The sequence below is a fragment of the Astatotilapia calliptera genome, chromosome 23 (genome assembly GCF_900246225.1).
Source record: "Astatotilapia calliptera chromosome 23, fAstCal1.2, whole genome shotgun sequence".
Taxonomy (NCBI): Eukaryota; Metazoa; Chordata; class Actinopteri; order Cichliformes; family Cichlidae; genus Astatotilapia; species Astatotilapia calliptera.
In genome coordinates, this window is record NC_039323.1 from 25,812,601 (window position 1) to 25,956,779 (window position 144,179).

At 42.8% G+C, this 144,179-nt stretch overlaps 1 protein-coding gene and 1 long non-coding RNA gene across 7 annotated transcripts; one reads left to right on the forward strand and one right to left on the reverse strand.

The window, feature by feature from the left end:
- Positions 1–2,245: 2,245 nt before the first annotated feature.
- zeb2b (zinc finger E-box binding homeobox 2b) lies at positions 2,246–100,750 on the reverse strand. 6 transcript variants are annotated; one of them, XM_026158578.1, is made up of 10 exons: positions 100,724–100,750; positions 99,178–99,318; positions 27,323–27,574; positions 20,794–20,862; positions 17,471–17,659; positions 15,862–16,076; positions 11,931–12,039; positions 7,659–9,661; positions 4,842–4,944; positions 2,246–3,234 (listed from the first exon to the last, which is right to left on the reverse strand). In XM_026158578.1, exons 2-10 carry the CDS (start codon positions 99,248–99,250, stop codon positions 2,660–2,662), a joined length of 3,588 nt encoding a protein of 1,195 aa, XP_026014363.1. In that variant the 5' UTR covers positions 99,251–99,318; positions 100,724–100,750; the 3' UTR covers positions 2,246–2,659. The 6 variants fall into 6 exon arrangements, with proteins under 6 accessions (XP_026014363.1, XP_026014361.1, XP_026014362.1 ...); XM_026158576.1 differs by having other exon boundaries at positions 4,764–4,944; XM_026158577.1 differs by having other exon boundaries at positions 27,323–27,577.
- Positions 100,751–100,755: 5 nt separating this feature from the next.
- On the forward strand, positions 100,756–103,358 carry LOC113016068 (uncharacterized). The gene is made up of 3 exons (XR_003271193.1): positions 100,756–100,878; positions 101,105–101,343; positions 102,768–103,358. It is a non-coding gene; the product is annotated as an uncharacterized LOC113016068 (long non-coding RNA).
- Positions 103,359–144,179: the final 40,821 nt, after the last annotated feature.

Below are 144,179 nucleotides of genomic sequence, written 5' to 3' on the forward strand. Positions count from 1 at the left end.
AGCTTCTCAGGTGCTTCACTATAACGGGAGGAAGAGGGGGGTTTATTATGAACTATTAAATATTATCATACAATCTCATACTTCAAAACGAGCTTTAAATAAAACCTTTAAGGGTTTTAAATCCTTTAAATGTGTCTTGAGTTTTCTTGTAGTAGCTTTTAATCAGTTATTAAGCGGAGGTGGTGTATTTATTTAGAATTATCAGGGATAAGTTGGATCGGTGCATGTTAGATCCTTCAGTTAGTCGGATCAATTCAGTGAAACAACAAGGAGTTTATCAAAATTGTCATGCGTCAAAATAAAAGCTTCAAATATGCTTTAAAAACCTTTAAATGTGTCTTCGCCTTGTGTTTTCTTGCCTTAAACCAGCCTTTAAGTAAGTAGTAGTCGTAGGTTTGCTCTGGTGTACATTTGGTCCTCCAATCAGCGGGAGTAACTCAGTGAAACAAAGCAAATCATTTTGATTCTTAAACCTGCTGACAGCTACATAAGTATGTTATCTGCTTACAGCAATTTGCTCAAGATGCTTTAATTAAAGCGTTAAAATGTCATTTGTTTCAAAAGAAAAGCTTCCAAATATGATTTTAATATTTTTTAGAGGTTTTAAAAAGCTTCACTTTGTGTTTTCTTGTCTAAATTAATAATTTGTTTTATATGTACAGCATTTTTTAACCTGTAAAAGAACACTTCCAGAACAGCTGGACACAGCACATTTCAGCAAATTCAGTAAAAACAGGATGAGACTATTTTCATTGGCAGATTGATTCACATTCACACATTCCAGTGACTGGAATCCAAGTTTTAGTCATTTAATGTGATTTACTAAGAAACTAATACAGAATATTTTTGGCTTTATTGTTTAAAACTTTGGTCGTGGCATTTATGTTGTTTTCTCATCTTAAAATAGTGATAATCAGCAGGAGGGCCGGGCTCAGTTGACTTTAATCCATCTGAAAAGAAAGAGTTCATTGTGACGAAGCCAAGCACACCTCACCGTTTGTGAACAAACACGAAGCCCCGAGGGTTTGGTACTCTGTAATTTGGCTACTTTTATTCGAGCAGGGTCATTTTCAAGAGAAATTACAAATTAAGAATTCAATAATACTTTTACAAAGACATTTCAGGAAAGATTCTTCTTCAGTCATGATATCATACATAGTATTTAACAGTCCCTCTTCATTTTTTTTAGCTTAAAAAAAGAAACAAAGATGAAGAAAGTGGAATTTTTCAGTCGAAAATACAGTGTTTTCACAATTGTATAAAAGTTCCCAAATTTGGAATTTTCCAGTAGCTGGAAAATAAAGGAAAAAAAAATAAAAATAAAATAAGATTAAACTTCGCATTTCACAATGTTTCAAAACACAATAAATGCTCTCTTTACGTAAAATTTGCCCCTATGATCGACACCATGTTCCTTTTTACTAAAATATATCTATATATTGAAGAACTATAGTACTGTACACAACAGTATGAAATAAATAAAATTAGGAAATATAAAATGGGCCACATAAATAATGTTTTCTTTTCAACCTACAAATAAATGAAATGCAATTTGTTGTTTTCAAAAAAAAAAGAAGAAAAAATGGTTTGGTGTAATACTGACAAAGAAAAGAGGTGAGAAAACATTGCACAACATAATGTAAACTAAGGAACTGCTGCCTATAATACTGACACGGGTGCTTCAAAGAACAACGGTGAACCATTTCATCAATACTGAAGCTGGTGAAAAAAAGTAACCTTCCTTTTACACAATACGAGGGTGGCACTTGCAGAAAACACACAGGTTAAAAGGTTTGCATATAAGGCTTCTTTTTTCTTATCAAAAACACCTTACAAAGGCTTCGTCCTTCATTTTTTTTTTGACCCTCCCCAAAAAACAACATCTGTCCGTAAAACTGTATTTTCCCTTAAAATGAAGGTCTCTTTTAAAAAAAATAATAAAGAAACAAACAAAAAAATAAACGGGGGGGGAAAGCTCCTTCACACAGTCTTTGAATTTTAATTCCTTCATTTGATTCAAGAGGCCTAAAACAGTGTGGCTGGAGATGAAAACTAAAGACGACACCGTAGGTAGGTTGGTGATAACAAAGGTAATACTGAAGGACTGTAGTAGTGCAGATACTACTGCTCTTTTTCCAACACTGTATAAATATATACATAGGCAATACTTTTTATTATTTTTGTTCATGATTATAGAAGCGGAGTGCAATTTGTACAAGTCACTAGTTGTGCTATAAATACTATGGAACACAGGGGTTTTTATTTGAGGAGGTTAGCACCACACATATTTTTAGGCCTTAGTACTGTACATTTTTTGAAATGTATTCATTTATTCATTGTTCGGTTTGCATAATGCAGCTTATTTCACAAACCCAAGCCTCCCCCTTCCCCCTTCAATGCCTCCTTCTTCCTCCTCCTCCTCTTCCGGATTGATATTTGAGTCCACGTTGAGGAGTCCGTCAAGCTTCCCGGAAGCTTCAGGCACGTGCACGTACAGCTTAAAACACGGCGTTTTAAACCGAGCAGGTAAGAATACTTGAACCGAAAAGAGAGAAACTTAAAAACTTTTTTTCTTTTCTTTTCTTTTGTTTTTTTTTTTCATTAGTTTTTCTTTTTTTAAACTTCTAAAGATGGGAAGCTTCTGAAGTGTCACCGCCGATTACACGCCATCCTCCATCGCGTCCTCGTGATCCGATTTGGTTTCCGTTTTGCCGTCCAGCGAGCTATCGTCCATCGAGTGCTCTCCGTTCTCCTCCTCGTCCCTCAACGTGTCCGGGTCCGTGTCCATGCTCTTGCTCTCCTCCTCCTCCTCCTCAAACTCGTCGTCCCTCCGTCCAATCTTTGCGTACGTTCCATCCACTTCCTTTCGCCCTGCATCTCTGATCCCTCCGTTCACCACGTCATGCCTCAGAATAGCCTCTCGCTCCGCCAGCTCTGGGTAACCCTGAGGAGTCATGCCCTGCAAGTACGCCCTGCTCATCAGCAGCTCGGTGGGCTCCAGGTGGCCCTTCTCGCGGGCCTCCCTCTCTGCGGCCTCCCGCTCCTCGGCCTCACGCTTGCAGTAGGAGTAGCGGTGGTTCATGTGCTGCGAGTATGAGCCCGAGTGCGAGAACCTCTTCCCGCACTTGTCGCATTGGTAAGGTTTCTCCCCCGAGTGCAGTCTGGAGTGCTCGATGAGATGGTGTTTGTGTTTGAAGGCTTTCTTGCAGATCTGGCACTGGTGCGGCCTCTTGCCTGCGGAGACACAAAGCAGAGAAAAAACGAAAGGGACGTGAGAGGCGTCCTGCAGCCACAGCAAATCAAACACACACACACACACACACACACAAGTCAGAATCAAAGCAAAATATTGAGGAAAAACTCTGATGAACTGGATGGCATGGAGTAAAAATGACATCACCGAGCATTAAATCCAACTTACGACTTTGGGCTATTTGTTTATTCAAATTGGGAGCACGATGAGAAAAGCGTGCTCGCATTCACAGGCCTACATTATGGAAATTCCCCTCCTGTGGTTGAAGCATGAAGAAACTCAACCGCAACTACTTATTTTAGGCCCTGCGTGCCACACTGATGAATGCAACATAAATAAACTACTGCAAAAGCAAACAAACAGAGAAGGCGACAAAGGGGTAAACAAACCCGAGATGGGGCTGTGGGGCGGGGAAGGCTCCGAGGGGTAACCCTGCTCATCTCCAATTGCAATTCGAGTTCATGGCGAGGCCTGGGACTATATTAGGTTTTGAGCTGGAGCTCTTTCCCTACCAAATATGACGGCGCGGCTCAGATGCCAAGGCTCAAAATGAGAAACCCGAGCTGTCCAAGAGTGCAGGGTGAGATGTTTTATGGCTGGCTAAATGGCACTTTTTCCCCACACTCCTTCACCTAAAATATACCTGGATTCTTTTTAAAAAGCTACAAAGAAGCCTCTAATTTTGGCATTTCCCTAACTGCTGCTCACCACGTGTGGAAATATGGCTTCCTGCCTCGCACAAATCACATGACTCCCCCCTCTGACAGCTCCGAAACTGCACTCCAGGTCCAACATCTGGCACGATATTGTTAAAAACACACAGCGACGCATCAGGAGTGGAGATAACGCATCCCCGCGCCCCACCCCATATTTTCTCTTTTAAATGAAGAGGAGATCTGACGGTGGAGCCTCCCTCCCTTTTATGTCCAACCAGATAACACGAAGGCTGCGTAAAGCACAGAGCGCTTCTCTACAGATAGTGGATAAAATAAATGATGCAACTTGGTGAAAGAGGATCTCTGTATAATAACTATAATGAAAGACTTGTTATCGGTGCTCTGAAGCTTCTAAGCACTACTCCGCTGATGTGATCTATCGTCAATAATAGGGCCGATAAAGGCATTAGGGGGCCTTTTGCTGGCTTTACATATCTAGGTGAATTGATGTGTGTCTTTAAAGATAGCAAAGTGGTTCATACAGGAAGACATGATTGGGAAATAAATGGTACAATCCTGCCTATACCTGCAAAATTACAGAAAAAGAACACACAAAGCCTTTACTCATTCGCTGGATTTCAACCCTGTCAATGAAGAAGCAAGTTAGGTGTGGGTTTACATATATACAACTTAAGGGTTAAACAGAGAAGGAAAGAAGGAGGGAAAAGGGGGATAACATAAAAAAATATTTATATATATTAAAATATATTCATACTGATAGGATTTGGCAACACAAACATTTAAAACATAAAAAAAGCATGGGGTTTAAAATAAGGGTCTAGAACAGTATATACCTGTGTGTTCATATTTGTGTCTTAGAAGGGAACTGCTCTTCTGGAATGTTTTGTCGCACAAGTCACACGCGTACATACCACTTTCGGTCTTCTTAATCTTCTTCCGCGACAGACAGGAGTCGGGGTCTGTCATGTCGTCCAGCCCTGACATGTAATCTGGTGTACCGTCGAGCAGGTCCCCCTAAAAAGAAAAAAAATCACAAACAAAAAAAAGGGAGAAAGGATAACACAATAATGAATTTAGTGTGATGATGAGATGTTGTATATTCTTTTAAAAGTGAGAAAACAGTGAGGTGGTCACTGTGTGTGTGGCAAATAACATGACTCTAGCTTAAGCTAGCTTCATGTAAATGTTGCTAATATCTGTTGCTGACATTATTCCACATGTAATCCCTTTAAATTTTTACTTAAATTATGAGTTTATGTTCTTAATGTGACTCAAACAAAAATTTATTTATTTATAGTTATGTTTAACCAGAAGACACCCTTTTCTGAAGTGTAAATTGCTAAGCTAACTGTAAATTAAGAGTAAATATCAAAATGCTACACATTGCTCAAAGAGCGTTCGTGTTATAATCTCAAAAGGTGTGACAAATTTTTTTTTAGCAAACACAATAAATATTTTCTGAGCTGCTGGGAGTTTTTAACCCCTTTAGAAGGGTATTTACCTTAAGCCGCTGTAGCAAAAAAGCTAATATTTGTTAACCCACTATCTGGTTTTAATGAAAAGTGGAGTTTATTTTATCTATAAAGCTATAAAACCTATAAGCTCTTTATAAGCAGTGTATACTTTTTTAAATGTGAAAAAAGTTTATTAGTTGTTTATTTTTTTAGAATATGTATGTTAGAAATGCTAAAGTTTATTTTTCCTGCTAACTTTGTCTTGCTAGAAAAACAACCTTGTACTAGTAGTTACATTTTCAAGCTATATAATCTTTTAAGGTGACAGTTAATTATAACTAAATTAAGGAAAAATAAGGTGCCTGTGTTCATGTGCCGGTTTATTAACTCCTAATACTAATTTGAGAGAAAGCTAATGTTTATAATTTTAGTTGCAATTTCTTATATTTAGGTTTGCTATGATATATCTTGAAAAATTGTATGAAGTTTGACAAAAAGTTAGCAATTAGGTGTCATGCTAATTGCTATATTAACAGCTAAGTGTTTGTTAGCTAATTAGTATGCTTTGAGAGTGTCATTTAGCAAAACTACAAACACTTTGTAGCTCAATCTACGTTGGTGGAAAAGCTCATACTTGATACTTATATTATTTTAAATTACATTGATTTACATTATTAGCTGATTTTTGTGAGTTTAGGTCATAACTGCTTCATATTACATTAATATAAAGTTACTGATAGCATGCTAATTTCTAAACTAACTGTTAAATTTTAAAGGAAAGTCCAGAAGATCAACGCAAAAAAAGGAAGTTATTTAGTCGTGAATATCCTCTTTTCTTTAAACAATAGCTGGTGAAAGATCATAAAAATATCTAGCCAGACACCATTTGTCCACATAGGATCATTACACTGAAGCGTTCCTCCCAAACAATCACACAACGCTACATGTTCTCATGCATTTTTGATTACCAGCACATACCGGCGTTTATTTCTTATAAAACTTTCAGCTCTGCAGTAATATCACCCATCTATAACTGACAGTCTCCTCATTATGAAACACCGCTATAATGGTGTATTCAGTGTGGTCTAATTTTGTACACGAGCGTTAATTCTGCACATTCCTTTAAAATTCTCTTTTATGATGAAGATTAGTCTTAAATATGAATTGATGGAGAACAATATTATAACATTAGAGGAGGCACAGTGAGCCATTCTTGACATTGCAAACTCATATAATGATTAAAATCAGAAGGTGCACCTTAATGGCCAATATTGAGCCACTGAAGCTTTCCTTAATGAATATGTGTGTGATAATGTGGGGACAGCACTGCACTGTGTTTTAAGAAGGGACCACTATCACTCTGCAATCAATTTGAACTAAACGCCTGTAGCTGTATTTTTAAAATCTAATTTAATAACTTAGAATAGGAAACATTATTAATACTTTTTTTCATCAAAATGGCTCCCTCTATGTTAAACAGCCTTCAGCATTCACTGGTAATGAACATGGAGACTGTGCATTATTAATCCACATGTAGAAGCTCATTTTGGCTTTGGCTCTCTTTAAAATGCAGCAAAGTTGCAATGGGAAATTTCAGAGAAGTGCACAGCTCCGGGGCTCACCTTTGTCATTTTTACAAAGGCCTTTCACCCATATTTAATAACAAAATATGTGAGTTCAGGCCAGCTCTGGAGGAGGACTGGAGTCGAGAGCATTAATGTACTCCAGCGGGTAAAATTTACTGTGCAGAGTGGTAACAATTAGAGCTTTAACGAGATTAAACTTTAGGGCCAATATGGGTCCTGTCATATATTTTAACCTGATGCTGTTTGATATTTTGTGCCAGTGTTTTTTTGAGGGTAAAAATTAAAACACCACTAACATTCATAAATCTGCAAATGAAACTCTGGTAGAAGGGCTGGAGGCTCATTAAGACGGGATGAGATAATCCAGTTAAAATGAAGTCAAGGAAGTAGAAGCAATCCTCAAAGCTTTTTCTTTTTCATCACTGAATGATATTACTGCTAAAACAGCTGAACACAGGCTGCACAGGCCCTCCTTTCCTCCCACTAATGACGCCTCACTTTTTCCACCCCGGGGTTGTGTCACAGCTGTTTATCTCCATCGCCTATGCCAGTTCAGTCTACCTCAGGTGAGCGTTTCACTCTCCTAACTCCTGAGTGGTTTTTTAATTAGTACAGAAATGAGTTCAGATCATTTCAGAGAATCTGAGTGAGCCTGGGGCTTTCACAAAACCACAGGTGGCTTATTTACCTGGAAACCTGGTTTCCGCTGGTACTTTCTCCTCTGCTGCATCTCGGCAAGGGTAGCTGCCCCTGCTGCATAAGTGTAGGCCATGTGTGGTAGGAAGCCCATTTGATCCATGCCCGGATAGGGCCTAAGACCTGGTATGCTGGCCTGCATCGGGGGCATGAATGTGGCGGGTGGGAAAGCGCTCTGAGGTGGAAGCGACGTGTACAAGGGTTTGGCCGCAAACGGGTTAATGCCGAAGATGGGGCTAGTGCTTTTTTCTAAGTTTCCATTGTTGGTAGAGCCTGAGAAATCCTTTTTGAGATAGGCCAAGTTCAAAGGCTCTTCGAAGTGCTCTCGGGGAGAAGGGATGCTGTTATGGTCAATGGTAATACTGTTGACTTTAGGTCTGCTTTTGACAGTCAGTGCATGCTTGGGTTCCTTCATGAGTCTCGGCAGAGACAGGTCCAGCGGCTCAGCCTGCAGGTCTTCTGAAGTCAAGCTGTTTGGAGTGTAGGAGCTGCTGTGAGAGTTTTTGGAAGAAGTGGAGGACAGATTTAGCGGGGAAGGGGTGTTGCTGCGGGAGTGGTCCAACTTTTCACCTGTGGGTTTGGTTTGGCTGCCGCTGAACTGGTGGTTTTTCAAATGTCTGAGCGAGTTGTCACAGTTGTTCACGTTGTTATGGAGCTCTGCTATGGAGGGTGATGTGATGCGGTCAGTAGGCTTGATTAGAGACAGTGGCGACCTAGCTGCCAAAGAGTCTTTTGGTGGAGTGTGGTGGTTATTTGTTCCGACAACCATATCCATGTTGTTCCTGTGCTCTAGTGGTGGGGTCCTGTTAGTGCCGTACTCGTACATCTTTCGCTGCTCAAACCACTCCTTGACAAATTCCTGAGGAAGACCGACCGCTATGGAAATCTTGAGCAGCTCCTCCGAGTTGGGCTCCATGTTCATGGCAGAGTATGCCTTCAACACAGACATGTGGTCCCTGTAAGGGTTAAGAGGCCCAGTGAGTACCTTCTCAGACAACACGGAGGAGGGTAAGTGAGTGTTCTTCTCCATGAATATCCCTGGTTTATTGGGCATCAAATTCTCACTGGGCTGCAGCACAGCTTTGATCTCCTCGTTCATTTTACACAGGTAGCGTTCGTGCTGATGCAAAGGTATTGGCCCGGGGAAGGTTTCTTTGCAGTATTGGCAAGCGTAAGGTGTAAACATGTTGTTTTCCTGCACCTTCTCATCCACACCTCCTTCAAGCATGTGGTTGGGTTTCTCTCGTTTGATATTGCTAATCTGTCTCTTTGAGTCTGTAGTCAAGCTCTGGAGGCAGGCTTTGGCTTCGTTCACTTTTTCTAATGTGTAGTCGATGATGCTTTTGGTGGCGCCGTTGTGATTGACAAGTGGAAGACCGACCTGAGCCGTTGTCAGCGCTTGTTTCTGCTCCTCTATCTGGGATCCCAGCTCCTTCATGTGGGCTTTGAGCTTGGAGAGCTCTTCTGGCTTGCAGTCCATTTTCTGCCTGCACACAGTGTTGTCCACGATCTGGAGAACCTTCTGTACTTCGCTCAGGTTATTCCCCAGTGGACCCGGGTAGCTCAGGAGCTGCGCTTCAAGTCCGGCCATCCCAAGATGCTGCAAGGGGCTCTGGGCCGAGCTGTGGTGGATCCCAAGTGGGCTGTTTCCCCCCACTCCTCCATTCATGAAAGGCCCAGGAGCGGCAAATCCATGAGAAGCCATCATCAGCTTGTAGTCGAAGTCCAGCGGCTCCGTCTTGATGTTCAGGTGGTTGTTGTGCTCGGCGAGGCTGAGTGGCTTTCCGTTCTCAAGCTTTTGTCGCAGCTGGGTGATGGCAGTGTTAGTGGGGGAGGCGGAGGCAGAGGTAGGGGAGGAGCCTGTCTTCATGTTGCTGCGCATCCTGCCATTGACTGCAATCAAGCCAATACACTTTTTGCTGCTGATGTGGGAACTGTAGGAGCCCGAGTGAGAGAAGCGCTTCTTGCAGTTGGGGCACTCATAAGGTTTTTCACCTGAAACAAGAAATATAGATGGTTAGCCAAGACCAGTAAACAACCAATTGGCTCAAAGGGGGGTCATGCAATTTTGCTTTTTCTCTCATATTATTTTACGGTCTATACTTTACAATATAAAATGCCTTGAGGTGGCTGTTGCTGTGAACTGGTGCTATGTAAATAAAACAGAATTGAAATTAACTGAATTGTGCCAAGATGTGCGATATGCGCTAGAGCCGGTAATCTTCCAGTATAGTGTCTGCGTTTTCTTTATTTTCTGCCAAACTGAATTGGTTTAGAGATCTTTGCTCTTTTTTTGTACTTACATGTTTTGAGTGAAAGTAAACCATTCTTTAACATTTATTAGCTTTAACATTTTCTGCTCAGCTCAGTGAGCACACAAAGACACTAAACACAAAGGCATGGAAACCTCACTGACTACTTTTGTTTTGGACATTTTAAGCATGTTCAAACAAGTGTGATGGACATGAAATTATTTTTATTTGATTTTATTTGTAGGGAAAAAGGCTCCCATCCAATAAACTGTAGGAATTAATTGAAAAAACAAATTCCTTAAGAGTTGGGGCACTGTTAAGAAAATGTAAAAGTTATTTAATTCTTCATGTTTTGCTTTGAACCTAAAGTCAATATAATCTGAAAAAACTGCATTAAAATTAAATTAAATTATATAAAATAATAAATTATAGTTGAGCAATAGGGCTTCCTAGGTAAGGATACTATTTGTTTCATGCTTGTATTACCAGAATAACAGCTCCACAGTACATGAAGTTTTGAAGTAAGTTTAATGTGCACATCTGAACTCTGCAACAAAATAGTCTTTGTTTAAGGCTGATAAAAAGGAAAGTTTGCAACAAGTAAACAAATAAATTCAATTCAATTTAAAAGCTTCACACACATAAGCAAATATTGCACACCCCGAGGACTTCAGTGTCCATTAACAGCCGACGAGTGTCCAAAATAAACCAAAAGGAATATCTGTGGATCCTTAAATCACCGTTATGAGAATGTGGCAGGATGAATGTTATCCTTCGGTCCAACCCACTTTCAGCCTGGCCCATTAGGGGGCGCTGGTATAAATAGTGGCCATTTGAGTGTCTCTGCGTCGCTTGCCTGTGATCTCCTTTTTGGTCACCTGACTTCCCATCGGTGTGGTGGAGATCATTTGCGGGTTATTCTTCTGAAGCCTCCATCGCGGCTGGTCGTAGCTATAGAAGCCTCCTCTGAGCTATTCTGCTTACGTTCTGTGACCCGGCTTACTTGGTACGTAATCAACTTTTGTTACGCTCTCTGCCTTCTATTGTTCTTTTATAGTAATTATTTATTATGTTTCGCAGGAAGTGTGGGCCTTAGTTTTGCGCCAAGCTACGCGAACTGAAGTGCTGCTGTTTTGCCTTGCTGTGCTTTTACCGTCTGTTCCCGTTGTGAGAATTCTTTCCCTGCTGCTGTCAGCTTTTACAGTGGACGTCGGCGTGGACAACGGCCATATGCATGCCGGTTATCGGAGTCAGCTGGCGTGCATATTGATTGACTGTTAACTTATCGTCGTGTGGACGGCAAGTTGGAGCAGTACGGCGATTCCGTTTGCTCCAGATTTTAGAGCTTTATTCAGATTGTATGTTGTTTTATTGCTTTTTGATTTGTAGTTTGGATTTTCTGTTACACCACTGGTGGGAGGCCCTTTTTCTAGCTGTAGATCACCAGTGTGGTCCTGCAGTTGGGTTATCCCCCGGTGCTACACATTAGTTTGTTGTAATATATTAAACATTTTCTTTGTTTCTTTTATTCAGATGCGGAGTGCCGATGTGGAGGAGACTAGGGTGCCTTGGTGGTGGGATCCCTTGAGTGTACACACCTGCCTTGTCTAGTTTATTAGTGTGAGTGTGTGATAGTGTGTTGCACTTGTGTTTTGGTGTGTTTTCTTTCTTTAGTTGTGTGTGGCATCCCTGCCCCTCCACTGGTAAGCCTCAGCTCTGAATACCTTTTTAAGCATATTTGTATTTGAATATTTATGATTATGTTTTTATTCGGTGTTTTAAATAATTACCAATAAATTGTCAATTTGTTTATTATTGAACCTCGTCTCTGGATTGAGTATAGCGAACCTAAGTGCCTTTTTGGTGATTTAGTGTCATTTCCAGTATTCTCTGGGTGAAATTCCCAGGGTGGCGTTGTCGTTCTTTAAAACTGAAGAGTATTTACTTTATATCCCAACCTCGTCTCGCCACAAACTTTCAAAGAGCAGGGCAGCGTTCTTCCTGCAACTCACCGCTATGAATCCGGAGGTGTTCCTTCAGATGGTGCTTGTATTTGAAGGCCTTGCCGCACTCGGTGCATTTGAACTTGCGGTTGCCGGCCGCTTGGTTGAGCAGTTGGTGCTGTGAGAGAGAGAAAAAAAAAGAGCGAGAGAGAGAGAAAGAGATTTAAAAAAAAGAAAAATGTACAAACATGGAGGGGGTAAGAGTTCAGTTCACGCTACAAGCCAAATGGCTCCTGTCGCAAACGAAGCATCTTGGCTTTCTACTCCCACCTCCATTGAGCAACTACAGGCAGCGGCGGCGATAACAGAGAGAATCACATACCTTTTAATTTCCTGGCTGCACAGCCAAAGGAGGCCTGCCTTTAGAATTTGGCAGCCCAGAAAATAGAATAAATGAAAAGAGTCTTTTTTTAGAGCGTTTCTCCTTCATTAGAGGTGCCGATGTGATCTACTTTTCATTAATTTGGGGTCTAATCAGTCCAAAATGTATTCAGAATCATCTGTGAGCTCTCTCTCGCCAGCATACCTGTATTCACACCATCTCTGAATTTCACTTATTTTTCTTTCCTCCCCTCTGCAAATGTGTTGCAGTAATTAGGTCCCCCCCCAAAAAAAAACAAAAACAAAAAACCCTCAAATGTCTCTTTAATAATCTTGGGATAAAGAAGCCAGCACATGGGCCCGGCCTTGATTTTGCTGTTCAAAAAAAAGGTAAACATCAGTTGCAATCCATCACATTTGCAATTCAAACAGAGCCTTCCTCTCTTAAAAAAAGGGAAAGAAAAATCAAAATATAATAATACTCAGCAACAACAACACGGGGTGTGTAAACCTGGCTCGTCACTCACAAAACAATTAATTCCAAGTGGGAGGTAGGGATGTTAAATGGTTAGTAAATATGGATAAAAGAAAAAAAGAGAGAGAGACACATTTTCTCTGAGCTTGCTAGGGGGAAAAGCAGAGCGACTCCCTCCTCCCAGTTCAGCCTTGACAAATGCTGGGGTGTGTGCTGACTCTACCCACATTCCTGGGGAGACAGATGGTGGCGCGCAGGACACTGGGAGGACTGGGAGGAATTGTTCAAACAGCCCCAACCTTCAAAGATCAAGCAGGGAGAGTCGAGGCCCCGCCAAGCGCCGGAGAGGGACCCCACCGCTCGTATGTTGCTGAGTTGCATAAACAAACAGCAACAGCTGCTTCGCTACCTCCGCCCCCACCTCCATCGCCACCGCCACCACCTTCCTCTTACTTCCCCCTCCCTGAGGACCCCTGCCCGGTAAAGTTTAGTCTCGCCACCACTGCTAATAAGACACAATTGCTCCGCGCTCATAATTGTGAATGGCACTGGCGAAAACGCTCCGTCTCTCCTTCATGGCTTGTTGTCTGTGTGAATGCCACCACTGCTGTTTGTGGGCGGGGGCCCGACTGGATTGGACTGGATGTTTGCATATGTATAACCTCTAATTAGTCATATTTCAGCTAATTGCTTAAGAGGAGGAGGAGTATTAACGCTTGTAAACATAGCAGACAGAACGGAGCAGCACATGTTTACCTATCAGAACATTACTCTTTATGTTAATCTGACTGCGGCTCGGCTTGTTGTTAATTGCCAAATGTACATCTAATATAAGCAAACAGTGGAGTTTGTCAGTGTCGATAATTAGAGGACAGGCTAAAAAAAAACAAGAGCGCCACCTAGGGAAAGGAATCAAAATGAGTAAGACATCACCTCAATCTCATCTGGAGGATTAGCACTTAAACAATCCAGCTCATTTACAAATCAAGATAACCGGCTTTGTAGAAGGAGCCACGGTGCTTGAATAGGAGTCTTTGGCCATTGACTGGACTCCGGAGGGGAGCAGCAACAGCATTGTAATATGAGGATTGGGACAGCGGCTCAGTCGGCTGGCCCATCTGCTCACGTTTACACCCAGCTGGTAGATCAGGTGAAAGTGCTGGCTGCTGACATCTGATCAAATCAGCCACAGTCTGAGCCTGTCATCCTCGCTTCAGAGAGCACAACACAACACCCACGACCTGGGACTGAACACCGCAAAGCATCAGAGTACATGATATCATCTGTTATTGGCTGAATGGCTCAGTTCTTTTTTTATAACTCTACTTGCATCACAAGGTTTTTCTAGCAGAGGAAGTCCAAGAGAAAATTGGACACCGAGACGTGACAGATTATTTTTCTCCAAACGGGGCTGACCCATTTGAGCTGTAGTTTCTCTGTATGTAAAAGAAAAAAGTCTAACATTTTATAATAAACATTGGTAATAAACGATAAATTGGTAGTTACCTTTGTATCTCTCCAGGACCAATTCATTCTTGATTTTTCACTTAGTTTGGCAGACAAGTACATTACATTCATTTTGGACCCCCTACATTAGTCTAGTTATTATTACAATCCGCCAAGTTATTACTGCTATTAGTTATTAGTAAAATGTTTAACTAAGTTTCTTACTGAGACCCATACATAATCTGATTACTGGCATGTCTACAATAACCATTGCAACACAGATTTACATCAGTTTTTCTACTTTTAACAAACCACGAAATGACAATATTATTTGCTACTTAATAGTTTGTGTTTATAGATGGTTAAACATCATTTCCTGTCTTACTCATTGTTTGGTTTTGTTTGTAGTCTAGGTTCACATTAGGCTGGGGAAGGCTGTTCAGATCAGGGTTGACTGAATCTGTGGTTTTATAGGTGAGCTAAGAAAATTAGGAAAGTAATGGCAACATTTATTAATCATTAATAGCTTGTTATATAATCAGAATGTAACTATTACAGAATTGTATTATTTATGTAGTTAAAAATAATAAATTAACAAATTTTTACAAATTATTAGCCAATGATTTCAGGGTGTCTGAGTGAAAAAATAATTCTGTTTTTTTTTTTTTTTTTTTTTTTTTTTTTTTTTTTTTTTAAAGGCCAAACAGCTGCCTGCTAGAGGTCTCTTCCTGAGAAAAAGGGAGTTTCTTGTCCCTACTTTCATCAAGTGATTGTTCATAGGTGGATCAATGGATTGCTGGCTGAAGTGTCATTAACTCATAATACGATACAGTTTGGCATGACTGTTGCATGGCGCTGTTTACATGTCTGCATAAGTGGATTCTTTACATTTAGAGGTTAAGTCGCAGTTTTTAATAAAGCAAAAATTCTTCAATTATAATTATCCTCCGAAGCAAAAACATCAACTTCATCTACTTTGAAATTTACTGCTCCGATTTTAGCTTACTGAGAACTTATAATTATCCCCAAATGTGCAAAAACTCTGAAAGCGTGCAATTTTTTTTGCCACAATCTATCTCAGCGCACATCTTCAACTAAAAGCTGACAAGCGAGTTAAACACCCGTAACTGCTGGATGCGTTTTCACCTCACAGAACTTTAAGGTGATTCATGCTAACTGCCAGCGGATTCACATTATATTTCAGACATACAGGATATAAATCGTGGGAGAAAAAAATTAAAGTATACACAGATGTTTATGCAGTGCATGAAATTAGAAGTGGAGGGGGGTGGAGTTTGATGGAGTGCTACGACTGCGGGCTGCACCAGAAGAACATTAAAGGCCAGGAGTGAAGTGAAGTTAAGGAGCTGATAAAAATTTCCAAATTGGAAATTAACACAATCATTCGATCGTGAACACGAGACTGGAAAATCATATCAGGGAGGGCCATCAAAAAACCATTTAGGGCCTCAATTAAAGTTATTACCATTAAAGGATCTGCATCTTCAAAATGCCATGAAAAATTAATAATGATTGCCAATCAGAAAAAATGATCTCCCTTCTCTGAGGGATCGGGGCACATTAGAAATGAAATGAAACAGGGGACAGGCAGAGGAGGAAAAGGAAGGAGGGAAAAACAGGAAGAAGGGGATGGGATGAGGAAGAAGAAGGAGAAAAAAGAAAGAATATCCCCCTCACCTGATCCCTTGCAGGCTTGTGTGTGGCCATATGCCGCTCAAGCTGAGTGCGGTAAGCAAACGTGTAGTTGCACAGGGGGCAGGCGAAGTTCTCCTCGTTCTTCTCATGGCGGTACTTGATGTGCTCCTTTAGCGATGTCAAACGCTTGTAGCCCCGGTCGCAGTAGGGGCAGGTCAACAGTTGGGCGAAGGCATCTGGCGTTCCAGGTGGCAGGTCTGCACAGGAGACAGCGGGAGGAGGAGAAGGAGGGAGGAGGAAGGGGAAAGGAAAGCGGGCCAAAAGGTCAGCGAATCAATGGCAACTAACGGGCGGGCTGCCCAGAGTGGTATGGGAGTTATCTCTGCAATCTGCTCCACATGAGAGTCACAGTGTCAGGCTGGCATCCGCTGCACTACGACCTCCTCCCGACTCACACACAGCACTCCCACTCGTTCTCACTTTCCTCCACATAGTTACAAACACGTACACGGTACTGGATGCACACACTATTCCACAGATAGTCCGAATTTCTTTAAACAGCCCTCATTTTCTAGTCCCCCCACACCTAACCACCACCGCTGGCACGTTCATAGTGTCTGTAGCGTGAATCACAATCCCGCTCAAATTCAAGCCCCCCTCTTCCAATTCTTTCCCTCCGGGGAGCTTCGGAGGTGTGCTATCTGATTTCAAGCCCCTGCCCAGCTGTTGCTTAAGACTGTAGGTAAACACCCAGGCATCCGGCGAATCTGTGGGACCAACAGCTGCCCGGTCGTGTCAGCGAGAAGACTTTTTCTCCCCCTTTCTTTTCTTTTTTTTTTAACATTTGCCAGGACATTAGCTGAGCAAGCACCCTCAGTTACTGCAGCAGTTATGCTATAAGAGTAGGCACATTTAAGGCTGGATATCCTTTAAAATGGTCTGGAGTAATAGGAAAGGTTTTTAAATGCATCGGTTTAAAGAACGTTTTAAGACATTCTTCAAGTTTAAAGGTTATTGTGGGTGTCTTTCTGCAAAAAACATCCACCAAGCTGCTGGCAACACATCTAGAGTTAAGAGCAGGGTTTGGGTTAGGTTTTGTCTACTTGGACAACCTTGAACTGAAAAACTATGATGCCAGAACAAATGCATGAGGCTTAATTTGAAAGATATCATATTATCCTTCCTGAAAATATGCCTGTTTAGCCCTGTGAGGTCTAACCCTAAACCTACTTATATTTTAGAGGAAAAAAACTTTAATAGATTTGATGCTTGCCATCTAGAAGGATCCTTTTTGGTATCCCATGATTGTGAACATTTGGAAGAACAATTAAAAAAACATAATGACAAATTCTGATAGGTTAGGGTTCGGGTTGGGTCAGTGCCAATGACCCCAATGACTTAGACTTTACTTTCTTTTAACACGTGACTAAAAATAACCCTAACCCTGACTCTGAGAGGTTAAACCTACCTGTAACTCTTCCTTAACACAGGGAACCATAGATAGGTTATCAAAATTAGGTCAAACTTAGCATCAATTCCCAATATTTTCTGAGTCATAGCTGTTCTGGGTTACATCTTGTCTTGTTTCCTTCCTCTCACCCTAATCTTTCGACCCAGATCCTTCCTACAAACCCTTGGACAGGACCCGTACCGTTCTCCTCCGGTCCAGTGGCTTCCGGTGTGCCCAGGCGGGACAGCTCCTCGGGGGCTTCCGGGTAGATGATGGCGGTGTCACCCCGCTGCAGGTACTCGGCGATGCTCACCACGTGGCTGTCGCTGTCATCCAGCTTCCGCTTGGCAAAGAAGTCCTCCAACTCTGAAGTGCAATCGACGCTCTTGACTGAAGTGACAGAGAGGAAGAGAGAGAGATGGAGATTGTGAAGGAGGAGACTGAGGACAGGAGGGTGGGGGGGAGGCGAGAGGAATAAATTGGATTCCCTTCGTCCCCAGAGAAATGTCTTACAGGAGGATATTGGGAACATCTTGGTGGAAATGTGATGAGGATAGCCACCCTAAAACATTACAGCCGTGCTTTGGGGAGAATGCATCTAAATTACTGGGCTTGCTTGTCACGCCACGTCGGCTAAAACAAGAACTGTAACTTAATCCGAACAAAAGTCGGGAGATAAAGGTGCTACCATGAGCCTTGAAAAAACCTTCACTGACCTAATTTACTCAAATAATTTTTTAAAAAAAGAGCCTCATATACATACACATACAGACAAGCCTGGTTTAATCAGCAACAGAGCCACGTTTCTCAGTATCGACTTTCACATATAAGGTCAATCAAGAGGCTGTGGCTTTTGTTGATTCTGTGTTGAACAGATTACCAGGGCCAAACCACAAAAAGAGAAGAAAAAAAGGGAAAAAAAGGGCGAGAGAGGAGAGAGAGTGTGGGGGGTGGGGGCGGGGGGCATGCTTTGCCATAGCTGAGCTGAATGAATCTTAAGCCAACCAAAGTGCTGAGGCCACACAATGCATTTTCTCAAATTATTTCCCAGTCCCTTCTCTTCAGGGAAACTCTTAAGCTGCAGCGTGGAGATAGCTGCCTCCTAAACAACAAACCGGAGCAAAAAGAAAATCAGCAGCCTTCATTAGTCAAGGGGATGGCCGACTTTCAAAACATCACACGTACGCGCGCACACATACTGTTTACAACCTGGAGAGATCCTGGAGGATGTTTGGTGACCAAAAATATATTTTTTTAAAAAATCCTCACAAAACAAAAACAACCAAGTGACATCTCATCAGACTTCACCCCCGTTAATTAGGCTTTTAGACTGCGAGCCAAGGTGAAGTTTAAAGAGCGATTTGTTAGACCGTGATGACTTTGCAGGCCAATTTGCGAAAGGTCAAGGTAGTACATATTTGGATGTCAAAAATGGCACCGAAATGTCATCGGTGCCAATGGATCGCTTTTGATAACAGTGATGGCATAATTCTCAGTCTTCTCATTAGATGATTCTTTGTAGCTTTGGAGGAAGTGCTAAGCTAATTGTGATGATTGACTGATGATTGACTGGGTGCGGCTCAGTGCAAGCAGTTCCTGGACTTAAAGCTGAAAAGCTTCAGGGTAATGAAACATGGTTTACTTTAACATTCAGCTGATGCAAGCGACCAAGCTTCTATCGTCAGGAATAATAAAATGAGGACATATTCTGGATGAAAAAACATACATGCAAAGTGTTTCTTTAAGGAGAAAACGACCAGCTTTCTTTCCAACGGACGAGGAAATCACCTGGATCAAAGTGTGCTTTGGCATCGGGGGACGTGATCAAACTGCTCATGTCTTTAAATGAAATCACATGTGATCTAGTGGCGGGGAGCTTCCACAGCGGTGCCACAGTATTGTTTCCAAAAGTCCTTTAAATGGAAAACATTTGCTGGGCTTGAATTTCCAGAACATGAAGAAGGGGAGAGGAGAAAAGAAAGCGAAGAGGAAAACACCAGCAGAAAGTAACGGTAATTAAGGCTGAAGGGAGGATTTTGATTCAGGGCTGCATGGCGTTCTGCGGGGCGAGTTCGGTTTACCATAACGGCGTCCGAGGCCAATTGTCAGGGTGGCCAGGATGATATCATGGAAGGGAGGGTATGTGGCGACAAATCAGCTTTGGTGGCTTAATGAAAAATGGCAGATCGTGTTCGACTCCACCAGAAGAAACACTTAGCTAACTGGGAAAGCTGAAAGTAGCATGTGTAATCAATGGTTATTAAAATCAAAATCACTTCAGCTGCCTATAAACATACACGGGATTGCCTCAGTGATCACTGAGTCAGCAGAGGAAGATTTCCTTTTAATTACAGCGCGCAGTTTGTGGATATGTTTGCTTTGTTCTGTTCAGGAACTCCTCCAGGGACTGCAAAAAGCTAAAAAGGCCTGTATTAACTTATTAACATTCACCAGGCCACCAGCAACCCATTTAGGTTTGATTTTTCTTTTATCCACATGTTAATTAGGCAAATTTTCACAAATTGGAAACCCATAACTCTAGCTCTAGATCAGTTGGCAGTGACCTGGTAGATCTTAAGAGATTCAGGTTCTGTGGTTTAGTGGTTATAACTATTACAACCTTTTATGTTACAGCCAAATTTAGTCTAGTTTTAAACCCAGTTTTGACTTGGAATTAATCATTTTGACCCCATCAGTCTTCAGCAGGTTATCAATAAACCGTTAAGGTTAGAATTACAAACTAGTGACCCTTCAAATTAATCAAATGTCTTACATACATTTTGGCATTACAGTTCTTCTTTTTTGAGATTATCCAACTGAGTATCTAAAACAGGCAGAAGTGCCATCAAAGGGCTGGATATTAGCTGAAATCCAACCCCACTGAAACAAGCCACATTCAGCCTGATGGCACATCAAAGACTTTCTAACCTCTTAACATCCACCAGGTCACCAGCAACACATCTAAGAAGGAGGGATTTGTTCAGTTTCAATCACTTACTAAATAGTCAATTTTTCATAAACTAGAAACTACAAACATATGCTTAGCCTAACACTAGATCAGTAGTCGGTAGTTTGGGGTCTTTAAAATGTACAACTTTAGCTGAATTTGAACCCAGTGTTGGGCGTGAAATGGTCATGTTGAACAGTTCACTTTCAGTTTGAGAAGCTCTTAACATCTACGAGTTCCTACAAGTTGCAGCTGAGCTGCTGGAAGTAAGTTTTTAACCTCTTAACATGACCTGCTAGATGTAAAGATGGTAAAAGACAGTAAGAGAAAGAAAACTAAAATATCCAATCCTTGACGTAGAGGTAGAGAACCCTTACCCTATATTTCGGAGTTAAAAACAAAGGACTTCCATTATTATGTTTATTTGTTCCAATAGGTTAGAGTACTAATCATCAACGATAGGGCTGTCAGACCTTAAAGACTTGCAGACTGACAAAGAAACATGCACGTAAGGCACCAGACAAGAATGGCTTAATATGAAAGGTTTGACACACATACAGCAAATATCTGAACTCACCTGTACCGTTTCCAACTGTCTGCAAAGTGGTATCAGGCCCCAGGGTGTCAAAATCATCTTTTATTTCATCTGCACAAAAACAGAAGAAGAAGAAAAAGCAGAGAAGGGAGGGTGAGTACCTCGATGTACCATGCACGCTGACAAACGCTGACAATGAGGCCTTTAAGAAGAAGGTATGGTGAAACCAATAAAGGCACCGCTGTGCATCGCAGTGCACCACGGCTTTATTCAGCATGCTTAATGAATGCTATCATCTGAGCCAGACAGAGACTTATTTACCTTTAACGTGACAACAAGCGGCGGGGGAGGCGAAGAAAGCTTCAATCGCCAAACAGAGCGATTAAATACAACACGGAACACATCCACCTGAGCAATCATAGAGCTCCAGCCAACACGCAGGCTGAGCTTATTACTCCCCGGCTGTGACGCCGCTGCAATCCGCTGCATGCAGGATCACGCTTGTTTTTTATCATATGTCATTTTGGTGGATGCTTTTATCCAAAGCAGCTTGGAGTATTGTGAGCGCGCACATTTTTGTGATTCACCACAAGCCCTGGCAGAGACTTAGTAGTGCCTTGCTCCGAAACTAAAAGGAATACAACCCTTAACCACAAATTAAGAGTTTTAGTTGCACAAACATTTCTCCCGGGCAGAAATAACCTCATTGGTTGGGGTAAACCTCAGGTGGGTGGAGTCAGAAAATAAATAAATTAATGTTTTCTGGTGAGGTATGAAGCCCGACAATACAGAAAAACATGTAAAACAGGCGGAAACTATTATTTCAAAGCCTCGCACACACGATACTGAAGGGGGAAGTGCATTTTTAACCAAAAAAAAGACACACATTTGATCTGCCCTATTTACCACTTTTCCAGGCCTTTGAATATTCCTTATTCTACAGCAACCTATCTTGATTGAAAGCCTTTCATAAAAGCCTTTTATTTGAAAGTTATCAAGCAATATTCCTCAGTCTCTGGCTAGATTTTAGGCTCTAAGAATCTGTGGCTTTCCTTTTTTGGCTCCACCTACTCAAGCCTGACCTCAGCTATTCAGATTATTCCTTCATCTCAAAGAAACCCTTCCTCGGAGAAATGTTGGTTTAAGCAGGACAAGTTCTTACTGCCAATCAGGATAATGGCTCCCGGTCTGTGCAGACGGGGAGATATTGCCCTGGCACAGGTGAGGCGACAGTAAATAAAGGGTGGATTGACAAGCTCATAAACAAACCCTCTTTTCCACCTCCACCTCACGGTCGACAGGAGGACAGAGACTTGACAATCAGCTTAAGAAGTCCCTGGTCCCTCCTTCCTGCCTCGTCAGTAAAAATTAAATCAAGGTGCTTCCGAGAACATGAGGCCTTTGTCTTAAAATAAAAAACAAGAACAAAAAACCTGCATTGTCTTCTTTTCACGCATCTGTTCTTGCTCTGCTGCTCCTGCAAGGAGGTTACAAGCGTTGCATTGTGAGCATTTTTAATTTTTTTTCCCAGATGACAGCAGGATCCGATGTATCGGACTATCCCTTGGCTATTAAAACAGGATGAGCGCCTACATAAGAGCAACCTGGCTGAGATAATACAGGAAAGGTGGTGGGTGTGTTGTTGATAATAATGTTATCCTGCTTACATTGCTTTGCACAAAAGCCAGAAGCAAAAAGAGTTTTTATTTGGAGTTGGAAACAATGGGCTTGATCGTTGTGGAATGCTTTCTAAGGCTTGCAATTCGGGTTTGCTTGAAATTAGAGATTTGGCTTCTGCGGTGAAATGATAAATACCCCTGTCAATGGCTTCAGAGAATAATGACAGACTCTTCTGCAGGGGTATGTCCTAGTTTAACTTTCCCCATGCTGTACATTTGATTGCACGTCTGCCAAACAGCATCAAAACCACAGTCGCACTATGGGAAAATAAATGGGTTTTAAAGAACATAAATTAAAGCTACAACAAAACAAAACAGATTTAAAAAAATACTTCCACCACAGATTAAAATATACCCACAAGTATCAGATATCAGAATGTAGAAAAGCCTCCCCCCACCCCGTCCACCCTTTTGTGCTTAAAACTCCCTCACATTTCTGTGTCCTCGTAGGCACCGTGTTTGCGTTGGGTAATCAAATTTGACTGCATACTTTTAGTCTGACGCAAGGGGATGACCAGTGGGATTTACTGGCCCTTCACTCTCCCCTATTTACCTTGGAGAACTTTTGTTATCTGTGGTCTAAAGGGAGGGACGGCTGCTTCCAGTAGGAGGTAGACTAACACCACATACACCTCTCTGCTATGGCCTCTGGGACACTTAAATACATAGATCCATGCCAGTGCTGAGCTACATTCAAATGGGACAAAGTGCCATTGCAGTGAGTGACAGTGGCTCATTGCTCTTTTTAACTTTTTCTGTTTACATATCGCACAACCCTCTCTCAGAGAGACTCAAATTAGTTTCCTTGTTTTAAAACTGGTACTAAAAAGGCATTACACTCAATGTAATGCCTTTTTATTCTATTTAGCGATGTATTTATAACAATTTAATCATTATGTTAAGTTGTGCTTTTTCCCCCGACATGACAGGGATCAGTAATAACTGTTACTCCATGTTGTTGTCTAGCTATTTCATTTGTTAATCCACATTTTTAGCTTGCAATTCAAAGTGACTGCTAGCCATACTGTTAAATAAAGAATTTCCAACTTTATTTCCAACCAAAATTTGCAATTTTAGTTCACTGTTTTAAGTGTATATCCAAAGAAACTATGGGCCAAACTGGACTAAAACCATGAAAATATCTTTAAGTCTCTTAGCTATTTCAAACAGTTATCTATATTTCTAATACCCTGGCAGCTTTAAAATCTTCATTTCTCTATTCATAATTTTAAGTCTTTATTTCAATTGTTATTTATACTTTTACTAAAAAAAATCATTGTCTGTAAATTCTTAATTTTAGCTACCTATTTCAACTGTTGTCCACAATTTAAGCGAACTGTTAGCTATATTATTAGCAAAGCTAATAAGCTAGCCAGTTCAATTATATTTAGTTTGTAAAATAAACTGTATTTTCTCGTTTTTCATATTAGCTGGGCTGGGCACAGAATATAGAAACACGCCCTTGGCAATGGATGGGAATTATGATTAGTTTCATTGGCTGGGAATTGCTGCCTTAAACTAATAAAAACGTCCAACATTAGTGTTATTAGCTTCTGTTTAGAGAAGAATTCTTAGAAAAGTGAGTTTATCCTTGAAAGGGAGCTTAAAAATGTTACATTATGAAAACAAAAACTGCAAGTAATGTCAGAAAAGCAAAAGAAGAGAGGCATCTGATTTCTGCTGGATCCACTTATACCACAAATATGTGCCTATTCTTGCTCATGGAAAGCGTCTTGGATGAAAGTGTCCGCTAAATGGTGGAAAAGTGTGTTTTGTTAGCAGTAAATCACTGAAGACCTGAGGCGGTAAGGTACACACCTCCTTGAAGAGTGATGTTGAGGTTTGAGAGCCGACTCTGGACTCAGGAGGAGTCCAGACTACCTTTGGCCCGACCCGACTGTAATTCCACCTATTTTCATAGCAGCTCAGATGCTGTTTATTTTGAAAACATTCCTGTTTTTATGGCCGGTCACCGCAGTCACAGGCGCTTTAAAGTTCTGCCTTTGTGCATTTAGCCTCATTTATCCTGAATCTGTCATGTTTGAGTCAAGCGCCTAATAGTTCTGAATCTCGGAAACAAAACAAAAGTGGCAGGATTAAAGGTTTTAGAAGGCTAATGCAAAATGGGATATTTTTAGACTTGTCAATGGCAGATACTCTGTTCCATCGCTTCAAAATTGAGCATTTAGCAGCCAAAGAACACAGTGTTTTCCTCTGAATTTTATTCTTGGCAGGATGGATAGGCATCTAAAACGCTATGGGAAAGTCCTGGACTGCAGTAGGTGTTTAAATGACAAATTAATAACTGCACAACTCGATAGATGTGCAAAGAAAACAAGAACCACTGTTTGATCGAAAACAGAAGGCCAAATTTGGCTAAAAAATATATTTTTTCGTTTTGTTTTGTTTGCAAACAACACAAACATGAAGCAAACAGCGCTGCTGTCAGAAATCCCCCTGCCCCCCCACCGACGGCTGGGAGAAGGGGTTTAAAAAGGGCAATGGGGGGAAGACAGGTGATTTATTTGAAAACGCCTGTCAGTGATAATGATGTCATGCTTTCCAGCACATCGTGTCCAGCCTCACTGTGGGATTACGGAATGTCAAGGACAATGCCAGACACAAGACTCTGATTGTGCGGTGGAATCAGACGAGGCTCTGCGATAAACTTTTTCTTTCTTACATGCTGTAGTTGTGTCTGGGAGAGTCACCTCGGCTGTTTTTGCCCCGTACAGTTTCTATTTGGCTCGAATATTCCCAACCCTTCCCAGGACCTTCATTCAATCACGCTTCCAAGACCTGTGCAAAAACTCTCGATAGGGGAGTGACGACCAAATCAGTCCGAGTAGGAAGGAGGGAGGGTGCTAACTTATCTCAGGCCTGAGTTATGTGCTGAGGTATCACTGTAGACACTTAGGCACCGCGGATGTTAAAAAAAAAAAAAAAAAAGAAAAAGGCAGGCTGGGAAACACAGCACCCGCAAGATTGGGAAAGAGACTCCCAAACGCTCTAATGAACTTGACTTGCTCTCCGAAATATGTCAGACGCTTTATCACACAAGAAGCATATTATCTGGGAATTGCAACATAGTTGAATTACAGACATTATGGCACCGCAGGTCTTTATCAAATAAACAATTACCGTGTGCAATGACAGCTTGTTTATCCTTTATCTTGATTTATTTACCAAACTGTCTTTTCTTTCTTCCACCCCTTAAGGAGGCAATATGAACGGTTATTTAGGAGAAGTGAAAGTTGATACCCGCTAAGTTTTTCCCCCCCTTATCCCTAATAAATGTGCAATTTTCCCCCATATTAAAATTTAAGACTGCTGAATGTTCCCCCGTTTTTCGGCACTGTGCACAGCTAGTTCATTAGCAGAAATGAATAGCAAAGCCCAGCTCATTTAAATGGGCTGTCTTACATGACTTCTCGCCATACTCTGTTCCTGTCACATGCTTCCAAGAATCATTGACTCTTATTATACATGTAAATGGCTATCATAAAAATAAAAATTTCATTTAAGATTGTTAATGACTTTTTGCAGCAGTCTGGCTTCCTTTAATGATTATACCCTGCCCCCTAATTAAAAGTATTTATCTTTCAAGCATCTGTGACTGGGGCCCCTGCAGAAGGAGTTGCTCAAACAAAAGACAATAAGTCAGTCAAGTTGGGGTAGGTATCACCTGCCTGGGATTAGGCAGCTTGTTAGGGGCGAGACGAATTAAGCAGCATCAGTCACTGCTGGACGTTGCTGAAACACCATAAAAACACGCTAAGATTTCATTTCCTGCAGCGCACAGGCTTCTTCCCCACTCCACCTCCTCTTTATACATTACTGTAAATATTTTTTTGTTGTTTGGCTTTTCTCTAAGCGTGAACCAAATGGTCTCTGCCGCTCACAGAGAAACTGTTTATCATGTCTGTCTGCTGAGGGAGCGTCATCGGGGCTTCACCGTCAGACCTGGCTCAAGCATTGTTTGCAAAACGCTCCGTGGCGTTTGTTTAAGTCTGCTCGGGCACCAGATGGGTGGGGTTTACAGCATAAGATGATACCACAAGTGGCAGGATGAGCACACATTCACTATAGAGTATCCATGAGTGAGCTTAGTGGTAGTTTTTCTGACTGACAGCTCACCTGAACCCCACACATCTGGTAAGAAAAGCCAAGAGTTCTTATGGTTCTAAATCTTCCCAACCCCAACCCTAACTCGAAACCTAAAAAAATCTAAAATCTAATTTTTGCTTTATTAAGTCTTGGCAATCAGGGTACAAAGAAAATAACCATCCTAATTGACCAAAATCAACCAAACTTAACATTTCTTCTACAAAAAAGCCCAAAACATAGGCTGAGGGTAGGGAAGGTGTTAGTGTTACCGCCTATAAGAACTTAAACCGCAAAGGGTTAAAAGAACATGGATGTTTGCATGATTTAAAATATATTCTTCTATCATCTTCTGATATTTCTAATAGTGCAGGTCACGTTTCTCAAATAGTGGATATCCGAGTTTGGAATAAACACCCCCATATGTTTTCTTTGTCATTTCAGGCAACAGATTGCTGCCTGTTTAGGAACCTCAGTGGGCAGATCCACAACTGTTCTAGTCAACAAAACCTAGACTGAAAGCCAAGCAGAATTTAATTAGGAAATCATCAATTTGCCGTTTTGCCAGCTTTACAAGCTCAAGAAAAATCCAGCACAGAGTTACTTTGGGAAGTCACAGAGCTTATCCGCGATCACGACATCAAGCTGATGCCATTCTACACATCTGACAACTGCCAAGGCTCATTTTAAAGTGTCCCATTAAGGTTGCCTGTGCAAGCTGCTTTGCAACCCAACTATTACCAAACTCCTACAGTTGACATGACTGAATTTACTTGTTCTACACTCACCAGTACCGTCCACGGAAGCACTCAGCATGTCATTGTCGGGCCAAATGTGCTCCACGCCGCTGTCCCTCATCTCGTCGTCATCGTCGTCCTTGTTCAGCAGGCCGTGTCCCTCGATACGTGGCGAGACCTCAGGGTTGGTGAGGCTGGCCGGGCTGCCGGTTCCGTTGATCAGAGGGTCTTCCTCAGACACTGGCAGCTTGTCTTCCTCCTCCGTCTCTGATCCGGTCTCCACCACATTCTCGTAGTTGAGAGCTGTGATACAAAGGAAGAACAAATTTGGTCAGTACAGGAAAGCACGGCGGAGAAATAATGCAGTTCTCTACAACTTCTTGTGGACAGATGAATCTGACGAGGGATTTAGACCAGTTTTGGAAAACTGAGGTCTATCCGCAGATTAAAAGGATAACCCCACATTACTGCTCAATGCAAGGCGTAGGCCCCTTTTTCTTTTGGTGGGTTACACCCCAATTACAGCATCCACGGCTGGAATTTGTGACTAAACCACAGCGGTGGGCAGACAGCTGTCGAGGAGATACGAGCCAAAATAGCCACTAATTTTCAGCCGTGCTCACATGCCTTGGATGCCAACGAGCTGCACCTTTCAGGATGGCTCTGCTCCGGAGCATACCGCTCACATTTGAGATGCTCCACATAGCACGTACAATATTACAACTGTTGTTGCTATGCATACAAAAGGCTTAACCTATAGTGATTTAGATTATTCACTGCATGTAGCCCTCGGATGTCTTCACATTTGCATTGCCAGTGAACCATGAACATTAATATAAATGTTTCCTAACATATTAAAATATAAAAGCATGGCAGCGCCTTTAGGCACATACACACACACACATTCAAAACTCCAACAGCAGGGCTCGCCCAGTTCCACAACACCCAGGTCCCAGACATATGCCTGCATTTCTTAAAATAGACGGCCTGTAAATAAGGGCTGTGAACTCAATCAAAGGTGGCTCTCGTGCAAATTAGTCACCACCATCGGCTGGTTCTCAGCGAGTACGCGCCACGGCGTAAATCACTGCAGAAAAGGGACGTCAGAGGACTTATTGGAGCAGTGCAGATGGATGGCATCACATGGGGACACACCTCATTGGCAGCTTGTGCAAAAATGTTCTGTGGTGAGAGCCAATCATGGGAGGGCCCAGAGTCTGAGCCACCGAAGTGAAGAGGTGGAGGCTTTCGTTGAATTTATGTTTCCGAGTCATAAAAAAAGCCTTAGCGAGCCCACAAGTCAGCAGAGCTTCGGTGAAAATCAATAGATTTATATCTTGTTTGTGGAAAATATGCAGAACTCCTCACATTGTGACCCTGCGAGGAATGAACAAGCTTAATTAAGGCGGTTTTTATGCCAAAGTTATAGCTACAAGTGTCCCTGCCTCTTGAACTCTCTGAGAATCAGGAGTGCCAACCAGATGAAGTTCATGCACGGCATTTCTGAAAACGTTATACATATCAAAAGATAAGCCTCCCCACATCTCCTTCTGACACGTCTCTGTGCGATTGACTGGTCTGCACTTGCCTTCAGCGAACAACTGCACAACAGGTGCAAATTAAAATGAAAACAGGGCTTTCAAACGTGGGAGGGGAGGCAGTTGGGGGTGGTGGGTAGGGGTGGCAGGCAGGCAGAAAGTGGGGGAGGAGATGAGGAGGAGGACGAGGAGGAGGGTGGGAGTGCGGTGACCTGCCTCGAATACCAATCGACGGAGGAAACAAAACCTTTTCAAGAGGTGTGATCACAAGGGTTTAGGCAAGTTCAGACTCAGTAATGCTCCTTGGGGACGACAAAAAAGGCAACCGAGGCAGGAGACCCACGAGTGGAGAGAGACGTTAGGAGTTCCTGGGTGGTCCACATCCACCTTGGTACAATTGATATTGTGCTTTTATTTGAAAGGTTGGATTGAAAGAGAGCCGTCTCTACCTGTCAAACGTCTAGACGTCTGAATGAGATGAAAGTTTGCCAGATTTAGAAATCTCTTAACTTAAAAATTGTTGGAATTCACCTCTCTGCGCCCCTTCACCCCTCAAGTTTTGAACTTTCCTCAGCAATGTCCCATCAGCTCTGTATCCCCCTCCTCCCCAGCTTGCCGAGGAGGGGGCAGCAGCACAGGATTGGTAGAACAAAAGGCCAAGAGGCTTGGGAAGCTATCAACCCGTTGCTGTGAACCTGATCTCTGGATGCAGATTCAATGACGGCCGGGCAGGGGCCGGCTGAATGAAATTATCTAAGGCTGGACAGGTTTTAAAGGGCCTATTCTTCCCTAATAAAAGGAGCTAGGGAGCTTCTTTTTGTTTAGCAACACATCCACCGCAGCAATGCACACCGTTCTGACTTCCCACATAAGGAATGAGGGAGCGGAGCAAACTTTTCAGGGCAGGACTGAGAACACCGGACCTCAAAGTAAAGCAAAAGAAAAAGAAAAAAAAAGAGAGAGGAGCTTTCTTTTTTATTTTTGACACCAGTTTATGTCTCCTGCTGCTTTTTCTTATCTCTCGTGACGTCTTGTCCTCAAGTTTCTGAACAAATTTAAACACGGGGGCGTTGAACTGTCTCCGTGGATGCAATCTTCCCCGAACGTCAGCTGTCTCCTCCGCATTCAACGTATACCTCCAAGAAGGCAAAATGACAGTGGGGTGCTCGTCAAGTCAAACGCGCAGTATTAACGTCAAGAAAGCTGCCATTGTTTAGGTGCCACTGCTGACAAGAGCCTCTCCCTCTCTGAGCATGAAGCATCTATTGGTATTGTGTCAAGCAACAAAGTAATTCTAACCTACTAATATTTCGCAGGCAGTTATTTCATCCCCCTCCCCGAACCTCACTCTTAATCAGTCTTTTGTGTTGCCGAGGAGAGCGAAAGACAAAGAAAAGATAGTGTTTACTTCTCCAGTGCCTCTCCTCTTCTCTCCTTTTCTTACCTTAAGTGTCATCCTTGACAAAAGCAATTATGAACGACGTTTCGCAAACTGTTGCCGCTACCTGTTTGCTTTCTTCTACTCCTCTTAAGGTAAATTGGGGGGGGGGGGGGGGTCTTCGACTTGCGTTTTTGTTGATAATTAAAGTGACATGTGTAGCAGCGCAATTCTTGTTTAATATCAGGTTTTAAGCTATCTGACATAACCCTTTCACAGTCCCAGCATTATTCTGTCACTCACAAAAAAAGTACAGAGTGAGGACTAATATTGATTAGTACGGCTGGAAGCATCAGCAATGACAGCCTGAGAAAAAAATCAAGAGTGCAAAGGGACAAAGTCTTATTAAAATCTCATCATTTCTTTGATAAAGTCAGGGAGGAAGAAAAAAAAAAAAACAATGGCGCAGGCAATTCTTCAGCTGTGACAGTTGCACTCTGCAGACACAGAGAAGCCCGTGGAATTAATTTAGTCCAACTCTAACATGATTGTATTTACAAAGCTTCAGGTTTGACAGGGAACGAGTAGCTCCAGTGATCAAAACACGCTTTTAATGTTGGAATCACAATTGACTCCTGCACACAAAAAAGAAAGAAAAAACCCCACCAAAGATAACAGTTGTCAGGCCACATGCTGCGTTCAAAGATGCCCAAAGTCACTTGGAGGAATAGGCAGCTACCAACTTGCGTCTTTGATGTTGACCGCACGCATCTGTTTGTCGGAAAACTTTTGCATATATGATAAGTCTGTACAAGCCGAGCGTGCTTGACACAGAATAAAAAGTCAAAAAAGGAGCTTACGTTCAGATCCGTTGGGCCTTTGATACCAAAGTTTGCTTTTAAAACATCTGACGAAACCTGATTAAACTCTGTGAGGTCTAAGTAATCACTGGTTATGACCACAACACTAAATCTAGGCAATTATAATATCTTTTTTTTGTTGCTATTTTTCTGGCAATCAGGATACCAAAACAAAAAAGGATCATTCTAACTGATATGCATCAAAAAGACTTTTTTTCCTTGTCTCCTAAACTCATCATTAGGGATTGGGCTCATCATTTAATTGTGACTTCATCACAAAAAATACATTAGTGTCTAAGTACTTAAACCTAACCCCTAAAATCACCCAAATCCTACATTTGGCCTATTTTTAACATAGAAAAGTGGTTTGGGCTCCTTAAATAATAGAAATCAGGTTGTAGCGACACATTAACTCTTTGATGACTTAGACTTTGGGCTGGAAATTGACTTTTTTGGTAAAAGGTGAACAACTTTTATTGTATGTCAGATGGAATGATTATTTTCTTTTAAATCATTAAATTATTTTCTAATTTAATAAAAGCAAAAAATGAGATATGATTGTCTACAAGGTTGCAAATAGGTTCAGAGCTGTATTTTGGGTCATTAGTCGTTAAATCTAACTCTTAAAATCATGCAAACCCATATCTGTGCCTCATTTTAAGCATCAAAACTTGTTTCTGCTTCCTTAAATATCAGATATCTGATTGTAGCATCAAGTTAAATGAAGCTGGGTTACAACAAATCAAGAACATTTCTCTTCAATGCCCAAGTACACTAGGTTACTCTATGCCATAAAATCCACCCTCCTATGCTCTAAAGCCCGAGTTCAGAGGTGTTCCACTTGCGTTCTGCCAAGAAAAACCACTTCACAATGCTAACAGGTATAATCACATTTATTTAACAATCCCAAAGTAGTCATCAGGTGCCCAGAGGAGGCTGCGCTAAAAGCCCTTCCTGCTGGAGTCTCCGAGCCAGAGAGGAAAAAGAGCTCTTACTGTTCGGCAGGCCAACGGTGGAGGTGATCGCTGCGGGGAGAATGACTAACACCCACGTTCGCGCTCTCACGCTAACCCCGGCTGACTTTTTAGTCAAGTGTCGAGGCTTAGCTCCAGGTGACACGCTCGGCCTCCTACGCCGATAATGAGCCAGGACATTCTCCCTATTGGACGATAACTGCTCGCGCTCGCTCCCTGTCTCATGAATGTGAGCCAAGCGGATCACCTGGATGGCTGGGAGGGAGATGGGGAAGCAGGGGCGCTCTGTTAGTCAGAGTGTGTCCGTGTTTGTGTGTGTGTGGGAGGGCATTAAGGTGGAAGCGAGGTCGCTGCCTTGTGGCTACCGCCAGCAGTAGTGGATTCTCGCGATGACCTTTTGTCTGCCATTGTTCCTGTCTGCAACAGTTTAAGCACTTCCTCGGGTAAGTCTTACTCCTGTCTGATGGAAAGCTCACACCTACAGCGAAGACGGTTAAATCTTATTTTATACATATCCTTAGACAGACTTTAAGGCATTTTTTCTGAAATAAAACTCAAACTGGGCTAACAGCGCTCCTTAAAGAGGAACTATTTTATAGATTATTTCACCTTTGTGTTCAAAACAAGAATACACCCTCCTTCAGTCGCTAAACCAGAGCCACCCCAACCCAAATCAGGCCAGACAAAAGGATAGCAGACATGTTTGGATATTTTGTGCTATCTTGTCTCAGTATAATGGTGTGATCGAGCACAAGGGGCAAATCAGGGCCAAGTCGGTGAAAGGACGGTGGCAGAGGGCAAACAAAAGCTCTGAAAGGAGACAGAGGGGGAGAGTGAGGGGTGAGGGCCGGAGAGAGGGGAGGGAGAGACGATGAATGGTGAAAACTCAGTGAAGTGTAAACGCAACCTGGGAGTGTTTGTGTGTGTGCGTCTGTCTGGGCACTGCATGTGTGCGTCTATAGAGAGGGGGAGGTGTGCTGCTGCAAAGTGAAGTAAGTGACGGATATAAGTTGCTGGGGACGACACCTTTAGGTGTTTAAGAGCTAATTTTGAGTCAGATTTATGAGCAAATAGCAGTAAAAGAAGTCACTGTCGAAGCTTAGTAAGTTAAAGAAAGTCTAACTGTGGACATCCAGAGTGAGGCAAACAAAATAAACTCCAAAAACTGCGACGTGATGAGAGTTTTGACGGAATTTAAATCATTCTGCTTGCAAGAGAGTGAAACGTAAGAAATACTGCACTGTTTTCATGCCAAGAAAAGCCTCCCAGCATGAGCGTTTTTCAGGAAATTTGCTCCGACTAATGTGTCTGATAAGTCTTGTTGACCAGATGACATTAAAGCATTGCAAAAAGGACCGATTGCGGGGTTCAAATGAGGCAATCGTAGCCCTTTTTTCTTTCGTGTTTGCAGTCGTTTAACTTTAATACGACAGCACTATAGCACGATAGCGTAGGTTGCCCCGAAAACAAACGACGCTCATAACTCGATTGTGCATAATTAAGCTGAGATTACAGAAGGATTTTTACACGGAGACACATAAGGGGGTAAAGAGGCCACCAAATGGCAGATTTTCTTCCTCTGTTAGAGACTACCAAAGAAAAAACTCGCAGCATCGATATTTGTGGCATCTTCCGACCCATTGGACTGCGTCGAATCGCCGCTGGGTTGTGTCCACGAGGAGCCCCTCGCGCAGCCCTGACTCTAATTCAATTAAAGCGCCATTTATTTGCAGAGGAGGCCCGAGCAACAGGCTGGGGAGGGCGAGGGAGGCACAGAAAGCTTCAAGGTTTGCTCAACAGCTCAGAGGTCCCACCTTTGCCGGGTCCTGCATGGATTCACCATCTGTGCCCACCCCGCCCCTTCCTCCTCCTCCTCCTCCCCCAGTTCACACATGTTCCTGCCTCCAACAAATGTTCGAAGAAGTAAACCTCCCGTCCTTCCCCCCACCGCCTGCCTCCTCTTCGTCACACAAGCCAAAGAAGAAGAATAAAAAAGACACACAAAAGCTTCCCCTGGCTGCCCTCAGGACTCCCAGGCCAGGAGAGTGGGAGGGAGGATTCAGAGAAGAAGAACAGAGGAGGGAAAGGTTGGGAGGCAAAGGGGAAGGATGAGGAGAAGGGGGAGGTGGTGATGGAATATATATATATATCCATACATATATAAAATGTTTTCTCGGCACAGGTGAGCTTCCCCTTCGTCTCCTCACGTTACCTGACACTCGTCAAGCAACGGGAAGAAGGGGGAAAAAACGGTTAAAATTAGAAAATTTAATTTATTTGATAATTTCCCAGAATAATTAGAGTTAATATGGGTTAATTAATATGCAAATCTCTCAGCAGATGTTCAGCAGCGAGGCTGCGCACGGCTGAGGAAAAACAGCCCCCTTCTACTTTCTCCTGCCTGGTTTTGGCTGTCAGTTATTGGGCCGTAATTACTGTAACTAACCAAACACACACACACACACACACACACACACACACACACACACACACACACACACACACACACACACACACACACACACACACACAGAAGGGGGAAAAAAGAAAACGTTTGCTGGGTGAACTGCTTCCAGTTTTGGAGTCGTCACAGGCAAAGCAGGGCTTCTTACACACATAAAGGGAGACCATCGCTAATTTCCCCTCCACTATAAAGGCCCTTTTTAATGCTCGGAGCTGAATGAATGCAGCAAGTGCTTTAAACTATTTGAAATTTGCGGGGCTTTTTCTGTGCGTGCGGGTATTAATGTGAATTGTAAAGAAGAAGAAGAAGCATCAGTGCAGGCAGCGACAAGAGCACCTGCGGGTTAATATGAAGAAGGAAACACAGCTAATAAAACAGATGTGTGGAGCCGCTGCGAGCATAATAAAGAGACGGACATGTTTACACGCGTGTCTACAGCTGAGCCGAAACACAATGATCGCACGTGGATTCAAACCAGAGTATGGACAAGTACCAGGGCCACGCTAGGGAAGGAGGACTTTCGGTGTTACTGTTTGTTAGAAACAAAAAGGAAACAAATCAGAAGATGTGATGTTATTCCCACATTTGAACTTTTAGTCCATCATTATTTTACGTACTTTTCAAAAACATTTTGTGGATGAGTTGATCATGTCCTCCTCTTTTCATCTTTATTCTTCGAACTTTCCATCGTTTTTTGTTTACTCTACCTTTCTCCTGTCTTCTTTCCATCATTTGTAGTCCCATTATTAAAACTTTTATTTACTTTTTCACGTTTTCTCGACACGCTCATCACATCTTCTACTTTTCGTCTTTGTTCTCAGCATTTCTCCTTTATTTTAAAAGTTTTAACTACATCTTCCAACATTTTGACTTTATTGTACGGTCAAGTTTCAGTCTTGATATTTTAACTTATACTTCACTTTGTTTAAGATGTTGATTTTACCCTCTGCTCAACTTTTTGACTTTATTCTCAAACTTATTTTAACTTTGTTCTTAAAAAATTAACTGTATTTTTTAACATTTTGATTTTAATCTACTTTCCAACTTTCTTCTTCTTTTATCTTTCTTCTGAAGTTTTGATTTAATTTTCCTACATTTGTGATTTTATTCTTGACATTTCAACTAGAATCTTGAAAATTATGGTATTTTTTTTCAGTATTTCAACTTTATTTAGGCTTAAATTATACTATATAACGGTGTCATTTTCTTTCTGACTTTGTTCTTGATATTACACCCGTACTCGTCATTCTCTGTAAGCATTCAGAATTTATTCTCAAAATTTTAACTTTACTCCCAATATTAAGATTTTGAATCTTTATTTGTTAAACTTTGTCAACAAGTCAGTTTTGCAAAATTGTTGGTTTTATGAGGAAACATTTTAAATTTACTCTTAATAATTTAACTGTATTCTAAACATTAACTTCAATTCCAACTGATTTCTCTACATTTTGTTTCCACTTTACTTCTGGTTTTATTTATTTCTCCTACTTTTCAACTTTATTCTTGACACCTCTCAACTTTAATCAAAAAATTATAGCTAGTTATAATTAATATTTCAATCTATTTCTTGAACTTGATTTTCATTAAAATGAAAAATAAAATAACTAAACTCTCCCTACACGTTTTTTAAAATTATTAACAGGATCTATGCCGTGCTTCTTAATATGAAACACTTGCACTGAATATAATGCTGGATTTTTTCCATTTTTTGACACAAATATCTGCACACTTCTTACATAACTTAACAACTTGCTAATCAGAACTTGAAGAAAAGTGCCATCTATTCCTACATGTTAACAGTGTAAAAACATGCTGTTTCAATTTGAACATCTCTGAATCCTGTGCTGACTTTAATTGAGCTCCGACGGCTGACAGTAGAGTGGCTGGGTCTTTTTTAAAACAACTTATTGATCAGCTTACCAAAACAATAATCAGGAGATTGTTTGGTAATGAAAATAATCACCAGTTGCAGGTCCAGACTGAATACGTCTCCCTCTCTCTCTCCCCCTTGTTTGTATTCTTGTGGGAGGAGGAGAGAGTTACCTTTAATAGAAAGATTTAATTCATGAATTCTTCCCTGGGGAGGGAGGAAGAATATAAGAGCCTATCTCGGGGTGCTTGCCAGGGTTCTCCTGTGGTCAGCTCTCTCCAATAATAATGTGTTTCTGATAGCAGCTGTGTGTGTGTGTGTGTGTGTGTGTGTGTGTGTGCGTGTGTGTGTGTGTCCATGTGTGTATGTGTGTGCATGCCACAAGCTGAGACTTTTATCTAAATCGTTCCTCTTTCTCTCTCTCTCTCTCTCTCTCTCTCGGTGTCCACTCCTCCTCCTCCTGCCCAGTCTCAAAGGGACACTGTGGCTCAATGCCATGAGTCCACGCCCCACAAAAAACACACATGTACACACACACACACACACACACCTTTGCACAGCCGCAACATGCATGTATAAAAATAGCGTTTTTAAATATAGACAAACATGTTAGCACACACTCAGGTGGAGGAATCTGCTGACGGAGCCTTGGATCAAGTTGGAGGTGGGGGTAACAAATTGATAGAGGCAGCCTTCTGTTATCAGGTCTCCCTGTTTAAACCTGACTTCATCAAATGTGTGAGTGTGTGTGTGTGTGTGTGTGTGTGTGTGTGTGTGTGTGTGTGTGTGTGTGTGTGTGTGTGTGAGCCCCAGGAGAGCTGGTGTGGCCTTGCAGTACTTTGTGCACAGTGCCACCATGATAACACATCTGCTTTGGGTTCATCTGTTTATGAATCACTCTTATCTGCCCTGCAAGTGTGTGTGCGTGTGCTTGTGTATGTGTGTACATTTGCGTTCCTGTGTACCCAAGTGTGTGTTTCTTTGTAGGCTCGTGTTATTGTGAGCATTTACACGGGAGGAAAACAGCGAGACGAGGAGGAAGGTGGCGTTTTATCAAGTAGCAAACACACCTGAATCCGTTACAGGCCATATTTGCATTTTTATGATAATACAGGCCAAAAGGGCAGCAAAGGGTAGCATTCAGTACGGTACGAGGCATTAAAGTGGCATTTAAGGTGCTTTCTTTGATTTGCGAATTTATCAGGATTACTCAACAGGTTTGAACAACATTTTTACCAAAGTTAGAGATTAAATATTAGCTAACTTCCATGATCAATAAGATTCCAGGAATCCCTTAAGAATGAGAAAAAGTAAAATACACAACTGCTTAAATTGCAGTGGGATTGTTGCTATGGCAAGATTCTAGAATGTCAAAACAGACCGAAGGAAGTATTCTAGAATGTTGCTATGGTCACAGGCAAGCAATTTAGACTGGTAATGGAACATTCCGCCCATTAAAGTGAAAGTTTTTTTTCCAAGAAATTGGTAAATAATTTGAAAACGCTAAATTTTAATCGCACATTACATACTCAAGTCAGTCATTTCCAAGTTTGAAGAGTATTTCTATGACAAACTGGTGCTGCAATAGGGTGAATTTGGTCTCCATTATGTATGTAGAAATACATTTTTAAGAATGAAAGGAAGAAATCCCCCAGTAATAAACTTAAAATGAATACACTTTGAAAGAAAATGGGCATTTTTCTCTGGAAACAACTATTTACAGGTCAGAATGTAAAGAAACAGGAAACTTGCTTTGCAGCTTTTCTGAAGCTCTATGTTCATATACAAATAGGCTCATATCTCAAGCCTTAATAAAAATCTGTAAACCCTAAAACAGCGGTGTTAAAAACACTCCTCCATGGCTCTAATACGCAGTGACCTTCAGTGCAGGCAGAGACATTACAAACAACAGGAAACAGGGATGAAACAGCCTCCTCACAACACCCCGGGCTGCCACCACGTGACCCGTCGCCTCCTGTCAGGACAGGTGCTGTGACACCTTTCCTCACACCTAAGAGGAAACCCTTTCCCTCGCAGCACGGAAAGCCAAAAAAACCCCAGCAATTCCTCATCTCTGACGGCTCCCACGTGCCTCAGTTTAATAAAAAAGAATCTATAAAAATAAATTACTCGCACTAAGTATATGCAAATTCAAATGTAAGCAATCATTGCAAAATTAATTTTGCCAGAACTGATTAAAAGCTTTAATAAATCTATATACAGTATTGCGCCAATCTGATATTGTAAATTTATTACGCTCCCTGTAAGATTAATTAGAAAGCGACGGTAACATATTGCACTGCCAGGCCAGATTACTGTACTTTTTTGTTAATAATAGTTAAGCAGAACCTGAGCTGTAATTACCGGCTAACGGGAGCTTTTTGATGCTGATTTCATTCACCGTGAGGAAGGAGAATGGGGATGCGGTGAAAGGAAACAAAAATGAAGGCGTCTATTTTGGAGGAATTAATCACGAGGCTTGAAGTTCATCTTTTAATATTGCTAAAAATTCCAAAAGCTGGAAAGCTGGAGGACTTCGTTTTGTGGAAGAAGTCGTTTGGTCTGCGAGTTGAGCAATTGTTGCAAAGGTTAGCAGTTGCAGACCTAGTTGGGCAACACTTTGGGGGTCTGAAAAAGAAAAAAAATGTTGCAAAAAAAAAAAAAGCAGTAAAACATCAGTCTGGTTCATTCTGCTTGCATAAAAGTGTCTGAAGTAATCTCTCCACCCCCTCCAACCCTTTGACAACCAGCCACCTCGCTGCTAGAGACACATCACCGTGGTTACTCCTTTCACCTTTCTCCTCAGACGACAAAACTGTCGCACTGGCCAGATAGCAGCAAGGGGAAAAAAAGCACAACACACACACACACTAACACAACAACCGGTTTGATCTGGCCAAGGTTGTTTTGCATTCTTGTCCACAGCGATGGGGCCACGGCCGCGTTTATCTCAGCAAAACAGCACCTGAGAGCGAAAGCGAGCACTTCTCAGTCCTCAAAAGCGGCAGCGGCGGCAGAAAGAGAGAGAAAACGCTCCTGTGAAATATTTCTTTGAGCAGAGTGGGACCTTGCGCAGCCATAAAACTGCCAATCAGCAGCTGTTTAAAGGTCGATCTGTGTGTGCGTCTGTGTGTATGAGTGTGTGTGTGGAATGAACAGGGAGCTCAGATGGACTAAAGAGATCAGACAGGATGAACCGGGAGGGTGGGGGGTCCAGGTGAGGGGCCACCACGTTAAAGCGAGGAGGAGGTTTGAATCTGCTTCTTCTTCTGTGGTTGAAGCCAATCTGGGGGCCTGGGGCCTCATTCACATGGTAATGAGAGAGTAAAATCACATCTGTTACCCCCTCACACACACACACACACACACACACTGAAGCTCTTTGTCACCTGAATAGCATCCCCACCAGGTATCAAATAAGGACCAGGAAATGGGGAAGTGTGTGTGTGTACATGTGTGTGCTTGTGTGTGTGTGTGTGTGTGTGTGTGTAACGTTCCCAGCGGGCAAACTGGGCTCACCCCACACACACACACACACACACATAGAAGAGGTGGCCTGGACCCTTGCAGAGAGGGAAAGCCCTCTGGAGAAAGGCAACTCTCTCTGACACTGTTACCAACTTCCCAATTAGCTACTAGCCAGCCACAGGGAGGAGAGAAAAGAGGAGGTGGATGAGGAGGAGGGGGGGGGGGGTGTTAGGGTTTGGGCTGACAGGGGCACAGCTTAGTGTCACAGCAACTACCTGAGCGTCCACAACCATCTCCTAGGGGCTCTTTTGTGAGGTGATTTCAGTTAAATCTCAGCAGCATTCGGTGCCAAATATCTGGCTCGGTAGCATTAGAGGTGCCCCTGTAACCCAAAGGTCACGTGATGATCCCCTACAGCTTGTCTGCTAGCACCTTATGATATAATAAGCTGCCCTTAAGCGTGACAAAGACCTACAAAATCATAATTAGGAATGATAAAAGCTGGTTAAATGGGACCTATTGTGCTTTTTCTTATCTGGTTTCTCACACTGCTGAGATCATGCCAGGTTACCGGTCTTACTTCCAGGCTAAATAAACACATAAAAGTGCTCTAAATATGCTGTTTCTGACAGTTTTCTCTCCTCTTGGAACTTTATGACATCAGAGAAATCATATAACCCTAGTATGGTCATCTGACAGAAGCCCCATCCACCTGCTTGTGAGCGGCAGCCAGTTAAAAGAAAGTTGCCTTCTGAGGGGAGGAGCCATAAAGGCTTGTTTTGATTTGTAAATCATGCAAAGCATGCTAATAGCCCAGGAATAAAAAAAAAAACAACAAAAAAAAAAACACAAAGCTTGAACTTGAGGTGAAAAAAATGCTTATAAATATATATTTACAGCCTTCCTCAATTGATTTTAGCTCTTATTTTGATTTCCAGTTGAATGAGATTTTGCACACCTTCATATGTGCAGATCTGTGTGTGTGTATGTGTTAGATGGTGCCAGCGGCAAGGTACGCCAGGTGTAAGACAGTAGCTAGATGACACAACTTAACCTCTCTCTCGATCTCGGTAAACGGCGCAAACAGGCAGCGCTGAAGTCGGAGGGCCCCAGAGCCCATGACTTACACATGACGTGGGTGGGTGTAAACAGGAGCAGATCGAGGCATTTTGTTTCCTTTCTTCCCTCTTGCCAGATGCTTTTTTTTAATGTTGTACCTGTCTTTCTTATCTAGCTGCAGGAGGGCGAAAGCTACACTTTTAATTACATGGTGGGAGTAGAGGGTGGAAGCAGGCGGTAGCAGTGGAGGGATGGAGGGAAGGAGAAGGAGGGAGGTGTGTGTGTGTGTGTGTGTGTGTGTGTGTGTGTGTGTGTGTGTGTGTGTGTGTGTGTGTGTGTGAATACCTTGGGCTCTTTTCAAAACACCTTAATAAGGGAGCTCAGACGTTAACGGCAAAGTTCAAAACAGCAACAGCCTCGATGTGCACAGGTGAAAGCCATTTATTTGATTAGCTTAGCAGTTAACAGCAAAATTAACACCTTTTCTGACTCCTCAAAGCAACACCAAACTATATTTTGTGGACACAGATGCGCAAAAAAAATCCTGCAAGATAATTGGCTAAAAACCCAAGAAAGACAACATCTAAGAAAGTTATAATATTTCTAGTTATATTTTATTTATATATATATATATATATATATATATATATATATATATATATATATATATATATTTATTTATTTATTTATTTTTTTGTTAATTTATGTTGTAATTTATGTTGCATGTAGCACCTTGGTTCCTGGAGGAACGTTGTTTCGCCTCACTGTGTACTGTTAAACTGTATATGGTTGAAGTGACAATAAAGCCAACTTGACTTGACTTGACTTGAGGTATTAGGCTGTACTTCTAATCCTACCATTAATCCCTAGATCAAAAAATACAAGCAATGAAGTAAAGCCTTGTGCTTTCGCTTTACTCGATGCAGAGAAAAGTACAACGGTTAATTCTTGTGGTGCATTTCTTACTGTAACTACATAAGTTGTGTGGTCACTTCATTAGGTATACCTGTTCAGCTGCATTTTAAGGCAGAAATCTGATTATCCAATTATGTGCCGGCCACTCAGTGCATTTAGGGCATGGTGACATGCTGAAGTTCAAACTTAGCATCAGAATGGAGATGAAAGGTGGCTTTGAATCTGACGTGATGAGAATTTTTCTGCGTCACCCATCTCTGGGGTTTACAGAAAACTGGCCAAAAAAGAGAAACTACCCATCGAGCAGCAGTTTTCTCAAGGAGAAAATGTCTTGTTGAAGAAGTCAGAAGAGAATGGCCAGACTACTCGGTCAGCCAAGGTATGCAAAAGAGCATCTCAACAGCAGCAGCAGACCACACTGTCAGCTAAGAACAAGAAATTGTGACTACAATTCATGAAGATGGACAACAGAAGATGAGAATTGGACTCTGATGAGTCTCAATTTCTGCTGCAACATTTAGATGGCAGGGTCAAAATTTCAGATAAGCATAATAATCGCATGGATCTATCCACAGTCACCAGATCCAACAGAGCACCTTTGGGATGTTGTGAAACGGGAGATTCTCGTGTCAATATGCATCAAAATCTCAGAGGAATGTCTCCAGCACCTTGTTGAATCAGTGCCATGAAGAATTAAGACAGTTCTGAAGGCAAAAGATGGTCCAACTCGGTACTAGCAAGGTCAACATAATAAAGTGGCTGGTGAATGTATGTGCTTCTTAAAGTCACCTCCAAACATGATATTTTCCATCATAGATGCAACATAATATCTCCAATCAAATTTCAGGTACTGGTAAGGTTTCTCGTGGAGAGAAGTACAAACAAAGGTCACAGTCTATGCAAAAATGAGAATTTCCTACTATAGGCTATGATTGCATACACTCACCCCCATGTGTTTATGAATGTATATGTATATAGGGCTTACATAATTGAGCAGCTCCATTGGCATGATGTGAATGGCTGAAACACGGGCACACACACACTCACTCGCACACTTGTGGTATACTGTAAGTAAAAAGGAAATTTTGATCTAAGGCTTTTCCCCCCACCTACCCTTGGGTTCTGCCTCCCCGTGTTTCTGTCAATCCCCTGCTTTTTTTTTTTTTTGATCAGTGGCTTGAAAGAGGCGAGCATGTGTGAGTGCTCAGGTACCTGGGGTATGCAGAGGTGCTAATTAGCTCGGCAGGATAATTGATGTGTAGATTACACCGTTGAACAAATGCTCCGACTTGTTTGTTCTTCGCACTTCTCGGTCGCCGTGCGAGGAAAAAGCAGGAAAAAAAAGAAAGAAAGTCCCCCCCCAACCACCCACCTACCCCACCACTATCTCCTTTTACCTCGGCCCTAATGAACAATTTACCTGGCTTGTAAAGGAGGTGGTTAAGCCTGCCAAGGCAGAGGGAAAACAAAGGAGGGGTTGCACCAGAGTTCATTTCCCACAGGTGGAACTACTGTCTCCTGTGCTTCCAGACCTTACTCTGGTCCCTGGTGTTAGTGGAAGAGGGGAATGTGTATATACGCTTTGCCAAACCCTGAAGGAGAGGATGGCGAGCATACATAATTCCAAAAGGGAAACAATTTTCAAAATGAAAGAGCATGCCATTAAGAGCGCCGGTAGGCCTCCATTGTTCCACCCCCTCCTCTTCCACCTTCTCTTCCTATAATGCTATTTCCTCCATCTTTTGTCTTTGGGATGCTATTATTAGCCAACTGTGCACGCGTACAACCCTCCTCCCCCTGCGTCCGTTCAATAGGGTTTGAATTTGCTCATTAACGGCTAAGAATCCGCAAACACATTCGCCGGAGCTTTTGCTACTGCTAATAAACTAATCATGCCCTCGCGTCTAATTGGGAAATGGAATGAGCGCTTCGCCTGAGGATTTTAGGAGCCCGCTCTCTTAACGGCGGGGAAGTGTGGAAGCGAAGCCCATTAGCAGGACAGATGTAGAGGCAAAAGGTGAGCGGGCTGAGACGGCGGCTCCTCGCCACACTCCCTGGACCGCCCGTAATCTGTCACCCACACTGGTTTACAAGTTAAACACATTATAGCGCTCGCCGAGGCTCATTTCTAGGATGCATAGCCCCGGCTGCTTTTTCTTTTCTCCCCCCCTCTCCCTTGTGAGATGCTTACAAACCTGCCAGGGCACTGTCACCAAGCATTTTTCTCAGCAGTCCTGATTATTCAGGCAGAAAAACAGAGACATCTTAGATCTGAGTCTTATTGTTTCCTGATATTTCCCCTCACAAACCAAGCCCGAGAAGGCCCCTCAATCAGCTCGCCGTAGTCTGATCTCCACAGCTTCCGGAAGTCATATCATTTTTATTTTTCCTGTGTAAGAGGCAAATGATTTCAAATGAGAGGAAATGTGTTCAAATGCTCCTGTTAAGTCTGTATTTACCAGTGAATTAAAGCCCACCTCACCACCCCCCCAAAAAGCACCACATACACAAACACACACATAGTTCAGCCATGAAAAATGACCTCAATACAACCTTCCTCAAGAAGATCATTTTATTCTCTTGTTATTGTGTCGCTGGCCTTAGGCACCTCCAGTTTGCTATGTCGGTGTGATAAGGAGGAAAAAAGATGAGCCCTCTTCTTTAGATCAACCCTGAACTCCCTGGGACAGATTACCGTGTCATCGAAAACCCGCGGCGGCATGTTTGGACTACACCGGATTGGGAGTCTTGCTGACTAACTGGCAGTTTCCATCGCCAACCTGATAACTCTCCTCCAACATCCCTCACCGCAGCTCAGCCAGCCAGCTAAACAGGCAGCCACTTTCTTTTTTTTTCTTTTCTTTTTTTTTGTTTTTCCTCCCTGCCTTTTTCCTGTCGCCATCTCGGTATTTAATCTAACACCGGCAGGCGGCAAGAAGGGTTTACTTTTCCCCCCTCAAAGACAGCTTTGCGAGACAGAGAAGGCAAAAGTGGAAGGAGGAAGAGAGCCGAGCACTCAGGCAGGGAGGGACAGGGGAGTCTAGGCAAGGCACAGGAAACCTGGGCCAAGCGTCACTTTTAACAAAAGCCTTTCATCTTTCTCTCTGCTTTCCCCCCAAGACAGTGTGCTTCCAGCAGTGGGATCCTTTTAAGTACATACCTGATAAGGAAACTTTTTTCTTCCCTTTCGAGAGTGCATAAAGGAAAGTATCCCCCTCCCACACACATATACGCACACCCCAGTGCGGCTAAAAACCTCTCAGTGCTTTGAACGCCAGATACTGTCCCTTTTATCCCCGGCAAACGGGTTTCCTATGGCTATTAACTCATTCAAAACAGGTAATTACGGCGGGCAAACAGAGACGCCACGGATCAGAGCAAGCTGCTCAGGCCCACTCCACCTTTGCAATCAAACCAGGCAACATCTCGGCTAACAGGATGGAGGTAGTCAAGAATCCATTTGTGGATAACTGTACCTAATCCATTTTAGTCAGGAGTCGCTGTGGCAGGGCTGTGTGCACATTGGGGGAGGGCCCATGGGACGGATCTGATGGAGAGGTCATAAATCACGGAGAAGAAGTTGGAAAAGTTGAGCTCCCATGAAGGGAGCGAGATAGGAGAAAAGAGAGGGGTTTTGGGATTGGGAACGCCCCTCAGAGGAAAACAACTAAGGCTATCATCACCTTAGTTAAAATATCAGCAACCTCAGCCCAGTGAAGGTGGGGGCTGCCAAACAATGCCCTCTTCCCTGTGGTTGGAGAGGAGGATACATGCAGAACCTCCAGTGGGTGGTTGTTATTGCGGGACAATTCCCTCAAGTGCAGTTAACATAGCCTGAGCCAGTTGGTGGACATTTTTATCCAAAGCATTTTTGCTGCGTACAATTTTAGCATGGGCGACACCAGTCGGAGTTAGACTGGTAGTCTGACATTGTTGCTCCAGGAGGGCTGAACCTTTAACCCTGGAGAACCCAGTGCAGAATCACACACCAAACACTTGCAACATATTTTTCAAAAAATCATTTATATGGACATGAAGCAATTAAAAGGTCAAAGCTGTAAGAAACAGATATTACAATAAAGTAGTGGTTAAAAAGTAAAAAGGAACACTGAAATAGCAAGTTAAAATTCTTGCTTGCAGTAAAAGCCAACAGTATGAAAAAAGCTCAAACTTTCTGAGCTAACTGTATGGCTAGTAGTTATAATTGCCAGCTAAAAGCAGTTAAAATTGTTAGCTAAAACAGCTGGATTAGTAAAAACATGGTAAAAAGTAAATAAAATTTTAAAATAGCAAGCTAATATTAGCGAACAAATTGCTGAATTGTTGTTAGCTAACAGAAAAAGAGAAAAATACAATACTTAGCTAAATGTGGATAACTGGTTGAAACAGATAAAAGAAAGATTTAAAAGTTCAAAATGACCGCTTATAATTACAACTACCAATTATTTTTTTCTAGCTAGCAGTTCATATTGAATCCCAAAAAATACGGATTTATATAATTTTTTTATAAACACCAGCTGAAGTCGTCATCGTAAGTACCGGTCAGTGGTTAAACTTTTTCCATTGCTATCAGTTTGTGTTTTTACCTCAAGAATGAAATAACAGGGTAAACTAAACTGTTAGCTAATTGTATGGATAAACAAGCAAAACCTGAAGAATAAGTAGTTAAAATGTGTGACTAAATAAAATGCTTAGTCAATAAAGTAGTAAAAGTAGTCTGTGAATGCGTTATTGAAACTATAAAGCGTTAGCTATGCTAAAGTGATAAATGGTAAACTGAATGTAATACTCAGAGCAAATGCTAAGCTGAAATTAATTCAGATCTAGTTTAAAGATGAGTTTAGATAAAGCTATTTGAATTAAGTTGTTCTTCAGTCCATCTGCCAGGACTATGAGGATTTTTGGATGAAAAAGCTTGGATCCATAAAAGATGACAAAGAGCAAGTGGAAAAAAAGAACAGACAAGAGTGAGAATCTTAACCCAATCTCAGGAGCCAAGTAGTCTTTTTTCACCTATCTCCTCATCTACACAGGAAGTAAATGGCGCCCCAAGGGAGCACTCACTCTTTCCTTCCTCGTCTCCTATTTTTTTTCTACACTGTTTGTTGTTTCAGGTAATGAAAACAGAGTGGCTGACAGAGACGTTTTCATGTTGTTTTCATGACCTGGACAACGTGCCAGAGCCTCCCGCCACGCTTGTTCAAGCCAGAGGTGAGGTTTGACAAGATCCTTAAACATTTTTCCCCCTCTTCTCCTCCTCACCCGTCCTCCACTCAAATTTTGAAGCAAGCTGTTGCGTAAGAAACTCTCTGTATCTATGGTAATGGGCAGCTAATTGATCCCATGGGGCTTCGCTGGCATGGGGAGAACTTATTTACTCTTGCGACACAGGAATATTTCAGCTCAGACATTTTTCTCCCTCCTCTCAAGCTCTTCCTCTAATGTGACTACAACTCTCAAATTCTCTTATCTGTGCAGGGCACGGCGAGGTGCAAAGGAGGACAATGTCTACACATTTTCCCATTTGAGAAACATGTGTTCATGGGGTGACAATCAGCTGCCCGTTGCACCACAGAGAGGAACCAATCAAGCTTTAACACCTTGACTCTTCTCACCGAATGTGGCCGCCGCTGCTGAGCCACTACACCGCTTCAATGTCAGTGCAACAAATTGGCTTCCAACAGGAATCCAAGGTGCCAAAGAGCCATTAGACGGACAAAGGCTTGAAGTCTACCCGGCGATTAATGCGTCAGAAATCCTTACACTGCAATGAGCTCTCTTTATTAGGTCTCGCTATAAAGGAAAGAGAGGCAATGTCAGTTCACCTCAGCATTTACTATCATTTCAAATGATTTGAAGGTTTTCAAGAGCTTGAGCATTTACCTGATCCTTCCACTCAGGGTTACAGATATAAGTCTCTCGAAACCTAGTAATTCAGTGAGGTATTTTCTAGGAATCTAAGAGTCATTACTGGATGTACAATGATGATAAATACCAGTTCACCTCAGTATTTATCATGATTTCAATGGATCTCAAGCTCGAGCATTTATCTGATCCTTCGAGTGGGGGTCATAGATATCAGCCTGCCTAAAACCTTGTAATTTGGGGGCCTATTCCACAACTCTCGGATGCTCAATGGTGATGAAAAGCACCGGTAAAACACCTGCACAACTGAGCAACAACAGGTACGATTGTTTGCGAAGCCCATCTCCAATTAAACAGTCATAATCTGCCCCTGACAGAGCAGATTAGGTTTTGTCCTGGAGGGACCCTCATAGAGGGAGGAAGGAGAAGGAGGCGGGGGTTAGCCATGGCCGGCAACTTCATTTCCTGTGAGTACACCCTTGTATCCTCCCGTGAAGTTACCTGACTCAGCGCAGTCTGTCCGGCGGGCAACTGACTGTCAGCTGACTTGCCTTCCTGCTTGTAGGAATAAAATCCTGCTCAAGATAATGGCTAATCATTTGTCACCCTGAGAAGCAATTCCCCCCAAATCACCCAGGAGGAGAGCGCCACTTTATTCCGTGGTGCTGTCAGGATGGCAAGAAATTACATTCAGCCAAGCTTTCCCTTAAGTCCCCCCCCCCCTCCCGAAATCTCTCCCGAGTCCCGTTTGGAATGGCAGAACAACAGCTGAGAAGACTGGAAGACACTGTCTTTCCAACTCCGAAGACTACACCTGGCAGGATATTCCTTAAAAACAACTGCACTTCCAGGCTTTACCCTAAACCTTGCAAAATATCTGGTGCAATCTTTGCCGTTCTTATGCAAACACATTGCCCCGAACACGTAATCACACAGGGGCTTTGGGAAACTATGGGAAAACACATGCTGGCAATATGCAGGCCCGTATCAAACACACACACAACCACACACACACACACAGAAACACTTCAGCCTGTCCATGCAGCTGTTTCCTTTTGGGATTCTTGAGCTGTTACACTGTGACACTTGCTCTGCTTTCTCCCTCACATGAAACAGCATCCAAGTTTCAAATTTTGCAAGATCGTCAAAATGTTCAAGAACGCAAACCTACACTAATCTGCAAACATGACTTCCAAGCTGTTTAGGAAAAAAGTCTAAACAATAACCTGCCAGATATCACCAGGATCACATATATCCGCCCGTCCCTTCTCTTTTACAGCAGACAGCAGCTTCGTGTTTCCCACAGCTTTCCGGTGAACTTTAGCTTTCCATTTTGAAATTATTTTCTTGAGCAACGGGAGCTGTTTTATCATCAAGAAAAGTTGAACTTTGTGCGCCAAACTTATGTTGTGTTTGAAATGTTGCTACAGACAGAGCGTTGCCCACATTTGGCCTCGTGTGACGGCAGGGTGAGTCGTAGCTCCAAGTCCACCTTTAATGGGCCAGATGTGAGGTGTACCGTGACTTTTGTGCCACCTCTGATCCGCACAATGCTTTCCATAACACATTGGCCTATGTCTGGCTTGTACTACATTTGTCAAGGTTGTAAATGCTCAAAATAGCACTGATTAGATCGAAATGTGTGTGAAAACTGAGCAAACTTGTGCCAACACAACCTGTGTCAAATCTGGCTGGTGATTTTTGGGCCCATGTCTGGCCCACACTGTGTTTGTCAGTGCCGTAGCTGAGCCAAAAGTAGCCCAGATTAGGTTGAAATGCATCACACAATGCCACACAATACGTATTTATCTAATAGATGCTTTTAACTGTCACATTTATAGAAAATACATATCAAGTTCAGACAAATAACGTCGTAAATCGGAACTACAACACAGCTTTTCAGATAAACGCAGCTGGTGTCACTGCCACAAGAGCTCAGCGACAGAACAGCAAAGCGGTGGCAGTTCATAAGGTTTTTATATTTTGAGTTAGTCAACTGACTGGCTCTGGGACGGCTGCCCGCGCAGCATTGGTCATACTTAATTACATTATGCACGGCGTGGGGATATTCATAGCATACATGAGCAGCAAATTAAAAGGAAAAAAGAGAAAATATTGCCAGTGTGGAAAAGGACCTCTGACACTGAGCGAATTTGGCGATTTATTTTAAAAAAAGACACCATCCCATTTGATTAGCAATGCTAAATTAACGTCAATTTAGAAAAGGGGAGAAGAAGTCCAACCTGAGAGGAGATCAGTGCGGCGGTGGCGTCTGGGAGACACCAGCTTGTTGATGGCACAATGCTAAGTCTGTGCGTTGCAGATAAGAGTGCCATACAGTAGGCCCTAGGCCCAATGCTGTGTGCGTACGGATGTCTCATGTGTGTGTGTTTGGGGGGTGGATGTGTGTTTGTACACAGATATATATGAGTGCATGTGTGTTAGCGTGCAAGACAAATGAGAAAGGTGCTTGATGGCATGAAGCGACTTATCTCTCATTATGTGGAACAGTGGATGAATAAGGCAGTCGATAGAAAGGAGAAACAATTAGAGGAAGAAAAGTCCAGGGACAGAGTACAGATGGAGCAATTTAAGGTGTGCGTGTTTTATAATTTCTTCTTTAAAGAAGAAACGTGGATTGTTTTGAGTTTTTTTTTTTTTTTAAATTTTCAATTTGATGCTAGCATTTGGAAAAAGGGAAGAAGGGGAAACATCTGATCTTCCTTGGGTTCAACTGAATAATGTATGCATACTTTCATTTGACGGGCGTGATGAAGCAATTTTGGTCTTTACAACCTGCGAGAGAGGCGCTTCCTTGCACCTTTAAATAATTCAAGTGGCCAGGTGCAGACTCTCAGAATAAACTCCGCTGAGTAAAAGGGCTTGATTTCCACAGCACATTTAACATAGATGTAAGCAAAGGAGGTGGTGTTGCACAAACAAAAGCGTGGGTTGTCCTGAATTTATCACACCCATCTGAAATTTAAATTTTTGAAAGATGGATTTCAGGGATCAGAAGGTCACCAAACCAGCTCCCCAAATTGTAATAAATACATATAAACCTGACGTCTCCTCCTTCGGCTCTCCTGCTTTCACCTACATCTGACCATTCGCGTTCAGCCCTGCCGTTGCACTGTCTCTGTAAGTCACCCTGGATGAGAGCGTCAGCTAAACGGCTCAAATGTAAATGTAAAATGACAGGCCCTGGAGATCTCCCAGCCCTGGATGTGTGTGTGTGTGTGTTTTCCATGGAGTTCAGGTTTGCCCTTGATAAAAGAGAGAAAGGAGGTGAAAAAAAGGGAAAATATATTTGTGCCGAAGAGGAGAAAAATGAATAGAGGGATTTGGCATCATAAAAGTGTGTCTGACAGGTTGAAGGGCTGGAACTGTGAACGACTGGACACCTTGGTGGGTTTCCTGAAGTGGCGGCTCTCGAGCAGATATGAAAGAGAGAATATATGATATATATTGGGAACATAGCAGGATGTCCTTTCTGCCTAACCGTTAGGGAGAGTAAGTAACACTCCAACAGCTTGGATTCTCAGTATTTCAACGATATAATGTATTTATTGTGTCCCACCTTCTCGCTGACACTTAAAATTTCCCTCTGGGATAAACAGGCCCGGTATCCAGCAGAGGCCCCGCTGTTTTAACACACAAGCTCACACTGAGCTCTCTGCGAGAAAACTCAGGTACCAGTCCCTGCAGAACCTTCAAATTACTTTGAATCAATGCAGTAAAATAAAGCAAAATGCATAATAATGTGTTAGCGCTCCACTGGGAGCACAGAAAACGCAGAGAAGACGAGGATAAGGAGGCAAAGGTTTCCCGGGCCAGGCAGCACAGTCGGTTTCTCGGCTTTCGCTCTCAAACTCTAAACGCCCCACGCTGCTCGCGCCGCTCGTTGCCCTCAGTGGCCAAACAAAGAGGAGGATGTTTGTCAGAAAAGTAACGAAAATCAATAAAAGCAAGACCCCACCACCAACCACCTGGCCAAAGGCTCGCTGTATTCATACACGTTGTTACGAGCCCTGCTCCTTTCCCTCCTAGGTTTTTCCTTCCTACGCTAGCTACAGCATGGAGGAGCTGAGAAGAGGAGACCACGGGGAGCCTCACAGGAGGCCGGAGGAGCTGCTGGGCTCCTCCCACAGTGTTGCCCATGGGCTGTCTGCACTGCTCTCGAGTCGGGGCAGAAGGCCACAGATCATTTGGATACTATTACCATCAGCACTACTACCTACAGTCAGATTCAAGGTATTTAAAGCGATGGTTGTGAAGTCAAAATCCTTGCTGTTTCCATCTCTGGTGCTAAGTGGTCTTTGTTGAGGTATTTTGAGCTGAGATCACTTGGCAGTCTAATAGTGTGGGTGGTACTGTGTGAACTACATTCTGCAAATGAAAGGTGGGTGAAGCAAACCAGAGTTTGGGAGGGTTTACTTAAATATCAAAACCAAATATCTTAAGCCCTTCTATAAGAAAGTTTTTAAAGGCCCAGCAAGAAAAAAAATTGTGTTTTAGTTGTACATACAGCAAAAAACATTCAATAAAACAAATCGACCTGTCTGAGAAGTTACTGCGTTTGTCCCAAGTCCAAAGGATCTTTATTTGGAAAGTTTCTTTGCTTACATCAGGTCTTTTGTTTTTACTTTTGAGGTCAGACGTTGTTTGGCAACTATCAAGAAATCTTATCAGCTTTCCTTGGCTTGCCTCGATAGTAGTTTTCTCGAGATTATTCAGTGTTTTTTTTTTTTTAATTATTCGTTTTGGCTGTGGATTTCTAACCTATTAACATCTACCAGGTTGCCAGTGACCCAAAGTAAGGTTTAGGGTTATAAACCTTTGATTAAGTGGAATTGAGCAGTTTGGTAACATCTTTTAGCTTTTGAAACTAGGCTTGTTTAGCCTCTGACTCCAGTCCAAGCAAACCCTAAATGGTTTGAGAACAACCTGTTGGGGCTAAGGGTAGGATTCAGATCTATTCCTCTGACATACTCACATGTGAACTGGAAGGCCACGTTTTTTCTAGAAAGGCTCCAGTTGTAAGGTAACATCTTCTAGTTTCTGAAACTAGCCTTGTTTATAAAAGGTCTAAAAACCAACGCTAACCATTATTGGTTTGCTAGTTCAGGTTAGCATCCACAAGGGTTGTTAAGTTAAGACCAGCTCCACCAGTCTGACCAAACCAACAAAGCACTAAAGCTACAGTTAAAAATGTGTTCAACAACCTGCAACTGCCAATATATCTATTGACGTCTATCTGAATCCAAAGCAGTTACTTTGAAAGCAGTTATTTACTGAAGTGGAATCTCAGCGAGGTATCCATCCATCCATCTCGTATCCCAACCTTAAGGCAGAAGTCTAAATTGCTAGATGAAGTGAGAGATAATACCAAAGAGTTGCTGATCAATAATCAATAGATTCGTCCTGTTGTACAACCCTTACAGAGACATTAATGTCTTATTGCTTTGAGGTGACTTTAATATAAACAAGCCTTATATAAAGACTTTGAGGTTTTTCCACTTTCCCTTTTTGCTGTATTTTTCAACCTCTGGCTCTTTTACAGCTTTTAATTTCTTCACCAGCTTGTGCCAAATCCAGTTACTTCAGTTTCAGTCAGAAACCCTTCCTCGCTGGCTGTTTCAGAGTATTTCCCTCTGACATCATGCATGAGCTCCTCTGGATAACAGTTGAATGGCTAAAATCAAAATATGACTCAACACTCCCTCCCTCCTTCTCTCTTCCACTCTGACACACTGTTCTGGCAACATATGGCAAAACAACATAAAACCCCTAATGCACTCCAACTGTGACTCGCCCTAAAATGCTGCTGCACCCTGTAAAGAGAGTACTTGTTTCCTCCCACACAATATGAGAGTGCGACTTAATCTCAATTACACCTAGAGGTGAGCACCATTTTACTTCCCCACCTGAGTGATTGGTGAACAACAACCGGCTGAACTCTTAAGAGCGGTGCTTTTCTCCACTCACCCGGCGAGAGGAGAGAGTATTGTGGTTGAGGTCAGCAGAAATGGCCTCTTACGGTTCCTCATTCCTCCACTGCAATCTGTATTAGAGCGTCTTAAAGGAAGGATTTTAGTGACCAGGAGAATTTTCCTTCATTTTTTTTCTTCCAAAGGTTTTGGCTCTGGATGCCAGCAATCCCCTGGATGCTGGGATGTTACAGCAGAGGCCTGCCCACGCCGAGACCGCATCACGGCCAGCTGCTATAAGGGTCACAGCTACTGCCCTCGGCCGTCGAGCTGAGCGATGTAGGTGGAGGTTACGCTGGAGAACTGAAACTTTTCTGGCGGTCTGGTTGTTTGGTAGTTTGTTTTTAGCCATTATTTCCCCAGGAATTAAAAAAAATACTTTAAAAGAAAAGCTGGCTTATTATTACAGAGAAACTGCAATTTCAACCATTTGTGTATATCATATCTTAGAAGTTACTCAATTTAACAGGTTTTTTGTGTATGTTTAGTTACCAGTTCTCCCACTTACATTGTCAGCCAGTAATTACTGTTAATAATTCACACTGTTAGCCAACAATTTCTACTGTTTATATCTATATTCATACTTATAAGTATGTTTCTGTCCATTAACGACTCAATTTTGGCTAACTATTTCTGCCAACAATCCATTATGTTTATCTACAAGTTTAAATAGTTAGTCTTAGTTAGTTTAATTCATTATTAGCTTAGTATTAGCTATCAGTTTCATCTATTGACAACAATTCTAGCTATTCAAACATTTATATTTGGTTTTTGACCATTACTGTCATATATTTCTTCTGCTCATCCATACTTTTAGGCTCACTGTTAACTTTGTTCAGGTTTACTGAACTACACCCCTGGAGTATCCCTGACTGGAAAACATTGCACTTACAACATTTAAATTGCTCTCACTCTCATTCAACTCCAACGTTTTCTGTCTCCCACTGAATAGAGGAAATAGCCCAGCTTAAAATCCTGGTTGCACTCCTCCACAACTTTTACCTGCCTCCCCCCTTTCACATAGAAAAGAGAGAGAGTGTGAGTGGGTTTTAAGGACAAGGACAGGCAACATGTTTTTGTATTTTAAATAAACATGACCCTTGTGGTTTCTCCCAAGGCGAGGCATTTAAAAAAAAGAGAGAGAAAGAGAAGGGCTCTCAACAACAACAACAACAATGATACCTTCGCCTGGACAAAAAGAGACGAGGAGAGTTATCAGAGAGGGGAGGCAGAAGTGCCATTCAGAGCCACTCAGACCTGCACTCTCTAAAAATAGCACAAAGTTAACCCCATTGCACTCAGGACAGGAGAAATAAAGACAAGGAATTCTATATTGCAAGAGTATTTTCATCATTCAAGAGTATAATCTAAGTATTTGAGCTGTTTATAAGACCACAGTGTGCCTGCAGATAGGGCGTATCAGGCAAAAATAACAATCATAGTTCAACAGGTAAAAGTTCAGACTCTCTGTCTCCTTAGATTAGCTAATCTTGTTTTCAGGGGCGCTCAAATTGTCTGTGCATGTACAGTAGCAACAACAGACATAGCAACGCAACAAATATATTTTTACCTGAAGAAACTTTGCTGAAAGTGCATTTTGGTGGACATTGGTGCGTTATATTAAATGCAGGAGAGGTAATGTATAGGAGGGTGACGGCGAGAACGAGGGTCTGCTTTCTGAAACCTCTGCTGAAATCTTCCAATAAGGGATTATGACACATCATAAATATACTCAACCTTATAAATATTTGAGCTTGGCTACTCCCCTTGCTTAATGTGCTGTACAGGCCCTAATTAAGCTAGTATCTGATAGATGCCACCGCATAATGATGTGCTGGTGTCTGGGGGTGGACTGGTAAAAGGCGGCGGCGGCGGCAATGGCGGCGGCGGCAGCTGGGGAAACAAGTATGATCCGAACTGCTCGCTTTGTAATAATGATAGCAATGTTAATGATGGCACTGCTGCTTCAATTAAAACTACTTAGCTACTACAGCTGACCCCGACTGAGCCCATGAGAGTGGAGAGGTAAGCTAGTCCTCCGTCTCCCTCGTTCACGGGAAAAAATCCTCCTTTTATCATCAGGTCATTTGGAGTCTATTGTGGAGCCTAATTCTCTTAAACCAAGTGAGAATATTTTCAATAGAGATCGACTGGTTTCCAGAACCGTTTGGGATGAAGGGTCATTTGGCGCTGTTCTAGCGTTATTATACCTACTTTAGAGATAATCACAGGGATTAAAGTTGCACTAGTTTGCTAAAATCAAGTGCAGGTCAGGATCTGACAGCATGTTCAGGGCAAACATCTGCAGTAAAAATAAAGTTCTGGAAGTAATTTACTGTGAACACTGATTTTGTTTTGATAAAACCGATATTTTAGGGCTCAAACGCAGACTAAAGCAGCCGATTGGATGGAGGATTTCTATCTTACACTCCGTTGTTTTTGCTTGGCAGTAAGATCCAAAAGTTTCGTTTAACCCCTTGTTTTCCGACATTTTTAACTGAAAAGCCCTGGGCTCCATGTATGGATTTAAATGCCATAAGTCTCTTAATGGTGTGAGTCCCAGCTGTTGCCAACTTAACTTTCCCAAATATGTTTTCCCAAGTTTAGTCAGTAACAGCTGCAAAGCTGTAACACCTTGGACTGGAAAAACTGATAATATGAATTTTAGCATTCAAAACAGGCAAAACTAGCCAATCTTTGCCTTTTTATCTTTTGGTTGTCTTCTAAATACCTACCTAGTACGCTACGAGAGACATGGGAGAATACAGTTGTTACACCAACTTAAAAGATAATAACACAGCATAAAGTGCTGGAGTTTTGCTACAATCAGCATCCCAAAAAATCCCTGTAATGCATTAACAGCATCGAAAAAAGTTAAATCGCCTTTATGTAAATACTAATCGTGTGTCAATAAAACTTTCTTTTCAAGTGTTAAAAATAGTCTAAATTTACTTAGAAGAGAGAATTTCCTTCTGTGTCGCATCATTCAAGCTTGACTTGAAGAAAACTTTTGAAATAAATGAAGTGCTTTCAAAGTGGCTGACAAAACAAACGTAAGGAAGACTAACGCACAGCAAAAGCTGCTAATTAGTGATGGAAGAAAGCCATAATGGGACAATAACACTTATTACTGATAGCTAAAATCCGAAAGTGAAATTTGGTGTTAGCAAGAAAATGTATAGTGCATTGTTATTCTATTTTCAAGGCAGTTCTAGACTTTCTGTAACTTTCAAGTCTACGTAGAGCTTCTCAGCCTCATCCTGTCTTCTTTCAAAATGTTTTCAGAGCTAATATTATTGTTTCCAAAACAGCTTGAGTATCTAGAAATAGGACAAAATGAGGCAAAATGGCAAAAGAAGTTAGATGTTAAATTCTTGTATTGTGTTAGAAAGAGGTATACATGAAAAGGATTTTCACTTGATTTAAGAAAAAAGACACACATACACACACACACAGCTCGTATCTGGATGAGATAGAGCAGGCATTGATTTACACGTCTCACTTTCACTCCCTCCTCTCTCCCCTTCACTGCAGCCGACTACCTTCTCCCACCATCCGTGCCTGTATAGGGACGCCGTTAGTCCCCCTGCACATATTTGTACATTTCCTGCTAAATCCTGCAGCAGTGAACGCGACTTGACTTCTTTTTTTCTGTTGATGAGATCAGTTTCACGTGCCGCACTTGCTATCCAGGCCTCACAAAGAGGAAGTTTCCCACTCCTGACCAGTAAATTATTCTAATAAAAGAACGATAAAAGGTGGCCATTTTTAAAACTCGCAAGTGCAGCTTTTATTGTTCATGCTGAAAGCTCCAAACAATCCAAATAAAGAGAGGAAACCTGACCCAGTTTGGATTCTTGAAGCGGTTTATAATAAGAAAATAAATGCAGAAAAGTTTTTTACGACGCTCCTCCGGGGAGCTGATTCTTCTGAGCTTCCCCTAATTTAAAAGCTCAACTTGTAACCTTCATTAAGACCCGAGACTGACTCGTCACCTCGAGTTCAAAATGTTAAAGCATTGTCTGGCCAACCCGTGCTGCCACGGACCATCGAGAGAGACGCACAGAGCGAGCGTGGAGTGGGGCGGGTTGGGTGGGAAGGAAGGGGGGCACCTGAAAACTTCATGACTCAATTATTCCCGGCATTTGATTCATGTGCTAACCAGATGATCAATGCAGATTAATTATGTAATAGTCGTTTTGGCGGAGTGCCACTTGCAGCAGAGGTAAAAAAAAAAAAGAAAAAAAAGAAAGAAAGAAAAGAAGCTGTAGACCCTTGGCTTGAATCAGGGTTTAAAAGCCACGTGGGCTGCAGACTTGCTCAGGTACTTATTCAATTACTGTTCTGCAGAGCAGTGCTGGAAGTGTACACGCTCCCCTTCTCTCTCCGCTGCCCTGGCCTGCTTCTGACAGGCTCTTATTACTGAGCAAACACGCCTGCCAAGTAGCCATGAAGCAGATCCTAATGAGCACATTATTGTATTTACCTTAGATAAGGTGAGCCACCAGAGGTGATAACAGACAGATAATGCTGTGTTTGGATAGCGGACGTATACACGCAGCGGATCGTTTGGTATCTGGTGAGCAGGTTGAAGAGGAATGTGATACACCTGGATCAAAGGGGAGACAGGGAGTGGCTAAAGGAGGGTGAAGAGGGGCGCTATTATTTAACTACCACCCCACAGTGAGCCCTACCACAACAAATAGAGTTGTCATATCAGTTTAAGAGTTTAATATTTCAGGGATAATAATGTTGAAGTCATTGCAAATATAGCTGTAAAAATAGAAATCTTTGTTGTGTCAATAATACACACAGTGGAATTGTTGTTTTTGTATGATTTCCAAGATTATATTTAATTTAAAGTATAAAAAAAATTGTAATAACTAGACTAATTCCCCCCCAGTTTTGTTCTTTGCCAATTTTTTTGATCACACATTGGTGCATTTGTTAATTTAGATTAGTACTGGCATTATTTTTTAAATTTGTCATAGAAATTGTTTAAATATCATTATATACTTGTGAAGTTAAAGCCTGATGAAATTAAAGTCCAGCTATGAATCAGTGGTTAATATAATAGATCTTAAAAAGCGCCGCCTCCCCAATCGCAGCATGTTTTTTTCCACTAGCTACTATTCCCTAACTCCTACTAACTTAAATCAAAAGAAATGTGAGACACTGATCTGTACTTCTTCCTCTCAGCAGAGTCAAACATAATCAGTCTTGTAAACACACTGCATTCTGTTGGCTCCATTACCTCCCTGGTTGAATTTTGTGCTTCAGTGCGGGGCTGCCGTATCTCCTAATGTGCATTTATGGAGGCAGGTGGTCTGCTGACAATTAAAATTATTATAGCTCACTGATTTTTCAATTTTCAAGTGGGCTAGTTTGGTATTTATCACTGATTACTGAAAATTTTCTAATTTCACCCTCCCCCCACCCAGCTGGGTTGTGGTCCCCCCATTCAAAGAAATCCTAGAAATGCCCCTGAACAGTCAACAATCACAGAAAATCTGATTGAAATCTTTTTTTTTTAAAAAACCCAAATCCTTCAGAATCAGGGAAAGGGTCAGTAGGCTGTAAGTGGCCTAATGCTCTGACACTGGAGGTGAAAGGTCACCGTTGAAGCCTTTTTATTTTACTTCAGCTGGACTGCTGCCTCCTTACCCCTGGAGAGCTCACATTTAAAGTACTGCAAAGAGCCCCTGTCAGATTTATCACCTATTGACCACAGTTCACGGCAAAGTCATAAATCCCCGCTGCTGCCTCTACAGATGGAGCTCTGTCAGCTCCATAATACGAACGGGATCCAGGCAGAGAAGAAGAACAAAAAGCTACGAACTCGCTGTTGTGTGAAAAGGTATCCGCCGCTGTCAATCCCGTGCATTCGCAGCCTCCTGATTTGGAGTTTTTTGTCCCCCGGTGGCACCTATAGTGTGCCAGATGTGCATTACCACCCCCCCCCCCCCCCCCCCCCCCAACCCCTTCTGCCGATTCTCCCTCCCCACTTCCACTCCAACTCCCGTCCTCCTGCATGTGACCTGAGACAGGCCCGGGGCTGAATTCTGGGTAATTTCTCGCTCACATCCTACACCGTCGATTGCGGCGCCTTTTTGAGGTGAGGGAAAGTGACAGCACCGACTCTCCAGGGCAGAGCTTCCCAGTTGAGTGGATCAGCGGTCTGAAAATCGCTTATGAATAGTCATTAGGGCCTTCATTACAAAGCCCCTCACTACCCACTTCTTCCTGTGCAACCAAATGCCTCTTGTCATCTTCACAAGGTGTATCATTTAATTGCCAATTGATTTTTCTCCCCCCCCCCATCCACCTCCTCCTCCTCTCCGCATATGACAACATGTCACATAGCAAAATGCAGTCCTCGACCAGCCCAAGGCGGCCACATATTCTTGGCATCCCAAGCAGCCTGTGAATATTCTTCAAAAAAAAATAGAGAAAAAAGAGAAACAGGGAGAGAGCTTAAGCGCCTCACACAATAATTAAACTCAATGCATGTGAAGACAGAAAGAGAAAAACGCTCTTTGTGCGGCGGATTGTTTCTTTGTGACCCATTTTCCGTTTCGGAGGCCACAAAGCTTTAGAGAGAGCGCACGTTCACCCCTCTTCTTTCTTTCTTTTTTTTTTTGTTATTTAAACATACAGGGTGACTCGTCATGGTGGCATTTTCTCCTTCTTTAAAAAAATCTGTATATTTCCCACTGACATGCCTGTTTGCTGCTTCACAGTCGCTGTCAGTGCCATTAGCACGAGTGACACACCTATTTTGTCTCAAAGTAAATGTGGGACAATCGTCTCTGATCGCAAAAGAGTGAATCTACTGTAAAAAAAAAAGAAGGAAGAAAGAGGAGGAGGAAGGGGAAAAAAGCAACATTTCAGTGACAGCTCGACACACGTCTGCTCAAATCTCTCAGCGTTTTCTGTCAGCCTGCCGCGAAACCCCTCAGGTTTTTGCGCCCAGAAACTATGGAGCATTTGAAGTCAGAGGAAGGACGCAAATGGCCTCCTCCTCACTTCAACATGCTTCCTCGCTCATCAGATGCTGCTTGTTGTGTTTTCTTTTCTGTTTTTTCTTGTTTAAATATGTCTGTCTGTGCTGACGGATTGCTGCAGCCCACCGTTGTAATGACATCCAAATCGGCGGGGTTATCTGTCAGGTGCACTTTGCCTCGGGTTCGACTATGGGGAGGAGCGTGCATTGTGTCACGGAAAGACAGAGAAAAAAAAGCAGCATTACACGTCGCCTGTATTTACAGAGCAATTTCATCCCGCCTGCAATGCGTGGAGGATTGAGCTCGGAGCCTTGTCTAGCCTTCAAATGTGGCAAATCAGCACAGTCGCCCCCTTTGACACGAAATGCGGCACGATTATCGAGTTGGTGCAGCCTTAATAAGCTGAATAATGAGGGAATTTCAGAAATGCCCAAGCGCCATTATACCCCAACAATAAGAGCTAGGAGTGAGTAAACCAGTGCAGGGCAGAAGGTAGGCGTCGGGGATATAATGAGACTACTGTGTAAGTAATGTAGTCTCTATTGTATACCCATGTAAATGCCCATTTCTTCACATGCACAGCAACGACGGCATTAAGCCAGTCAGAGATTTCTGGAAGAATGGCACACACAGTGGTGCTCTCTTTTCTGCTTCACCCCTCTCTCTCTCTTTTTTCTTTTCTCTCTGCCTCGCTTCTCTCTCTCTCTCTCTCTCTCTCTCTCTCTCTCTCGTTTTATTTTTTTCCTGCTCGTCCCGGTGACAGCCAGTGACAGTGGCTGGCAGCCGCCCGGCTTCTTGAAGGCAAACATTACAACGAAAGATGAGCTGCAGGTGTGCCAGACTTGTAAACATGCGCTAATTACACATTTTTCCAGTGGATGACAATGAGGTCACTGAAATAATTGCTGTTTTTTTATGTTGTTTTTTATAACTGCACAGCGTAATGTAAGTAACAACGACAGGCGTACAAATCCTGCTCCGCTGCTGGGCTCCAGAAAAAGTGTAGTGCCTACAAATTAAGTGATTAAAAAACAAAAGAACAAAGAAAAACAAGAACCAGTGTTTTTACCTGTTGCAGGGATTTCTGGACAGATTTTATGACAGAGAACTCGTTTGACTATCAAACTGAGCCCGTGAAGAATTATTTTAAGGTAACTCCTAATGTACGCTGATGTTTTTAAGAAACGCAGTTCCTCAAATGGCCACTAGAGGCTTGCTCGGAAAGTAAGTCAATCCCCATAGAATACCATGTTAAAAAGCCTACCTTTATAACAGAAATAAACACATTTATCACCTGCCACGACAAACAGATTTGCTTTCTAAAGCTAATTTACACCCTTGTGAGAGCTTTAAGGGTGGTGAATCGCCCCCATTTTAAGTACATTAGAGTTAGGCACAGGCCATAGCTTCATGCTAGGCTCACTTCAGCCAATTCAAATTACTGAAGATGACCTCTCTCTCTGCCCTGCGATTTTGAAGCCTTCTGGAGCTCGTTTAGTGCAATTACCTGAGATCAGTGAGCTTTAGTACTCATCGGGGGTGTGCATCTGTGGATACAGCTTGCCAACCAACTTATCGAAGCATTAGCCAATCAGTTAGCACCCTTGCCTCCAAATAAGTTCAAGTTTGATCGTATTTTTTTTTAAATACAAAATTAAAAACCACAGGATGGTCATAGCCATAAGTCTAGAGCTCAGGCTTCAAAACCAGAGGGTGGGGTCTCAGGGGCTACATCCATCTTTTATATTCAGTCTGATGGATTCTGCCCTTTGCCCTGTTTTTGCTTTGCAACCCTGAACACAAAGCCCGATCACTATTTTACATCTGCTAAATGCATGAATGGGGTAAGTGGGCGAACAATTTCCGCACGATCATGATCGCCATTAATTATATTGGCGGTTCATTCAATACCGTTTGTCCTCATCTTTTGAAATATGAGTCGCCCGGACAGTAAATGATGTCAGGTACCTCACAAATCATGCCTGTGGCCGGCTAAGTTGCTTCAGCTGGGAGATGGCGGGGGAGGTCTGTTTGAAGAAAACAATCTCCCTCCTGCATTGTCAGACATGGTGGTGGTGGTGGTGGTGGGGGGGTTACGCAGCGAATAGGCACATACATCAAAAGAACTGCCAAACAATTGTCTGTTTTTTATTAATAAGCTTCGAATATTGCTGCTGGACAAGGCCAGGAGAAGTGCCTGGCTTGCACTTTTTTTTCTTTTCCCCCTCCTGCAACACAATACAGGTGCAGCTCAGTGGTGTGGATTTTCCTGCAGCATAAAGAGGCTTGTAAAACGTCCTAATCTGTCAGGCTGCGTTGTGGCTCGGCTCTATTGAGGAGGGAGATAGGCCTTCGCCAGGACGCCTGCTCCTTTTCAAGCCGAGGTCACAAAAAATCCAGGTGGATCGTGTTCGCGAGCCAAGTCCCCCCACATTTATTCCCCTAACACAGTTAAAGACATGAATACAGATCTCCTTGAGCCTGCAGGGCCTGGCAATCCTCCACAGTGGAGCTAGTGTGAACAAACTCCATCTCAGCGAGTCACTTCTGACTAAAATTGACTCCTAGGAGACTCGTTTTAAAAAAAAAAAGTTTTCTAGAAATGACCATGGATATGAGTGGATAATAAAGCAGGAGAATCAAGAAAAAAAAATCAAAAGCAGGGATTTTTTGGCTTGTTTTTTTTTAACCGATGTTTTCTTTTTTAACTTATATATCAGTGGTTTATGTTTCTGTGAAGTTATTTTTGTTTATATTCAAATTAGAAATGCTTAAATATATCATTTCTGATCCAGTTGAACTTTGAGTCTCATTAATATATTGATAAAAAGATACTTCTGTTGCATACGCAATAAAAACTCCAAGTTTTTTGAGGGACAGTTCACCTCCAAAACCAAATTTACATATTTCTCCTGTGGTTTGGAAGCTGCAGAGATGTCCACCTACTATTGGATATGAAGGAACTAAATACTGCTCACCTTGTAGCACTTAAATCTGCCAAAAAGAAACCAAAAATTAAAACCCCAGCAGAAACCATGACCTAGTTACTCCACAAACCTTACTGTGAGCAGTTTCATGTAGGAACTGGTTTCTTTCTACCAAAGAAGCATTTTTTTTGAGTGAACTGGCCCTTTAAATGTCCACAATGTCCCTGCTAAAGCCTCCGTCTTAAACATTTTTCTCCAATACACATCAACTGAAACAAAAGACGCTGGTTTTAATGAAATGTAAGAAAATGGATACTTTTTTTGGTTGGCGGATGTAGGCTGTGGGAAAAAAGTAGTTCCTGTATGAAGATGTATTAGTACTTTTTGATTCCTGGAGTCCTTCAGAAGACTACATCTATTATACTGAAGCCATCTCCCCAAAACAGCTCCACAGGCCAATGGGAAAAAGCATGAATTGGATGAGTCAAGTCTTCCCAATCGACTGGTGAATATCATTTTCAGAAATATCCACCTGCTGCCTCACTAACCACCTCCTCACTAACCACAAACGCTTGAGTTTCTATCTGATCTGCTACACTTTGTTTAAGTATCTCTTTCCATTTGTTGGGGGGAGGCTAATCCTTTGCCGAACTCTTTGCAAGCTGTTAATATTGATTGCCGCCGCGGACGAGAGTAGGGGCCGGCTCAATCTCAATAACAGCATTCCATTATATGGCAGACGACAGCCGTGCCGAGTGTGCATCTTCCATGCGGCCACGCATTTAGGGTATTATCAAATTGATAGTGACTCAAATTGATTTGGATAATGAAGGTCGCCGCACCTTGAAATATAATGGCCACTTATTGTAATTACCATCACAATTATCAAGGTCACTGCATCAAAAACAAAAGGGGGCTGACATTGTGACCAGAGCAATAGAGTCTGATGAGCCTTTATTATGAATCCTGATCACAGAGAAGGGGGGTGGGGGGTGCTGTTATATGTGATGGCGATAAATACAGATAAAGGCTCGAGTGTTTTATCTTTTGTATATAGGTCAATAATTTCCAAAAAACTAAAAAAAAAGCTCAAAATCCTTGTTTCATTTGAGGTGAAAAGGCAAAACAAAAACAGTTCACACAGATATCTCCTCCTGATTTTGACTTCTACTGCCCTTCACCCTCCCTCTTCTCTTTTCTTTTTTCCTCCCTGACGCCCGTCAACGTGTCAGGGAAAACGGGGATGACATCCCAACACGAGTGAACTGTCACGCTCGACACTTTGGCTGGGGCGCTTGCGGGCGTGACTGAAAAAATCCACACAGAAAAAAATAAAAAATAAAACCCCACATCAAAACAAAACCCACATCTCTCGGTTCAGATGTAAACCGACCTGCTTGATAGCGATAATACGGCCGTACAAGCATTCAGAGGAAGCAGCAGGGATGGCTGCCGACTATCTCCGAGAATCAAACAATGTTGGAGTGTGTTTCCTTTCACACAGTCGGGCATGCAATAAACCCTTGGCCTTTGTTTCGACTACGCTGAGCAGAAGGATGACCTCAGCTTTGAAACAATAAAGGGCCTGTAATGGTCTCTCATGAGGCCTGCTGCCTCAACTTTGTTTCTCCTGAAAGTGTGAGAAGGCAGGGAGAGAAAAAAAAGAAAGAAAAAGGGCCGGGTTATAAACTTTTCTTGCTCTTTAACCAACCGTGCCCATCGGTGCCACCTAGAAGATACATGATAGCGATAGCAAAGCTTTTAAGTCTAGACCAGGGGTGTCAAAACCAGCCCACTGGATGGATATGGAAAATGTGAAAGTTTTAGACTTTTGACTGAATGCCTGGCATGCTACACCAAAGTAAAAGGTAAACCATTAAATGAGCAAAAAGTTCCTGATTTCTTACTATTTATCTTTTCAGTTCGGTCCACAATAAAAAAAGAAAGGACATACTGTGAATTACAAGTCATTTTTTCTGGTCTCCAAAGTACAAGGTTCTGGGTTAGGGTTGAAGTCATCATTTGAACTCAACTTAGACCTCAATGTGTTAAAATCTTTAATTCAACGCACCCGAGAAATCACACAAAGCCATATAAATGCCACAGCTTGGCATCCAAGACTGGCTTCTACTTTGTTAAATGGCAGATATCTAGTTGTAGCATCAAGTTAACCCTTTGAGGTCAAAGATATCATTGGTCATACAACCGTAACCCCCAACCCTAGACAATCAGGGTTGTTTCCAGTCTCTCCATTCAGGGAACAAAGAAAATAATTATTCTATCAAAACGTCCTTAAAAACTAGAGACATATTTCCAAGAAAGTCACTTTTTGCATCTTCAAAATACAAGGTTAGAGCAGTATTAGGATTATCACCTATAATGCCTTAAACCTCAGATTTTCGAATTCTCAGGGTGTTTTTATCATCAGTTTTTTAAATCAATGATTTATTAAATGTCTGAATAAACTTTTTTTCCACCATGAGAACTCATTTGCATGTGCTTTTTTGTAGGCTATTAGGCAATATATCCCCTGGTCTGGCCTACTTAAGACCCACAAACTAAAATAAGTTTGACACCTCGGTTTTAAACAATCACAGAAAAGTGTTTCCCACCTTGCTGGGAGGTAACAGCGCTCAAAACAAACGCGCTGAGGTTATTTTCTAACAGGTGATAAGAGAAAACAAGAGAAAGAGCAAATGAAAGTGTGTATGTGTGTGTTAATAGTCGTAGTAATAGTGGTGGAGGGTACTAAGGGGGCGGAGGCATGGCAAACTGCTAAGAGGATCAAATATCGAAGCACAACAAAAGCTGTGTCACAGGGGCGTTTGAGTCACAAGTCTCCCTTCGACAAACCCCTCCTTCGCCACCCACCTCTCCCCCCCGCCCGCCCGCCACCCCGTACCTCTAACCTCCTGTTACCACGACAGCGCTCTGCCACAAAGACAGCCCCCGATATGACAAAGAACAAAACGGCAGACAGATGTAGGTATTGTCATGCAGAATGTTCCCTCCCTCCGCCTCCTCCTCCATCCTCCACCTCCTCCTCCTTCTTCTCTCACAGAGAAAACCTGCTCTTCTTTGCCTCGAAAAAAGAAAAAGAAAAAAAGAGCAACCGCGTCGCTGCCCCAGAGTTGCTGCCGCTGGAACTTGGAGGCGGCCATGTCGGCCAGCGATCAGGCCAACTCTCTGGTCACGTCTCTGCAGCCCAGTGGTGGCGTGGAGTGACACAGAGGTGAAGCCAGATGTTTTTAAAAAACTGCAAAGGTGGTAGTTTGTGCTGATATTTTGGTGCATGTAATGTGGGCGCTTACGGTGCCAAAAAAAATCCAAAGATTCCTGCTTGTTTTATTCTTAGTGGAGAAAGCCACAGAGCTCAGGCCTCGCTATCACGGCGCACGAGAGCTCTGGAGTGGAAGTTTGCAGCAGCTCCTTAAGGCCGGTGAGGCCAGCTGATGCATTGATCTAGTTTCAACATCAAACAGATTTTATTTTTAGCTTGTTGGTAAACTGGGTGAGACTGAATGCTCTCATTTCGCTCTCAAATCACAGACGGATAAGAGCAGACTATATTTGGTTTGAACTTTCCATCATGAGTAGAAAGTTTAGTTTAGACGGGAAAAAAAGACTCTTTAGGACTCTTCAGTGTCCTTCTATTCAGGTGCTGGGTCATCTGACCCGTGGGCTCTTGGTGAAGCCGGGGCATATTATTACAGCTGGGAGACCCAGAGGAGATGCTAGCGTGGGGACGAGGTCCTGATTGATTCAGACCAGATGGGCGTCCCAACACGTTGCAAAAAGCCACGACCGTAAACAGCTCCTACGCCGACTTGCTGCATTCCACGGGAACACATTGTGCACTTCATGGCAGAAGATCTACAAGTTGCTCCCCATAGGGACGGATGGGAGGGGGGGGGGCAACCTTAAATCCAGCTTTTTAATATCCACACCGATTGCTTATCAGAGTTGGACAAGAAGTGAGACGCTTAGATCAACAGATATTACAGGGGGAGGTTTAAAATCAACAACCTTTCTTTCCACACCCACATTGGGTGATTAATCACCTGAGCAGAGCCATGCCAGCTACAGTACATGACTAAACAAACAAGCCTCAAATCTGCGGTTTCCAAGCACTCCGGCATGATTCTACTTTTCAGAGGTAAATTAACACCTATAATCGTGCTCGTCGCTATTGTTCCAACCAATGAGCGTGCGCACCAAAATAACACATTGCTTAACACTGTGGGAGTTGCAATGGCCAGAGAGGTACCTTAAATTAGCTGGGGATTTAGCCTAATTGGTGAAAGTCATCTGCTTCAACCTTCACCCTACTAAATCCCCCCTCTGCTCTGCAGTCTAGACTGAATTCTTGACGGCACTAATGTCCCAGGCCGCCGCCGGCTGCAGTAGCAGGAGAGGGACAAATGCAGAGAGGCAGGCCAATCTGACATGAAGCCCGTCTCCGGGGTTTTAATGCAGGGTGGCAGCAAAGGCCTCTTTTTTAAGGAAATCAATTAAGGTTTAAAAAGGTGATTCCTGGACGCAGTGTCTGGCTTTATTCCTGGGAGGGAATGAAGGGGAAAGGAGGAGGCTGGCAGGAGGAAAAGAATGGAAGGGTAGTCCCATGGGGGTAAAATAGAAACCACACACACACATAATCACACACCTCAATGGCACCATTGTCGTAAGCAAAGCACATAACTGTGAATTTGGCAGAGCCGTTTCGCCTGATCTGCAAGTTTACACGGTTGTTTTAGTGTTGATTGACTCTTGGACCCTAGGAACATGCTGAAAGTTTAACTTCTTTACATCTTTCATCCCTCAACAGAGTTTTCTTGACAGCTCGGATAGGCTTCAGCCTCCCCGTGACCTTAAGTTGGATAAGCAGCTAAGAAAATGTTTGTATGTGGGTGTTGGGATGGAGAGAGAGGTATCTAAATTAGCCTTCAGGCTACATTGTGGACAGGTCACCAATCCACGATTGGCAGTCTAGACAAAAAAATAAAAAATCTCCTCTAGAAAGAAGGCCTGGAGACATCAAGCGAGCTCTAGTGCAGACTGCCAAACGTGAGGAAAACATGGTGCCTAAAAATATGACGACGACTTTCCTGCGCGATTCTAAACTTGTGACACTTTTGAACACAAAGTGGCTCTAGCAGAAGTCATGGGCCCAATTTGAATGCAGAGATCACTCAAGTAGAAAACTGAAAACAGCTGAGTTGTTATGGCTCAGGCTTTTGCTGGTGCTAAAACGACTATTTTCCTAATGAACTTTGGGTCACCCTGTCACCCTCCATTTAAAACCACTAGCCTCTTTCCAAGTAGCCCTCTGTTTCTGTTTTCAATATAGCTCACATGTGATACCGCTATCACTCGCCACCAAAACTTTCAAACCTGTGGGAAAGGGTAGGAAGGGTTTTAGCCTCATTCTGCACCGTTTAGCAGTGAGCTTGTTGGATTTCACTCGGTTACACCATGTATCAAAGGGAAGGAGTCTTTACCAACACAAAGGTGCCTCTACACCTTAGCAGCGACTTTAATCTCCGCCCGAGGCACCAGACAAACTATTCTTTCCTCAGCGAGGCACCTTGCATAAGATGTCGAAATCAGCTTACGACATGATCTTTTAAGAAAGCTTGCTCTTGTGTGCACGTTTCAGACAAGGTGAGATGTGCAGGGGTAGAGTAAATACCATTGTGGTCTCTGAAAGATATACATCCTCCTCAGCTCCCGATCACAAGCCTTCAGCGCTCAGCTACACATAAACAAATCCAGGGAGTCTGGCTTAATGCATAACTCTTATTTATGTCATTCAATTTAGCCCCAGTCGCTTGGCAATTCATTTTCATGATCAATTACAAAACCTAAAGGCATCTGTAATGCATTTGGCTTGACAGGGCGCGTTCACAGATGCTCGCTCAAACACACAGCTGTAAAATATTCAACTCCAGCGCCTATGAGAATAGGCTGATTTGGCGAATTTTCCTCTCTTTTCATTGAGTATTTGTTTATATTTATCCCCCGGGAGTCAACAGTTACCTACACCTTTGATGCTAATAGCAGGCTTTGTGTTGTGTTGAACTCGCACACTCGTGTGAGGTGTGTCTGCAGCTGACTGAGCTTGTATGAAACAAGATGAGAAACAAGCAGCAAAGTGGTAATTTGTACTGCAAAGATACAAAGAACAGGGTTGATTCTGGATATCTGACTTGAGCCAAAGAGCAAATAATGGCCAGTTTCAGGGACAAAGAAGATATAAGAATCTCGCAGTGGGTAAAATGGTTATTAACTACTTTACGTACCTGATTATCAACATTACCGCCAATTAGGATGTATAAAAATGGCAAAAAATAAAAAACTTGGACCCAACTATGACCTGTTGTTGTTGATGTGCCACTCAAGATGATATAATTAAGCTTATATTGATGTCTTGCCATATTCTGCATGGGCTCACCATTGTTTAGTCTCTTAAAAGGGAATTTCTAGGTTGGCCCTTTATCTGGCTAATTGAGTGGTCTGTCTATCTCAGAAATTTGGCTTTACCAAATCCCAACCTTTAACCTTTGGACTTAACTTTGACCTTTTCTGTTTGAAGTTGATATGTTATAGCCACACTGACATCTCTTTAGATTAAAGCATTGGGTGAATGGGGATCTCTGTCGGCTATCAGCAATAGGCCAAGCGGATCGCATGTTGGTCTTTCAGAGGTGATTTTTGCTTTTGGTTGTTTGATTTTTGCCTGCTGGAGAATTTATCTTAATCCGGACCTTTGACCTTTGGACCTGACTTTGACCACTTTGTTTCTCAAACACTGTGCGACTGGGCAACTCTATCGGTTATCAGCAATTTACCAAATCCATCACCGGTTGGTCCTTTAAAGAAGATTTGTGGCGTGACTTTCCATTTTATTTCTCATTGCTTAAGAGTTAGGCCTTACCTAATCCTGATCTTTCATCTTTGTGCCTAACTTTGACCTTTTCTTGTTTCATCTGGTACTCAAATTGAGAACCAAATGATGTAACGTGAGAAATTACCATTTGTTGGATTGACAGTAGCTTGTTTCATAATATCTAGGCAGTGTCATCTACCTTTGAGCTGTTGATGATTTTTAGATTAATCCATAGTCTTAAAGCTTCTTGGACCATTATATAATTAACTATCAAATAAATTAACTGTTATTGAAAAGCTTCTAACACAGAGAGACTCATGTATCTAGGTTTTAGTGATGTTGGGCGCCCAGTGATGGGTAGGATGAAAAATCCAGAGGAAATATTAAACATTTTTAGCAGATAAATACCAGCGCTTGAATTATCTGCTGCCTGTAGTAAGAAAAAAAGTTCCTAGTATGAAAGGGCAAAAGCCTCAGCAGCTCAACAGCAGATGTAAAAAATAAACAAAACATTTGAAAACCACAAGGCTGTCCTGTTATTCTGCTGTTTCTCTTTTCTCTCCTCACACCGAGTTCCTCCTTCAAACAGGTTCGATTTTATGAATCACTGCTTGCTCCTCAAGGGAACACATTGTGCATTCCTAAAGCCACGGCTCCGGCCGTCTCTGCTCATATAACTGGGAAAATTCATTTCAATATTTATCTCCATGAATATTTTTCGTTTTCTTCATCCTTTTTTTTTTCTTTGTGAGGTGAAAAATAACGTGGAAATCACAAAACGGGTTTGGGGGATGCGCGCCTGGCTGCAGCGTGGAGGTGGGAAGCTTGGAGGAGATCATCAGAAAGGGAAATTGTGCACAGCGGGAAGAAAAATCATTGTGTTACCCCAGGTGAAAAATATTGTTGCTTTGCTTAAAAGTGCATGCAAGGCGAGCTACATTATTAGAATGTTTAAATATTAATTCTTCTGCTGGGTAGTAAAGATGATGGAGTCGCGGAGTCAACTACTTTGTTTTTCCTCCCCCCGCTTGTAGGCCACAGCTGCATTATTTTTTTTCCCATCTAACCTCGCTTTGTTCCCTGTTCCTGCAGAAAAATACACTTTCCTCTTTGCACCCAGGGTCACTCTGCAGATTCCTTTCACAGCTCAACATGTTAATTTTTGATGTTTAAGCAGAACGTTGTACCGCACGTGATAATACTGAAAGGATCCGGAGGGTTTAACGTGTCATCTGAGCAACTTTGATCTGAAAATCAATACTTCTTGTCTTGACCGAAGGTGAGGTCACATTTCAAGTGCTACAACAACATGCACTTGATGTAAAAGACTCCTTTTGAGACGCAGTCACAAACGGCAGCTTATGTTGGCTAAAAAGTGCTTCTTCTTTTTTTGTCAAGGTGACTGTCATCTCACAGAGTGGACATGAAGTGGTTTCAGTCCAAAAACACTATGAATAAATTTCAAAAAGTAATTATCACCTGATGCTCATTTCCACAGCCTCACTTCTACAGATATCATTCAGTAAAATATTAATATTTCTTGTGCAAATGACTCCAGATTGCTGATAACTTCCACGCAGCAGCAGCTCGCTTCATTTCGAAATGAAACCCCTCAGACGTTAAGAAGTGCTTACAGGGTGTTACCGAGAAGAAAGGAGGGGAAAGTGTTTGCCCAACAAAGCCAGGTGTGATTTAGAAGGATCTCCACCGCCACTCAGGTAAAGTGGAGGGAAGCTAAGTTCCCTTGTTAGTCAGAAAGAGATTTCAAAGCTGCCAGCTTAAAGGTGGGTATTAACTTGCTCACATCTGAAATACTTTGGGATCCTTCAGACTGAAATGGATAAAGATACAAAGAGCTGAGGGCAGGGGGGAGGTGGGAAGGGAGGAGAAGGGGGTGGAAGAGAGAAGGATGGAGAGGGAGGCAAAGGCAGACCTAGAAAAGGAGAGGCTGCATTCACACTGCAGCTGAGGGTTTAACTGATATTTCTAACTTGTCTGGAAGGAGCACTAGACCATATAATGTGGGCTATGTGCTACGTCAGTGATTCCCAACCATACCCGTGGTGTATATTTACTATACCTCCATGCTTGTTTAGTTAATTTTTTATTGTGATTTCATTTTGAGTGTAGCTTGTTAAATTATTTTAGCTTCTAATAGTTTTAAATGTTTTATTTTTAGTTTAGTTTTTATCAGTTTCTGTGTAAGCTTATATGACAGGGGCATAATTTGAGGTTTTAGTCGACTAAAATATCCCCAAGCTAGCTAAGATTAGGAATATAAAGTTGGGAAAAAATAACATTTAACAACTTGCAGTTTAATTTTAACTAAAACTAAAGCTAGCAGTTAACATAAACTGTTAACTAAAAGTACAAATAGCAGATAAATGATTAGCTCACAATGTAACAAACATAATGTAAAATTATGTTCAAACTGTATAGCTAGCACTCTAAATTGTTAGCTAAAAGTAAATCTTGTGGTTAAAAATGTAAATAAGGCATAAGAATGAATCCTATTAGCAAAAATGAAGTTAGCTAAAACTAAAACTAGTAGCTAAAAGTTTGGATTAAGGTTATTAGCTAAACACAATAAAAACAAAAACATTAAAAATAGTCTAGTAAAATTAAAAACTATATGATCTTGGAGTCAAATCATTAGTTAATGTCAAAATGTAACTGTTAAACTTTAAGCTGAAAGTACTGATTAACAGCTGAAATTATAAGCTAACAACACAAATAAAGAAAGACGCAGCAAGACAAAGAAAAACTGTTAATTACACTACTAAAAGAGGAATAATAATATGGCCCAGATCAACTTTAAAGTGAGTTCAAATAAACACATTTGACATCATTAACACAGAGATTTGACTTAATTTGAAAGTGCTTAGGGGGTCCATAATGAAAAAGGTTGGAAGCCACTGCTACATATGGTACTAAATCAGACCTGGAGTACAGGTGGCTGCTTTTAGTTGCTTTTGTCACCTTCCAGTGGTAAGATAAAAGTTCGCTTGGAGGCAGATAAAGAAGTTCAGTGAAAAGTCTCTGTTACCTGCAGGTTAACACAGACTGTACCAAGAGTTTAATTTTCCTCTCTTGAGCACATTTATGTTGGAAATGGGTTAAAACTGGGTTGGCAGGACTTGCTGAGATAGCTCTTTTTTCCAATATGTGAATGCAACCTGACACCATCAGAGCAGTGACACAAGGAAAGGCAAAGGGACTGAGCATAGACAAAGCAGACCACAGATAGTGACATGAAAGCCTCCAGTGTATGAAAGTGAGAGTGCTGTCACTCTTGGGAACCCCTGCCAGCAGTCCTCACCCTTCCAGCTCTCTGAACCACCCCACCTGAGAGCAATTGCGATGCATGTTCTAGTCACTCATGCGGGAGAAGCAATACATAAGTTGGGTGTACAGCCACTTTAAAAGCTCATCAAGCACATACTCGGCTTGTAGGAAATACCTTATTCATGACGGAGCTGGCTGAGGCCTAGGTAATTACTTGAATCAAGGTGGCCTCGGAAATGTTTAAATCTACAAGGACTGGGAGACAGCATGAATAATGCAAAATAATTTGCATCTAAATTTTTTAAGTGTGCTTTATTCGAAAAAACTAAAACGCGGGCTCCGATTAAACTTTGATGAGTGAAAGCTGAGAGCATGCAGGCGGGTTAGGGCAGACGGGCGTGCGTGCTTGTAGTAGAGAAAACCTCCTCATTTGTAGAAATTATTTAGAGGGAAAGGGACAGAGGTAGTGCCAATAAATAATAATTAAGAGAGAGGTATTACAGCGGCAGGGTGTCTAGAGGACGGGAAGAAGAGTATCCGCTGTTGTGCAGTCAAACAGGTTGCAGCCGCACTCTTACATTTATGCTGAGCATCTTGTTTGGAGACTTTTCCCCTCCTCATACACACGTTTTTACAGCTTGGCTTGTGCTGAATATTTATGAGATTGTGTTGTGCACGGAGCAGTATTTCCCTCTTAGTTATAGCTTGGGAATCTATTGGGCCTAGATAGCCAGGTCTGTGTGCATTATGTGAAACAAAAGGGGTAATGCAGGTGCAGTTTACATAATGTAGCATGCGTGAGGAGATGAAATGCTTACCTGCTTTGGAGTGAAGAGGCACAGGTGGAAGGAGTCCATGAACCAGGAGTACAAAAAAGAGAAAGACAAAGAGGAAACTCATTAATAAATGACCACTTTAAAGCTTTCAGTCATCTTTTGAGTCCTGGAATTTGTCTCACAACCTCCTAGCAGCTTGTCAAAGGCTGCCCAACTGAACCAATATCAACTTTCAGTGAACAATATGATGTTCAGATTTTTTAAAATCCTGATAAATCACTGAATAATTGTCAGCTTCTGACTCTGGTGAAACACAAATATTTATTATTGGCACACAATATCATCCGTTCAAATCCAAAGTGTCCAAAAATCTGTCACCGTGATTCCAATTTTTTTTTAAAAAAGCACTGAAAGGATGCACACACACACCTCTCTCTTTGTTAAACAAACCATATATCTCTTCTTTTCTCTCCCTGTTTGGCCTGGACTGGGAGGTGATGGAGGAGTAGGGGGGAGGAGAAGGAGGAGGCGGCGGTGGGTATTTTTAAACGGAGGCTGGAAACAAAGGCCCCTCCTGAGGCCAGCCCCCTGCCCGGAGGATCACCTAGTCCCAGGCTACCCCACTCCACTTTTCCCACGCTAACCTCCGGCCTCATTTGCATCCCCTGCTGCCCCTCGTAGCGATTATTTTCAGGTGAGCTGCTCTGTATAGGCGGCCCGGCTTAAGTACGTGTGTGAACGTCTACGTGCATGTGTGTATCTTTGCCATTTTATGTCCCTAGGTCTATCTGTATGTGTGCGCCCACCCCCTGATCCTGCTCTTAATTACGACTGACTGGCACCAGACACAATTGCCCCCTTGATTCAGTCAGCTTGCCCCCCAACCCCCCCGAAACAAGCAGCCCGCAGTGACCCGAATCATCTCCCAGCAGCTGGAGGAGGAAAACCTTGTCTGCACACGATTACGAGCCCAAACAGAGATAGCTGAGACAGACTTGCGCTGTCTTTCTGCTCAGCTAACACAGCTCGGACACTGCTTAGGCTGTCACTGCTATTAAAAAGGCTTTCTATAGGTTACAACAGCCCCCTGTGTGCTACTGTATCATCCCAGCAGAGGAGCAGCAGTGTTGTCCTATTCATTCATTAACGCAGCTGTCACACATGTTAACTAGATTCACCAGTCAACTGTTACATATTAACACTAAAGGCTACAGCACAGTAATATACTGCTCTAATGGTTACTACAACACACGCTTTAAGGTGGAAACAGAAGATTCTTACCACACTTAGTCTCTGCAGATTAGTAAACTTAATGATAAAACCTGCTACATCATTTAGCCACACATTACCATACACAAGGCTCCAGCACGCTCCCTATAAAAGGATCCTGTCCAGTAACATGTGCACTTATCCTACACAATTTCAAATTCCCATATCAGATGTATTATTCAACATTAAACACACAATGACGCTATATTATAATATATGCAACAGACTTGCCAACAGTAACGGTGCGATACTGTTGTTTTACATTGAGCAGACTGTGATCAACAATAATAGTGTCGTACTGTAAACAAAAAAGTGGTTTACAGGGTCTGCACTGTAATTTACAACAGCAGATCCTCACTGTGAAACTTTTCTATAGGAAACCGTTATTTTACAGTGCCCCTACTTCACTCTACTGTAATATGCTGTATAGATTTTAAGAGCTAAAATGCAATACTCTCATTTTTTTTAAAATTTTTTACTGTTAGTATAGAGACAATAAGCTAAGAACATAAATAGTAATACAATGTTTCTTTTACAGTCTTTAATGCAATGTACAACAAATGTTTCCTACTGTTAGAAATTTGAAGTAAAAGCATTTTTCTTATATTATGGGGACATTTAAAAATATAGCAATAACGGGTGTTTTAAATGGTCTCCACTGTAATCTACAACGGTTAACAACCTTATAAAATATAACAGTTGCTTTACACTGTGTGGACAACAACAGTTTCCCACTTAGAAAACATAACGGTAATAGCAAGACGCTGTTGTTTTACAGCACTTTAATCTAACAACAGCTTTATATTTAAGACATTTTACTGTAAAACACATTGTTTTACACTGTCTGTGTAATCTGTAACAAAAGCGTCCTACTTTAACAAATAGAACAGTACAAGAGTGTTGTTTTACTTTGTGTGGACTATAATCTACAAAAACTGATTCTTAATTTTAAAAAATGACAGTAACAGTTTTTTTCTTACAATACTATAAGTTGCAACAACAGTTAACTACAAAAACACGTCAACAACAAACATCCCCCACTTTAAAAATATACCAATAACAGTTATGTGCATCACTTTGTGTGATCTACAACAACTTTGATGTAGTTCGAGGACACCATATAAGACTCTATATTAAATGAACTGTAAGAAATTATGTAAAAATGTCCCCATATTTCGTGTTGCTGTCCCAAATAGACCCGAACCCTTTCACCCCAGCTGTGTTAGTGCCTTGTTCTTCCCACTGAGCAACACATACAGTCAGCCCACTGATCCCAGCCACAGCAGCGCTTTATCGAGATAGCAAACAGACAAAAACAATGTTTGTCCTGCTACAGCCGGGAGCCGCACACATAACTACACCTTATTATTTCATATCATCATGAGCTCCGAACTCTCTCAGCTGTGGTTTGGGGAAAGGTAGCTACAAGGCAGCGTACAGGGATTTACACATACAGAGAAACAAACACACACATGCCTAATATAATTGTCAGCGTCTGTCCCTCCCCGTCTCAGAGTGAAGTCCCAGTGTTCACAGAGAAGGGTAATTATCGTGTATCCGAATGGGAGGATGCAACCATCTCTGGCTCTGATTAAAGGGGACAGGAGAGGAGTGTCGCCTCCCTTTTACAAGCCACCGTTTACGGGGAGGCGCACCTTTCACTGTCCAAACAATGTCTGTCAGCCACTATCAATAGCTGCCGTGGGAGGAAACAGTAGCCAAGGTGCCTGGACTGCAATACAGACTGAGAAATGGATATAAATTGGGTGAAAAGTGCATTACAAGGCTCTGGTAACCCCACAAATCCCTGCGTGGAGGCGGAGCGTAGCGGCGTAGCAGAAAATGTTGTACAAATGTCCCTTTGCACTTGCAGCAGGTTTCTATTATAAATCACCGTGCCATACTTTGTAAATCTCGATTATATTGCACCTGCAAGCGATGATCGAGCACATAAAACAAGAAGTAAATGAAAGGATTCTGGGTTTGTGTTTTTTGTTTAGTTTTTTTAGTCGGCCTGTATGTCACGCTACACTCCTCTTCCCTCTTCCTGCTTCACTCCCTTCACCTCATTTCGCATCCCCAGAGGTTACCATCTGTACCCGCTCCCCTCCTCTCCCTGCCTTTTGCTGCACATTTCAGCTTCATCTTTCATTCTACGCCCCCCTTGTTTTAATATTTTTTCTATAATTGTCTTTTTATTTAAGGCGCTACCTTTTTGCAGGCTGAAAGTCTCAAAGAAGAGCGCAAACTTAATGTGCCGACTGCCTTTGAAATTCAAGGAAAAGGAAGTTACACGCCACTTGAGATGTCATAGCTAATTGTCCATTGCATACAAGATCATAGAGCAAAGTGAAGAAGAAGGAGGAGAAGAAAAAAAGAGGGGGATAATGACAAAACAGAGAAAGGAAGAAAAGAAGTGAGGGGACATATGTGAAGGTGTCATTTAGTAAATAAATGAGCTAAAGGGGGAAAAGGAAGCTCGCCTTACACACAGCCTGAGCTGAGTTAACGCAACGCAGAAGATGATCGTCTCGACTCAATTTCTGAAAATTGCCACTGCTGCTACACCCCCACTCACTCCCCACCCCACGAGAGAGAGAGAGAGAGAGAGAGAGAGAGAGAGAGAGAGACAGAGTAGAGGAAAAAGAAAAGAGGAAAAAAAAACTTATCAGCAGTTACTCCTCCTTCATTTTATTTCATTTATGAATTACAAGGAAAGATGCCATTATATATTATTAATTCTCTGCTGTTGCTTTGGCTCTGGCTGCTGCAGCGGTGAGCTGCGGATGTCGGCGGCGGTGTAATTACGTTCTAGCCGGGCAGCCATCCGTTTCCTTTCAAAAATTTACAGGATTCTTAATCACGTTGCTCATTTGGGTGCACGGTGGCGGGGATGGCGAAACACAAACAGGGGCACGTCTGTTTGCACGGGAACACCTGCTTAGCATTGATAGCAGATGTCAGTCAGTGAACTGAACAAAAAAAAAAAAGTGCAGGGAGGGGAGGGGGTGGAATTAAAAATGCAAGCATCACCAACTTCTTATTATTTACTTACTCCAAAAATGAACTACTGGAATGGGAGAAGGAAAATCCTGGCAAACGCCAGGGAAGCTGGGCCTTGTAATTGTGCTGCTGCTGCTGCTGCCTCCCTAACTCCTCTTCCTCCTCTTCTCCTCTCCTCCTTCCTGTCAATCTCCTTCTCCCTTTCAAATCCAGCTAAGTAGTGAGCATCAAGAGGCATTTTTAACCTTTTCCCTTTCCTTTCCCCCCACTTTTTCCTTCTCTCTCTGTCTCTCGCTCACATTCCCCTATTGAGCGCAGGAGTCTTATATTTCTATCCGTTTGCATCAGTCTTTGCTGCATTATTCATTTGCATTATAGCGCTGGATGGTAATTAAATCTTGCCTGGTATGCTGTTGTATTTAAATGAAATGTGAATATTTTAGCGGGGGAAATGCAGAATGCTTAATCTGCCCCCTCCCCAACCCACCCACCCACTCTCTATCCTTTTCTTTTTTGCCTTTTAAGAGCTCGACTATTGGCCAAGCTTTAAAACTGTTTATTGTTCTCGCAGATTTTTTTCCTGAGAATAATAGTGTTGAGTCAACAGCTGCATTGATGAGCATATTTCAGCTGATGCATTTGCCTGGGCAGGGTTATTTGATACCTCGGAGACCCACATGCTTGCATTCAGCTTCCTCTTCCACACGCATGTATGGAGGCATACAAAATCTGGCCCACAAAATGGGCACTGAGGACCTTCGACTCACAGAAAGAGAATCGGCGAGAGAGGGAGACCTTGATAATGTAGCAAAAGATCACGAGAGAGAGAGTTAAGGAATTAGGGAGGAAGAGACAGAAAGATAACAAGAGGGACGACCGACAGAAGTGAGACGATAAGAAGACAGCGAGAGGGGGCGGGAGACTTGTGTCATACATTCGAAGGATGAGCAAAACCAATAATGAGTTTGGAACCTGTAAACTTTTAAAAACTTGCCTGCACATCAGTCTGGTATCATGAAATGACGTATGAGTAACACGTCATTACCTTGCTTTTTATCTTCCAAATGAAGAGACTTCATTTGGAAGGTAACAACATAACCCTACCCCTAAGTAGTTCATCACGAACCAAGTGGATATTAAAGGGGTTGGAACCTGCCTACACAATAGCTTTTCGTATTGTCATGAACAGTTACATTTAACTAAAGCATTTTTTGTCTTTTCCTTTGTAACGTGAAACTTTAACCCTAACCCTGACCATAATCTTTTTCCTTGTCCAAGTAATGTTTATATCTTGTATGATATCTTTGACATACCCAAATGGAAATGGGAAAAAAAACTTATAAAATGTGTTGTGGAGACTGCCTGCCCTCTTTTTGCATCCATGACATAAGCCAGAAAGCATCGTCAGCTAATTAGCAGGTATCTTTAACCTCCACCAGGTTGTTGGCAGCATGTTAGAGATTAGATTTGCATTGTTTTTTACCCTAGAACTCCAGTACAGGAGTCTAGCTTAGCCTGCGCATTAAAGTAGTAAAATTAGCCAGCCCTGTAACTTCAGCAGATTTATCCAGTCACCAAAATACCCCAGAAATAACCCCAAAAACACTTGTTAGGTCAATCAAACCTCTAAATGTAACAGCTCTTAGTTGCTGGACAGTTTTAAGATGTAAATATACTTTTATTGATCATTTCAGAATCAAGGCCAATTGACGACAGCCCTCACTGAATGAACCTAAGTGAGACTAGTTTACAGAACACCTTAAAGAAACCTTTGGCTCGAACACAACAAAGCTCAAAACCCTTTATTTGCAACAAACAATAAAAATCACCAGTTTCATTATGCCATCTCTAAAAGATCTCTTTATATGGAATCTGCACCCGGTTGACCTACCCAGACGGAAACTTGCAAGGCCAGATTTTAATCTGAGAGGTAACATATTCTAGTTTGTGAAACAAGGCTTGTTTAGCATGTGGTTAAAATGCAACCAAACCGAAATATTACCCCAAATTTGTTAGCTCTCAACCTGGCGGTAGATTAATCCATTTTTTTCCTGCTATTTTGAGTCAAGCACAACCACTATTCAATGTATAGTTTTGCCAACAATAAATGTGATAATAAAGGGGAAAATGGCTGTTTTCCTGTTTGTAAGGAGGGCTTCCCATGAATGACCTGAAAACATTAGGGTGGCTGCCTTCCTTTTGTAAATGTGTTCAGAATTGGTCGGCTTAGTCCAACTAACACAGTGAGGCTGACAAAGAAACAGTAAAACGCTGAGGGGAGAGGAGGGAGGCAATAAACCTTTGTCAAACATTTGCAGATAGTAAGAAAAAAAAGAAAACAACGGGAGGAATCGGAGAGCGAAAGAAGCAGCAGAAAATGAAAAAAAAGAGAAAGAAAGACAGAGATAAAGAGACCCCGCGAATGAGATGACAGAACAGAGAGAGAGAGGTTGAAAAGCAGAGGGATGAGCTGTGCCTTTAATGCCCATCTGGCCCGGAGATGTAATAAAATTGACATATTGATTCCTTTGAATTTACGAATGCCTGTTTCATAAACTCCATTTCCAAAGCCGAGGCCTCTTTAGAGCCCTGTCATTTTTCCCCCAAATGGATCAATTATGTGCCCACGTAATCCTGTTACCTGAGAAACCCACGCATACTTCTCCCATTTGCGGCGCTTCACCGGGCGCACAGACTCGCATTATGTGCACATAAACAAACTCTAGGTTTTCTTTTTTTTTTGTGTGTGTGTGAGAGAGTGTCTTCACCTCCTTCCCCCCCTGCCACCTCTCCTCCTAATATTAGCGATTGTTTTCTCCCCCCTGGTGTCGTTGTGTGAGTCTCTCCCGGAGGGGTTTTAGGGAGGCTTTTCCTCTTGTTCCTCCTCTGGCTTGTTTTTGAAGTTGTAGAAAATCCCTTTCACCCCTTTTATAAACTGCAATTCTGCCACCACTACATCAACACTAACATCACATCCTATCCTCCGTTAAAAGCCATATAAAAGCATAAATTTCATTTTCAGCTGAAGGGAGGGAAAAAATGGCCGCTTCAGATCTTCTTTAAAACGTTAATCACAAAGGAAGACAGTTACAAGCTACAGGATGATTTTCTTTGATAAATACACCTTCTTCTTTCAACTGCGCCTCGAGCAATAAACAGAGAGTTTGCAGTACTACACACAGGAGGTTTACCCCATCGCCTGTAAGATAAATACTCTTTTGTGGCACTGAGTAGCTGGTTATGAAGGCGAGACACTAACTCAGCCAAGGATTGGGGATTTATTACTCGAGATGGTCACCTATAAGAGTAGCAGCAGCAAAAGTGAGCCTTGCAAATCATGTTTTAGCACATGAGAGGATGAAAAAGCAAAAGAGCACCAGTATAGTGAGAATATTTAAGGATCTTTCCTCGAGAAATCAACCCCTTTAACCTAGCGCCATGAGCTAGGAACTTGTAGAAATCAATTTTTTTTCTTTTTTCTTTATAGACACAAAACTTTCTATACATTCACGTGACATTGCTATAGTACATATATTCTGATAGCACAGGTTATCTTGAAACAAATGATGCATAAACTTGGAAGCTGTAAGATTATACAAGTATTTTTTCACAAAGAGGCTAGATGGATTGAAACCATGGAAAAGACCTCACAAAGTTAAAGAATATCCCTTAAATCAAAGATCCTTATTAAATAATACTCAATGAAAGTGGATTTTTTTTACTCTTACAAGTGTATCTACAGGGATTTCCTCATGTAGTCCATAAAACAAACTGGTTTCAGGGAACAAGAAACACAAGTGGAATTTGGCCCCTTCTCATTGGTGCAGAAACATGTTGACAACAGTTTCTGACCCGTTCTGACACTACAGGGACGGCTCTCATGCCTAACCCCGGTGAAAACAGAGGAGTCAGTATGGCTACCGCCTGGCCGGTAATAGCATAATAGGCAACTACAAGTGGTCACGGGTCAAACCGGTGCAAGTGTAAATGTTGGAGCAATACAGTGGGCTGTCAGGTGGAACGGAAATGTATGAAGAGCGACAGCAACGTCGGAGCACGGGAGCGAGCGCTCACTGAGCCACTGGATATCTATTTTACTATCTTACATTGTTGTAAAACCAAGACGGAGACAGAAAGGGAGGGAGAAAGGAGGGAGGTAGTGGGAGAAAGAAAAAAAATCAGTCCTCGATCTTATTTTCCACACTCCAGCAAGCTACAAGCGGCTCAGTTACACTACACTTGCACTGAACAATCAGTCTGGCAAAGGTTCACAAAACGACGAAATACCTTGTCACTTACTGCCTGACCTGTTCAGCGAAGTGACTCAAAGGGGGGGGAAAGGAAGACGAGGAAGAAGATGGACAAGGATGTAGAGGAAGGAGAGGTGGGGGGGGGGGGGGGGGGGGGGTGTCATAAAATAATCATGAAGGAGTTCTGCTATGGGTGATGTCCATGGAACAGTTTCAGCAAATTCCTTCACGTTCTTATTCCTGTTTTGGAATATACTTGTAAGACATGTACTCCAGCTTTTCCTTTTCTTTGTTTCACCATAAAGCTGCCTCAAAGGCTTGAAAATATCAAACCTAGGATAATTTTTTTGCCCAGTGCACCACATGGAAAAGGTCAAAACGGCTTCTAAATGAGCGGTGCCCAACTTTATTTCACGAGATGTAACGTCAGAGGCCTGTCAGATATTCAGAAACTAATTTGAAAATTTATCTGGACTACTTTTACGTAGCATCATTTAGCACTTATGTTTAGGAAAATCGCTTACTGACTTCAAAGCCTAATCCATTTAACTGCTATATATTATGTTTACCGACCAATTTTAGCTCTAATACATGATACATACTTTGATATGTTCCTTTAGCTATATTTCTACCTAACTAAAAAATGCTAATTTGTAGCTTTAGCTAACTTCAACTGTTAGCTAAATTTTTAACTAATAATTACCAACATTTCATTTTAGTTTGAGGTATTTCAACTTAGGAGCAATCTTGTTCATCCATATATTTTTAGCTATTATCAGTTTAGGACCAAGTTAGTTTAAAGTAAAAGGTTTTGCTAACTATTCACCTGCTATCATTTTAACAATTTTGTTCGTTTATTTACATTGTTAGCTAACAATAGCAATACTGATAGCTAGTTTGACCGATTTCAGTGTGTTAATCTGAAGTTTTAGCAATCCATTTCCACTTTTAGCCAGTAAATCCAATATTTTATATACCATTTTAACTAATAGTTTATTGAGTATCTATAGTTTACAATTTTATTAGCTGATCTAAACTGTTACATAACAATTACAATGGCTTTTCCATATTTCTAGCAAAAAGTTTTCATTACTATTAACTAACAATTATAGCCATACTTGTACAGAGCTATTTCAAGTATCATCATTATTTTTAACTTTAATCACATATGCATTTAGTCTGTTTCTGTTGCAGGTCTGTTATATTACAGCTTAAACTTGTTCAGGACCAGTCAGTTCTTGTAATTAAAACCAATCTGTCCACATACTCCATGAGTCCATGAGGAATACTGGTGTCCATGCTTTGGAATCACTGTTCTGAATTATATACATAAATATTCCCCCACAAATTCATCCTGACATTTTCAGTATGTTTGAACAAATTACAACCACTGTGAGGCTTTAACACTAGACACCTCATGTTTTAGGATGAGAGAACTCCAGTGGATGCTGCAACAAGCATCTCTGGTGTCAAAAGCAGGGGGTAAGAGGGGTATAAAGTAGATGATTTGTCACATAGCAGCTGTGGAAAGTTAGGGGAGCTTTGAGGCTGAGTGAGAGAGGCGATTGTTAAAAAGTGAAGAGGAGGAAGAGGAGGAGGGGGGCTTAACGGGCTGACAGGCGGCTGGGTTCTGCTCACTGGACTTAATCTAAAAGAAAAAGGCTCCAGTTATGATGAAAGGTCGACAGAGTATGTCTCAGCAAATTGGCTTTCCTAGTTTTTTTTTTCTTTAAACCTTGCGCTGGCTGATGCTTCAGCTCCACTGCTGTGGAAGCCTAATGATCTCCGGCCTGCTAGCTCACCCCCTTCCTCCCACCTGTCCAACCCCCTTTCTCGGTTCAAAAACGGCAATTTCTGTGAAAACTTTAGCTGCTGATGCCACTGAAGTTTTTTTTTGCTCCAAAAACCACTGCTGGTGACAAATCAGAAAAGGTCAAGCATCAAAGAAGAATTTTTTTTTATTCGGGAGCAAGGCCTGTCTTTGTCAAAGAAGAGCCACTGACAGAAGCATATAAACTTATGCAAACTCTGACACGTTTCAAGAGAGACAGATAAAGCAGATAAATGAGACAGATAGGTCAACGGGGCGAGTTCAGAAACGGGAGATGTGACCCGGTTGCGGCCAAGTTCAGAACACGCTGGAACAGCTTGGCTCGGTCTCGTTCCAGGCCTGACATTTCTCCAAGGCCAACTATAATGATGGACAATGACAGGTAATTACTAGTGTTGGGAGGGGTGGAGAGCGTACAACGAGAACTCGAGATCAGCGGTATCTGTGAAGTTTCTGGAAACTCTGAGTGGGACGAAGGACGTCGGCCAACAAAGCCCGAGCAGGGAAAAAAAACCCACAGCACCGCAGCTTCGATGTCGTGTTTTCCCTGACTTGGATTGAAAGATTTACAACCACCATTTGAGCGCTGCTACAACCAAAAAACTTCTAGGCAGATTTAGGATGCAACCTCTCCTTCCTACTTCCTCAACCCCCCTCTTATCTTACTGCTTGGAAACGATTCTCCTGACTCCCTTTTTTAACCTCTTGGAAAGAAAATATGTGTTTGCCTTTACTCCTAAAGCGGCGGTAACTAAGACAGAATACCAAGCGGCTTCGATGTTTTGCAAACAGCTTCACCTGCATGCTGGGAAACCAGTTATGTGGATGGAGGGGTTGGGGTGAGGTGCAGTGGGGTGGGGGAGTCCATGTTGCAATCTCAGCCTCTCCTTGGTGCTCCCCCTTTATAAATTACCTCATCAGTGACTGAAATTAACACCGATTCTTGCAGGCAATTTCTCAATTTCCAATGCTAATTAGCTTTCTCTCTTTACTTTTAAATTCTGTAGCACCTGTTTAGGGGGAAGACATCTTAGGCAGTGCAGGCGCATTTAATCACAATTTTAATTAACCATCCCCGTAGATGTGAAAGAGAAGCAATTATAATGCAGATGAATGATGATTTTTCCACATTAAATTGTTTTGTTTCTTCGTTATGTTGATTGCATAAATACGGAGCGACGTTCAGTTTTTATCTACTGTAATTTTGTAATTGTTTTGCGGGGAGGGAGGCGGGGGGGCAAAAAAAGGCAAAAACCAGCAGTGGAAAAAAAGGGGGTTTGGATAGACTCGTCTGTTGACAAATTGTTTCATTTAGTTAACTCGTTAATCGCCGCCGCAGTATGGGGAGGATTTGGCAGGAAGTGTCTTATTTACTTTCTTCCCCACCACCACCACCTCGGAACAACTGCCATCAACTCCCTTGCTTGTCAATCATCCCGAGGTTTTAAGGCTTTTCGAGGAGAAGGAGGAAGGGCATGTGGATTAAACCATCTCGTTTGACCTTAACAAACTATCTAACCGAGTGAAAGTCACCGGCGCGTCTTAACTCTGCCTCCCCCCTTTAACTGCTCGGCATATAGACGCAAATGAAAGCACAGATGGGGTGCGACCAAAATGGACTCATAATCTTTATGCGCTCATGAAAATATCATTGGGTTCGATGACGGCGCTTTCGACTGCGTTTACGGCCCCTTGTTCGCGGAAACTTTGATTTTAATGTCTGAGTCACTTGAAGCGAAAATAAATAAATAAAGCAAACGTGCCACATTGCGGAGTAAATCCTTAAAATGCTTGTGTAAGCTTGGAGGTGCGACTTTTTTACCCTGAGCCACAAAGGTCAAATTTAGGTGTTGCAGGTGTTTCTGGTGTGAGTTGCACAGTTTTGGAGTGAATAATTTGAGTAAAATGGCGCTAAAAGGACCTCATGAAGGACCAGGTCCTTCATGAGGTCACTGGTTTGATTCCAGCAGAAGACACTAATCCTTTCAGGGTTGTGTCAGAAGCCGGATCAAAGAGGAGGAAGCAGCTGAAAGTAGCTTTTCATGACCAGGTTATTCAAAAAATCCACAAACATTGTGTGAGCAGTAGCTTTTAGCATGCAGGAACTATTTTCTGTCTGCTATCTACATCCGCCAGCCAAATTGAGAGGGAAGCCATTAATGAGTACGCCCTCTCATCAAAGGTAGATAAACACTTTTTCCTGTAGAGTGATGCAGGTGTAGACAGAAGACGGAGACCTGCTAGAGGAAAAATGTGATAAATTTATATATATATTTTTGTATTTTAACTTGTAGATTTATTTATTCATGCACTCCGTGCAAATTAAGCACCTTTCTTTAAAACTCCCAGCTTCCCAGGTTACATTTTTGGGAAATGATTTGCTATCAGGAGCGATCAGGATCTAGGATTTTTTTTGTACGCGCCCTTTAGGAAGCAGTTGTTTTCTCTCTTTAGCAGATTGCTGCTATAGCACAGGGAAAAAAAAAACCTCCCATAATCCTCTTGTGTTCTGCCCCCCTTCCACCCACCCTCCGCCACCCCCAGCAACACTCATTCTCTAATCCCACTGAGCACTGCTTTCAGTTTGCCCAAAGACCATGCAGGGTAACTCCAACGGACCAGACACACACACACACACACACACACACGTTCCCTCTGTGTGACACACACACATACACTTGTTCCCTATCTCTCTCACAGTCACCGTCAGTCTCGCTGTTTGCAAAAAGCATTTGGTGTTATTTTAAAGATTTATGGGATTCGCAGGAAGTTTGAGATGTATATAAGGAGCATGCCACTACTTCCGTACAACTGCAGGCCCAAGGTTGACAGTTTGATTTGAATACAACTTCCTTTTATGATTTTCGATGAATACCCTGCGTTACACTCCTCTACAAGCAAACCCGCAGGTCTTTCTCTTTTTTGAGGGATCTATCTTAAAGGAAGAAGCTCCTCTTTGAATATTAGTGGTGATTGGCTGGAGGTAAACAGAGCATTAAATCTTGCAAAACTGTGGCAAGGCCAATATGGGGACGGGGGGGGGGGACAATGGCTTGGCCCCGGCATCTCCGAGGCCTTTGTTCTCGGCTTAACAAAACTCTGCCGTCACACCGTTTTACCTCAATGCTGCCCTGTCGCAACAGCCCATCAGCCCATCGGAGGCACATGCAAAGCCGAGGACAGGGAGGCAGGGAATGGGAATGAGAGAAAGGGCGAAAATATGAGGGTTAGGCTAGGGAGGCGGGGGGGGGAGATTAAGATAGAAGGTGGGAGAAAAGGAGAAAGTGGCGAGGAAGGAGCGAGGAAGGAGCCAGGATGACGCAAGTAGATGAAGATAAAGAGGGAGAAGGTGTGATGGGGCGACGCAAGAGTGAAGAAGGAGCGTCAAAAATCCTCAGAGGCCATTAAAGGGGCAAGAAAAAAACAACAAGAAAAGAGAAAAAGAGCACTCACCTCTCTCGCTTAATAAGAATATATAGCAGCTGTGAGGAGGGAGGCGAGGAGGGGTTTGAGCTTCGTGTGACGTGGCTGCGACAGAACTGGAGCAAATGCGAAGAGTCGCTAAAAGTTTCATCACTAAATGTCCCACTGCGGGCCACAGCGAGGATCAGGAGGAGGGGAAAACATGTGCATGCCAGTGAGCATGCACAGATGGGTGGCGTATAAATACATGTGTCCAAAAATATGCAAATATGGATGCATGTTTGTGGCCCCTCTTTAAGAAGATGGCCACCACCCCTTTAAAAATATGCAAAATAAAAACTCCTCTGACTTCCTTTTTCTCCCAGCTGGTAATTAATATTCATACTTTCCTTAAAATTTATGTTTTTCGCTACGTCGTGGCTCCGAGCCGGTGGGAAAACTGCTCGTGTCAGTGGTTCCAAGCAAGAAGAAATGTGGCAATCTGGCCCAGTAAATATCCAAACTGTTAGCTATATTCTCGCTAATAAGATTTGATTCCGAGCTGACTTATTAGCACTTAACCCCAAAGCTTGACCTCCCGATCACCATCTTGGATGTAGTTCAGGTCTCTCCTTGTGTGCCGTGATTTGCCTGCTTCTTTCCTCCCTCCCTTCCTTCGTTTTCTCCTCCACTGTCAGGTTCTGGCCTGCCAATTTCCACTTGAAGCTTGACTGGGCCTGATTTGATGCAAACTACCTTGGGGTGAGCTAGGGGAGAGAGAGGGCGGCGGTGGTGGCGGTGACAGCAGCGGGGAGGACTGAAACTGATGAACAGTTATGTCAAGTCAATTTTGCACCGTTGGGAAAAGGTAACCTCTCCGTCGGGGAGGAGAAAAAGGTAACAGGAAAAAAGCAGAAAAGGGGGGCAAAAGAAAAAAAGACAAGTGGAGTAAAGGCTGCAAGCTGTGGAGGGGGGGTAGGTAGGGTGGCAGAGGGGCGTGTAATCGCACCGGGGTGCACCCAACCCACCCTTCGCTACCTCACCTCGCCTCCCTCTGCTTAGTGCCGCTAACTGAAACGCTAACTGTCAGCGCGAGTACTAATTGCAGATGTGCCAGTCTGCCATCATAATAAAATCAGAGGCAGGGCGGACATTAAGCATGGCTGGCTCATTTGTGAGACCGCTGAAAAGGTAGCATAAATGAATATTTCATTACCTTAATTACTAAGGAATACTCCTTTCCGCCAGTCGTGGAATGAGTGTTGCTGTAACTAATTATGAAAAGTAATAACATTAGGGATACTGTGATTGCCAGTTTATAAGGCGGCGTCTGCTTGCTGTTGAGGTATAAACCATGTTGGGTAACATACGGCGAGGAGCGGAAGGAAGGAAGGAAGCGAGGGCGAACCCGTACATCTGCAAAAAAAAAGAAAGAAGCGGTAGCAAAAAAAAAAGAAAGTGGGGTTTGTGGGGATGAATGGAGCACTGATTATTTACCCCAGGATGCTTGAGATTGCCAAGTGGAGGTTTTAACAGGTATGAAGGAGCTGGTGAGGTTGTGAAACTGGCTCGGTGCGTAAATGACAGCTTTCTGGCAGCGCAGGAAGCCCTTTAGTGTGCCGTTTTCTATAAATACAAACATGGAAATATGAAAGGACACATGCAATACCTGGACCGCCGAGTGCAATTTGACTAATCCTTTACCACGCAGCCCTCGAGTACCTGCATGGCTACAAAGGCCACAAGCTGCACATTTGCATCGCTTCATCATCCCACACGTCTTTGAAGTCGGCTCGATACCTCTGTCCGTTATTCACCTCTGCGGCCTGTGGGCACGCCTCCCCCCCATGCCCGACTGTAATGTATGACCACAGATAAGGTCGTGAGGGGGTGTGTGAGAAAAAAGGCAGAGTACAAGGTCTGCTTTGATGGCCATGCTAATTCCAATACCCCTAAGTAGTAAGAATAACAAAGTGGTGGAGAATTTATCTCAGGAATGCCGGAGCAAGACGGCCAGGCGATAAGGAAGTAGCTTCCCTTGGGTGGGGGAGAAGTAATTAGAGACGGCTGACTGATTAGATGACTGACTGGGATGGATGGAAGTAGAGGTAAGGGGAAATGGACTGGTTGGGCGACACAAAGGTGGGGCGAGGAGCAAAAAGGAGAGTTAGATTCCCCCTGGTTGTTCATGTTTAGAGTTTAGGCACCGATCTAATGACTTGATAGTGCAACACAAGTCTAACCTGAAGGTTTTCCAACCAAAAATGAGAAGGGAAAACACAGAAGAGAAGAGGTGAACCCTTGACTTGATAGCTACCCCCTACGGAATTCGTAAGATTTTTGAAAACCCCAAAGAATAAACCCTCAGCGATGTGCAAAAACATCCCCAGGCTATCAAGCGATAAAATGTTGACTCAACCAAAGACCAGGCTGTGTCTTAGACTGAGTCACAAGGCCAAGTATGAACTCGAGTCTTCATATCGGACCAGATCTAAGTTGTCTCCCGCAAGGTTTCTAGGTCAGGAAATACCCTTTCGTCCCAACAATCCAGCGTGAACAGCATGCCATAGCCAAAAGGTCTCATCGGATTTCTCAAGACCTCAAAAGCAAGCAGCAGCTACAACCACACAAACCTTGGGTTTATCACCTCATCATGACTTCTAAAGGTCGATAATAATTCAGCCTCAGAGCTTTTTCCAATCCAAAACCAGAATCGTGCTCTGACTCCTGAAAACCAAAACTGCAACCACAACCACAAAAAGTTCGACCCTGTCAAACCTAAGCCTCCAGCTCCAAAAGTCCTTAATTTACCGTCATGTATTTTACACTCAAACCCACGAACTCTTTGCCAGACCACCTTGCCGAAAAACCTTGACCTGCGCTCTTGCCAGAAAAAGCTTTTTTCTGTTGCAGACCCCCCCATCCTGTTCTTCCTGCGTGTCAGAAAGGCTGAGGACAGGCCTGTCGGTGTGATTATCCCCCCTCTACCTGAGGAGGTGTTTGTTTGACATTCGTGTTTGACAGCGACGGGACATGAGGCGTTCAGGGGAGGGGGCTCCCTCTCCAGTCAGAACCCATTAACACGTGGATTCACCTCTCAGAGTCCACTGCCTGCACCACAGATGACATTTAAAAGGGGTGGGGAGGGTGCGCTCCCTGTCCGTGTTCCAGCTCTCCTTCGTGCCAAAAGGTTAAATGAACGTCTGAATAACAAGGAGGTCGGGGCAATTTCTGACCATCTCCCTCTTTGCGCTGCAACCTCCGGTTAAGAAGGTGCTTGATCAACAGCGAGATGAAAGTGAGTGAAATTTGTGCAACCGCAAAATGACCTAATTTTGTCCTAATCTCACTTGGCAATCTGGTGCAATTAAATTGAGATAACACATCTGAATTTACTTCCACGCAAGACGGGATTGGAGCTGGGAGGGGGGGAGACCGGAGCACAAAGAGAAGCGGACAGCAAGTCCTCGTTAGAAGGAAAGAAAAAAGAGGAAAAGGTAACAAGAGGGGCGCACTTAGGTGGCAGAGAAGCGGGACACCTTCTGAATAATAAACTATGGTAAGAAAGCGAGCCCCCTGATCAAATAGCATGTTCTATTATCCAGAATTAAAGGTGGGATGGAAGCGCGAAGGCGAGCGCGGAAAAAGGGACCTAGATTTCCAGATGTCACCGTGCCTTAATCTGCCGATCTGTTATTGATTGTTCCACGCGGCCGTGACCTTGCCAGAAGAGCTCTTCCACCCGACAATCAAACATACATCAAAGAGTGTGTGTGTGTGTGTTTCCTACTAAATGTGTGTGTGTGTGAGAGAGTGTGTGTACATGTGGCAGCGAGCAGGCGCTTGCAGATCAGCAGCGCCGACATCAGAGCAGAAAAACTGGAGGCTCCTTTCAACACTTGTTTGCACAAAGGTGTCATCTCTGAAGCAGCTGCCGCCAAATAAAAAAAACGGGGAGAGAAGAAGAAGAAATGGGGAAAAAATTATTTTAATAGATTATTTCATGAAGCTGTGCCCTGCTTTACACTTGACAGCAGCAGCGATAAGTCACGCACGCGTGCTAGCACACGAGCTCAAAGCAGCTGTGAGGTGTTTGCTCTTTTGATTAAATCTATATTTGATTCTTTGTTGCTCTATTAAGACTCAATCTTGTTTGTTAAAAGCGCTTCATAATCGGAGCTGACGCCTCGCCTCCCCCCCATTATGATCGATATTTGTGGTGTGTGTGTGGGGGGGGACTCTGAGCCGCAGTAGTCGTGATGAATGTGCAGAGAAACGGGACATTTTAGAAGAGTTGCCGTGCACACAGACGGCGCTGTTAGAAAAAAGGAAGTCAGTGTTTTTTAAGTTGTCTCTCCTTTCTTTCTTTCTCTTCGTCTTCTTTTTTTTCTGTTTTTTGCCTCTCCTCGCACCCCCCCCCCCTCCTTCCTGTGTAATTATGAAATCTGAACGTTAGTTTACACCTGCTCAGCAACCTGTCGCCTGTCGCGCCCAGACTCCCTCGCAAATGGGAAAAAAGTCGTGGAAAGAATGTCGAAAAGCATTTTTAAAAAAAGAAAAAACAGAAAAATCACAGGCGTAGAAAATGCAACGACTGAATAAGTGCAAACAGCAGGAACGAGATGGAACGGATGGGCCAAATAAAGACTTTGCATCTTCACTTGAGAAAGACTCAAATGAGGCATGATATTTTTTTTAAGGGAAAAAAATGAGAAAATGCATGTTTTTTCCCTCCCTCCTCCTACCATCTTTCCTACGCGATGCATAAAACATGCCTGGGCTTAGGGTAAAGAGTGTAAATGAAAAGTCCAAATGCATGCAATTATTTGCCGGACCAGTGAAGTTTCAATTTCTGTGTTTGCTTTTTTTTTTAATGTCCCCCCCAAAAAATGAGAGAGAAAAAACAAGAGGTGGAAGAAAACACGCATGGAGGCATGAAATAAAGTCAGGGAAGCAGGAGAAAGACATCTGAGTGCAACTTTTAGAGCGAGGAGGAGGGGGAGGGTGGAGGGGGAGTTGATAGGAGCTGTCAAATTCAGGGATGGTGGTGGTGGAATAAAAAAAAATAATAAGGAAGGAGGGGACAAGCCGGCTGCCACAAACACCTTGAAGTCTGTCACCTTTGCTCCATCTTTACTGCTGCCGCCGCCTTTACACCACCACAAACTGCCAGAGTCCAAGCAAACCGAGCTCGACCCTTACCGGCGGTTCAGGGAACAGATACAGTAAAAAGTTTTTTTTTTTAAAGAGTTGCTTTTCTTTGGTCTGACGTGTCATTGCAAGCGGGTTTAAAAGCATAAAGGCAAGTCAGAGAGGGGCAGAGTTGGCTCACTATTGGCTGATTCATGCCTCAGTGTTAGTCAGGCAACGGATCCCGGCCACCGCTCTCGCTTTCATCGTTCTTGGCAGTTGCTTCGTGTTTGTGTGAGTGTGCATCAGCCCAAATACATTCTGCATGAAAAAAAATATATATATGTGAGTCGAATTTTTTCAAAATTATGGGAATTTTATTTAACTAAACCCAGAAAACAAGAGAGGAGGAGGCGGCGGCAGGGATGGTCACAGCGCTCTCATGCAAAGCATTAACCCCTCCACCCCTGTTTTCTCCAACGCACGGGTTAATATCGTGGCTGCCTGGTAAGGCATTATCCAGAACCTCTCCGAACAAAAGGCCCCTTTTGCAAACAGACTCGTATTCCTCTCTCTCTCTCACCCCCCCCATCCACCACCACCACCAACAAGCCCCAGTGTCCAAAGGTGTTTGCTGAAGTAAATCTGCCTAAATCCTGCGCAGCTTGGGCCAGTAGGGAGGGAGGGAAGGTGTACCGATAATCCTTCTTCTTAACCGAAAAGAAAGAGGAAAGAAAAAAAATAAAGAGAGGAAAGTTGTGGGTGAGGAAGGGATGAAAGGAAAACTGAAATCCAGATCACATGATACCCCCGCCTCTCCATCCATCCAACACTTTACAGCTCTGGCAATCCGACGATAACAGATAAATAATTAAAGACTGCGGCTACTATTTTATTTATTTATTTGAATTCACGTGCAAAGTTGCCGAGAAGTTGGTGCCAAACAGAGGAAGAAGAAGCAGAGGGAAAAAAAGCGCATCGTGCAGACACCTGCTCCCGACTCTTATCTCCTTCTTTGTGCACAATCCAATCGGTTGCAGCCAGGATCTTTTTCTTTTTTTTATACCTCTCTCTTCTTCTCCTCCTTCTTCTTAAGTGTGAGTGGCCACGAATAGTGTGGGCATCTCGTAACACTATCTGTCTGTCAGGAGGGGCCCGGGGACCCTTGCAATGGAGTAAGGGAGGCTATAAAAGGCTTGTAACCAGGGGACAACCAACAAACAACCACAAACACCCTAGTTATTTCTCTCCCACCACCCACCCACCTCTAGTTTTCCCCCCTTTCCTCGTCTCCCTTTTTTCTCTCCTCTCTCTCTCTCTCTCGCCCCCCTTTTCATCTCAGGCCCTTTTTTTTTCTTCCTGATGCTGAATGCAAATGTGCGAGCCCTGCTGCTGGCGGCGAAAGGGGCTGAATTGTGATTAAGAGGGAGAAGAAGGAGGAGAAGAAGAAGGAGAAGAAGAAGGAGGAGAAGAGGAGCTCCTTTTCTTTGTTCCCCCCCACCCCTCTCTACTCTCCTCTTCCTCCCTCCCTCCTCCTCCCCCCGGGGGGATGTTTACCAGGAGAGACGCGGCGGATCAGATATGAAAGGCATTCAGGTCAGCATTGATGTGAGCGAAAGTGAAATCGTACCTAAGGCATTCCAAAGACCCGCGGTGTCAGGGGGTCCGGGCTCGCCGTGCCTCTGTGAGTGTGTGTTCTCTGGCCGCCAGGCGGAAAAAATATCTCCACACAAGTAGGCAGGGCGGTCGAGGAGGAAGGAGGAAGAAGAGGAGGAAGGAGTTTTTTTGGTTTTTTTAAGAAAAGAAGTGTAAAAAAAATGCCTTTTTTCCCCTGGGGTGTGTGGTGCGTGTGTGTGTGTGTCTGTGTGTGTGTGTGTGTGTGTGTGTGTGGGGGGGGGGGGGGGGGGATATAATAATAAAAATTAAAAGAAGGTGGAGGAGGGAATTGATGAAAGTTTGCTGTCCTGCGTTTAGGATGAAGGTGAGATGATCATTAGCTTCTACCTCTCCTCCTTTTTTAAAAATATGTGTGTGTGTGTTGGGGGGGGGGGGGGGGTACAGCCACAAGCCATGCTATTTGCTTTTATCTGCCTTATCAAAGCATGGAAAAAAAGAGGAAGAAGTCGAAGAAAGAAAACGTGCATGTGCTGCAGCCCGAGCAACATTCCTGATTTAATTCCTGGTGGAAAGCACACGCTAAGAGGAGCAGACATCACACCGCATCTCCGAAATAAATCCCAATCACAGGAATTTTATAAGGAATAAAAAGTCCCTCCTTTTCTATTTTCCTTTGAATATATTTTTGTTTATGTTTTTGCTTTTCCTCCCTCCACAGCAATCTCATTCACAGATATATTTAGCTCCGAGCAGGAGGAATATCGGGCCTCTCGATGCCGAAGCAGTGCAGTGACAGGCAGGAGGCTCGGAGGAGTCGTCCCTGCCTGATGTCATCATTTCACTTAAAGAAAATAACGCACAGCTGAACTCTTTCTCTCTGTCCTTTCTTTCTTTCTTCTCCTGCTCTGTCTGCTGGTGCACAACAATCGCCAGCCCGTATGGGAATGGCAGCAGTGAATGGCGTGCCGTGGACACCCCCCCTTGTTCGCCACTATTGACGGTATAAACATGTAAATGAAACACATTACCGCTGACAATCAATTGTCCGCGAGCGCCCCGTGAAACCTCCTCCTCCTCACCCCCAACCTCTTCCTTCTCTTTTTGCTTAGTCGCCCTCACCCCCCTAAATTTTTGACTGCAGATGCTCCAAACACAACTTTAAAAAAAACAAGCAGAATAGAAGAAGAATAAAAAGATGGTTTCTTCCTCCATTTTACTCATAAATATGTGACAACATTCGCACAACTGAGGAGAAAGAGTCAGCAATAGATAGAGAGCAGGATTCGGACTGCTTCGGATTATGTAATAGGAGTATTTTGGAGGGCGAAGAATCACCGAAAAAGAAAAAAAGAAAAGGAAAAAAGAAAGCAGGACGGGAAAAGCACCTGCAACATCTGCAACATGTGTGTTTCCTCCTTCCTCCTCTCCTCGTGCAGGGAGTCCAAACTGCAAAAACAGAGTCGAGCTTTTCGTGGTTTCTTTTTTGTTTTTGATGCTGGTTGAGTAATAAGAAAATAAGGACAGGTGTGTGTATGTCTGTGTGTGTGTGTGTCCGTGTGTGTGTGTGTGTGTGTGTGTGTAAGTGTGTGTGCTGTCACAGCTGGATGTGACAAGCAACACCTGGCGAAGGCCAAACTCTCAAACGCTTCACGCTGCTGAGATCGAGTTTCACAGCAGGAAGAAGAGACCCTCTCTCTCTCTTCTCCCTCTCTCTGCGGTGGTTCTAACAGTCGTGTGAGAATAAAAAAATGTCATTTCTGCGCTTTTTCATAAAAAATATTTTCCTCGGAAATCTGCAAGAGAGGCGGGTTTTTTTTGGGAGAGGGATAAGTGGCGAACTGCGCTGTTAAATACCACATGACGTGAGAGCGAGCGCAGCAACTCCAACCCTGAAGGCCAACAGTCATCTGGAGGAGAATGTCAAAGAGGGGCTCCAAGAAAGCGCTCCACCGAAGAAGAGGAGGAGGAGGAGGAAGGGGTGTGTGTGTGTGTGTTATTTCTATTTTTAAAAAAATAGTAAAAAAAAAACATAACAAAACAGGTGGCACACAAATTAGAATTAGCGCACCGCCGCCTCAGAGACACCAGCTCTAATTCAACGTATATCGCATTTGTGTACATTCATCTGATTTGCCAGTTAGTGCGCCTAACTCGACATCCATCTGCTGGAATATTTAGCATTCCTCCTTCTTCTTCTTCTTCATTTTTAAATCTGTGTTTTGTTTTTAAGTGTGGCAGCCGAGCCGTAAACAAACCGCCATCCCCTCCGAGCGACCCGAGCCCGGGCAGGAAGAGGACAGAGAGGAGAGAGTGGCCAAGCCTCAATAAGCCTCTGAATTCCCAGAGGAGGGGGGTTGGGGGTGGGTGGGGGGGTGAGGGGTTGAGGAGTGAGGAGGAAGAAGGGAATAGTAGGGGGGGGGGGTCATCAGAGAGGGCTTGTTTGACTTTTTTTTTTTAATAAATGTACTTTCTTTTAAAATAAGGAAAGAAGAAGAAGAAGAAGACGGGAATACGCTGCATGCTTTCCCTACAACAGATAAAAATAATCTCCCTGCAGCCGTGCCAGAGCTCCGTCAGGTTTAAGGGTGTGAAAATGATATTTGTGCTCCTATTATTATTATTATTATTATTATTTTTATTTCCTTTTTAACCAAAACAGGTGGCCAAGGCTAAAATGCACACACACACACACACACACACACCATCACATCTCTTCCGTCCTTGTTATTCCATCTTGCCGCAGATCCAGAACGTGAGAGATCTCCTCCACTGTTGTGAGGCTCTTTAAGCGTGGAACAAAATGCTTGTCTGCCATCGATTGTGCGGGATCAATAAGTGAAATCTGATCTAGATAAATAACCTGTGGGGGCACAGTTTTCTCTCTCTCTCTGTCTTTCCTTTCTTTTAAAATTAAAAACTGCAAATAAAAACCTGCTGAATCACACACACTTACACACACACACACACACACACTCTCTCTCTGAGCCTGTATGGAATAATCAGGAATAACGGGGGCCAGGAAATGTCACTGCAGATTTGCCTCTTGTGGGGAAAAGTGTGGTGCAGTCAAATGGAGGAAGAAAAGCAACAAATCTCCACCTCCAGCGCTCCCCAGTCCAGACCCAATTAATGTCCAGCATTTATCGGACATGTCACCCTATTTATACAAGCCTCTCGTGCTGCCTTCACTTACTGATAGGAAAATAAAGTTGTTATTGTTGTTGTTGTTTTTTTAATCGTTTAAAAAAAATTCAAAAAAGGAAAAAAGTGAACCAGAGAAGCCAAGTGCCACCTCCTGTGAGATATGTCCCGGAAAAGCAGCGACAGTGAGGCGTTCAAAGACTTCGAAAAATACTAATGAAAAAGAAAGAATATAAAGGCCCATTAGCGTGGATTTATTATAGAAATAGAGGGGGAAAGTGTGTGTGTGTTTTTGTGTGTGGTGGTCACGGAGTGCCAGCGCGTGGATTAAAAACTCAAAGTCACAAGACTGGACTTTTTTTCCTCCACAGCCAGTGACCGCTACACTCAGGCAGACACTCAGTCCTCCCCCATGGCCGATTTTTCTTGTCTTTTCTCTTTTTCTCCCCAAAGAGAAAGCAGCCGGCAACCGCCAAACTTTCCAACATCCACAAGTTTATTCTCACTATTTAACATTTTTGGACTTTTCTTTTGTTTTGTTTTTTTCAACACAAGCCTCCTGACAATCTTCACCCCCTCCACCCTCCCCCTCGCTTCACCACAATTAAAAGCCGCTATTATTTCAAATTATAAATAAGTAAAAAAAATAAAATAAAATAAAAAAAGGACAGAGAAACTGAATCCTAGGACGCATTTACGCACACTTTCTCTCCCGGGGTAACGCTCTCTTTACATCCACGCGTAAAAACTAAATAAAGTAAATAGTCATAATAATTTATTTTTTAAGCCCGAATGAACGCGGACTCTCTCTCTCTCTCTCTCACTCACACACACACACCCCTGAACCGCAGCGAGAAGCCTTGAAAGCGGGCTTACATCCAAAGATACCACCACCTCTACACTACACACACACACACACACATACACACACACACAACCACCACCATCACTAACACCACAACAACAACAGCAGCAGCTTTGCGTCCCGTCATCTTTTCTCTTACCGTTTTTCCGTCTCGGGTTGGCTTGTTTTCGCCTCTTACACCTGGGGCCATCCGCCATGATCTCCTGCTTCATTGATAAGTGTGTGTGTGGGATCAGATGGCAGCTCGCATGGACTCGATTCCTTGATTTCAGCTTGAGATCTGAAAACACACACAGACACACACACCAGCACCAACAATGTGAGTTGGGGTGAAGGGAAGGAGGAGGTAGTGGTGGTGGTGGTGAAGTAGTAGAAGGAGGAGGAGGAGGGGTGTGAGAGTGATCCACATCCACTTGCGCCCCGGACGAGAAGCTGAAAATGCGTGTTGGATCGGAGGGACAGATCGTTTCAAAGAGAGAGAGGAGGAAAGAAAAAATGGGAGAAATAGGGGAAAGGAAGGAGAGGAGAGGAGCGGTGAGGTGGAGGGTGGGGGGGAGATCCGTGTCCGTCTAATTTAGATTTTCAGCTGATCGGCTCAGAGATCAGGGCTGAGGACGAGAAGCGGAATTCTTCTTATTTAAAATCAGGAAAGTTTCACAGCCCGCTCTCTACCTCCTCCTCTCCGTTGTAAGCAAAATATTTAAAAAAAATCCACTTCTTTTAATTAAACTTCAAAACAATCATTTTCTAGTTTTTTGCGCTTTTTTTTAGGGAGAACAAACTCACATTTCAGTCACTCTGTTCTTTTAAAAACGGAGGGCTTTCCCTGGGATTTAAAAGTCACGCAACACCCGATAAACACTTGAGCAAAAATTGCTCTTTCAGGTTTAATAAAGTGAATCCAAACTCTGCTAATAAATAACAGATGGACGGGGGGGGGGGGGGGAGATAATTGTTCAAATGTGCCAAAAGAAGAAGAAGAAGAAAGAGGAGAGAGGAAAGAAAGCTTTAAGGCACAAATGGCGCATAAACATAAAAGTAGAAGAAGCGATTAGAGCCAAATTGCGCGTTTCGCCTGCGAATCTATCAGCGCAAATCGCCGTTACTGGGAAAAGTGGGTATTGGAGTGGAGAGCTGAGTGAGCGAGCGAGTGGGAGAAATGGTTCAAATAAGATCCAGAACGAGAGGAAATAAATAAATGAATAAAAAAAACAAAGACACCCGTACGGAATCGCCTTTTTTTTCTCCGGGTCTCCGGGGCTGTGCGGCGACAGACGCCCGACAAAAAGCAGCTTCTCCCCGACTGTCACAACCCCGCAGGACGCCTCTACAGGACACCGCGGAGGGAGACGGCGAGCAGAGCGCAGGGAGGCGTGTGTCTGCGTGTGTGTGTGGGAAAAATGTAAAAAGCGGATGGATTTTTTTTCCTTTAAAGAAAATAAAATAAATAATTTTTTTAAACCCAAGCGCACCTTTCTCCACCTGCGCAGGTAAGTCGAAGTTTCGGAGCTCCCAAACTCTGGCGCGAGCGCGTGGAAGTTGTAATATCCGACACAATTTGTCCGCGAGACAGCGAGCGACAGCGCGAGAGCGACAGAGAGAGAGAGAAAGAGAGAGAGCGCGAGAGAGGAGGAATATAAAAGAAAAAAAGAGTGGAAATGATAGAAAAGTAAGGATGCACATACCTGCTCGGCTCTGTTTTTTCTCTTTTGGGTTTTTCTTTTTGTTGTTTTGTTCTTTTTTTTTTTTTTGCTTTTTTTTTTTAAAGGAGGGTCCAGAGGCTTCTTTTTGCGGGGAAGAGGAGCTGCGAGGACGGGCTGATAGCGGGAGCTTGGCGGCGGTGAGCGGGTCCTGTTCCACCGGTGTTGATAAAGCCTTAGAAATAAAAGCCTTAGAAATAGTTGGGAGGAGGGAGGGACCGCTATTCCTGCTAGGGCAGGTTTACAACTGATGTCTTACACCCACTCCAGGAAACAAACCTGGGTAGGGACTGACGTGTTACGCCTCTTCTAATGACATTTTTTTTTCCCTTTCCACCTCCTTTTCTTTGCCGTGCAAACACACAGAGAGAGGAGAAGCCCCCTGAAACGCACGCCACCTATCTTCACGGGAGGGGATAATTGAGGAGAGCCAAACGTGAGCATCTTTCTGGGCTCAAGTTCCCCTCCTCTCTCTCTCTCTCTACCCTCCCTCCCTCTCTCTCTTCTTCTTCGTCTTCTTTTTTTCCCTTTTTTCTTCTTCTTATTTTTTTGGAGCGTGAAACCAACTATGTCGGGCTTCGACACGGAGTAAGAACCAGGCGACAGTGAGTGTACTTCTTTTTTTAACCCCTGTCTTCTGAGTGTTTGTGTTGCAGAGAGAAGATAGGTGGAGGAGGTGAGGTGGTGGTGGTTGGGGGAGGGGGGCAAAAGGAAAAAAAAACTCATAAGGATGATTCATTTTTATATGTGTTCGCTCGTGGAAATGTGTGCCTGTTGTTAGGAGTAATGTGGTTTAAGTCGCAGAAACAGGAGAGGGATGCTGGAGCTGGGGGGGGGGGGGGGGGGGGGCAGTTACATGTGTTCTGTATTTAATTATTATTATTATTATTATTATTTTGTAATTGGCTGCAAAAGATTGGCGGATGTTCGGTTTTTATTTACGCTGTAAATATGTAAATTTGGTGAAAACGCAGCTTTTCCTCAATTTTATTAGTTTTTGGGTTCTGAAAAAATGTTTTCGTTTTTTAGTTAAAAATGTTAGAAATGATCATTTTCTTGTTTTCGGCTCGTCTTAATTCTTTTATTTTTTTCCCCCTCATATTTATTTTTTGATCCTTTTGGAACAAGTTTTATTCTTTTTTTTGCGGTTCGTTTCTGGAGGTGTGTTTAAATCAATGCACCTGCGCGCAAACTCGGCGCATTATCCAACTTAAAAAACTGAAAATAAAACACGAAAAAAAAAATAGTCCCATGTTTGCCGGTTTCCCCCGATGCTTGCCGCGCAGCCTCGGCGCGTGTGTGAAGGCAGGGGGGGAAATCAATACATTTTTTTCTGTTTGTTTGTTTTTATTTTAAAAAAAAATAAAAAAAAGACCCCAACTGGAATAAAGTGAGTGTGATGTCACACCGCCACAGCCGCACGAGCCCGCGCAGGAATATCAGAGGAATATTCCGGGATGGTTCGAGTGATTTTTCCCTCTCTGTCTGTGTGTGTGTTTCTGGACGCCACTTAACAGGATGAATCCCGCATTTATTACAGAAGTCAACCATCTCTGCACCACTCACAGAGAGAGAGAGAGAGAGAAAGAGAGAGAGAGAGAGAGAGGGAGGGAGAGAGGGAGGAAGCTCCACCTTTGCAGTGCTCTGATTGGTTATGTAAATAAAGCATTATTTTGCGTCCTGTCCTCCCTGCAGTTCGCCACTGTATGGCTAATTAAATCATCAATCAAGGGGCTGAACTGGATGATTTACCCCCACCTCACCTCAACCTCCCCATCACCTCCACCACCTCCACCCCTATGCCCCCCCCCCCCAACACTCACACCAAAAAAACAAAACAAAAACATCAGAGGTTGCAAAAGAAACTTTTGCATAGAAACCCCTCCTCTGTGTTATTGTTATTATTATTATTGTTGTTGTTGTCTGCAAGGAGAGGAAGTGTCCTCTCTCTCTCATTATTTTTGTTTTTCTGTATTTTTTTAATCACTTCCATCGTTTCTTCTCGTCTCCTTCCTTAAACCCTGATGAGGATGATGTCGTAGGAGGAAGACAAGGAACCTGAGCATGACGAGGACCAGCGAAGCTGCTTCGCCCCCCGTTGCTGTTGCTGCTCGGGGTCCAGAGTGGTTCTGGTTCCGGGTGAATTGTTGTCACGTGTAATTTGCTACCACGGTGTAAACCAAGCAGTCACGCAATAATCCCCCCACCCCACCCCCTTTTTCCTCCTCTTTCACTCTCTCTCTTACACACACACACACACACTTGAACCGCAGCTCCAACTCTGCCCCCACTGAGTGGCACCTCTCCCACACCCCCACCCCTCCATCGTCCGTGGGGCCACCACATATTCACCGTGAAAACGGATTACAGTCGGTGTGTGACCTATAGGGGGACCTTGTGCTTAATGAATATATTGGTTTCAATGAAGGGAGGGGAGGGGAAGGGGGGGGGGGGGGGTTACCCGAAACAACACATGCATGATTCATCATTTTGTGTGTGTGCGCATTACCTGCAGAATAAAAAGTGTGAGATAACTGTGCAGGTTTGAAGTGAAAATGATCAAAACGTGTGTTTTTTATGGCTTTTTTTCTTTTCTGGAAATAAAAACAAGAACATTTCGCAGCACATTACCCGCTGTTGCTTTTTCTTTTGGCTTTCTTTCTTTCTTTTTTCTGTTGTTCCTCCTTCCTGAAGTTGAATTGTTGCCCCAGAAAAATCAATAAGTGGGAAATTCACTTGGGTTTTAATGGTTTTTAATGTCCGACGCCTAAATTGGAGCTCTGCAGTTCTGCAGCTGCCCGCCTCAGGCGTGACTGCTGATTACCGAGATTATAATCCTAATTTTCTCTCCCAGCCTCAGTGTGTGTGTGTGTGGGAGAGAGAGAGAAGGCCCACTTTTAGTTTTTTTCGACGGTGTAAACACACAAAGACAGCAGTGCAGAGGCTTCTGCAGGAACGTCTCGCAGTATTTGGAGGATCTGTCGGTCTAATTACGGCTTCTGTTTGTGCGACTGCTGAGCAGTCGGGTTACGCTCGCTGTCAGCTGCTGTTACAAAAAAAAGAGAGAGAGAAAAAACCCTCCGTGTTAATAATAACAAACGTCACTCATAGGATGCAATTTTGAGATCACAGGCGGCGAACGGGGGAGGTCAGAGGTCAAAGCAGCTGACTTTTAGTGGGTTTTCTGCAGATCGTTTTTGCCCACAGCGACTGAGTCCTCAGAAGATTTCACGTAAACGACCACAAATCAAACCTACAAAAGGCGGCGTATTTACCGCTAATGGGGCAGGAGAAAAAAATCAGCAATAAGAAGCCGAATCAGAGGCAGAGATGCGTGCTGTGCTTCAAGCAAAAAAATTCAAAATAAATAAAATAATAATAAGAAAAAGCACTTTGCTGGAATTAAAGAAGAATCTGTGATAGACGCTATTCGGTGTTACTTTCACCCGATGCTGCGAACTTCCTGCTCTAGAAGAAGCGTGCAGGGAGTCCGTCTGTAACAAGCTGACCTGTTAGACACGTTCGTGCACTTGCGGCTTAACTTCTGTCCGTGCAGGTATCCTTTGAGAAGTGATCCTCTTACAGCTTACTTTTAAACCCCACCCTTATTCTCAAAAGCTTTTACAAACATGGAATCTTTTTCTCTTTTTTTGCCTTGTGAAAATTTAATCTGCAATCTCTCTGAAAGAAAACAGAGACTACACACACACACACACACACACACACACACACACACACACACACACACACACACACACACACACACACACACACATATGTGCTAATATTTACTTCTCCTCTGGCTTCCAATTGTTCAATCAATCAAGGTTTTGTTTTAGGTTTGTAAAAACTTTGCATGTGATTTTGTCCTTTGAAAATATTAATTTGCATACCTCTGTCAGTGTAAATGTGTTTGTACTTATATTAATTTCTACTCGGTGCTCACACACCCCACACACACGATGAGGGATCTGTTAGCAGCAGTCTGAGGTTCAGTATTTTTGCCCGGGGACGCTCCGACCTCTCGATTAGAAGACGGCTAGATCTTCATCCTGGAAGCTTCCTGATTTCGTGTCGGGTGGTGTTCTCCAGTCTCTCAGTGTAACGGTGTGCACTCACGCTAAACGGACAAGGAGGAAGCAAAAAATAAAGTCTTAATGTGCCTAATATAATAAAAATATAATATTATAATCTGCACTAACTGAATAAAATACAAACCCTAACCCTCACAAAAAAGGTGATTTTTGGGGGGAGTGGGCTTTTGAAAATTATTCTTCTCAGTCTTTGCAATCAGGGAACTAAAACAAATTATTATTTATATTATTTTTACATTTACACCCCCTAAAAAAAAATCAGATGCCATTTGTCTCAGACATGGTTGGGATTAGGGTCACACACTGAGGATTACAGGTGTGCTACAACCCACTCCATCCCCGCTTTTGCCTGCAAATTGCACCCTTCGCTCTGGTGTAAATCACATCAATTAATCTGGAATAGTGTAAATAACTAAGAAAAAACCCTCCAGGATCTACGTCAACCTGTTTCCAACCTTAAATGACCAAACAACTCCCGTCTCCTCCCTGATTGGTGTGGTCGCTTGTGTTACAGCCGTGCCCGCTCTCCCCTCTCCGTGGCCGACATCACTGGCCATCTGACACCGCCGGTGTGTGCGTGTGGTTATTAACAAGGCCCACAATGTGCTAGGGATATATTTGCAGGGATCAACGTGTCTGTGTGCGTCTCTGGTTTTTGCTGCACGCTGAAATAAGGCAAGAAGGGAGCGAGAGAGAAGGATGCCATTGCAGAACACGCCTCGGGACTGTTGCATGTACATGCTGTGCATTCAACAACTCAGCCGCCAGGCGTCCCTGATTATTGGCCTAATTTAGTACTGTGAGCGTCACGTGACGCAGCGGTGATGAATCTATGCCCAGTCCGGCAGCAGCAGCATCATCAGTAGCAGAAGCAGCTCAACCAAACCTGTTACAATATGAGGGGAATACTCATTGTGGTCGTTTGTGCGTGCTGTTCTCTTATGGTTTAATTTCAGGGAGAAATAAAAGAGTGTTGCATGACAGTGATGCATTCGGGTGTGTCTGTTATCTAAAACTGACCTGTGCCGCTCAGATCTGCACCGCGAGAGCTGTAGAATCAGCCTCGTGGAGGATGACGGTGAGGGGGTGATACGCCTCATTTTGGGTCGCCGAGAGGAGTTTCACTGCTGATGACACATCAAAGAGAGAGGAAGAGAGAGGAAAGGTTTTATGTGACTACAGATCAGGTTAAAGATGCCAGACAGCAGACACATTCGGGCCAAAGCTGAGCTCGTTTTGGCACCGACGCCTCAGTCGGGGAATTGCAAGTGTCACGACACACCGATATCCATCCATTAAGGAGTGGAGCTGATGCCGAGAAAACGCTGTCAGTCGACGCCAATGCCCAGATTTGGGCGAAACTTTCAACGCTATCTGCAGTTACGCACAACTGACACGATGGAGGTCAAAGGTCAAGACGGAGGACGATCCCGACGCTGATGCATTTGGCTTGAAGCTGCTGAAACTGCTGTTTCGTGCCCACAGTTAATAGTTTAATTATTGGCAAAAACAAATCTGACACTTTTCCAAGCAAAACAATGATTCAGCGTTTCCCTCTCAGTTTGGTTCATGACATCAAAGCAGAAAATAGCCTTACAAAGAATTCTGTCCGACATGGGAAGCCGAAACTCCCCAGGGAGAAATGAGAGATTCAGATGAAATTCAGGGTAATCGCGAAGTAGCATTAGTACAAATGTCCCAGTAACATAACTACTGTTCAGTTCTGTACAGAAAATCCCCCACTCCTATAAAAACTGCTATTTTGAATATGAGTGACAATACACATAACTAAAAAATCATAGACGGTATATAAAGAATGGCAACTGTAACGTTTCTCATTGGTTTACAGACTATTTAGTTTTTTCTCTATCACCATATTGGTTTGCAAACACATCACACACATTTGCAACTTTTGACCTAAAACATTCTTTTTTTTATTTATTTTTTTAAACCATAATTTATCAAAATTATTATCATGTTGTAGTAAATTAGACTAGAAAGTAGCAAATTACCCTAAAAACTAATTAGGAAAGTAAGTAAGTGAGAAGTAAGCCTGTTTTTTTCAGGCTTCTCTACAACTAGAGGAGTCACCCTCCTGCTTTTTGCACATTTGTGCACTGGTTTCACTCTTCAAACGAAGAGGTGATAGCCACCCTCTTTATACCGGCTATGCAAAAAATCTGAATTTTAAAACATGCCATAAAACAGTTGTCTAACTACACAGAATCATTGTACATTTGATAAACATGGTTTCCATCATAATCCTACCTAATCCGTAAGTGCTGTTAGGGTCGGCTTTCCTTGTTAATGATTGCGAGGCCATAGCTACACCTGGCTTTGCCACGAATTCTTCGCGAATTCTTCGCCAATAAGATACATTTGAAGCACTGATCAATGATCGATGAATGATAGTACAGTGAGCCAGGCTGCTGATCAATCTAGAACTCGGGTAAACCAGAGGGTAGGGTTAGGACTAACCCTAACCCTACTTTCTAACCATGTGTGAGAATACGTGCTTTATGTATAATATGTGCAACTACATACCAGGGCCTCTTTGCAACCCCTGGGGTGGCTGTAGCTCAGGTGATTGTGCAGGTCATCCTCTAATTGGATGTCAAATGTCAGCTGCATCCACCCACCAGTCCATTTACCATTTATTTCTGGTCACTAGGGAAAACCGTCTATTCCTCAACTAGTTGGCAAGCAGTTCCTGGGAGTCGAATCAGTTGCAAGGAGGATGTCACGTGACTGCTTTGATGACAGCAGATTTTTTCTGTTGAACATTGTTTGCATAGAAAACACCGACTTCTTGGCAACTAGGCACTGAGTGGTGTGAATCATGAAAAAGAGCGACTCAAAGAATATATGTGTGTGTGTGTGACAATTACATTTAAATACCAATTTGATCAATCACAAACTGACAGCACGCTGACTCCATCGTATTTTACGACTGAGTTGATGTACCAGGGTTGCTCTGAGGACGTCAACTGACCACAAGTCATTGCAGGACTTGTCAGGATCACAAGTTCATTGCACTCGGCCGCCATAATTGTGGTCGTGCCGCTGCCTGTGTGATTGTAGCATTAAGCAGCATTTGTTCTTAAAACCTACCCTCCTTTATGAGCATGGAGACTTTAAGGGGCACTTGCAGAGTTTCAATCAACAACTGCTCAATGTTCAGTTGTGATATAACCACAAAGTCTGACAGTAATATACACCAGCTCCACCTCATGTGATGGGTGGTGTCGCTTTGCTCATGTGTCAAGGGCATATAACATCTCTTAGACATTAAGTAAGAGGGGATTTTTTTTATTATCTTTGGGCGATCATCACAATGATTCAGATTTGCCCACAGGGTGGAAATCTAGGTGTCGAGTTAAACTGCTAGAAACTTCAAATCTGCTCCACTCCTGCATTCACTCCACTCTGGAGAAAGACAGAGGTTAGACAAAGTTATGAGGATGGACAGAGTTTGAACAACATGCCTGCAGTGGAGGGAGCTGGTGTAAATACAATTATAACCACTTCATGTAGAAAATCAAACAAAGCTGGTTTGACCAGAAAGTGGGTCTAGAAAAAAAAGAGGAGGGACATTTTTGAAAATGCACTTCTACAATTCAAAACAGCTGTCAAGTGGCTGCAGCTCAGCCCCTCGAGTGTTAAAGCCTCAGCATACAGTTTGTGCTTTAGCCCCGAAAGCGAGCTTCGCCTCTTTTCAATTAAAATAACGGTTGTTGTTGGCGTTCAGAGGGTTTGAATGCACGACAGAAGTATCCCAGATCACATCTCCTTTTCTGGCTCCTCTCTGCACTCGTTTGTGGCTCTTCCAGCTCTGCAACATCAAACTGGAAATCTCTCGACGGGGTTTGGCTCTGTGATAGCCACCGCAAGAGCCCCGGCACCACAACAACTCCAGAGATTGACGGACAATTAAAGAGCGAGAGGCGAAGGCTGGAGCGTGTGATCTGCGAGGACTCTTCAAACATGCAAAATGAATTTAGTTTACATTGGCCGTGAGGAAGAAAAAGGGCGAGAGGAGGAAAAACTGCTCTTTTTCTGAGCATTTCTGATCTCTCTCAGTTGGACAAGAAAGCTCGCAGAGAGAACAAGATCGCTGCATAGCTGATTGGTGCAGAAACAAATGCTCGCACTAAAAAAAAGTATTGATTTTTCATGCTGTTCTTGTTAGCTGAAAACCCGAGCAGAGTCTTCTACAAATGACCACGACTGAGCCACTTTAAAAAAAAGAAAGACAAACACATCCTGTGCCCTTTTCTCCTGTGGACAGTCTTCAAAAAAGAGGGGAAAAAAGCAACCGTGTGGGAAAGAAAACTGAATGAAAACTTTTATTTTAGCCAGACACACGTTGACATCTTTTGTCATATTCACGTGACACAAAGGTTAACCAGCAACAGAGTAAAGAAACCCCAGCAGATCGGGACTATTTAATTTTTGTTAAACTGTAATTTAGGAAAGTCAAACGTGAGCTTTTTAAATATGTCATATTCAGTGTACAAGTACATAACTGTATGTATGTATGTATTATTTTCTTGGATGTAACTGACATTTAGAGTAGATGTATAGTACTATGCAAAAGTCTTGAGCCAACCCCTCATTGTCATTTTTTTAATGTGGTCTTGAGCAATAGTTCTCCAGGCTTCCTCGAGGTATTTCAAAGTTTTTCTTTGGATCAGTTCTTGTATTCACCATTTTCAGAGGAATTCTAGTTTGTTAAGCAGTGACCTATGAATTATTTGACATTTTGTTAGTTAGTCATTTTTCAGTTAAATCTATGAAAAATGTCAAAGATAACACAGTTTGACAAATTTAAAATACAATTTTTGTGATTACCAAAGAGCTATTGGCTGAAAACTTGTCATATAAAACTTCTCATGGTGTGCAGTGTGTCCTTAAAAAATTGAGGAAACTGGAAATGTGGAAGACAAAAGAAGAAAAAAAAAACTACAGTAACTACTATCTACTAAAACTACTATTTACAGCAGGTGAACTGTATCTGAAAGTCACGACCTTAAGAAACAGGAACAAATCCAGCAAAGGCCTGACACAGGACCTAAGAGATCCATCTGAACCCTCAACTGATTCATCTGTTGTTCACTGAAGCCTCATCAGAAATGGTCTCTGTGGAAGGATGGTTGTCAAGAAGCCATTCTTGACACGGAGAAAAGGCTGAGGTATGCCAAATTACAAGACTGCAGATTGCACTAAACTGAAAATCAGTGGAAGTAGGTTTGATGGAGTGATGAATCCAAATTTGACATTTTGGGGTTCAAATCATCATCAGTATGTACAAAGATCAGCAGGAAGGAACAACAGTGTGTGGCTACAGCCATCTGTAAAATGCAATGGAGGCTCTGTCATGGTTTGAGCTACATTTGGGTCTGTGGTGTTGGCGATCTTGTCAAAATTAATTAATTATGAACACAGAAAGTACCATCAGGTTTGATTCGCTATGCAATACAATCTGGTCAATCCTGTCAACAGCATTATTTTTTATCATGTCAATGATCACAAACACACTGCCAATGCAGTAAAATCATACCTGGATAGAAAAACACACAGTGGAACACTATGAGTCATGGATTGGCCTCCCCAGAGCCTGGACCTCATCATTATTGAAGCAGTGTTGGGTCATCTTGAACAGAGAACAGAACAAAAGGCAGAAACATCCAAAGAAGAGCTTTGAATGTCCTTCAAGAAGCCTGGAGAACTATTCCTGAAGATGACTTAAAGAAATGACAAGAAAGCTGCCTAAGAGAGTTCAGACTGTGCTGAAGAATAAAGGTGGTCACAACAAATATTGAATTTCAAGCTTGTTAGAATTGTACAAACTCTGGATTTTGCCTTATATGCTGCATTTACACGTATATTTGCACATGTCAATAAACCAGCCCATCTGTTTTCCATTATCCTAGCAAAATGTAAAGAAAGGAGGGGTGGCTTAAGATAATTACACCGCAGTGTAGCATTAGGAAACAGATTGATTTCAATAGAGAACAGCTATGTTGAGGCAGACCTTAAAGGAGATACAGAAAAGGGAGTGATAACTACATAGAAAGAATATAGAGAGATATGGAGAATATAAATACAGAGAATAGACACATAGAGATAATGATATAGAAAGAAGAGATGGAAAAATAAAGAATAGACAGAAAGATGCAGATCACAGAGAAAATAGAAATATGGAGATCTAAGGAATATAGATATAGAGAACAGAGATATAGAGAAATCAGTTATTTCTTGTAAAAACCATTATCAGAAACGCTCTGAGCATTTTTGAACAAGCACAAAGAGACAGTATTTAAAGTGTAGCGTCTGTCTGCTGCCACCAAAACAAATCCTGCACGTTTACTGCACTTCGCAAATAAAATGGTTTTGATTGGGATTCTGATAGATCCCTGTGGAATACACCAGGCACAGACACACGCACACACAGGTATGTACTGCCAACTTCCACATTTATTGAAGCTTTTGAGTTTTGAGTTTTGACAGCTGACTCAGTCGTACAGTCTGACAGCTCACGAGCCCAGCTGATCTCCCTCCTGGCCGCCCCTCCCCGTCTCACTATAAAAACAGCGGAGGGAGACCATCATCAGTACATAAACACCATCAGCTGTTCTTACCGGCCTCGCAGCGCCGCCCTGGTGAGCCTTCTGCTGCACTCCTCCCCTGCAGCTGCGCCCGGGGCCACGCCTCCGCCACACACCCCCACCGCCCGTTCGAGGCCGGGGAGCCGTCCGGCCGAGCCAACTCCCCCCCGCGAGCGAGAGAGGAAATCGGCCACCGCCATCTGCGCCCCCGGCCTATGGATCACCTTGAACTTAAAGGGCTGCAACGCCAGATACCACCGGGTGATCCGGGCGTTGGCATCCTTCATGCGGTGGAGCCACTGCAGCGGGGCGTGGTCCGAACAGAGGGTGAATGAGCGTCCCAGGAGGTAATAGCGCAGGGAGCCGACCGCCCACCGGATGGCCAGGCACTCCTTCTCCACGGTGCTGTACCGGCGCTCGCGCTCCGCTAGCTTCCGGCTGATGTACAGGACAGGGCGGTCAGCCCCCCTCACCTGCTGGGACAAAACGGCTCCCAGCCCTCTGTCCGAGGCGTCAGTCTGCAGAACAAAAGGGAGGGAAAAGTTAGGAGTGTGAAGCAGCGGCTCCCCACAGAGAGCCTTTTTCACCTGCACAAACGCCGCCTGGCACGGCCCCGTCCACTGGACCAGATCCGGGGCACCCTTTCGAGTGAGATCGGTCAGGGGGCTGGTTAGCTGCGCAAACCCCGGCACAAAGCGACGATAGTAACCCGCCAACCCCAAGAACCGTCTCACCTCCTTTTTCGTCCTGGGGCGCGGGCAGGATGCGATAGCCGCCGTCTTCTCCACCTGTGGACGCACCTGCCCGCCCCCCAGGTGGTACCCCAGATACTGCACCTCCCTCCGTCCAACCGCGCACTTCTTCGGATTGGCCGTGAGCCCCGCCCCCCTCAGGGACTCCAGGACCGCGGCCACCCGCAGCACATGCTCCGCCCAGGTGTCGCTGTGGATGATCACGTCATCCAGGTAGGCGGCAGCATACGCTGCGTGCGGACGCAGTACCCGGTCCATGAGACGCTGGAAAGTGGCCGGGGCCCCGAACAGGCCGAACGGAAGTGTCACGAACTGGTACAAACCGTACGGAGTGGAGAAGGCCGTTTTCTCCCTGGCCTCGGCAGACAAGGGAATCTGCCAATAGCCCTTGGTTAAGTCCAGTGTCGTGAAAAAGCGGGCCGTGCCTAACCGGTCCAGGAGCTCGTCGACCCGAGGCATGGGGTAGGCATCAAAGCGTGACACTTCGTTCACCCTGCGATAGTCGACACAGAACCGTATAGACCCATCCTTCTTCGCCACCAGAACGATGGGGCTACACCAGGCGCTGTGCGACTCTTCTATTACTCCCATCCTCAGCATTTCCGCCAATTCCCTCTGCACGATTTTTCGCTTGTGCTCCGGGAGCCTGTAGGGCCGTGAACGCACCGTCACGCCAGGCTGCGTCACGAAACGGTGCTCGATGAGGGACGTCCGGCCGGGCAGGGGGGAGAACACGTCCGCAAAACGCTGTTGCAACGCGACAACATCCGCTCTCTGGGCCTGTGTGAGATGGTCATCACAAGGGAGGGAGGCGGGAATGATAGAATTTGGCACCTCAGGCCCCAACTCATCTCTCTCCTTCACCAGGCTCACCAGAGAAGCGGTTTCAGCCTCTCTCCACTGTTTGAGGAGATTGAGGTGATAAATCTGCGTGGCTCCTCCCCTGTCCGACCGAGCGACCTCATAGTCCACGTCCCCGACTCGCCGTGTGACCACAAAGGGTCCTTGCCACTTGGCGAGCAACTTCGAGCTGGAAGTAGGGAGTAACACAAGCACTTTATCTCCCGGTGAGAATTGCCTGAGTCTAGCCCCTCTGTCATACAGGCGTTGCTGACGCTGCTGAGCCTGGAGCAAATTCTCCCGTGACAACCTCCCCAAAGTGTGGAGTTTTGCTCTCAGGTCCAACACGTACTGAATCTCGTTTTTGGCGGGGCTCGGACCGTCCTCCCAGCTTTCTTTAATCAGGTCGAGCACCCCACGTGGCCTCCTGCCGAACAGCAGTTCAAAGGGAGAAAATCCCGTGGAGGCCTGGGGCACCTCCCGCACTGCGAATAACAGAGGGTCTAGCCAGTGATCCCAATTGCGTTCATCCTCGTTAATGAACTTACGAATCATGGACTTCAAAGTCTTATTCAGCCGCTCCACCAGCCCGTCAGTCTGAGGGTGGTAGACGCTGGTCCGAATAGATTTAATGCCCAGTAATTCGTACAGTTCCCGCAGTGTACGAGACATAAACGACGTGCCCTGGTCAGTCAGTATCTCTTTCGGGATTCCGACTCGGGAGATGACCTGAAACAGTGCCTGCGCCACACTCTTTGCAGAGATGGTGCGCAGCGGAACTGCTTCCGGGTACCGCGTTGCGTAATCCACCAGGACTAACACAAAGCGGTAGCCGCGTGCACTCCGGTGAAACGGCCCGATGAGGTCCATGCCGATGCGCTCAAACGGGACCTCAATGAGGGGGAGAGGGCGCAGCGGCGCCTTCGGTATGGCCGGCTGGTTAACAAGTTGGCAGTCCGGGCAGGACGCGCACCAGCGGCGCACATCCGCTCGGATGCCCGGCCAATAAAATCGGGCCGTTATTCGCTCCAGAGTTTTCTCGTAGCCCATATGCCCTGCCATGGGGTTATAGTGGGCCGCCTGGAAAAGCGTTTCCCGGCGGCCCTGCGGCACCAACAACTGGGTGTGTGTTTCCTCGGTCTGAGTGTCACGACTCACTCGATATAACCGGTCGTTTAATAAGACGAAACGCGGGTAGGTCTGCGCGGCCTCAGGGCGCACCACGTGACCATCAATAGCCATCACTTGGTCAAAGGCTGAGCGTAGGGTGCCGTCACGAGACTGCTCCAGTGGGAAATCACCCATGGGGGACACTTCCGGGGCCGGCGGGACGTCCCGTGAGGGACCCGCCGGCTCCTCCCCCCCGGAGTCGGTGTCGGACGACCCCGCGTCACCGCTGAATGCCGCGCACACGCTACACCCCGCTTCCGGTCGTGATCGCACCCCCGCGTACTGCCCCAGTAGCTGATGAAACCCCGGCCAATTGGTACCCAGAATCAGGGGGTGCGACAGGCGCGGACTAACCGCCGCCGTTACCCTATGCATTTTGCCCTTATACTTTAATAACAGCGGCACTATGGGATACCTGTGAACGTCACCATGCACACACCTCACCTCCACCCATTCTGCCTCCAGCAATGCCCCGGGGCGAACCAAGCTTTGGTGTACGAGGGTCTGCGTGCAGCCCGTGTCCACCAACGCCTGGCGTATACCCCCTCGAGTCCTTACCGGAATACTGTATGTCCCTCCTGGACCGGGGGAGGGTGCTGGGGCGCCAGCAACACGAAACACCTGCCCCACTTCCATAAGCGGACAATCCCTCCTCAGGTGCCCCGGCTGCCCGCACTTCCAACACTCCGGCCCCGGCGTCTGTGCTGCTCTCCGTGGCTCGGGGGCGGCTCCACTTGGCTCGGCTGCCCTGGACGGCACCAACGCCGCGAAAGGGTTAGTGGGGCTCAGCGCCGGCAGCCGCTCTGCCTGCCCTGGTGCCGGCACACGGCGTCTCGGGGCCGGCACTGGGGCCTGTTTGTTCGGCCTCCGTCCGGCGTCCCCGGGTTCCCCTGCTCCAGCGGCAAGGTGGTCTTCCGCTAGCGTCACCGCTACCTCCAGGCTTGCGGGCCGGTGGCACCGGACCCATCTCGCCGTCTCCGCTGGCAATCCCTCCGTGAACTGCTCCAGCACCACCTTGTCCACCAGCTTCGTCTCGCCCTCCGATGCTCCCGGTTGCAGCCAGCGCACCGCCGCATCGCGCAGCTGCCGGGCCCAGGCGAATGGTCGGTCCGTTGTAGCCAGCCGACAGGCCCGGAACCGCCGGCGATGGTCTTCGGCGGTGAGCCCCAGCCTGTCCACCACCGCCCGGCTCACGTCCGGGAAGCTGCTCCTCGACGCCGGAGGCAGACTCAGGGCCGCTGTTTGTGCCTCCCCAGACAGCAGGGGGAGCAGCCGCGGAGCCCACTCCTCCCGCGGCCATTGGCAAGCCTCCGCCGTGGCACGGAAGGTCTCCAAAAAAATTTGTGGGTCGTCCCCGTCCCCCATCCGGGGCACCGCCACCGACAGTGGCGAGGGCTTCGGCGTGGCAGCGGCCCCGACCAGCCGTTCCAGAATTTGCGTCTGTCGGTCCGTCTGCTCCTGCAGCGCGGCCAGGTGGGCACGCTGGTCGGCCGCCTGATCCCGGCTCATCGTCGCCATCTCCGCTAGCATCTGCGCCAAGAATTGCAGAGGCTGGGCGGGTGGCGCGGCCTGTGGGTCGGACATTCCCCCACCGGCACTTTCCTGGGTTTCGGCACCACTTGTGGAATACACCAGGCACAGACACACGCACACACAGGTATGTACTGCCAACTTCCACATTTATTGAAGCTTTTGAGTTTTGAGTTTTGACAGCTGACTCAGTCGTACAGTCTGACAGCTCACGAGCCCAGCTGATCTCCCTCCTGGCCGCCCCTCCCCGTCTCACTATAAAAACAGCGGAGGGAGACCATCATCAGTACATAAACACCATCAGCTGTTCTTACCGGCCTCGCAGCGCCGCCCTGTTGAGCCTTCTGCTGCACTCCTCCCCTGCAGCTGCGCCCGGGGCCACGCCTCCGCCACAATCCCTCAAGAAAACTTTTCACTCCGAGATGAAGGGGGAGAAAAAGAGAGACGACTTATCGCTCACCGAAATGAATAATTGACGGCGTCTCCGATGAATAATTAATCAAACATTTGAATAATTGTTGTAGCTCTAATTTCGACAGACATTTGCATATCGGTGTGCTCTTAATATCTGCCTCCGTATATGAGTTTACATCCTCTCAGGACGCACGGATAGAATTAAAAGATCTAACTTACATCTGCAGAAACCTTGTCCGGCTCTCGGCGAGTTCTCACTCAGAGAGGAAAGAAGCACTGCTCAGAGAGGAAAAGTTTCTAAACATATGGATAAAGGCGAAAAATAAGACCTGCAATCCCACGTAATATTGCAACACCTAGGAATGCAAATACATGCAACTGCAGCTAAAAATTTTCCTTAGTATCGTTTCTTTTTCAAGAATAGGTAAAGTATATGTGGACTGATTAAAAAGGCTGAAATGATTAGCTGTATTAAAAGTTTGTTGGGTATGAAGTGGATGAGTCTTGGGTGGAATAATATCAGCCTTTAAAGCTTTTCCCCTGTCTGCTTGTTAGCAAGATATCTTAAAAAGTAAACACATTTGGCTGAAATCAAACCAATCAATTTTGAACCAAACACTGGGTGGGTTTTGATGGCAAACATTTTTAGCAATAAATTAGATGCTCTGTTTTGTTATTTTCAATGGTCTATGGGGCATTTACTCGCTTTTAGAGCAACATTCACTTTTTATTCTCTTTAAAGTCTTACTTTTAGGTGCTATAACATTTTAGCTTCCATTAAATAGGCCAAGTTGACAGATTATAAATACATAGACACGAGTTCTTTTTAACCAGTTTGCTCTGTCACTAACTGTTTGGAGGGCCGTTGTACTCTCTTCAGATTGGCACAGTAGCTAACCATCCTCTCAACCAGGGTTGGATGCTGGCCACTTTTTAAGAACTGGTGTTGCCTCCAGGAATGGAAATTTGTGATTTAGCCAACTCACGGAAAAAGAAAAAGACTCAGAGGGAAAGAGACTCAGGCCCTCTATATTCCCCAAACGGTTGCTAGGGGAAACTTATTAAAATGAGGTAGATTGCACTGGACCAAAAACCTCCTGTGGATTGCTTTAGACATTGGCAGTCTGACACAGGCTACGTCCACACTAGCCCGAATAGATTTGAAAATGGCTTTTTCATCTGAAAACGCTCCGCGTCCACACTAGCGTTTTCAGTCGTTTTTACAGAGTTGTGCGTCCACATTGAAACGGCCAAAAAACGCTTACGTTCCAGTACTGCGCATACGTGAAACGCAAGAAGATTCGACCTGCCTCTTTGAAACGTCGCGCCAAAAGGTCGAGGAAAAGCACAGAGTTTTTTTTAAATGGACTAACAATGAGGTGGAGTTGTTGCTGCGAGTAACACAAAAGTACAAAGTAGCAAAAGCGAGTGAGAGTTAAAGAATTTGAAGAAAAGCTATCTGGAGCATGTACCGACTGATATTAATCTTTAATAGGGCAGTCAAAATTGAGAGCAAACAAAACAACTGCTGTATAATGCCCTCCGCTATTCTTAGGCTATGTCCACACGTACACGGGTATTTTTGAAAACAGAGATTTTCCGTTTTCGTTTTAAAAAATAATCCCGTCCACACGTAAACGCAGAAATAAAAGAAAACGCTGCTAGGAACATGCCAAAGCAACAGGTGGCGATATATTCCTAACCGTGCAGAAATGTTGGCCAATCAGAAGTCTAGAAGCCTCGGTGGGAAAAAGTAAACAAAGTTGGGGCATAGAAGCAGAACTGAGTCGTATGTGTGGAGGGACAGAAACTGTGTGTGTATATGTAAGCATTTAAACACTGCAGAGAGTACAATTAACAGTAACAGTATTGTAAAAAGTCATTTCACCGAAACAATAATGTGGCGCACAGTGTGACGTCAAAAAAGGCGCGCACCTTTGGACGCTGCATTTTCTCCGTTTTTCTCGTTCAAACGTAAATGCAAAAACTGAGTTTTCGAAAAATATCCACCCTGGCAGGCGTTTTTAAAAATCTCCGTTTTCAGTGACCAAAAACGCCGTTTACATGTGGACGAAAGGTGCAAACGCATAGAAAAATTTGCGTTTTCAAAAATATCCAGGTACGTGTGGACGTAGCCTTAGTTTAATAGGTCACATGACTGCATCATATGACTAACATGCATCATCGTTTTAGAAAGTCTGCGTTTTTGCTGTCCACACTGCAACACGAAAGCACAGTTACCAAATGTATGCGCTTTTGAGAGCGTTTTCAAAACGCGTTTTCCATCAGCGAAAACGCCGTCTCAGTGTGGACGGAAACGCATTAGCGTGGACGTAGCCACAGTCACCTGTTGTTTGCATAGAAGACGCAAGGGAGTCACAAACTGCTCGCCAAAGTGGTGGTGAAACTGCAACATGTGTGATACAAACCAGAAATGGACACCATTTGACTAACACTGATAATCTCTTCATTATGGCACCTGTTGGTGGGTGGGATATATTAGAGAGCAAGCGATGGAAGAATGTGGCCTGGTCTGATGTTACCTTATCACGTACTACCTACCTAATCATCGCTGCAGACCATGTACACCATTTCATGGAAAATGTATTCCCTGATGGCTGTAGCCTCTTTCAGGAGGATAATGTTCTGCCACAAAGCAAACGTGGTTTAGAAACGGTTTGAGTAGCACAACACCAAGTTTGGGTGTTGACTTGGACTCCAAATACCTTGTGACAGATACCCAGGCACACCTTCAGCGGTCTAGTAGGGTCCATGTCTCGATGGTGCAGAGCTGTTTTAGGAGCAAAAGGTGGACCGACACAATATTAGGCAGGTCGTCATGATATTATGCCTGATTGGTGTAAGTAAAACTTGGTGGTGAGGCGCAATTTTTCTTTGAAGGCAATCAGTTTGCATTGCACTTTTTCTAGTTTCACGGTGAGTGAGTCTGGTGCGTTGGATGGTTGAACCCCTAATTTTAACCCCAAAAGGTCTGGAGGGAAGGAAAATTACTTTATTTGGAAAACGTGTTTGATGTGTGTTAGTTAAACGCCACATATTATGATAGCAAAGGGTTAGAGTTTAGGGTGTTGGTGTTATCGGTGAAGTAAAGCGTAAAATAAGCACATTATACCACAGAAGTAATTCAGTAAAACAAACTGATTCCCAGAATATCACCTACAACTGTCCAAACTCACTATCAGTTAATTTATTGCCTAGGACCACATGACTACAACTGGTTTGAGTGTGTTTATGTGTGTCTTCCCAAAGGATCACTAACTTTAAACCAGACTGCAGCAAATGAATGTTTGTTTTTTTTTGCCATCAACTGTGGGGTAACTTTGCAGAGAAGTCAGCTTTGAACCCTTGGCCTCTTCGATAAGACTTCACAGAGTTCCCAGTTTGCTCATTTGGGCTTTCAGATGTTTGCATTATTTTTCAGAGCTGCCTCAGACAAACAGATCTGTTTCATCCTCTGCTAAAGTTTATGGCCCTGTAGGAACTCGTAGAAAGTCAGTTCACGCTCTGCTGGATGCACTGTATACCTCCACTGCTCATTTTAGACGCACTATCCTTCCAACATTGTCATCCATGGCGTTTGTTATCTTGACACTCAAAGGATTTTGGGGAATATAAGCTGGTGTAGGAAGCAAATTGCTGTTGTGTTCAACACTTCCTTCCACGTTTGGTCCTCGCCGAGTAAAACCATCACTCGCACCTCTCGCTTCTATTTCTCTTTGTATGTGTGCGTGTGTTGGCGTATGTGTTAGGAGGGGAGTCGATGATTCGTCTTTTGATCCTAGCGTGCTTGTTGTCAAAAGCTGCCTGGATTGAAGAGACTGTTGGCCACAATTGACTGTGACAATTAGGGCACGATCGCAGTCCCCAAGTGGAGCACTTAAAGGCTAATTTACATGTCACTTTGCCGAATTAAAAAAAGAAAAAAACATAGCGGGAGAAAAGATATTCTGCTTTTGCTCACCCTCCCTCCCACCTTCATCTTTTTTCAGTCTATCTACTCCATCTTTTTTTTTTATTCCTGCATGCCTTGTAAACTGTAATTTGTACACTGCTTAGGGGAACCAGGCAGAAGAGAGGCAACCGGCATTTCCATTTGAAAAGAGGCAATCACCAGGCCACTGCTGAGCCTATTGTCCGGTGGTGGTGGTAGTGGCGGGGGGGTGACAGAGGGGGTAGCAGGGGGGCAATTTACAGGCAGTGAACTTAACCTTCTGGTGAGGTACATTTATACTCGTACGCATGCAGATCTTCTCGTGTTTGCTGATATGCTGCGCTGATACTGGTCTTTTATCAAGACCAGGATGTCCATCAGTCAGGATCCTCGTCGCTCCTCCTGCTGTGAGAGATCCTTAATTCAACTGTCCTCATGCCTTTCCATCTCCATTCACATGGAGTCAAATGCTGACGTTTTTCCAAGTCACTGGCAACTTTAAGATACCCTTGAGGTGTCCCTTGGCGTTGGTGACACTCAGAACTCCCTGGAAACAGTGGGACAGCTTGTAAAATTTGATGATTATTGCCAGGGTCACATTCTTGTTTTTTAACATGGTGTGAAGAGGCGAATTTTGAACCCAAATCAAAATCTTTTGCCAAAAGCTTAACACTCTCGTCTTTGTAATGACAATAACGTGGCAGTGTCAATGATATAAGATCTAAGCAGCAAGACTTAAATTATTGTGATTGTGTGGAATAAAATTGCAATCTCATTCTTTTTAAAATGGTTGTTTAAAAGATTTAGACAAAGTCTATGGACACCAGCCGGGGTTGCCATTTCAAAGCAACCCCCTTTTTTCTAAGGGAAGGAAGAACCACGGGTAGGATCAAACCACCCACCTTCTAATTAGTAGACAATCTACACTACCATCTGAGCCACAGCCACCCCACTACTTATCCAGTTTTGTTAACTGGAGTATTATTTACCCAAGATTAAGCGATTGGAAGTAGCACAGATTTCTGTCAAATAAGGTAGTACAAATTTACTAAGCCAAAGACTAATTTTGAACTCTGCCTTTGATTGTAACCAGCAAGCTAAACGGAAAGAAAAGGAAAGTATAGTAGGTAAAGTATAAACCAAGCAATGGAAAATGAGCACAAACAAAAATCTCCCAAACAGGAAGCAAATTGCTGTTTCCTTACTGGTTCCTACTGAGTTACTCTATTCAACAAATCTTTGCAACTCTTTAAAAGAGCACTGTTATCTGTGGTTATTCAACAATGCAACAGCGACCACTTTAAGGCAGCAACGCCAAAGGATCCATCATGACGCTAGAACACATTGCTATATCTGAACAATACTGGCTAGTCGAAATTTTTTGTTGCCAAAACAATTCAAGCCTTTATTTGTTACTAGTTGGAAAAACAACTCGGTAACTCAATCAAGACCCTACATTCAAGAGAAAATTCCAATTTCCATACAACAAATGTAGTTTACGCTTTGTAATAACAGCAAGAGCTGGCATGAATGGCAAGGTGGGCTGCAAAGCAGCAGACGTGTCACAACTGCAGGCAGGCTGAAGCAGCTTCAACAGCACGTCCTATATGAGATATGCCGTTTAGATTTTTAAAAATTCACACTTGGATGGTGTCAACTAAAAATAAATGAATAAATACACATTAAGGGAGCAAAGTCACCACTGTACTGAAAAGGGATGTGCTGGATTAATAACACAGAATTATCTTTTTTTTTATGTCGATTATCCTGTTTTGATCATTCCTGGAAGACAATGAAATGTTGCTTTAACTGAAAATCACATCTGATTGATTGCCCACACCTACTGAATTATGAATTCAAAAACCTTTTTAATTTTAGCAACACATGCAGTCAGTTATGGCCTTATAAACCCCAAATCGGCTCAAACAAACACCCCTTTTCCCTCAGTTCTTCCTCATGGTTGAACTTTCTTTTCTTCCCCTCTGACAGGCTGTTTGTGACAGGTGCAGAGTGTGTGTGTGTGTGTGTGTGTGTGTGTGTGTGTGTGTGTGTGTGTGTGTGTGTGTGTGTGTGTGTGTGTGTGTGTGAGTGTGTGAAAGGACTCCCTCCCTTCATCCATGTCTCTCTCTCTCACACACACACACACACATGCACAAACACACACTCCTGCTGTCCTTTCAAAGAGAACACAGAGGGGACAGAGAGTGTACAGAAACAGCAGGTTGATGGGATAATGCCCATCATCTGTTGCACCGTGTCATTTCTGTGCCGCCATAACCTGCTTTTGTAACGGCACACACACACACACACACACACACACACACACACACACACACACACACACACACACACACACACATAAATGCACACGCACGCTTCACCTCTTCCGTGTGAATGTGTGTGTGTGTGATTTTCTACATGTGAACGAGTTAAACAGGAAGAAATCCAAGGTGGGAATCTTCTTCATCACTCCTGAGAAAATCTAACAATCTAGTTACAAAGTCAATAAGTGTATCCAAAGGTGTGTGTGTGTGTGTGTGTGTGTGTGTGTGGTGTTCAGGCATACGTCAGCCTGGCCTGGGATTGTCGTGGAGCTCAGCCCGCTCACAATAATCACCGGAATAAATTCCCTCCTCTGCTGTGAATGACCTAATCCAGATTTGATGGTCATTATATCAGACCTGCTTCATTATGCTGTAAACATACAGCACAGATAATCTTAATCTCTGTAATGCCACTGTAAACGAGAACAGCAGTGCTGCTGCATGAAACCCACCTCTGGTTTGTTTTTGTTCACTCATTTTGTGGATTTTATGTTATTCGAGACATTTAAATTCAGCGTTTTCTCCCTCCCTAAATCCCTGCAAACATCATTTCTGTAGATACTGATATGAGTATCAGGTTGAATGTAGGTTACTAATCCTGGCGATTGAGCCTTTAATTAATTGCACAGTTTTGTAATAAGGCTGGGAGGATTAGTGTGTGGACAGGTGGGCAGATTTAAACCTCACTGGGCTGGACACATGTTGAGACTGAAGGGAAGCCATCATCCCGAACAAAGAGGGATTTTTCTTTTTTCATTCCATGGATAAACTCCAAATGTCTGCGTACATGCAACAGAAACTGTTCAAAACAGCGCTCCGAATGTAAGCCTCAACAATCCATTTGCTGCTGCCAAGTACCATTTCACAGGGTTCCACACAGGACCTTTATGGTGTTTAAACACATGAAAGGCTCTCCATAAAGGAGCCCGGTCACATTGTTTTTCAATGGCTATTGTTCGAACTGCAGTCTTCATTCATGGCACCATGCTCAAAGGTGACACACTGAACTTACCACTGTCAAAAGTTTACAGTGGCAAAACAATAACTAAACATGAAGTTCTGATAGGCTACACGGGCGCTTTAAAGGTTTCTTCAGCTTCTGATAATGGTGCAGTTTTTAACCACTACTACTACTACTTCTAACACTTTCTATGAATTCTATGAAAAAGTTTAACAGGTTCATGTTCCTGCATAGGTATTTGCCTCTTTTTTCATAACTATCATTTTTTGCCCAGTCTTATATGATTTGTGTATCTTAACAGGAAGTGATTTTTTTTATGCTTTCAGGGTCAAAAAGTCCAAATTTGAATGCTGGAGCGGCTGGTGGAAGAGGAAGTCGTTTTGTTGCTCACACAGGGTTTATTCAACAAAACCACCGGGTCAGGTTTAGGGACTAGTGAAGTTATTAATTAGGTTTGGGTACCAAAGCCAAAACACTTGGTTATGTTTTTTTCACCAAAGCTACTGTGTTAGGTTTACTCACCAACAGAAAACAAATAAATTTGGTTTAGGCACCAAAACCAAAGTGCGTTGTTAACAGAAACCAATCACTTAGGTGTAGATGTTTGACTAGAAAACATTGGTTAGGTTTAATATCTTGAAGTAAACTAATACATTAGCTTTATACACCAAAACTACAGGTTAAGGTTTATCCACCAAACTAAAATACTTGGTTAGGTTTAGGTATGGAAGTTAGGTAAAAACACCACAACCATTTGCTTGCGTTTAGATACTAAGTCTGCTCAATTAGACATCCCTACTGTTATCAGTCTTTAATAATCAGTAAGAGCAGAAAAGCACAATGGAAACAATGTGTTTTACATCACATTCCTCCAGTAGAAATACTTTGAAGGTCATGCTGAATGTAATGTAAAAAATAGACAATTTCTGTCCTTGTACAAGAATAGATTACATTTTTATGACTATTTAACACGTTTCTAACCTAAATCATCTTTGGTGTCTTAGGTACCACTCTTTTCCTCTGTTGGTTCAGGTGAAAGAGTCGATAAACAGGTAAAACTTGGACTACAAGAACACTAAAAACAAATATATTGCATTACACTAGCATTATTTCTGATTTTAGTAGTAGTTTTACTAACAAAGCTTAACTCTTCTTTATACTGTAGATGGAGAAAAAAGCACAGACTGCTGTGCACAAACTCGGCAAAGTCCAGTCTACATGCACACACACTTAGATTACCTCCTAACTAGTTGCCGACCCCCACGCACACACCGCCTGGTTAACTGAACACGTCCCTGCATATTTACCTGTGTTTTATCTCCTTTCCATCCGGAATGGTGGAGATGTGAAGCGACCTGCTGAGCGCCTCCACGGGAGGAAAGGAAACAGAAATTACTGAGAGACAGACAGAGAGAGAAAGAGAGAAACATGACTGATTTATCCCACACATACAGAAATTAGAGAGGTGCAGTAAAGAAAGAGGAAGAGACAGCATTTATATGGTTAGAAAAAAAAATGAAATCAAATGAAAGCAACATTGTTAAATGTTTCCTGTGCTGTTTCTGAAACCTTCAAACTGCAGCACAGAAAATAGTGGATGAATTGCCGAATACATTATGGAACACTGGAAAATATATAAAAAATGTAGACTGGGCATCATTTTATAATAGCACAAAGGTGGCTTTAGATGTCCTGAAATATCTGTCTAGTTTAGCCTCCCATGAATGTACCTGCTGACCTTTCTTTCACATAAGATGCCAGATACAATTTGTCATAAGAAATATGACTGAACCTCTGACTAAAAGGGTCAAACCTCAATATTTCTAACAAATTACTTTGTTTGTTAATATTTAAAGTTCAATATATCTGTTCATAGCTGGAGCCAAGACTTGTTCAGCCTAGCTTAGCATAAAATCTGGAAATAGGTGCAAAAAGCAAGCCTAGTTCTCTCTAACGAGAAAATACCCTGAAGTTTTTCCAAATATCATGTTGCAAGGGACAAACTATGGGTCAAAATAGTGCAAGTATCTCGTATACTAGTTGTTTTACTACTTATACAATAATTTTAGACCTCTGAAGCTTTAGAGGACTTGTTAAGCAGAACTTTGTGATGTAGATATCCTGAACCAGTTCGTCTACCACAAAACCAAACTGGACCCCACTACAAAGCATCAAGAGCCACATCTTAAGCATCTAAACTAGACCACTCGGATAGATTAGTCACAAAAACTGGTTCTCAAACCTAGCCAGGAAGTACTAGGTTATCTTTATGAACCAAAGCTAAACTAGTTCACTTTAGGCACAAAAACAAAACTACTCAGTGAGGTTTAGACACTAAAACCAAACCAATCACTGAGGTTTATGCACCTAAACTGCTAGGTTATGTTTATGAACCAAAAGCCACACTAGTCGGTTAATTTTAGGCACAAAAACCAAACTACTCGATGAGGTTGAAGCACCAAAACTAAAACACTTAGTTAGGTTTAGACATTTAATCTGAACCAATCAATGAGGTTTAAGCACCAATAACTCTACTTCTTTGGGAGCTAGGTTTAGCGGCCAAAACTCAACTATGTGTTAGATTAAGGCACCAACTTTAATTAGTCAGTTCAGTTTATCATTCTCTTGGATAAATTGTGTTTTATTTCAATACCAAACTAACTTTCACAGTTATGTTGAATGTCCCATATACAGTGTCTTTCTTTCCTGCAATTTATTAACCATAAACTTGGGTTTAGGCACAATTTGATCAACTAAAAATCAACAACCTATTATATCATCAGCGCTACTACTTTCAGTACGGGGAGTAATAACATATGGAAAAGTTATGTTACGTAAAAATGTTTCATGTATTTCTTAAAAGACTGAAATAATAGCTCACTGGCTGTGAGTACATTTTAAAGATCTTTGAGTAGGTACATAGGTGTACATTACAGCTACCAAAAGTAAAAGTAGTAAAAAAGAGTATGCAGAATGGCTCTTTGTATTACTGTATCTGTTGGCAAAGTTGGATGAATTTATTTTAAATATACTGCTGCTTTCTATAACAGATTTTAAAAAGACTAACCAATTCTCAACAATCGCGATATTCACTGTTATTCAGAAAATGTATCCTCAGGTAATAAATACAATTAACAATAGGCTTTAAATATGATTTCACTTCCATGCCAGTCATCACTTTCTAAGAAGAGGTGTTAAGTTTGTTAAATAGTGGATGTCTCGTTTTGGAACGAAACTCTTCATTTATCTCCAAATGTCAATTAAATTCAAATATAATCAAATATATCTCAATGAATAAAACATTGTGGGTAGCACGTTGGATGAGCTTTCGCTGCTCACAGTGAACGCCATTTCTCTTTCTCTCTCATTAGAACCAGCCTTGAGCATTATAGCAACTCCCTCTCTCTCGCTCTCGTCGCTTCCCCGCACACACACATTTCCACCAGGCTGTGTGCTCGCTGTTAGTGGCCCCAAACAGTTTCACAGTACATTTAGAGTTTGATCTTCTGCTAGTGATATGATGGCGCAGCATGGCCGAGCTGCCTGCTGCACAGGGTATAGGCAATCCATAGAAACAGGCAGAGGACCACTTAAACCCGTATAGAAACTCACCTCTGTGCCGGCTGCAGAGGATAATAAGGACTTGCTGTTTGAAATCAGGTTTTCACCAAGCGAAGACTTCATTTTCCCTGAAGAGGAAACCCAGGTAGAAAAAACACCTGTGTTATAGACAACATATTTAACTGGACTTGAGCAGACATAAAAGCTTTTGAGAAAACTACACATAACAGAAAAGCTGTGGAAATATACAGGCAAAAGGAATAAATTCAAACTGATTAAAAAACAGTCAAAAAATAAACAAATTGTGAAAATAGCTCTCTAGAACTACAGGCTACCACCTGAAACTGATAGCTAATAATATGAATAACCAAATTAAATGGTTAAGAAAATGCGGGTGATAAATATTTAAATTTGTCAGGCAGTATGGACTGAGTGGTGACAAAGTTCACCAAACTAAAGAAAACATTAGCTAAAATTAGTCTAAGGAGAAAACGATTATGAACAGGAAGTATGAAACAAGTTGGAAAGTTGAAAATATAGCAGTAAAAAATTTAGCCAAGGTTGTAACTGTTGCAGTACTTAGCTCTATCTAACCCATCAGTGTTGCTACTTATTGTAGGTGTTTAATAAACTTTATTTATAAAGCACACTAAAAAAATCAAGGGTATACCAAGGTGCTTGACAAAATAAGATAGGAAAAAGGAGATGGGAGGGAAAAGAGAAAGGAGCTAGCACGTAGCAATTATAAAACCATGGCAATCATAATACATAAAAGTACTTAACAAAGCATAACGGATAAAAATGTATCAAAGCACACCAAATATTAGCTAGGTGGAAAAGCAAGATTAAATAAATAAGCCTTTAACCGTGATTTAAACAGTGGCATAGAGTCAGACGCCCGGATAGCAGCAGGAAGATTGTCCCATAAGACTGGGGCAGCTACAGCAAATGCACGGTCGCCCCGAGGCTTCAGCCAAGAACGAGGTTGCTCCAGAAGAAGTTGGGTAGCAGATCTAAGTGCTCTGACAGGAGCAGTGTTAGTCAAGTTACTTGAAAAAAGTAATCACTAACTAATTACTGATTACTTCCCCCAAAAAGTAATCCCATTACTTTATTGATTACTTAATTTCAAAAGTACTTAGTTACTTTTAAAAAAATGATTTACAACCTGAATAGGTAATAAAACAATAGATCTTTCAGCCCAATTCTATTTTTTCTGCATAATCCATCATATAAAACGTAATCAAATGGAAAAGTCTCTTTTTAAAACTTATTTTATTAGTTTTAATCTTTTAACTTCATGCATCAAGCAAGCATTAAATTATATGCAACATTCACTGACTGGAATAAATTTGTTTAACATTTAAACCTATTTTCTGCACATTCCAGCATATGAAATAAAATAGTTTTTTGTGTTTACACTCAGTCTTTCAAATAAATGCAAGTGAAACACAGCAGAAAATAAATAAAATCAAAGTCTCAGCAGTCCTGTTGCTCTATTTTCACCTGTATAGCAGGAGTGGGGCAGGCGGAGGTTTACCCTGGTGCAGGTGTCGTAGCGTTCAGTGGAAGGATCCTGGAATTTCACATTCCCGTAGCAGCGTACTGTCAGTGCTTGCTCGGAAGTTTAGGGGTTTTTTTCGCTGTAAAAAGAAGTTTTCTTCTCACACACTGTACAGCAGACACTAATGTTTTTGTCACTTTTTACAGAATCAAACTCAAAGTAAGGTCAGTACTTCCACGCTTTAAACGCTGCATGCTCATACTCTCTCCCGCACTCATTATATTATCCATTGTTGATCTGCACACAGCTGTTGCCACGAACGTGGCACTCGCTTACATCTTTGGCATGAGACACGCAAAAAAATCACGGTTTTAGTAACACAGCGTGCTTACGGGAAAGTAACAGTAATCAAATTACCCTTTTTACAATAGTAATCCCTTACTTTACTCGTTACTTGGAAAAAAGTAATCAGATTACAGTAACGCGTTACTGCCCATCTCTGGACAGGAGCGTGTAACCTAAGAAGCTCATTGAAGAAGCTCGGTGCCAAATTTGACTAAAACCACACAAGTATTAAATATACGTTATATTCACATTCAAAGATTTGCTTTTTATCAGAGGGAAATGGGGCTGGAGGTTCAAACAAAAGAGGTCCATGAACTGAGAGAAGCTCCCAGCTTAACCTTTGCACTTTTGGTTTTACCCTAGCATAACCATAGCCAGAAACAGTTAAAGTGTTGGAATATGGGCACCATTAGGGGATAATGGGATAAAGGCATAAACTGGTTCTGACACTGCATGTCCATGTACGGTACTTAAATTTTAACATATAACAACATTTGGTGTAAATCTAGCAAGCAGCAACCTGAACTTTTGATACAAGGCAGAATGAATCCATGTTTTCATGTTGTTTACATCAAATTTCGACCCTACCATCTCAATGTTGCAGCAGAAATCAAGACTCATTAGATGAGACAATATTTTTTCAATCTTCTCTTATTCAATTCAGGTGAGCCTGTATGAATTTACTTCTGGCGTCACCAAGCCATTTACGGCTATTTTTTAGAAGTGCCAACAACCAACAACCATGCACCATTCAGTCATTTAAAGTTTGTTAACAATCCTTTCTTTCCCACTCTGATGCTCACTTTGAACTAGAGATGGACCGATCCGATATTACGTATCGGTATCGGTCCGATACTGACCTAAATTACTGGATCGGATATCGGAGAAAAATAAAAAATGTAATCCGATCCATTAAATATCACGAAAGCACCTCACAAAACTTGCAACACGCCGTAACTCGCCTCAGAACGTCGGAGCAGTATGCATCACGTGATAGAGCAGCTGTGGCATGCGGGACCTGTCGGTGGTCTGGATAGCATTTGGAGCTTCGCTAGCAACCCGGCATTTCATCTCCGACAAAGTTATCCCCGAGAGAAGTAAAGCAAGTGTGTAAGTCCATCTCTGAATGTTTGTAAAGCATTCCTGCGTTAAGCTTAACGAGCGACTGCCTCTCGCTCTCCGGCTGCTACTTCAATCGTGAAACTGCTAATGATCAGCTGATCGGCTTTTCTGTCGTGAGTCTCTCTTGTTTGTTTTTGGTCCACTTTGCGCCAGAAAGAGCAAACCAGCGGCTGAACAACAGCAGCACGTTTAAGCTTGATAAGCTGTTGTTAGAATTTATTTAATATTACTTTCTACACCAGGATCTTTTTCTACGTAGCTGACGGCTGGTAACTGTGCAGGGGCGGATCTAGCAAAGTTTAGCCAGGGGGGCCGATAGGGCATTAACAGGGAAAAGGGGGCACAAAGACATACTTTTCTTTCTTATTCTCATTTAAAATGTCTAGCTTTTAATAAATAATTATCTGACACCCAAAGTTTTAATTTGATGTAAAATGAATAGAAGTCAATTACTGTATATAGTGACTATTAAGTCTAATATATATACCCTAGTAAGCTATAGTACATTTTCCTTTGGGAAGGTACCATCTGTGCAGTCTGCAATTTTGTTGAAGAAAGATGTTGAATCTATTTAATATTTCTTGAAAAATAATTGATTTCTGTGCATTTTTTTTCACACTGCATCAAATTAAGGTTGATTACGTCGATTAAGCATCATGAGGTGGAGTGTGAGGGGTGGTTCCCTATTTTTTATTTATTTATTTTTGTTGTTGCTGGGAGTTGGAACCCTATTAGTTAGGTTGCTTAATATTTACGCTAAGTACTCTTTAAAATACCAGAATAGGGAGGATGGTGTAGGTCTAAGTTTATTAGATTGATCAGTATTGCTGAACTATGAAATATTTTTTTTGTATACAGGTATAACAGAATAGCTTTAGTGTAGTTGTTGTTTTAAACTTGAGTATGAACTTGCAGACTTGCAAAATGCAGCAAGATATTTTAAAAAACAGTTTTGTTGATTAAAAAACACTATATCGGATTCATATCGGTATCGGCAGATATCCAAATTTATGATATCGGTATCGGTATCGGACATAAAAAAGTGGTATCGTGCCATCTCTACTTTGAACTTCGTGCTCACCCATGTCCCTATGCCTAAACACAGTGAGTTGTTGCCATGTGATTGGCTGATATTTACACTAAGAAACTTTTGAACTTTATAAAAGATAAAGATGTGAGTGTACATCTATGGTTTGTGGTACAATTTTGAATGTTGCATTTTCTTTTAATGGAGTAAGATTTGATCTTTTACTTTGCTTTATTTTTTAGGGCAAGTACAGGTTGGTTTTCTTAGAGTTGGAAAAGAAATCGGGGTTTAAGACTTATTAATGGCTGAATTGTTTAGCCTTTATATAAAGCAATGCCTCACTGCCAAACTACTTTTCTGAGTCCATTATCATTATCTATTAAGTTTTAATGTGTTTAATGCTGCCTGTGTGCACTGTAGGGGCAGTTCATAAAAGTCTGGCAAATACTCGGACAGTGCAATCAAGCACCCCAAAAGCTCAAACCTTAACACAAGGCCTCCTGCAAAACAGACATCAGGGGTTTTGGTGTACCAGTCAAGTTTTGTTGCCTATTTTTGGGGGTAAAAGAATTGTGGTGTGTGCAGAAGAGGGAGGAGCATTTGTGGATTGGTAGGGCTGTTGAGGTCTGTCTTTACAGAATTGTCTATCAATAGGTGCAGCCAGTGTCAGTAGTCCTTCTCATCAAACCGGGGCCTGACAAAGAGGCGGTGGCGCATGGGAAAGGGGCAGCAAGGTGAAACTAATGCCATGGATGTTTGATTCATCAGGGCCTCATTGTTGGCGGCCACGGCTGATTGTGAAGGTTCAGTCAAGCAAAAGGGGTGCGGAGTAATCAGTCGGATTTATGGTGCCGAGGGCCTCGGAGAGAGGCAAAAAAAAAAAAAAAAAGCCAGATAGAAGCTGTTTGCAGAGCAGGTCTGAAATACACATACCTCATATGCAGAAAAACTGTTTAAGGGCAGAGTTTATCTTGCTTCCTACTGCACCTGAACTAATCACAGTGCCCCCCCCCCCCCCCCCCCCCAAAAAAAATTACTAAAATGGGAAGTTTTTAATACGTACATAAATTAATTACACCTAAAACCATTTGTGAACATTTGAACCTAAAGGTAGGTCAGAATAGAAGATAAAATACAAAAGTATTGAAGGTAAAGATTTATAAATTCCTTAGAATTTTAAATGGATTATTTCAATACTTTCATATTTTAAGAGTCATGGTATGAGTACATGTCACTTTAATGATGTAATTATGCACCAGTGTTCCCCATTAATGTAGAGTTGAGAAGCATAAGCAAAATGCTCCTTTTTCAGTGCCTACGCCAATGCCAGAGCGTCAATTCAACCACCAAAGGATGCTGTAGGAAAGAAAAAAATTGACCCATTAATAGTTGTAAAATATGCATGAGTTTCAATTCAAATGCACGGCATTCTTTTCAGAAAGTCTGCTAAATAAAATACAAACTAATGTGCTTTTGCATTTATTCCTGTTATAATCCAGCATATTAGGACAAGTTATTGTGCTACTCTGAGTCATGTGCCTTTAAAGCATTGCAAAGGAAGAGCTTGTGCAATTAAAAGAGCAACAGCCCAACCTAAAATAGTGGCAAGCACAGTACAGGAAATATGGCCTTTATATTTGTTTCATGCATTAAATTTCTGCATTTTTCAGGCACGTGATTCTTGCATGTGGTGATTTATTTGCCATATTATATTTCTGTTCCTCTTTAGAGAATTTCATTTTTATTCACCAACCTTTCGGCATAAGCTATATTTAATATGTAGCCAATCAGTGTCTATATGTCTGCATACATTATATCTCTTCCTTAACCGGTAAGTCAATCTGTATGAAACTTTGCCCAATAAACACACATGCAGCCATTATTAACATCTATATGTTTTAAGAAAGATGTATGATAAAACACAGTTCTTTTGAGTTTCAAACTCATCATCACCCTGTGAACGTAATATTTCCGCGTTCCCATTTGTTCAATCTGTAATGATTATCATAAGCCCGTACGTAACATTACAGTCACCAAAATTTGTTTCACTCATCACTAAATATGAATGGATGATGAATTTGAAAAGGCAATAATTACACTAAATGTTACACAAAAGCAACATGTTAAGTAATCAGATTCATTTAGAGATTACATATCTAACAATTGAATTTAAACAGTTACTGTTACTTTTTGGAGATACATTGAGTGAGATGAGCGAAACACTTAAATTTCACATGTGTCTGATTAATCCATCAACACAATGCATTATTAGTGCCATGGGTGCAATATTCATTGTTTAACACAGAGGTAAATAAAGCATAATGTAACACAACTGTAGGACACTGGCGCCACCGGGCCCTCTGACCACCACCAGTAGGCAACGGGTGAAGTGTCTTGCCCAAGGACACAACGACCGAGACTGTCCGGTTCTCTTTAGAAAATATCATGGCTTTACATGCCTTTATTTGCAACAACTCAACACACAAACTGTAAAACGAGTAGAAGATACAACTAGATATTCAAAACTACCACTAAGCTCTCCACGTTTGTATCCTCGACTCTCAGTTTTCCCTTCCTTCCCTCTTCCCCTTTACTTCTCTTGTTTCCTATACTGTCTTCCCCTCCACTCTTCTCCATCTTTCATTTTTTTTATCCACCTTCTCCCTCCCCCCGTCTCTCCTCCCTCCCTTCATTCCTCTATCCACCTTTCTGATTGGTCGTCACAGAGGGAAGACAGATGTAGGGCGAACAGCAGCTAAGCCGTTGTACTCTTAAGCCTAATGTGGAAGTTTTATATGCAAAGAGGTGAAGCAGGGAGGTGGGGAGGGAGGAGGATGGAGTTTGAACTGATTAGGATAATTCCTGCTTTTAATACAGCTGTCCCTCCAGCTTAAGGTAAACCAAATGTTGCCATCGGAGATTAGTGTACCTTGCCTGGTTATTAGCAACCCCCCCTCCTTCCTCCTCACCCCCTCGCACACATACACAAGCACGTCAGAAATGTTTCTAAAGCCGCTCTCGCTGGCATTAATTTGAGAAAGAGAGAGGCGGGAAGGACAAGAGGAGGAGGGAGGAAGAAAAAGTGCTGCAACTTGATCTTCTTCTGCACCTGTTGGGAAATAGCGTGTGTGTCTGTGCGTGTCGGTTTTGTGCACAGGAATTTTACGGGTAATCGCAGTTAGTGATGACATTTTGGCTCATTCTTAGTTCAGGATAAAACTTCAGGGCTGAAGCGAGCAATTTAGATATTCATGGATATAGTATTTCAGCCACAGTTGTAGATATACATAGACACCTGTGCTAAAATATGCTGTACAGCAGAAATAAACAAAAATAAGTAAGTAAGCTGGTACAAAAACTGGTTTGTTCTCTATAGCTAATTTAGGCCCAGTCACACATGCCTAGAGGATGTTATCAAAACTTTTGGTCACCAGGGAAAAATATTCATGTTCCAACCTGGTCAGTCACATATCCCACCCTCTCTACTTTTTAGGTTAGACTTAAAACTTTCCTTTTTGGTAAGGCAATATCCCTATGATGAGTGTTTCCCATGATGCACTGAGCGTTCACTCACATTTTTTCACTCTCTGTGTGAAATGTTAAATTGAATGGGATCTGGTTAAATGAAATTTAGTTGACTGGTATACATTGAGTTTGCACCGAATGTTTGTACCTTAATTACGATTATTTACTGATTGATGTTCAAACAACCACTGATTTTCTACATTTCATTTACAATTCACTTAAAAATGATTGCTTCATGCCTCATGGGGTGTATAGGAAGAACGTGGCTGTGGTCAAATATGATGTAAGGAAGGTAATATTGAGCAAAACTCATTAATAAAAAATTTTATTGCTTAAGCCTCCAATATTCCTACACAGGAAGAATATTTAAAAAAAATCCACATTGTGTATGGTTTTTGGTTTGCCAATCTAAAAATGAGGTATGAAAGGCAAACACAGTATCATCATGCACTGTACATAATGTGTGTGTGTGTGTGTGTGTGTGTGTGTGTGTGTGTGTGTGTGTGTGTGTGTGTGTGTGTGTGTACCTGTGCATCTGTTCTGGCCCGTCAGTCAACAGGTTCTCCAGTCCAATCCAGCCAGTTGGTTTAATACCTCCACACCCTGAGGAGAACAAAACACACTTTCTCACACTTGGCATCTCACGTCAAATATTATGTCAGCCACTCCCGAGGCACGACCGTTAACATTAGTAAGTGAATACAGCAGACTTGGCTCGTGAGTTTTATTTGAAATCCCTTTTAATACTGAAGCTGCGGAGTTCAGCTGTGGAGAATTAAAACAGCTTCAGTCCAGGACTACAGCGGAGCAGAAACATCCTAATGCTTTAAATGGGGAATCCTGGAGCTGGGTTTAGAAAGGATATGCACAAATAAATCAGGCCTATGCTTTTTCCAACACATCAGCTTGTATGCTTAAAGCAAGAATGTCTACCGAGTATGTATTGTCACAATTTCAGGCTCTGAAATATTTGTCTCAATTTAATATTAATGGAACTTTTTGTTAATAGTTGTCAATATTATTTGTTTCCTGGTTTACTACACAATGCAGCATCACAGCAGTTTATGAGTGTTTCACCAACACAGCAGTTCATTAACTAGTCATAAACTGCCATTTATTGTGTTCCTGATTCATTTACTGAACACAAATTTTGATCTGTGTGTTCTCATGAACACAGGAGTCATGTCTGTGCACACTAAAGTAATATTTTACACTTTTTTTTTTAAATGCAAAAAGACCTCACTTCCAACAGATTTGGAGGTTGAATGGGTCAGCTGTGGATCCAAGTTCAAGTCATACACATCACAGATTTTCTTAAATGCGAAAGTTATTCATTTAAATATACCATAATTTAAAAACATGCAAAGCGCCAACTACTTGGCTACCAAAAATGCTAGCCAACTACTTGGCTAACATTCGTCTTATTGCTTGCACCCTCAAGGTGATGGTTTCAGATTTCAAAAGATGACTTTATATGTTCAAATAATCCCTGATAGCCAAAAGCCCACGTATCAGATTGCTTTTTTGACTGTTTTTTTCTTGCCTCTGCATGCATGTCAGAGACAGCAGGGATTCCAAACATAATCATAAGTCAAGGAGGGGTTAAAACTGGTTGTTTAAGAGAGTGGATGAATTGAGGGGCTGCACCAAAGCTTGGTACTTTAGAAGAGTCCAAGATTAAAATATGTGTGTGGAAGTGAGCATTCTTTGATTAAGGAAGGAATACAATTGTATGTCACCTATTATCATCACCAAGAACTTCGAGAAAAAATTATCGTCATGTTTAATTTTTTTCACCATCTTATTAAGCTGGTCAAAAATATTTGAAATAAGCCCTTCACTTACAGAAGTTGATGGAATAACACTTTCCAATCACACTAGGTGGGCACGAGTAACCTCTTTAAGTGCTGATAAATAAGTATTCTAAATACTGTGTGACCTAGTTCTCACACATGTACTGTAGCTGTCACAGAATCAACCCCAATTTCTGAAAGCAAGCTCCTTTTGACAAAAATGGAGGGGAAATCCTTTGCCTGGAGCGTTTGAAGTGAACATGTGAAGATTTCCTCCCAAACGAGATATCCACTGACAAGTGACTGCGACATCAAAAAGTGCTCAATTAAAACAAATGATGGCAATTTTCCATGGACAGTAGGTGTGTCTTAGCTTTCCGGTTGACAAAGTGGTTTATAGGCTTTGAGCTGGGATATTACCTGATCTCTTTAACTCTTGGTGGAATAGATATTAGGCAGGTTAATGCTGAAAAAATCTCATTATTAAAGCTCCCAATTAGAGCCTCAAATGGGAAGGACTCCACCGTCAGCTGTCAGGGCCTGAACCTCTGCAGTTATGGATGGAAAAGAAGCTTTTCTACTCTTTGGTCCAGGTAGTGTTGTTAATGTGCAATTCAGAAGCCCAAGATAACTGGATCCTCATTAATCCATTAGTCTGTCATATTTACTAGAGATTATTAACATGATTTCTCTCAGTTTTGTTAATTTGAAAAAGAATCCTTCCTTTAATTAATGGATTCAGGTCTAGATCAGCTTAAAAAGTTTATTGCTACTAACAAACAAGCAAACCAACAAAACATGGCCAATCCCATAGCCTCCTTAGTATTTTTTGTATTTTTGGACAGCTTTGACATGACTGGTTGTGGTTATTGCTGTAGTACAGTAGACTTGTGCTACCAGAGTGGAGTTGGTCCATTGTCATGTTAGTTCTCCATGGACAACAGAGTCTTACTTTCATGGAAAACAATTTAGGTGTATGGTCACAAAAAAACAAGCAGGTATGTGAACATCATCACGGATCCTCACTGTCATCATCACTCAGACCCGACTGGACCATAGCGGACACACTGACATAGACACATAATCCCACTTTCAGTGATCTTTGTCATTCTGCCTTTCAGACCCTCATTAATGTGACCCACCTCATCCTTGTCACGTGACAAGCCACCGCCACCAGCATCTACATTCCAAGGATCCTCTCTTACTTCTTACCATTGTTGGCACTCTACTCTATAATGTAACTTAATTTGAGCTGTTAATAAATAATTTTTAATTATTTAAAAAATTTCTTCTCGTTGCTTAGGTTTAAGTCCCAGGCCTGGCCAGCTGCGAAATCTACACAAAACGGCCCAATGGACCTTCTTCTTCCGCCTGCTCTCTTTAGGAGTTACTACTATGGATCATGTGGCTCCATAAAAAAAAAAAATTCTTATATTGCTGACAAAAGCAAAATCCTGGAACGGAAATTTATTTTAAAGTGCAGCAGTAAAGTTATCAAACAAGTTCCATTTTGACTTTGACTTCGCACCCGCTACACGGACTATCCAGCCTTTCATCTGTTTTCTTGTACTTATGTAATTCAGCGTTGCAGAGGGGCTGGAGCCTATCCAGCTGTCATAGAATAAGAGGTAGTGTACACCCTGGACAGGTCGCCAGTCTATCACACAGCTAAAACAGAGCGATAACCATTCAAACTCATATTAACATATACAGATAATTTACGATCACCAGTTAACCTAACCCCACTAACTGCATGTCTTTGGACAGAGGGAGGAAGCCAGCCAGATGGTGGATTTAAACCCAGGACCTTCCTGCTGTGATACTACAGTGTTAACCACTGTGCTACTCAGGAACACCCTGACTAATCTTCAGCTAATCTTTAACATGAAATACAGTTGCAGGACTTAATAAAGGCACTGAAATTGCCTAAGGTAGAGCTCAAATGTCAGACATTTATGTAGCCTGCGTCAAGACCGATATTGATGGCTTCTCTTGGTAGCAAACAGAAAACAAAGCTGTCACATTTAGTCAGACTTCACTTGTTAAATAAAGGTAAAATAAACATGTGCTCACACACATGCAGGAGCAGCAATGCTTCACTGATTCACATACTGAATCAGAAAGAAGTGAATACTCATTCAGGGGATGCCGTCGGAGGTGATAACACTGTTCATTTCTGCCTCCCTGACATGTACGACGACGGTTCACTGGCTAATTCTGAGCAATAATACACCACACACACTCACACACTTAGATTTATACTACATGAAGGTCAGGGGGCAGAAGACGAGAGAAATCATTACAGACACTGACCCACACAAACGGTTGATTACCGCCATAAAAGCTCCGTGTGGATCAATGCGGAAAAATCTCCATTATCAGGGCTGGATAGCTAGACAACAGACTAGACGATACGTTAAGCAACAAAAGTTTACCAGAAATAAGATGATAAAATACCGGAACATAAAAGCAAAAGGGAATTGGAAATGGTCCCATATGTCCTCTGAATGAGACTTTTAAAGGACAACTCAAGTGTTCATTTCTGCCTCCCTGAAAATTTCCATTTTTCAAGTTTATCACAAGTTAAAGTTGTGCTTGTGGTACTGACCACAAAACTGACATTGGTGAGGTGAGCGCTGGCTATACCACTGCAACCACCAAAACCTAAAAGCACCTGCAAAGTTGTTGATAATTCCCATTATACCACTCAAATTAATCATTAGCTTACGAAAGTACAGCACATTTGTTTAAATGGGGCCTTATTTGCTCTTTTCCAGTAGCTTTGCATGATTCACAAGAAGCCATCTTCTGATTCCTCATACTGGCTGTCCCTCACAAACAGGAGGTGGGAGGGACTCCACCTACCTGAGGTGATCATATAAAGGGCATTTCCTCTCTTTGACCTGATCCAAGAGAGCCTTTGGCTCGCAGGAATTACTTGTACATAATCTCATAGTGATATCAACATGCACCACTGGAAGAGATGGAAAACTCATTTTAAATGGGCTTTATCTTTATAGTGCTTGCCTCATGTAGCTTGTCTCTGTAACTCTGTCTTCCACTGGACAGGAAGTCAGTTGCAAAACCTTGATAGTAAGACTAGTTACTAATTAGTGCATTTATATCTCCAGGTACTATTAGCAAAACCACAGGTAGAAGGTGTAAAGACACCAGTAATGCAAGAATATCTTGGCTTTTTTTTTTTACAGGGACAGAATTTGACTTGAGCCGAATTGTGCACTTGAGAGCGTTTAAACATTTGATTTCATTGGCCAATACTTGACAGAACCTACCTATTTATTAGCCTTGCACACGCAAATTTTTAAAAACTGAAGGCAATCTGGTTGAAGCTAGAGGTTTGTCTGCTTTAACTATTTTAAGAACAGTAAGCAATAATAACTGGTAACACATCCACTGGCACCACAAGGCAGTGAACATGCCTGGACAAACTGGGAGGGTTGCGTCACTAAGGGTATCTAATATAAAATCTTTGCCTAATCAAGCATGCAGATCATCAAGAATGAGATGTAGTGAGTGTAGAGAGTTGGTAGAAAATGGCCTGAAGAGGTGGAGTATGTTCTGCAGAGAAGAGGAATGAATGTCAGCAGAAACAAAAACAGGTGGATGTGTGACAGAAGGCTAGAAGTATGAGTGAAAGGGAAGGTTTACCAGATGGTAGTGAGGCCTGTTATGGTGTACAGTTTGGAGATGATGGCTCTGACAAAAAGACAGGAGGCCAAACTGAAGATGATTTTCACTGTGAGTGATGGACAGGATCAGAAGTGAGTACATCAGAGGGACAGCTCAGGTCAAGCAGATTGGAGACAAAGTTTAGAGAGATAAGAATGAGGTGGTTTGGACATGTGCAGAGGAGGGATAGTAGCTATACTGGACAAAGAAGGTGAAGATGGAGCTGCTGGGCAGAAAGTGAGGCGTGGGAGGGTGAGATGGAGGTAGATGATCTGCTGAAGAAGCAATAATAACTGATAATTAATTGCCAGCCAAAGTGTTTTGAGGAGGAACTCATGAAATAGTTAAAGTCTTATCCATTTTTGGCCTTATTTTAGGCAAATGCTAGAAAACTTTTAATTTTCATCACAGATTTCAGATCTGATTTTAAGACCTTTTAAATGAAAGTTAACCATCTGTCCACAATCACTGAGATACTGTAGGGGCTTCAGAATAACTAGGCATTGCCAAGATGGCTGTTGAGTGTCAAGACTTGGATTCAGAATTTGTTTTTCTGAACTGAAGGTGTTAGGGGAGAGAAAAAAAAAGAAAAATTGCAGGCCCTGTGGCTTGGGATAAAGTTCTCCTGTCCGCTCTACTCATTGCTCTTTGTTTCATTGCGTCCTTGTTTACATCCTAATAAGTAAATCGGACTTGACTCGAACACAGTTCCAGTGGAGCTGAGAGGGAGCAGAGGCGCGATGGCTACAGGCGGGTCAGCGGGTTAATCACACTTGACTCGGAGCTCATTGCGATTGTCTGGACCACTTTAGACGTCGAGCGCAGACCTTTCAACAGAAATCCCATTAACCTGGCAGAAAGACCATTTAAACACGGTGACTGGAGAACCGATTAGGTTCAATTTGAGATTCTCGCTAAGCAATGTGTGGCGCTCAGCCAGAGCGAGCGCTCGGATACAGTGAAAGTCAGTGTGTGTTAACTTCCCTGAGGCCTGCAAGGTAACTCAACGGGAAGACTGTGAACACACCGAAAAAGACGAAGGCAGCGCTTCTACCTTCCACTTCATAAAATATTACTTCCTCTAGTTTATTACTACATGCAGCTTATCTAATGCACCTTAAAAGCAGCATTTGTTTTGGAAATAGCTATATTATTTAGTGCCAATTTAATGCCTGACGTCCAACTTTAAGACACAAATTAAGATTTTATTGTTAGAAGAATTATAACGAATACATTTCTAGATTAAATTAATCAGTTTATTTGAAGTTTAGAGAGACCTCAGACATAAAAGAAAAAAGATCAGGAGGAAAAATAGGAAAGCATGCACAGTAGAGGAAGAAGAGAAAAAAGCAAAGTGGAAGAAGAGACGACATCTTGCGCTGCTGAATAATTCACACCGTCCCCTCTTGCTAAAAGATGTGTGTCTACGAACATCATCTAAAGCTCAAAGTTTGCACCACTGCACTGCTGCTCATTGTATTACAGCTACAGAGATGAAGGTAAGCAAAGGAGACCTCATGCGTTTCCTCTCGCCACAGTAACCACACATCACATTGCATCGATTTGACACGGAATAATGCAAGCATGCATGGGAACAAAGGTAAGCCTGTATGTTAATAACACTGGAACCTTTTTCACTCTTACTGTAGAAAACAAGCTGCAGATGACACAGTCCTGAATGCTGGGGAGATCACGCTGAAGCTGAGCTGACTTGGGGTTTAAGGGAAGCAAAGGTATTAGCAGGGCATAACAAGGGCATATCATTATGATGTTATGAAGAACATTATGAAGCATGAAAAAAAAAGTACAACCCACCCCTGGTAATGCCCAAGTGGTGGCAAACTTCATGTGATAGCACACTTTTTTTTTGCAAGTCACTCAAAGCTTCGAAAGGTGATGGGGCCCTGCTTCATTTTGCATTGATGCTGAATGTCTAATTTAGATAACTTCCTTTGGCCCACTTCATCAGAAGACTGCAGGGTTATGGGGTTTTGAAGGTTATAAAAGATGAAACCGTCAGATTTCGGTTATAAAAGACGTGCCGTGCTTTTATAAAACATCCCTACTTTAGAGGTTGAGCAAATTTAGAAGCTTGCTAGCACTTCCACTTTGCAATAAATCAATTAAGTTGATGGTGGAATATCTAGGAGGAAGAAAAGAATAGCTAGGTGCTTGATTTTATATATCCATGACAGTAGCTAAATACTATATTGTGTATCTTCCACTTTGTGTATCTCTCAGTCATTAATAATCTCTTTAAATCTCTCTATAAACAATTTTACAGCAGGAAAAAACTAATAAACAAATACAGATAAGCAAACAAACTTTCCAGATTAGATTAAAATTCGGGTGCTTTAATACTTGTTGTGCAAGTCTGGACTTTTTCCAGCACTATTTTATTTTTAGATCGCTCCCTTGAGGTCTTGTGCTTCCACGTTTGTGTTCTGTGATTTCCCCATGGACCTCAAACTTGGACAGAGAGCAGATGTCTAGTTCTGTTTCATACTGACCTAACCTTCACATTTAGGAGCAAAACTGCAGATTAGAGCGTGTTCTTCTTCCCAAAACCAGAGAAAAAACAAGCAATTTTCAGTGGAAGAACCCACAGTGTCCCGGTCCGAAGACGGTGCAACATGTCAAGGGCGTGAATGGGAAGTGCTGTTTTTGGACATTCACAGGACTGTGCTCAAGTTCTGTGAATATCCTGATACCTCAGAGGAAACATTGTCCATCTGCTCACACTGAAGTTTTTTTGGCTAGACCAACACAATCCTTACACCTGCTCTGTTCGCCATAGTTGACTTTGTCCTCTTCCCCCAAAATGAAATTCAAGTTGAATGTTTGTCATTTTGACACAAGAAGGGAGATCCACTACAAATGCATAGGTAAGTATGGTTACACAGCACTTCCAGGAGCCGAGCTAAAAATATCCACCAAGCTGCAAGTCATCCAGACGTGCACAAAGAGATAGCTCTGATGGCAGTTGACCTTATCTATCAAATGAATCAGTCAGCTCATGACTTTTAAAGCCATTTTAGACCAAACATCATCACTTTTGATCAGATGCCATTAGTTATAGCTAGCGAAATATCATATATGTTGGTCTGGTCGCTGGTTCTGGTACTCAGATCTAAAGTGAAATATCTCGAGAGTTATAGAGGCCACATTCAGGAATATCCTAAAAAAAATTCTGGTCTGAGCTTCCTACTAGAGCAAAAGGGAATTAAAATCTGGTCTTTAATCTGAATCAGGCAGAGCTCATAAAAGAGAAATAAAATAAAGGCAATAAATTATAGACAGCAAAACAAAAACTAGTCCAAAAGTTCATGAAAGCCGGAAAGACTTGACTTGACTTGACTTGAATAACAAGGAAACAAGATGACCTGGCAAGTGAATGGTGAACATCTGTAGGTAGGAGTGGATACTAACAGAAACCCAATGTGATGACTGTAATCTTGAATACAGGTTGAATCTGTAAGTTAGTGAGAATCTGCAAATGTACATGAGAAGGAGTTTTACTCATCTAGCATTAACATTTAGTTTAAATTTAAAAGCAGATAAATCTTTAAACGAGCGATGCAAGATTTCAAAATCGTTGCCTGGATTGAAAACTGAGTTGGGCCTTTCAAACTTTGTCACATCTGGGAATCTTTGTTAACAAGGATTGAAACAGGGATTTCCCTGGGCAACAATGTGCCTTTTCTTTTTTTTTCTTTTTTTTTTGGGGGGGGTGTCAGCCAACCTAAGTACAATTGGTATGCATATAGTGTAGGCATAGCATCAGTGTGACCCTACTTAACAGAAGTCTGTCAATTTTCTAGCTGTCTGATATAAAATGTATTTTATGCTTGAATAAATTAATCAGAACTTAAAGAAAGCTGATTAAGCAAGTGATTTTCCTCTGGAGGAAGCCCAAAACCTCTTTGTTGGACACCAAATTTTGCAAGATGTTGAAACTGCCAGCAAACCTTCAGAAGCCTGCGTCATACTTTCAGATATCAACACTTCAAAGAGTCTCAACAGGGCTAAACAGGATAATTATGCCACAAATGTGCCTTTACCTGATTATGTGCCACTGAATGAACAATGAGCCCACTCTGTGTGACTCCCTCTCAACATAATCAAAGTGAGGTGGGGGAAGAGGGCAGGCTGCTCTGCATGTGAGGCTCTGACAGCCTCAACAGTTGGGATGGGCGACTGCCAAGCTGCTGCTAAATATACACTAGGGT

What these genes read in the sequence shown, in the direction of transcription:
- zeb2b (XM_026158573.1), bottom strand. Translation starts at nt 99,250, where the DNA reads ATGAAGCAGGAGATCATGGCGGATGGCCCCAGGTGTAAGAGGCGAAAA. An exon ending in TGCTTCCGTGGACGGTACTG is followed by an intron (nt 20,863 to 27,322) that starts GTGAGTGTAGAA and finishes GTTTTTGTGCAG; the next exon opens with ATGAAATAAAAGATGATTTT. An exon ending in GACAGTTGGAAACGGTACAG is followed by an intron (nt 17,660 to 20,793) that starts GTGAGTTCAGAT and finishes CTGTCACTTCAG; the next exon opens with TCAAGAGCGTCGATTGCACT.